This window comes from Pelobates fuscus, chromosome 9, assembly GCF_036172605.1.
Source record: "Pelobates fuscus isolate aPelFus1 chromosome 9, aPelFus1.pri, whole genome shotgun sequence".
NCBI lineage: Eukaryota > Metazoa > Chordata > Amphibia > Anura > Pelobatidae > Pelobates > Pelobates fuscus.
Genome location: NC_086325.1, coordinates 131916240 through 132060418, shown reverse-complemented (window position 1 = coordinate 132060418; position 144179 = coordinate 131916240). Strand labels below are relative to the sequence as shown.

Below are 144179 nucleotides of genomic sequence, written 5' to 3'. Positions count from 1 at the left end.
TACTGTACTTATCTCTTTTTTTCCCCCTTTTCAATGTATTATGGGGATAATAGATTAAAGAGACACTATTGGCACCCAGACCACTTCATCTCATTGAAGTGGTCTGGGTTCAGTGTCCCTGTTCCCTTAACCCTGCAATGTAAAACATTTAGAGAAACTGCAATTTTTATATTGCAGTGTTAAGACTGCCTCTAGTGGCTGTCAACCCGACAGCCATTAGAGGTGCTTCCTACTGTTTCACTGAGTTTGACTCTGGGAAACGATGCTGGACTTCCTTCCTGCTATGTATGAAGATGCCCAGCGTGTTGGAAAACCCCATAAGAAAGCATTGAGTCAATGTGTTCGGAATACAGCTTTATATTCCTAACACTATAGTGTTCCTTTAAAATGCATGAATAAAGTAATACTTTTGAATTTAATGCAAACCTCCAGGCTGTGCTATGTCTGCTATAAGAGTTAATCAGACCAAGAAGTGGCTTGGCCAGTCACAATGTTTCAATAATTTTCTATAGAAATACAAAGTATACCTATGAAACCTTAATTACAAATATCACACCCCCACTGTAATTAACAGTAACCTGACCTGCATATTGCAACTAACGTGCGATCCCTTTAAAAAAAAAATCACAAGAAACAGGGAAAAGATTCTTCAACAAGGATGGAACTTTCCAGTACAAAATAAATATATTTCGTATAGTGTGTCATTGAAAGGTTAGTCTGCTTTCAAGCATGACTGAAACTGCTCATAGCCGTGCCTTGGAAAGGCCACATTGAACTATAAACCCAGTGTAACTTCACATCATGATCATTATTTTCTATGTCCTTGCAGTTTGATTTTTGTTAGGTTTATTTATTTTTTTTCATAGGTGCATGTCACCAAAACATAGCTCATATCACATTATATGAATTGCATTATTTGAAAGAGCCTTAGAAACTGTTTATATGTCACGTTAGTATTTTTATTTTTTTATTTTTTTAATAAGACTGCAGGTTTTATTATATTTAACCACCAAAAGCATGTATCAGCTTGCTTTTGTTTTCAACTTGAGAATGAAACCAGGCTTTGAAAGATAGTAAAAAAAAAAAATTCAAAAAATCTCTTCCTAAAGACATTTCTATATTTCGTTAAATTACAGAAAGTTCACACTGAATGTACAAATTATCAGTTCAGGAGATATATCCACATGCCTGGAATTTCAGGCTCAATTAACCCATTTTTGCTTTTTTTGCTTTCTTGGGGACTCCCAAGCAGACTCAGTTTGATTCTTATCACAAAGGGATGATGAAGAGGACTTTAGGGAAGCCGACCTGTGCCTTTGAGGCTAGGGAATATGTTGTAAGTCTCCCCGTGATAGATTGACAGCAAGCTCTTACAGTCACTAACACCAGTACAAGAGTATGGCGTCCACTTGGGCAATGACAGCATGCAAAGATTAGAAATCATTGCCTACTGATCCCAAATTCTGTATTTGTTAAGAGAGCACCTTGCACAATATAGTTTAAAGTCAGCGGGTGCCTGTGCAAAGTCAAAGCCCAGCAAATGAAGGCAGAAAAAACAAAAAACAATAAACTTGGTCCATCAGACTTTAAGTTGGTGGTTATCATTGTCCAAGAGCTGAGTGGGTGCAAGAATATTAAACAGCATTGCACTACACATCTTGCAGCACTCAGAGGTTTGAGCAAGGCCTTGTAGATTTCTTTGAGACTCCAGCATTCAGGAGATTCAGATGAAATTCTGTTCTCATTGGCCCAACCATTGCACTCGCCAGAACATTACTTTCCTTCTCTCCGTCTTGTGCTATTGAATGTGCAGAGCTGTGCATGGTCCCAGATCTATCATGCCATGCTGAAATCACTGTCCTAAACTAGCAGCCTAGAGCTCCCAAGATTTAGCAGACTTTTTTTAATGATTGATATTGACATTCATCTGCTCATATATAAACAAAGTTAACATCAATCTGAGGGAGAGTTTCTCAGGATTTAGTGCAATGATGACCAACACTGGCAATGCTGATATTTTGGAACTATGTGAGGGTTTAGCACAATGATGCTGACTTTTAAATTGCAGATGTATAATTACATAAATGTTTAGACTGGCTCTGCATTATATGGGGCATGTAGTCCATAAACATCTGCGTACAATGTTTAGCCATCTCTGGTATAGCAGATGGCAACACTGTTACAGAGGGCAAGGATTGGACAGCTGATCAGCTCTTAACTGTATCCAGATCAGAATTCTGATTTGTTATTCCTTTCGCATCCCAATGAATCTGCTAGAGATTATCCCATGACTCTCTAACAGAAAAGGGAAAGTTTACATCCCACGGCTTCAGAGATAGTGTTGGAAGTCTGCATATCATGTGCTCCTGTTTGAGACATACCAGTGCCAAAAACACATTTACTCAATGCTAAAATTGCGCAGAGCCAATATAGATGTTACTGTTTTATGCAGTTTGTCACACAGGAGGGGCGCTGGGGAGTAATATTCTGCAATGCTGGTAATGTGTTTGTGGGGCACTTATGTGGACCATACAGGATACTGTAGTTATGATGATGTGACGGTAACTTGTAGACTCCGTGTCAGTACTAGTTGCGCTTGGTAGGTAATCCTCAGGAAGTGTCTGCATTCCTGGTCATTTGTTTGTACACATCTGTATTTGAATCCAAAAAAATACATTGATCAGATCTATGCAAAAGTTCACAGGTTGGTCCCAATGCAATTGTACGTTATTTTAAGCTGGATAAACACTGTACATCAGTTACATTACAGAAAATCTTTACATACACCACAAAATCCTGTGTATGCGTGCTTAAATTATTTCAGATCAAACCCCTTTGAAGACCACTGCGGTTCTTTGAATCAGCAGTCTGACCCAAACAGCTATGTCGGCATGTAATATCCTGCTAATATAATAATGTTGGCATTGGGGCATTCTAATTTGTAATAGGATCCTTAAATATAATATTTCTATGATTGCATAGACCGTTGCTGATTCTTAAGGGGTTAATTATGAAAAAGTATAAGCCTATTACATGAAAGCGATTTTCCCGCGGTACACTTTGCTAATAAACCTTATTTATCTTATTTCTTGCCCAAACTTATGGCTTTAAAAATTTTCATATAAACATTATCTTTATAGGTACAGTAAACCATCCTAACAAATAAATGATATATTAAATTCACTATACGTACTTGCTTTCACATTAAGGAATGGGTAATTTTTACATAGCTCCATGTGTTGCAACACTGTTGTATGGTTTGAAGAGAAAAAGTGGAGCGCCTACACATAATATACAATATATCAAATACTAATGCCGTAAGCCAGTAGATGTCTTCATGAAAAAACAACATTCTCCAAATTTTCCACATGCAAGAAGATGAGCTAGCAATAATAGTGCAGGTGGTCTATAGAGACATGGTTCAAATAAAAAAAAAAAAAATATATATATATATATATATAAAAAAAAAAATATATATATATATATATATGTAGTGTCACCATCCACTCATATTTATCAGAGCTTATATACAAGCTCCAGTATATTGCGCGCGTGTGATTTTAAGGGTAGTCATCAACCCCCAGGCAATCGCTTCTCTGAACTGCACCAATTTAATTCACAAATTACAACACATGCCGTAAAAAGCTTCTTACATACTCCAATGTGTGAGTGCTCAGCAGTGTCCAGTACCAATCACTGATATCATTTTAACCCCTTAAGGACACATGACATGTGTGACATGTCATGATTCCCTTTTATTCCAGGAGTTTGGTCCTTAAGGGGTTAAAGAGGGCAATCTCTATTTACTCCACAAGCACTTCCCAGCTCTAATTTCGCCGCCTCCTCCTCAGACCAATGTTTGGCAGCAGTAAGTCACACTAGTGCAGGGATAGGCAACCTTCGGCTCTCCAAATGTTGTGGACTACAACCCTCAAATTGCTCTTACATATAATGCTGGCAAAGCATCATGGTAGGTGTAGTTCAAAACATCTGGAGTGTCGAAGGTTGTCTATGCCTGCACTAATGGCTGGTGTGGCAATCCAAAGTATTCATCCACAAAGCACAGCTTTGGTATAGGGCCCCACTAGTGCAGCCCAAGTTTATTCAAAGAGCATGTTTTTCGTCCTGTTTTCGCTGCCTATCTGGGTTACCCTGTGTGTTTCACCTGTGGTTCCAGGTAGGCGTATGAGCCAGTTTCGTTGTCCAATACTGTGCACCGTATGTTTGGCAATATGGGAGGTGGGGGGGGGGATTGGACGGGGCTGTGGGCTGGAGTGAGGGGGGGAGGGGCGTGCTGTTCGTCGGGGCGCCCCGCGGGTCTAGGTCTCCGTACGGACCACTCACCCTGTCTAGTCTATGTGGTGTCATTCGTTAGCATATACTTCCCAGGGTTGACAGATTTTTTGGAATGATTTTTCCGTGTTTCTAATTTGGGCTGTGAGTTTGTCCATCAGATATGTGTCTTTGATTTTAACTATCACGTCGTTATCGGTGGGAACACATCTGTGCAAGAGCTCTTCTTGCTGCCAGTGTGAGTTTATTTAGAAGTTGTTGTTCCCTCCTTGGGAGGCCGTCTGTTGGTCGGGACAATAGGATCGCCCAGGGGTCTAAATCTATGTGTCGTGTTAGTACATCTGTCAGTAGTGATTGGATACTCTTCCAGTATTTGGTTACTTCAGGGCATTCCCACCACATGTGGACGAAGGTGCCTTTGCCACCGCATCCCTTCCAACATGTGTCTGTCGAGGTTTTCCCCATTTTATGGAGCTGAACAGGTGTGGTTACCATCTCATAAGCATTTTATAGGATTGTTCCTGGTGTAGTACACAGATCGACGTCTTAGCTGTCGCTTCCCATATATCTACCCAGTCCTCTCCTTCTAAGGCCCCCCCAGGTCCGCCTCCCACTGGTGTATGTATATTGGATCTTTAGCTCCCTTTTCCGGGGGGAAAAATTCCTTCTTGACCCCAGAATGGCAGTCAGATTTATCCTTGGATCAAGCAGTTATTACCCTACATTGAAAGATTATATGCTTGAATATTCTGTTTTTGCAAGTATGCATCTAGTAGCTGTTTGAACATCTTTATGGACTCTGATAAAACCACTTCTTCAGGCATAGAATTCCACATCCTGATTGTTCTTACAGTAAAAAAAACCTTTCCTTTGCCTTAGACGAAATCTTCTTTCTTCCAGTCTAAATGCATGACCTCGTGTCCTATGTAAAGTCCGGTTTGTGAATTGATTTTGGCTCAGTGCTCAAGAGGCAGGCAATTACCCAGAGCACCTGCCTTGCAAAGACTTCTCATTGAGCTGCATTGGGAAGTCTGTGATGGGACAGCAACTGAAAAGTCTGGGCTGGGGAAGAAGGGAGGATTTGCAAAAGCTGCAGACAAGATCTGAAACTTTTGCCATCTATTTTTGGATATACCCCGAATGAAAAAATGCATAACTAAATGAATGCATGTTTTCATTGGGCGATTATCCACAAACCAATAATGTTGAACTTTTTTGTATTTGGGCAGTGGAGCATCCCTTTAATGAGTGTCTTAATATTTGACCAAGTGTGGTGGGTATACAATTCCACCGCAGATGGAGTGTGATCGCATATCTAACAGTTGGTTATTGCAAAATATATATTTTGTAGTTATATAACTTACAGTGTATATGTTTTTTATTATTATTTGTGTATAGTAAGGGAGATTTACTAATAATTCTTAATAGGTGACTTGGAAGGTCTTGCGTCTTGCAGTCTCTCATTACTGCCATTGGTTTCACAGCTTTTGTGTTCACAATACAATTTCAGAAATTGAAACAACTGGTGGTATCTTTGCATGGTGCTGCGTGATGAAAGGTGCCTAAAGTGGCCATACATTAACTTTTGGCACTTTTCTTTCTTCATGGGAAGCATAATCTACTGTTGAGGTCTAGTGTAAAAATAGAGGTGTATCTTTACAAAACCTATAATGAATGCACAGTGCAAAGAAATTCAAAATCGCTATATTGCGAGTCATAACAGGGCTTTCAGGAAATCTCTCTTCCTGTACAACACGTTTTCTATCTTTATATGAGTAGCCACAGTGTTAAGCTGCACTGCGAACGTATTCAGTGTCCCTGACCACAATAAAAAAGACAAATGAAAAGCGTTCTTTTGTATGTATGATATAAATAATGCATTAATAATATTTTGGAGAAAAAAAAAACTAAAAACAATAGGTAAATTTGAAGTGGCTGCATTTTCTACATTTATCCAGGTTTTACAGTTTCACCAGTGATCTTAGGCCTTACCAGGGACTTAGTTGTGTTGCTCAATCCTGAGTTTCAGCATAAGAATCACCATAAGAATGTTGGGCTATGTAAGAAGTTGTCAGTAAATAAAGAATATATACACCCTGGAACAGAGAAGTGAAATGGTAATAAGATGATTAAAACATACATACATCAAGGAACATAAGGACACCCTACAATGGAAGTTACAATACTACATGTATATGTTATGCTGACAAAACAGGCAAATGTTTAGATTTAATTTAATACGTTAATGAAATTTGGATGCATGTTTGTAGTTTAGGGTTTATATGTATAGTATGTATCCAGTTGTCAGCAGTTTTGTAAAAAAAAAAATAAAAAAGGATACATTAAAGTCTATGCAGTATAAGTAACATGACCAGTACATTTTAACAAAAGGGGCTGCATTTTCCACAGGAAAAGAATAGCCAGAACAAGAAGCTATGGAAGGTATTAATCCTCTCCAGCAAAGGTTTGATGTAGTAGATGCACAGCTCTACTGAGCGTGACATAAAATCAATAATTATAACAGTGCCCTTTATAATTAAAAACTGGCAAAACATGGGCTTGATCAGTTATTTTCTGTCATTGCTGTTTTAACAATAAAAAAAAAGCCATCATAGTCTTCAACATAGCCTGTCTGGTTAAACTAGTTCCTGTCTCAGAGATGTTTTAATGCAGCAAGTTGATGTGTCTTGCTCTGAAATAAAAAGGTCATAAGCTGGGTGCTGGAAGCATTACCCTCCCTCCCGTTCATAGCAGTAGCATGTGCTCTAGTGATTAGAGCTGTGTATGCGTATTTTGTATTCTTCTCTGGCTCTCACTGCAGTAGCTGGTTGCCATCTGTCACTCGCCCTGCTTTTTATAGCAGAGCACTACTCCAGACACACAATGGCGGCAGCACGGGAAGGTCAAGCAGGGCCTGTAGCCATATCGGGATGCACGGCTGATTTACCCCAGTGTCTGCCAAAAGGATAGCAGCCTATTTACCCAGCATTGCACAGCAGACATGGCCAGTAACAGAATGATTTTAATTAACTCCCTTATCATTGGTTTAACCAGGAAACAGATCGTGCTCAGCTATAACTCCTGTGATGCAAAAAGTGGCTTAATTAACCATCTTGTCTTTCCTGACGCATTTATTATATCCCTTTCATATGTTAGCATTACCGGTTAATAATAGTAATAAAAAATCGCCATTTATTATATTTAGCACATACTTTTATTTTTATTTTTCTGCACCCTATTTCACAAAATACAAGTTTTTAAAGCCATCTCAGACTTCATTGTATTCTGTTAGTTATTACTACAATAAAAAAAACAGATTTTTAAGAAAACACTGCTTTTAGTAAGATTAACCCTTTCCTATAAGAATAACCAAAATAGATAAAACATACCTTCCAGCACAGAGGCCAAGATCTTACTGTAGCCCGGAGGGGTAGGGACGGGAGGAATTACAGTGGGGGCCGGAAGGTGGTGCCGCCATTGATGCTGTTGGAGTTGAAGTTACACTTCCAGTACTCGATGGGTTAATTTTGGTATGTGCAAAGTTTCATAGCGTAACGCTGCATATACAGACCATAGCACCATGACCACTTCAAATCACTGAAGCGGTCCTGGAGCTTGGAGTTACCTTTTAAGCTAAAAAATTATCAGGGTTATTCACTAAAGTGAGAATTCAAAGTGAATTTTAAATAGAAGGTCAAAATAGCCAAACTGGAAAAAATATCTTCAGCTATGCTTTCCAATCAGCTACTCTGGCCTTAAATTTAAAATTCAAAACTTGTAAAATCGATTCTAGGATTATAAATAGCATCTCTTTGTAGATCTCAAACCCCAAATATCTCTGCAAATTCATGTGAAGTTACCTCGCTGTCATCTTTCACTGGCTAGCATAATTACTGATGAAATGGTGGATTATTTTGTGATATGATTTTTTTTATTTTTTATTTAACCCTCCCCCTTTTCTTTCTTTATTTTTCTTTGCACTGCTGCTTAGTTTAAAAAGAGCCAGGGGCAAATTTGCTATGGCAAGGGATTACAAAACGATCTTTCCAAATGAATAATTAATAATTGTTTTTTTCATTCTCCCCTGATTATACCTTTCTAATCACCTGTCTCAACACTGAATAGATTTTTACACACGTATTGTGAAGCTTATATGTTCAGAAATTAACTGTGTGGGGTAAAGAATCCGGAGCTTGAGGAGTAGGCCAAAACCTTATTAAATTAATGATGTCAAACCCTTAAGGATGAAGGATCACATGCACTTGACATTTGTAGACAGCCTTGTCCAAGCGTTGATAGATTGCAAGTTTTATAATTATAAAGTATATCATGATGGATTTACACCTGGAGCTATACATTCTACTTTAGAAAAAGTAGCTAGAGCAGTGATGGCGAACCTATGGCACGCGTGCCAAAGGTGGCACGCCGGGCCCTCTCTGTGGGCACGCGGCCATAGGTTCGCCATCAATGCAGAGTAGGCACCTGCCTGCCCAAAACAGCAGGCGCCAACTCTGCTTCTGTGTCCGGAGGCAAGGGGAGGGATCGAGGAAGCAGCTCTCCTGTCCTCTCGCGAACAATCTGTGTGGAGCGTTGCCGGGGGTTACCATGGCAACGCTCCACACAGCATCGCGCGGGAAGACAGGAGAGCTGCTTCCCTGTCACATACTTACCACCACCGGACCACCAGGAATGGCTGTGTCCCCTGCCCACCCCTCTTTCACCAAAGGTAAGAAGAAGGGAGGGGGGGGGGAAATCCTGATTTAATATATATATATTTGTTTACATTTATTTTTAATGTATCTTCCACCCCACACACGAAGCACCCTACACCCCTCCCCTCACACACACACCACACCCTTACACACAAACACATACACTGCACCCCTCAATGCAGTATATGTGTGTGTGTATTCAGCATGCATACAGTCTGTATTCAGCATTTTGTGTGTGTGTGTGTGTGTACTCAGCGGACTGTGTGTGTATTTAGCAGTCTGTGTGTGTGTATATTTAGCAGTCTGTCTGTGTGTCGGTGTGTGTATGTATTAAGCAGTCTGTGTGTATGTATTGCATTTGTTGTAGATACTAATACATATAAGCTTAATTTTATCTATTTATATCATTATTTAAAATTTGCATAATTGTCTTCTTTTAAAACAAAAGATGTTAATTAGTTCGCACAACTGTACGAGTTGTTTTTTTCTAAACTTAAACCTCAGTATTCAGGTTTAATTGCCGTGTTGGCACTTTGAGGAAAAAAAGTTTTGGTTTGGGCACCGGGCTCAAAAAGGTTCACCATCACTGAGCTAGAGTATGGGTGTGTGAGATATAAACAAAACTAACATGCAAACCTGGCCACCTGTCTGCTTTGGTGTTCTTTAACAATTCATGTTTCCCTAAGGCAGTAATGGCTCACTGTTCCACACAGATGTTTCTGAAATGCATGTCCAACAATCATAGCCAGCTTTTAGGCGTGCTGAGCATCTTGATTCGTGCCATTCAGGAACGCTTATGTTATAAGGTTAGCCATCATTTGCCCGGGTTGCCTTACTAGGAAATATGACTGCATGATACTCAACTTGTTATGGGTTTTGCATCAGGTTTGTGACTTGATTTGCTAAATAATGCTTCCGAGTATTTTAGTTGTTCACATTAGACTTCAGATATATCCAGTGTCCATGGTGTTATTAAGCAATCTGTTTCAGTGATAGGGTTTAACATGGCTGTAAAATTTTGAGCACATCACAAAAGAGGTAACAAAGTCCTTTGGGGTTTTTCACTAAATATTGTTAGGCCAGAATAGCAGAGCTGGATAAATAGGTAGGTTGTGAATTTTTCCAATTTCAATCCTGTTGTCAGTTCTTCACAATTCACTGTTTAGTACACTGAAGTGTACTAATCACTACATCTGATCAGATAACGTTGAAATATCCTAGCATGATGGGCGTCATGAGTGCTACTAACGTGTATGAATGTGTAATTCTGAAAATTCTGTTCTCCTGAACAAAAACCCTTGTTTACTTTATGTATAGTGAATCTTTCTGAAAGTGGTATGTTAAAACGAACAATGTGTCCAGCTAAAACAACATACTCTAATAACACGGTCTATTGCTGTCCCTCCTATCGTAGTACAACAGACAGATCTCTGTTAAGCACAATATACCAAATCAACATCCACTTCACAGACCAGCCAAAAAACATTTTTGTTCTGATTATTTTGGCATTGCGGACTCCTGACCTTGTGAACTTTTGCACAGGTTCTGCTTTATGTTACATTTTTCTCACCCAGTTAGTATATTCTGTTAAAGTGCTCAGAGCTTCTAACATTGGGAACAAAGCATTCACCTTTTGCTGATCTGCTCTTTTTTTCTTTACTTTTTTCATTTTCTTCTTTTTCTTTCTCTCTGCTTTCTTTTCATTTTCCTGATCCTACAATTATACCATGAAGCTTTCTCTGAAGCTGGTAAGAACTGTTTCGGCATGCACACCTTGACTGTTGTTCTCTAGTTTATCTTGAGGCACAACCTGGTCTGTTTCCCCCCCCCCCCCCCCCCCCCCCCCCATTAATTATTATTGTTTATTATTTTTCCCCTGCCCCTCATCGCTTTACTTATAATTATTCTATAATATATTTTATTCTCCAGAAGTTCCTTTTGTGTATTTATTTTTTATTTATTAATTATATAGATAGAAACATATTCACTTTGAGTCGTTCAGATATTCTTATTTCTCATTTTTCAGACGGTTGTGCCTCTGATAACATCTCTTGTGCTTTGTCCCTACAACTGCATGCATTTTTTTTAAAGCATTGTGTGCTTTTTTTTTTTTTTTTTCTTGTTTGGTTTTCCCATCCCTCTGCGTGTTGTGGCTTGACATTTTACTTATGTAATTATTTGACCATTGCTTCTAAATCATATAACCTTCTTTTTTTTTTGCCAGTTCTAAAGAAATGTCCAGGAGTTTCACGTTTTCTTAATCTAATTAAAAATTAAAATTGTAATTACCTGTAGTGTTTTTTTATTCTTACTGGTTTGGTAACTAACACTAACACAAACATGTAACACCTTGGAAAAAAATATGGCTCCGCAACTTTTCTAGAAACAACACATTAAAGGATAACTGTAGGGTCAGGAACACAAACATGTATTCCTGACCCTATAGTATTTAACCCACCATTAAGGTGGCTTGCCTCCCTATAAAAGTATAAAACTCACCTTATTTCCAGCGTTGCGCGGGTCCTCCGGTGCTGGCTCCGCCCCTTTAAGCTGTAGTTGTTCTGGTGACTATAGTGTCCCTTTAAACTTTCAGTAACACAATTTATATTAATAGTTACCAAACTGAGCACCATTTTTCTTTCTATTAATCTAAGCTTAAAGGGACACTCTAAGCATCAGAACCACTTCAGGTTAAAGGACCACTACAGGAGAAACTGCTATGTTTATATTAGAGTTAATCCCGCCTCCAGTGGCTGTCTCATTGACAGCCGCTAGAGGCGCTTGCGTGCTTCTCACTGTGAAAATCACAGTGAGAAGACGCCAGTGTCCATAGAAAAGCATTGTAAATGCTTTCCTATGAGACTGGCTGAATGCGTGCACGGCTCTTGCCGCGCATGCGCATTCAGCCGAGGAGGAGGAGAGCTCCCTGCCCGGAGCTGGAGAAAGAGGTAAGTTTAACCCCTTCCTCCCCCTAGAACCCGGCGGGAGGGGGACCCTGAGGGGAAAACAAGTATGTTTTCCTGGCACTATAGTGGTCCTTTAATGTTTTGGTGTTAAGAGCGTGTCTCTACAGTTTTATTTGTCACCATATTTTTTTATTTTTTTTTTGTGAGAATAGGCAGTGTTTATATTTGTCCTAAAGAACACCTTTACTGACTTTCACTAGAGGTGCTTCTTTATGTGTTCCTGCAATCTGCAGACCCGACGATTGGTCGTCCTCTCGCTCAGCATATAGACACTAAACACTCCCCATATCGATGAATTGGTATAATGTATCCCCTATGAAGAGACGCTGATTGGTACAGTGTGGCAATTGCTGCCTCCCCATCCTCTCCTCTTTTTCTTTTTTTAAGCAAAAGTATTTTGTAATTTTTACTTTTGCATTTTACTCTGCTTTGTCTCCCAAATGTACCTATTTATTTCACCTATCATGAAACAAAGTACATGTTAGCTCTTTATATGTGATACAATTCCCATTGTTTCATAGATAGATATCAGAATAGATCAAATTGTGTTTTCTGGTGAATATTCATTCACCTGTTCCCTAATAAAAGGGAGGTCCCAATAATTTTGTTTCAGCGACGTACTAGTAGTGTTTTATTCCTACCTAGAGGAAGACATGACAAAGGCAAGGCTATATGAATCTATTCTATCATATCAAAATGTCCTCCACAATCTTGTTTTAGAATGAAATGACTAACACAATCCATAACTGCGAGCTGAATAGAACTGTAGTTTTAATTACCCGGACATAAATTGGGATAGAGGGACTAGTACTTCAGCAAAGGGAATCCGGTTTTTGAATGTGTTAAATGACACCTTTATGTCACAACTGGTACAAGCACCAACTAGAAAGGATGCTTGTCTGGATCTCGTTATAACAAACAATGTTAATCTTTTACCAACATTCAAGTAGGGGAGCATTTGGGAAATAGTGATCACAATATGGTCACTTTTGAAATAAACTCGCAAAAGCACGTGGGGTATACTAAAACGTATAATTTTTAAAAAGCCAATTTTAATAAGATTAGGGCAGCTCTACAACATATCGACTGGCATAAACTCCTTAGTGATAAAAACACTGAGGATAAATGGAAACTATTCAAACAAATATTAGAAAGGTACATTTCACAGTATGTACCATTGGGTAATAAATATAAAAGAAACAAATTAAAACCAAGAGAAGTAAAACAAGAGATTAAAAATAAGAAAAGGGCTTTTAAAGCATTTAAATCGGACAAATCAGAGGCACCCTATATAAGATATAAGGAAGCCAATAATACTTGCAAAAAGGCAATTAAAGTGGCTAAACTAGAAAATGAGAAATTGATAGCCAAAGAATGCAAAACCAACCCCAAAAATGTTTTCAAGTACATTCATTCTAAAAAAACAAAAAATGAAAGTGTAGGCACACTGAAAACAGGGATGGGTCTGTTAGTCAATGAAGACCAGGAAAAGGCAGAAACTTTAAATAACTTTTTTTCTGAGGATCCTATGGTAAGAGATATGCAAATGATTGCTGCAACAAACTTGCAGATAACTTGTGATTGGATAACTCGAGACAAGGTGCTACAGCTATTAAAGAAAATTAATGTAAATAAAGCTCCGGGGCCTGACGGTATCCACCCACGAGTACTTAAGGAGCTAAGTGGGGAAATAAGTGAACCTCTGTATTTAATTTTTCAAGATTCTTTTGTTTCAGGTATTGTACCGGAGGATTGGAGGAAGGCAGATGTTGTTCCTATATTTTAAAAGGGTTCAAAATCCTTGTCTGGAAATTATAGACCTGTGAGCTTAACTTCTGTGACTGGGAAATTATTTGAACGGCTATTAAGGGATAATATTCAGGAATTCGTTGGGAAGAACTGTGTTATTAGCAATAATCAGCATGGTTTTATGAAACATAGTTCATGTCAAACTAACCTAATTGCATTCTACGAAGAAGTAAGTAGAAATATAGATCAGGGTGTTGCAGTGGATGTGATCTACTTGGATTTTGCCAAGGCATTTGATACGGTTCCTCACAATAGGTTAGTCTTCAAACTAATAGAAATTGGTCTAGATGAATATTCTTGTTCTTGGGTAGAACATTGGCTTAAGGATAGAGTACAACGAGTTGTCATAAATGGTAAATTTTCAAGCTGGACAAAAGTGGTAAGTGGTGTCCCTCAGGGTTCGGTTTTGTGACCGCTTCTATTTAACATATTTATAAATGATCTTGAAATGGGCATTGAAAGCCATGTATCAGTGTTTGCAGATGACACAAAACTTTGTAAAGTAATAAAATGTGAGCAGGATATTGCCTTGCTGCAGAGGGATTTGGATAGATTGGGGGACTGGGCACTAAAATGGCAGATGAAATTTAACGTAGAAAAATGCAAAGTTATGCACTTCGGGGTTAAGAATGCACAAGCAATTTACACCCTAAATGGTAGTGAACTAGGGATAACCACACACGAGAAGGATTTGGGGAATTGTTATAGACAATAAATTAGGTAGCAATATGCAATGTCAATCTGCCGTTGCTAAGGCCAGTAAGGTTTTGTCATGTATAAATAGGGGCATAAATTCTTGAGATGAAAATATAATTTTGCCTCTTTATAAATCGCTGGTAAGACCACACCTTGAATATGCTGTGCAATTTTGGGCACCTGTTCTAAAGAAAGATATCATTGCACTAGAAAAAGTGCAGAGATGAGCTACAAAATTGATAAAAGGAATGGAGCATTTTATTTATGAAGAAAGGTTAAACAATTGAAATCTCGTTAGTTTGGAAAAACGGCGCTTGAGAGGGGATATGATAACATTATTCAAATATATTCGGGGCCAGTACAAACCATTATCCGGAAATCTATTCATAAGGACATAGGACATTTAGGCTTGAAGAAAGGAGATTTCATCGAAGGCAAAGAAAAGTTTTTTTTACAGTAAGAGCAATAAGGATATGGAATTCTTTGCCTGTAGAGGTGGTTTTGTCAGAGTCTATACAGATGTTTAAACTGCAATTGGATAAATACTTGCAAAAGCATAACATACAGGGATATAATTTCTAATTAGTGGGGTAATAGCTGCTTGATCCAAGGAGACATCTGACTGCTATTTTGGGGCCAAGAAGGATTTTTTTCCTAGTTTGTTGCAAAATTGGAAGAGCTTCAGACTGGGTTTTTTGCCTTCTTTTGGATCAACAGCAAAAGCATATGTGAGGAAGGCTGAACTTGATGGACGCAAGTCTCTTTTCAGCTATGTAACTATGTTCTCACTGAAATGTGCTCAGTAGGCAAATTGTAATAATGGTAAAGTGTAACATTTAATTCTTAATGGAGTACTCAATATATTTGTAGGTCATTTTGTCAGCACAATGTAGAAAGTTGAAAGGATTTCATAAGGAACAGGCTCAAACGGTTTCACAACAAATAAAGAAGATTCTAACTATATTTATCATATTGATTGGATAAGATAGAGAGCTTCTATCAGTGAATAGTTTGATTACATCCATGGGTTTCAACAAAAGCTGTAGTCAGTTTGCACCTCCAGCTGATTAGGCATAAACCTGGCAGAGAAAGAATATAACTTACATATGTGGTATTTTCTCCTAATTCCTTCAACATTTATGAAGAATAAAAAAAGCAATGTCTGGATCACACAAAGGCCACCTAAAATTTGCAGCACTTAAAATTGGGAAATAAACATGAAAAGGACAGCATAGATTTAATAAGTTGTCTAATTTGATATCCAATACCCTGTTGATAAACCATTTGTAAAGTGTGTCCAAGTAATGATTTCAGCTATGTTAACCTTTTGCTGTGCAAAAATGATTGGATCAAGTGAAAAAACGGAGGAGTCTATATTTCAAAGATGGAAAACTACCACAAAAAGAGGACATAGTCTTAAATTAGAGGGGCAAAGGTTTCAAAATAATTTCAGTAAGTATTACTTTACAGAGTAGTGGATTCATGGAAGAGCCTTCCAGCTGAAGTGGTAGAGGTTAACACAGTGAGGGAGTTTTAAGCATGCGTGGGATAGGCATAATGCTACCCTAGCTATAAGATAAGGCCAGGGACTAATGAAAGTATTGAGAAAATATTGGGAAGATTAGTTGGGCCAAGCGGTTCTTATCTGCTGTCACATTCTGTTTCTGTGAACTGCATGCAGGGTTTCTTTTTCTCTAAAAAAAAAAAAAAAAAAAAGTTGTCTTAGCTTTCCAGAATGGATATTGTCCTGTAGAGCAAGCTTTGTTAAATTTATGTAGACCCTAGGCCAGCCAAATAGTTATGATTTTAACTTCTGATGACGGCTTTCTAAGGACTGCCCTGTAGATTGACTCCTTGAGGAATCACAAGGAAGCTATAATGTGTAATATAAACTCAGGGCTGGTAATATACTGTGCCTGAAGATCTTCTGGAGTTAACAGGATACATTATGGTATCTTGTCCTCTGTTATTAGATTATACCGTTAGAAATCTGTATTGATAGCTTCTATTTGAAGCAGGGAAGAGAACGCCCAGCAGTAGATCAACTTCTCAATTCAAAACCACTTAGAAAGTTTCCCAGTCTTTGAAATAGAATGCAGTGTTTCTTAGAAAATGCTTACCTATCCAGTTTCAATATTTATTGCAGACTTATATCAAAGAAATTTACAGGGACTAGATGACAAAGTCAAGATAACATTTGCATTCCACTAAAATACTGATGGCTCACTTTAAAGGGATACTTTAAACACTGGATCAATTTTAAAGTGTCTCTGTCATCATCTAGGGTCTTTGCATAAGTTGCAAAGATTCCCAATGGGGACATTGCCATTTGGTGTACAGCTGGCAGGGAAAGGTGAGTTATACTTACATGGAACTGTCGTTTGTGGGCACTACCTTGCACTTCCGTATGGTCCTCTTCAACTACTGGCTCTTCTGCTGGCATGAGTACAACACTGAGGTCTATGAAGGGTCCGGTGTGGATGCTTTTATCTCCAGCCATCAGTAGTGACGTCTGGGGGGTTGGCAAGGCTTGATTCTGCCTTTTTGTCAAGTGTAGGAAAAACACTAAGACAAAGTATAAAGATTTTATATTTCTGAGTTACTAATTTTGAAGAGGGGTGGTGACAGATTCACTTTACGGAAGCCGTTTTTGGTCTATAGATCATTCCCTTTCAGTCTTATTTCTCCATTTTCTGCCATTTAGAATAAAAATCACTTTTGTTTCAAAGTATGCAACCGTATCCACACCTTCCCTGGCTGTGACTCACACAGCCTACATGAAAAGATTATTTCAATCAGATCTTACAGCACAACGTGTTTACTTTAGAAGTTTTTAGGTCCTTCACTAATTGAACTTGAATTACACATGAGACTCCTTGAGGCGATAGCAGGTTATTAACAGAGCAGAAGGGAAGAGATTCTAAATGAAACACAATGTGCAATAAAGTAAGTTTAAAATGTAGAGCATTCTTTCCAGATATTGTGCACATAATATATTGCAGTTGATGTGGCCATACTGTAACATTCCCAAGTGACTGTGTCTGCTTTCAGTTTACCATACAGCAAACCACATTGATTTGATTAGGAAGTGATGATGACTAATTTTGCCCTGTGACATTTATCAACTCTGGTACATATCTTTTCAAATCTAGTAGCTGCCACAGTGAAATAATGCCAAGTTCACTGCTAAAGCTAAATATAAAAACTGAATATTTATAAGAAATTCTATTTTGTAACTTGCCCCCTGTTTTGAGTTGCGCTTAGGCCCTTAACAATGTGAGAATTTACCATTATAGCCCAGTCTAGTGATCGTGTTTGTCATGTAGCAGTTGGGTAGTTTTATTTAATAATGTTATTTTTCATTAAACGTCAAAAACTAATCTACCCCAGATAGATAACTAAAATATTCCAGGTGGAGACTAAACCAGTGGAAATCTACTGTTCGGTGGAAGGACAGTAGCGAATCCCTTGCTTCTTACTAAATGTATGTATTACATTTCTGATTGTTGCTCTCAACTGCCAACCGTATATTGTAGCAGACATGAACATTAGTCAGCTCATTTTAAAGGCCCACTCTATTTTATCTACATTGTCTGCAGTAATTTATTGGCATCTGAAGAAGCAAAACTGTACTGTATGTAAAGGATATTAAAAGAAATATAACATTTGGTTCTTTAGAGCTCTTTCTTTGGCTTATCGATTTTCATTGAACAGAGACCGATATGTTTCCCTAGGGTGCCACCTTGTGTTTAAAAAGGAGAAAACATGCAAATGCAATACTAATTGCTTTGGTATTGTAACTGCTAAATTAAAGGGAAATTATCTTTCCAAACAAAACGTGAATATGTGTAATAGCTTACCGTAGTTTATTTAAACTATATAGTAATATCTACTCAACAATGCAGTTTATTTGTGGGAATAAATCACACAAAGTAAACTTCAGATTCCTGGACCCAATGATCCAAATTATTTAGATTTTGGTAAAGCTTGGGTGCTGTTTACCTATCTACTATAAAAGGAGAACTGTCCTTCTCTGTAGATTAATGGATAATCACCTAGAATTTGCGAACAATTTTTTTTTTCATGTGCTGTTCCAGTTTATATTGCGAAATCCATCACATTTCAGTTGAGCCAAGGCAAAGCCAGGGCAATCATTGCAAATGAGGAGGAAAAATATAGAAACATTGTTTTCTCCTGTTATTTGTATTCTTTCTCTATGCTAACTGCCAAGTGCGAAGAATACAGTTTAGAACAATGACTGACAGGGAGTTAAAGGATCACTATAGGGTCAGAAACACAAACATGTATAGTGTTAAAACCACAATCTAGCCCCCCCTGGGCCCCTCTTGCCTCCATAAATATAGCAAAATCTTACTGTATTCAAGCCTGCTGCTGTAACTCTGCATGCTGTTAGACTCAGAAAAACAAGCAGTGTGCTGACATCATCAGAAGTGGTAGCCTTATCCAATCACAGTGCTTCCCCATAGGATTGGCTGAGACTGACAAAGCGGCAGATCAGGGGCAGAGCCAGCATGATTCAATCAGCCAATCCAATAAGCATTTCCTCATAGAGATAAATTAAATAAATTAATCTCTATGAGGAAAGTTCAGTGTCTGCATGTAGAGGGAGGAGATACTGAATGTTTGGAGGAATTTTAGGCAGCCATGACCCAGGAAGGATCTCTTAACAGCTAATCTGAGGTTATCACTAGGCTGTAATGTAAATACTGCATTTTCTCTGAAAAGACAGTGTTTACAGCAAAAAGCCTGAAGGTAATGATTCTATTCACCAGAACAAATTAAATAAGCTGTAGTTGTTCTGGTGACTATAGTGTCCCTTTAAGATGGAGGCATACAGTTGCAGGATAAAGTAGTGTGAATTTCTACATTTCATTTTTCACACCTCACAGATGTAGTATTTGTTAAATATAGAGATAAGCAAGTGTACCATGGAATAAATCTATACAGGACAGTTCCCCTTTAAATGGTTACCTCTCAGGTCCACATACCATACATGTTGTAGGATGTTTGCTTATTAAACAGTTCCCTGGTATGTCCTTCGGATAAAGTTTAGCTTCTTCTCTTTAATTCTCTTCTATTTAATCAAATATTATTATGATATAAGATTATAAAAATATCATCCCACATAGTAATGAAGAGGAGTTTTCTCCAATGAGGCCTTATCTGATCGATCTGCTTGCTTCAGACTGCATCAAACTACTGATATATTCAGTTACTAACCAATCGTCGGACAGAGGACTTGCATATGTTCATAGAAATGCATATCATTCAGACTTGCACAGAACATTAATAAGACTGAAATAAAAACATTCTATGTCAGGACTGTGCAACCAGATATGCAGGTGAAATTCATAATGTTTCTATAAAATCCTAGCTCACTGAAGCGTTGTAGTCCTGCCCACCCAATGTAAACTTTGGACAGTTCTTAATTTTATCACTTTGGTGAGAGGCTCTCTCTTGATGGAGAAATCATATCATATCGGAGATTATGGCTGTCCGTGTATTGTTCCTTTTAATTTGGCATGTGGTGCATGCTCATAGCTATTGCATGCAGTAAGAACTGATAGTAAACATGACAGTGCAGTGTTTTGGTTTCCACCAGGGGGCCACTCCTGAGGACTTCAGCAACCTCCCTCCAGAGCAAAGGCGAAAGAAACTACAACAAAAGGTGGATGAGCTTAACAAAGATATCCAGAAAGAGATTGACCAGAGGTAAGAAATAAATGAATTTAAACCAAACTTCTTTCTTGCAGTAACCTTCAAGCACTACTGCAATTTTAAATGCAGAAACCAATGATGCTGAATGATGATGTCCCACTGATAATCTCTTTTATTATTAGTTATTATCAGCATGTTAATGCAGAAATATAGTACATTTAAATTAAAAAGGACATTCCCAGACTAGGAAGAAGCACAGCAGATCAGGAGCCTCTGGTTTTCTTATTCCATTAACTCCAGCCATGCAGTGGTTTGTAGGATAAGCATTATCCAGGCACAGTTCCAATCTGATCTGATGAGTATAACTGCTCAGTAAACTGACGGCAGCCAGGTATGTGAGTGAAACAGTGTGTAATGATCTCCATAGCTGCTGATTATGGATGCGTGCGTCCGTGTCTTGAGCTTTTTCCAAAGCTGGGGAGAGCTGTTCACATTGGATGGATCTTGGATGAAGTTTAATTTCTTCTTTAAAGTCAAGGTGTCAGTCTTAAAGCTGTGTCGATTTTCAGTCATTTCTGTTCCTACCAAGGTCAGAGTGTAATAAGGCAGTAACTCCAAATAGATTTAAATGTGTATTTAATCCATCTTCAAAACAATGTAGCCTGCAACATTTCAGTCATAATGGTCTTCTTGATGGTTGTTTGCTTTGATTACATGGGGACCTTAAGTGGAGTACTGTAGGTTGAACCCACAATAGATTTTGGGTTCCACCAAATAGAGAAAAGTAGATCCTTGAACATATACTTACAGTCTCAATTCTAACTGACAGAGATGCCTTAACGAAAATGAAAGATGTGTACACGAAAAACCCACAGATGGGAGACGCTGCCAGTGTGGGTCAGAAACTGGCAGAAATTGGACACAACATTGAAAAATTGCGTTTTGAGGTTCAGAAATTCGAGGTGAGGAATTGTGGACATTTATATAACTACGATTCTTAGCTTAATATCATGCATTTTATCCTATTAGCAATGGTTTTATAAGAAGGGCTTATGTTTTTATCTTCCTATTCTGCCACTTGAGCATAATGTCTCGTCTTACTTTTAAAACCAATCTTTTCAGTCATCATTGTAGCAGATGTACAATTTATTTTATTACTTGTTGTTGAATTCACATCCCTATATAATGTAGCCTAAGGGCTGCCCTTTTTGGTCTGATGTCGGTATCTGCACACTTTCTTGGACTATTCAGAGGTGTGATAGGTGGTGGTCAAATCCTAGTCAGTCCACCTTATGTCCATGGGCAAGACACCTAGCGACATATATACACCTACCTCAAATCCTCATAGATTGCAAGATCTTTTTGAGCAGGGCCTTTTTATCTCTAATATCCCCTTTATATAATTGTAAAACGCTGATGAATATGTTGATGCTATACAATTGCTAATAACAAAAAATAACACCAGCCATTCAGAGAATGTAACATTAGTTACACTAAAGTATTGTAAGAGCAACCAGTGAATGGTCAAGGCTTGCTTGAGTAACCTTGTGAAGGATGTTTTTTTTCCTCTACTAGCTTACATAACTTCTCTTTCATTACATAAAGCAATTAAAAAGTAAAACGGAGTGGGTCTTTATTGGCATTTTCTTGAGAGCTGTTCTGTGAAGTTGGCACTGTGCAGTACACACAGATCTCTTTGCAGGGCTGGCTGGCAGAAGTAGAAGGAAGGCTTCCTGTGCGGAACGATAACTCTCGCCGGCAGAGTGGGCTCTATGAAACCCAAAACACAACAACGGCTAATAACTGTGCTCAAGACCGAGAGAGGTACAGTATAGTATATGTGAGGGAAGCCTTTCTGAATAGCATTGAAATTCTACTGACATTGCATGTAGGATCAGTGTCCCGAGAATTTATAGGACATATGTTGTGTAATGGCATGCCAAGTTTGCCACGTTGCCATTAATGCAAGGGGTGCGGCAAAAAAATTGTAAACACTACTGCCCTGAAACACATTGTTTTATAAATGTAATTTCAGAATGACTTTATACGTTATTCTGGGTTTAAAAGGACTTTTCTCGTATCCACACCCTCCACATATCATAACTTTGTTATTCTTCAAAACACAAGCAGTGGAAGAACCGTAGTGCCACAAAAACATATCTTGGATGTTTCCCCCTGGACTTCCTATTTCTGTTCAGGAATTCATGATGTGTCTATTGCCCCTGATGTCTCAGAGAATGTACTTCTAGGGAGAGTTGCACCTACTGGGCTTACTTCTCCACCCCCAGTGATGTTCATTGCACGAATACAGTGGAAGCATTGTGGCCAGTCTTCTGTTTAAACTGTCATACATGTTGATTTACATGTCATATACATAGCATTATTTCCATATAACAAAATGTACTTTTTTTATTATTATTATTAAATTGGTTGTTATGCAACATGAGTGTTATTTTATTTCTGCATCTTTATAGATATTTTGCTAAATATTGTACAGTATGGATACTACTTTTTTTGTTTTGGATTTTGTAATACTGAAGATGTTCGTGGATTCACACCTTAAGTAAAAGAAGAAAAATAATTATGTGGCTGCTTGTGTAGTCCAGATAATTTGTTATTCTTTCAGTTTTTCGTGCCAACTATTCAGACTGAATGTAGTAATGTGCTGTTCAAAACATGCACTTCTTGTGAGATGGACTGATCAGGACACAAGATACGTACAAGTGACCAGTCCTGGAGTATGTTGCTATAGTGGTTGTATTGCTTTCTCTCTTGAGCAGCCCAGATGGCAGTTACACGGAAGATCAGAGCCAGGAGACAGAAGTGAAGGTCACCCCCACAGAGTTCGATGACGATTTTGATGATGAGGAGCCCCTTCCTACGATAGGAACGTGTAAAGCCCTGTATCCCTTCAGTGGTAATTTCGTATTCCTCCTTTGATCTCAATGTATTCTTAATTTCTTTTGTTTGTGTTACTTTCTAGCACAGGACCATGCTGTATTGTCAGAACCTTCCTCACTTTCACATTCACAATGTAATTATTGGTTATTCATCATGCCATCATGCAATACAAAAACAAATGACCGAAGTATAATTAACTATCCCAATTTTTAACTTTTGTTATGATGATTCTCATGTTGTGATAATTATGAAACCTTACGGTGCCATCAAGTTCAATGTCATGTCTGCAAAATTCTGAAGAAGACAATAGTAATGTCCTGCTAGCTTCCTTCTTGGTTCACCAAATATTTCCATTAAAGCCACGGTTATAGTTTTGTCATTGAGGATTATTATGGTAAAGATTTACACACTGAATTTGTTGACCTGCTGAGCTTGACTGTTTCCTGTCCTGTCCCAAGCTGCTGTTGGACTGCTACTCCTATAATTATCTGACAGTGCCAGAGATTGACAACACTGGAATGAAAGGAAGTGTCAAGCCCCTAGGTTGCAAAAATGCAGTAATTGTTTACTTTATTAAAGCAGATGCTCAAAAAATATTTTTTTTCATGATATTCAGCTAGTCTAGCTTCATGTATAGGTTTAGTGAGTATCATGACAAATTTATTTATTTTATCAGACATTTGCTTTGCCAAGGTTAGATATCACTTGAAGAAAAAAAACTTTTGTTTTTTATGAATGAAAGCCAAAAGGTATGTACTCAGCATTCCCAGCATAAGAATTAAGTATTCCCAGAGAGTTTGGTTTCAAATTCCCCCCTCCATGCACAATAAGAGTGAAATATTTAGCTGACCTTCTCTGCAGCCTCGAGTCTCCCTTGGCTCTGCCACCAGTCTTCCATGAGGGATGTCATCCTGGAGTTGTGCCTCTAGTATGACAGTCCATTTCCATGCTTCTTGTGGAGAAGCACTGGAGACCGTAGGCGCATGTACAGTGTAGTAACTGGTCTGTGTTTTCTCAGTTGAATAAGTCTTTTATATATAGATATATCTTCTTTGGTTGAAGGCCCACCAGGTTAATATACATCTATATTAACCAAAAAGTACTAAAACGCAATCTGACGTTCTTTATAAAAAAAAATATGCATTTATTCTACTTCTAAAGCAAACAATAATATACTTAACAGATGGTATTTCTTAACGTTGTTAAAGAGAGTGAGAGATCTTAAGTAGTCGTCTTAATATCAACAAGTCCGGATCACACCAGGAGAGCGGATCATAGGAGCAAGAGAGAGCGTGGTCCTTTGTCCACCGTCCTTTATAGGCAAAATTACGTCATAACTTTTAATTTAGACTCTGACCACATAACGAAACTCCCCATATAAGGACCCTACCCCAAATCTCCCTATACAGTACATTCCAGAGTCCTCGTGGTACAGAATAGCAAACAAATCTGTTCTTTTTAACCCATTAGACAGCCACACCTTAATATGTATTTGAACAGGAACATATAGAATATGTAATATTCTACATACAGCGCTTGCTACAGTGCACCTATGATTCTGCCTTAGAGAATCATTGAATGCAATCATTGCATTGCATGCAATGATTCTCTATGACAGGCCGTGACGACACTGCACGTGGCATCACAGCATGTCTGGGTATGAGAGCCGTAAGTAACAGTCCTAGGCCTCCTTCCCATATTAGTTGGAGGCATGACTAAAAACCTCTCTTCAAGTCTCAAAACTATTAAAAGATTACATTGTAGGGGGTAGGACAAAAAAACACTATAACAGCTTTAATAAGATTAAGTTAATATAGTGCCTACATTGTTTCTTTAAGGTCAAAATAGCTGAAGTGGAAAGATTTATTTTAAAGGATTACTATAACCCTTTTTCACAACTGGCCTCTTTAGGCTAACAATTACCTATTTTAGAAGTGCTGGTAAGCCCCCTCTTCCCCTGCATCTCGCACCAGGCAAAACTCCCAGCGCTGATCTCCCTCTTCCATCTGACGTCACAGGGGTCTGCGCACGGTCCAATCACAGGCTTCCCATAAAGAAGCCTTTGATTGGAGTTTTTTGCCAGCTCTGAGCACATGCATACAAACGGAGCCGATGAAGGTAGAGGGGAGGGAGGGAGGGAATTATACGAGCAACAAAGGGAGTCTGGAAGGAGTGCACAGTTGGAGGGAGGAAGGGATAAGCGCGCTGACAACTGACGTTAAATATGCACAGAATTGATATTATGCAGCCTGGAACAGAGCTTATACCACCATGATTATTTTAAATCCCAGAAGTAGTAATGGTAGTTGGAGTAACCCCCTTGTCAGCTTTGAATTGTCACAGGCAAGTTCCTTTTAATATAATATCTTCATAAATCATAATAATTGGTTGTAAAGTTTACCTGGATTCTCCCGTTAAATCCGTAGCGAAGACTCAGAATTACTTGTGTAGCGAGAAGATAACAGAGATACTGGTTCTATATAAAAGATAATGATTACTCCACAAACTTCCTTCCCTGCCACCAGTAGTGTGTATGAGCGTTGCCCAATTATGATTTTTGTATAATTTTAAAATAAAGTGCACAGGACAGGGTGTAGACCATGACTTCCTTTTAGGCACGTTGTTCATATCTGGAATGGAATAACTGTTGTCCATGATGAATGATACTTTTCAGAGTATTTTTTTGCTGTTATTTCTTGATTCTTTTGGTAAATAACACGAGTAAAGGGGGATGCTTGTCTCAATCATGTATCCATTAAGAACTGACTTTGACCTTATCTTGCTAGGTGAAAATGAAGGAACCATATCTGTAGCAGAAGGTGAAGTATTGAACGTCATTGAAGAAGACAAAGGTGATGGCTGGACGCGAATCCGTAGGAACGAAGATGAGGAGGGTTACGTTCCAACATCCTATATTGAAGTTTATTTGGACAGAAATGCCAAAGGTGCCATGACTTACATCTAACTCTATCTTTCCACACTGTCTGTTTCTGTGGGAGGGAAGCAGCGACTGGCATCTATTAGCTTAGTCACTGGCATTGGGGATACGGAAAAGAAACACGTGCACTGTTGCAATTTGCAATCTCTTAGCTATCTCTCTCCTTTTGGCCATCTAAGTGTCCTAGTGTTTGCATTCAGCTATATAAAGAAACGACTCCTAAATGCCCATGTTTCAAAAAGATTTAGTTTTAGTTTTCATTTCCTTAATGTACCACGAATTGTGCCGGACTTCAACTTGCACCTAACTAACGTCCATATCTTTCAACCTTTAAAGCAGGGCTGTTTAATGCCAGCCTCCGGCTGATTTTGCACTAAAGTTCACATAATTATTGACCAGCCTTACAGGAGGCAGAGTGGCATTTATTTGTTCTCCAAGAGTGTTGTAGATCATAGCTCAGGAGTATCAAAATGTGGTTCACCATTTATTTTTGCGCACATATATGGAGGCCTGCTTGGACTGTCCTTTCACCTGGTGATACATGGAATAGGCGGTATACACAAAGGGCCCCAATAATAAATAGCTGTACAGGTTGGTTATCTTCACCTGAATCATTGCACATCAGTTTAGCTTTTTTTTTTTTTTTTATGTCTGTTATTGAGGGTAATCTACTGGAAACCATGACAGTGATTTTGAACCAATCTGATGCAGTATGCTTGCAGTGGCATTATATAGGTTGGTCTTAATCTAGTAGCAGATTTTTCCACAATCTTAACAGCCATGACTGCAAGTCCTAATCCTAATCCGTATCAACAGGAGGCCTTTACTGCCTGACTTCAACAGAAATCTCTCAGATTATTAACATATTCCAAATGATCCTTCAGCAATTATATTCACATAGACAAACTAAATGTATTTATAATGATATTTTAACATGACAATTAACCACTGAATTGTGCAATATTACACAGCAGTGATAGAAAACCTCTACGGACAGAGGCATTTTGTTTTAAATATATAGGAGGACTGGCAAACTGCGGTCCTTCAGTTTTGGATTTCCCTGATTTCTAGATCATTTTTATATTTATTTTTTATGCATGTGTGCGGTCATTCCTTCTGCATGGAACATTTGTCATCGGCTTTTATAGCATGTTAGAATGATTTATGTAAAAGTGACAGAGAATGCATGTTTTTGTTTTACGGTTTGCAAGGCTTGTACTTTTTTTGTTCTTACAATGTGTTTTAAATCATAATTCATTCACCACATATATGCAACAATTATTAATTAAGTTTGTGGTTTATGTTTTTTGTTGTTTTGTTTTAGTTTTTTTTTTTTTTAAAGGGGCCTGTTGCTCTTAATTCTCTTTCAAAAATAAATTCCATTATTTTTTTTCATATCTCTGTGGTTTGTTACATCAATAACACATTTGGGAAATAGTGTAGTCAGATTGAGGTGTTCTTTTTTCAGTAAACACTCCTGATACTCAGCCAGTCCAATACCTAATGGAATTTTGTTTTTTATATTACAATTACTGACATGTCTTTTCTGGTTAAACCTAATGTGTTAAAATAATGTATTCATAAAGCTGAATTGTAAAGAGTTCAGATGGAGATTGCAGGTTTATAATGAAAAGAACCATATTGGTACAATTCTTTAACATGTCTCTGCTGTTTTGGCCTGAGACTTACAATTCCATTGTCATTTTTTACGAATTCCCATTTTAGTGCATAGCCTATAAAAGCCAAGTGAATTTAATTACAAAATAATCCATATGCTATGCTGTTGTGAGGATAGATTTTTCTTTAATGTGATTTTGTGAAAGGCCTGAGCAGGTTTAACTGTTTATAGTCTTTTGAGTTTATGCTTCCTTGTACTTGTTTGTTATCAGAGGTTCTAATGGTGTGTGTGTATGTGTATATCTCACTCAGAAAGTTATACATAAAAATATGTGGGAACATGTTAAGTATACCAGGCAGATTGTGGTATTTTACTTTCTAACATGAAACTTTTGTTTTGTTTTTTCCTTTTGTTTTTGTTTGTGTGTGTTGTTTTTCATGTTCTAGATTCCTAAAGGTGTGCTGGTGCAAGGACTTTCGGGGCGAGCTATATAGAGAAGGATTGTGTACACCCCACACGCAGTCCCAAATCAACAATCTGACTCTCTCATGCAGAAAAGAGCACTTAAGTTAGTTAAATGAACCTGTCCAAATCGCACTTTTACCACCAGCCTCCACTTTCCACCACTCTCTCCATGCTCCTGACATGCAACTTATACATGTTACGCAGGTTCTCTAAACACCATAATTGGTGACATCCCACTTGGGTCAAATAGCCTTAAATATACCTTGAACTATTATCTTCATTTAGCAGATCTCAGAATGAAATTAGTTATTTAACCATGTGTTGTTATTATTTTATATTTATTTGTCACATAGTTATTAATTACCACATTCATTAAATAAAATAACTCAAATAGTATATAAAGTTTGATATTGTAAAGTTCATAATAACTTTTATATACTGTTCTATTGTAATATCATTATAAAATTACAAATTAAATCTAAAAGTAGTAAGGGCTGAATTAGAATACAATTATTGTATGATTGATGCTCTATTTTCTGAAAACTGTGTAGCTCATATAATATTTTACCAGCTCCATTAAAATATATGTTATGAAAGTATTAAGGTACACAGAAAGAGGTTTATGAACAAGTTTTTAAAGTTTGCAACTTACTCCAATATTCAGTTGTTATTGCCCTTTTTATTTTAGGTTTTTATTCTATTGTCCATTCTATTAATTAGAAGGTAACCCCCTAAGAGTGAAAATAATTATTTGGAGCTGTTTGAAACCTACACACAGGTATGTGTAAAAACATGCCGACAATATGCATAAGTGTTTGGGCATTCTGGACAAGATTGAGATAATTTATCTTGGAGCTTGTCTAGCTTTCAACTTGTTGGACAGGACGGTGATTTTTAGCAAGCTGGTTTCCTAGCAGAGCTAATAGTAGACTTCCCCTTGCTTTAGAGAGGAGAGAACCTGTGCAACACTGCTTTTCCCGTTCCCATGCTTTCTCCATACCTGCCACCTCTCACATGACTTGTCCCATGCATTACCTCTTGATTTGTCACTGTCTGGTTTGAACTCTTAAGTGCCCTTTCACACCTGGTCACTCTTTGTTCTGCGTGCATGCTCGCCCTGTCTCCTTGCCTATGCTCACCTCAGGGTCACCGTAAATTATTTTGGGTTTCTAATCCTCCTACTGCATGAACGCCACATGCATCACCATCTTCCAGTACATGCTTCTAAGAAAGGGTTGGGTGGTGGCAGTGGTTTCAAGAGAAGACACTTCTACTTCCCTGGTGGACACCATTCCTTAGCTAGCAGACTACCACCCTCTTGCCTTCATCTGGATAATGGTTTCTTAAACATAGTTTTTCACTAGACTTAACAAGTTTCTCACATATCAGACCTCAGCAATTTTAGTCATTGGAGACTGGGCAGAACCACAACTCAACAGAAGAAACCATACCACTTGTTTACATCTCAATGGACACTCAGAAGATGCATTGCAAGGCCAACTGCTGCATATGGAGCAAAGGCATCTCAGAGTTTCATAAAGTCCTGGAACGATCATCGTTGCATATCTAATGAGCAAGTCAAGATCCCCCCCAAAAAAATCAAAATAGGTAGTCTTCATCAACGTAATGTTCATATGCAATTCAGCAACTATAAGCAAGGACTTGTACTCCGTTCAAAACATAGAGTTATGTATGTTCACGTATGTGTAGTTTTTTCCTCTGACCCTTTGTCCAATTTTTATAAAACACCGTGGCTCAGTTAGGTGCAGAGTGTCTGCTAGTCAACATTTTATGTTTGTTTGTTTTTTTCACCTTCCGGAGATCCTAAAACCCCGAGCAGCACCTGTTTTAAAAGAGTGACTAGTGTTTTGTGTGTTCACGTGGCAAACAAATGTAATTTCTAGAGCTTCTTGTAGACTTAGTCTTGATGGACAGTATATTATTGTCAGCACTGGTGGCACTCCCACAGTTACATTGCTATTCATGTTATTCAACTTACCAAGAAGCCTATTTCATGGATCTTACATCTGCTTCCTCTGAGATCATCTTCAGTGCTAAAAATTCCGATACAAAAAACCCACACTTTCATTATCAGGAGATAAAGTCCCATAACTGTTTTGCGCTCAGCCCAAGTTAGCAGAAAAGAAAAAATTTAAATAAGAATATATAAATGTAAATATAAGGAAAGATATTCCCTTGCCAAAGCTGTTACGTTCATGTTTTCCAAGATAAACTGCAAATTTTTATGCACTATTGTTTTTATTCATGGTCTACCCGACTATTTGTTTTTGCTTTCCTTGCTTGAAGTGTTTTAGAGATTTAAAGAGAAAAATACTGCCAAATTGTACAGTTCTATTTTAAACTAAAATATATTAAGCACCTTTCACTCCCTACAATTTTGTTTTTGCTGGTTTTAAACACCTATTTGATGCAAAGTTAATCACTCAATTTCTGCAAAGTCTGTAATGTTTAGTATTTTTGTGCCAACCAAGAGAACAAGATCTGCATCACAAGGTAGATCTGAGCCTCACTGTGTTAGCAGAGAAGCTTATAGGCCAGGGGTTCACAGCTCGGGTCTAATGGGCACAACAAGCTCATGGGTTGTAATTTCTAACAGTTACTGTATTAAATTTCCTTTTATTAGATCATAGAGCCACACGATTGTGTAGGCCTGCCTGAAGCCTATAAAGGACACAAGCTGTTTTCCTCTGTTGCAAACAGAAAGAACACAGATAAGCTTTGAGAACCCATTGCCATAAGCATGATACAGTTTGCCATTCAGTTCTGAGAACTGCAGTACTGCTAGAAAATAAACTAATATGCCAAATTTGTGTTGGCTTCCACCATTTTGTCTTCTTTCATTTCCTGAACATTTTTGGTCTGTGAGAATCTGATAACAAATGCACTATGCTCGATCTATGGTAAGTGTTTGTGTCCTTACTGCACATATATTGCAATTAACCATCAAAAATAATAATCTAACTAAAACAATATCCACTGTGTGAACCATTCCTGTCTATTTTACAGCTTTGTGTAAAGCACCATCACCACTACAGTTCATTATAATTGTTAGGTTGCTACACAGTTTCACCCCCCCCCCCCCCCCCCCTCTTTTTTTTTTTTTTTTTAAGCAAACTGTTTTTCTAACTGGGGTTTTCCTGAGCATCTGCACTTATAATAACACTATTGCATTATCAGTGAGAATCCATAATCTTGAATGGCAGTGATAGACTAAGAGCGCCAGGGGAAGAGGAAGCCTTGATTGCATTGAAACTACTCAAAAACAGTTGGGCAGATATTCAAGAACAATGTCCTTATACTTGTTGCACTATGACAACTACAATGAACTATGGTGGTTAGTGTCCCTTTAATTTACAAATGTAGATGATTTGAGAACACTTTATAGCAGCCTAGTTAAAGAGGCACTATCACTGTCCGGGGGATTTGCAGAGTTTGCCAAGATCCCCAACAGTAATATTGCCACTGAGGGTCAGGGGGGCAGGTAAAAGTGAGTTATACTTACCTGAACCTGTCCTACACGGCCGCCGCCAACTTTTCCCATTGGTCCGCTTCAGCACCAGGAGCCAAAGTCACTGCATTTCAGTGCTGCTGTAATGATTTAACAGTAAAAAGATCACTTGAACTCAGGCAACCATGATCGTGACACCAGTTCATTGGTTGTCCTTCCTTGCACTGCTTTTGGTAGGTACTAGCCACTGCATCCTGGGAACATCCCACAAGACTTGTCGTTTTGGAGATGCTCTGACTCGTCTAGCCATCATTTTTTTTGCCCTTGTCAAAGTTACCCTGGTCATTTTGGTTGGCCACTTTTCTTGCTTCTAACACATGAAAGTCAAGAACTGAATGTTCACAGGGCTGCCTGATATATCCCACCCCTTGACAGGTGCCATTGTAACAATATTGTTAATGTTACTTACTTCACCTATCAGTGGTATTAAGGTTGTGGCTGATCAATGCAAATACTTAAGTCTTGTGCAAAATGTATATGTGCCTTGTAATGTGCTCTAGAGCAGTGTTTCCCAACCCAGTCCTCAAGGCACACCTACCAGTCCAGGATTTAAGGATTACCCAGTTTTGTCTAAGGTGTTTTTAGAAAAAAAAGAAAAAACACCTTAAACAAAACTGGGTAATCCTTAAATCCTGGACTGGTAGGTGTGCCTTGAGGACTGGGTTGGGAAACACTGCTCTAGAGATCAGTTTTTGATCCAAGGAGCTAGGAACATCCCGAGTTGAAATATGGAGGTTTCCATAAAAATCTGTACAACCAACATTTATTGTACTCCATAGCTAAACCAAGTAAAAAAATGGTTGTTTTGCAATATGAATGCAGTAGTCTCTCAATCACACATATTCTAAACTCCCTACTGGGATTGTCTCTAAAACAAGTCGTTGAGGAGCCAACTCGTAAAGAGGCCATACTAGATTTAGTGTTAACAAATGGAGATTTGGTATCAGATATTACTGTAGGTGAAAGTTTAGGATCCAGTGATCATCAGTCAGTGTGGTTTAATATAAGAACAGTGACTGAGTCACACCACACAAAAACAAAAGTTTTAGACTTTAGAAAAACAGACTTTTCCAAAATTAGAATATGTGTAAAGGAGTCATTATCAGACTGGAGCAATTTAAATGGAGTCCAAAAGAAATGGGATTATTTAAAAGTTGCACTACTGAAGGCAACAGAAAATTGCATTAGGCTTGTCAGTAAAAGCAAAAAATTCAAGAAACCACTGTGGTACTCCACAGATGTAGCCAAAATAGTAAAAAACAAAAAGTTAGCATTTAGTAATTATAAAAAAACCCAGAGTGAGGAAGACAGAATGACCTATAAGATTAGGCAGAAAGAGGCTAAGCAAGTTATAAGAGCTTCCAAATCACACACAGAAGAGAAAATAGCACAGTCAGTAAAAAAGGGGGACAAAACCTTTTTTAGATACATAAATGAGAAAAGAAAAGTAAAACAAGGATTAGTTAGATTAAAAACAAAAGAAGGAAGGTATGTAGATGAGGATAAAGGTCTAGCTGACTGCCTCAATGAATATTTTTGTTCGGTATTTACAGATGAAAATGAAGGAAAGGGACCTCAGTTAAGAAAAAGGATAAATGAGTCATTTATTACACGTGAGTTTACAGAGGAAGAGGTTCTATTTCAACTGTCAAAAGTAAAGACAAATAAGTCAATGGGACCTGATGGAATACACCCAAAGCTATTAAAAGAGCTTAGTGGTGTACTAGCAAAACCATTAACAGATTTATTTAACCAATCATTGATAACAGGAGTAGTCCCAGAAGATTGGAAGTTAGCGAATGTTGTGCCCATTCACAAGAAAGGTAATAGGGAGGAGTCGGGCAACTATAGGCCAGTAAGCCTAACTTCAGTAGTGGGGAAAGTGATGGAAACCATGTTAAAGGATAGGATTGTTGAACATCTAAAAACACATGGATTTCAAGATCAGAGACAACATGGGTTTACTTCAGGGAGATCATGCCAAACTAATCTTATTGATTTTTTTGATTGGGTAACTAAAATTATAGATCAGGGTGGTGCAGTAGACATTGCTTACCTCGATTTCAGTAAGGCTTTTGACACTGTTGCACATAGAAGGCTTATCAACAAACTACAATCTTTGAGTTTGGATTCCAATATTGTTGAATGGGTAAGGCAGTGGCTGAGTGACAGGCAACAGAGGGTTGTAGTCAATGGAGTATATTCGAAGCTTGGGCTTGTCACCAGTGGGGTACCTCAGGGATCTGTACTTGGACCCATTCTCTTTAATATTTTTATTAGTGATATTGCAGAAGGTCTTGATGGTAAGGTGTGTCTTTTTGCGGATGATACTAAGATATGTAACAGGGTTGATGTTCCAGGAGGGATAAGCCAAATGGAAAATGATTTAGGTAGACTAGAAAAATGGTCAGAGTTGTGGCAACTGACATTTAATGTGGATAAGTGCAAGATAATGCATCTTGGACGTAAAAACCCAAGGGCAGAGTACAGAATATTTGATAGAGTCCTAACCTCAACATCTGAGGAAAGGGATTTAGGGGTGATTATTTCTGATGACTTAAAGGTAGGCAGACAATGTAATAGAGCAGCAGGAAATGCTAGCAGAATGCTTGGTTGTATAGGGAGAGGTATTAGCAGTAGAAAGAGGGAAGTGCTCATGCCATTGTACAGAACACTGGTGAGACCTCACTTGGAGTACTGTACACAGTACTGGAGACCCTATCTTCAGAAGGATATTGATACCTTAGAGAGAGTTCAAAGAAGGGCTACTAAACTGGTTCATGGATTGCAGGATAAAACTTACCAGGAAAGGTTAAAGGATCTTAACATGTATAGCATGGAGGAAAGACGAGACAGGGGGGATATGATAGAAACATTTAAATACATAAAGGGAATCAACACAGTAAAGGAGGAGACTATATTTAAAAGAAGAAAAACTACCACAACAAGAGGACATAGTCTTAAATTAGAGGGACAAAGGTTTAAAAATAATATCAGGAAGTATTACTTTACTGAGAGGGTAGTGGATGCATGGAATAGCCTTCCAGCTGAAGTGGTAGAGGTTAACACAGTAAAGGAGTTTAAGCATGCGTGGGATAGGCATAAGGCTATCCTAACTATAAGATAAGGCCAGGGACTAATGAAAGTATTTAGAAAACTGGGCAGACTAGATGGGCCGAATGGTTCTTATCTGCCGTCACATTCTATGTTTCTATGTTTCTATGTTTCTAATCTCAGTCTCCATAATCTCCAAAAATACTTGCAATTATTGGATCACTTGAGATATACTGTGTGTGTGGTGTTACGTTAAGTAATGTCTTTTAATACTAAACAAAATGAGAATATTCTCCATTTCCAGACCGGAATCGTCCGTTTAAAGCACTGGGTAATTGTCCATCGTTGTATGCTGGGCCTGGAAAACACATTAGCCCTCCCCCTTCTCTCCTAAACAGGGCAACTATGCCCCAACTCTCCTGTATGCCTGACCTCCCAACAGGCTTGGAAAGGTACCTATTTTTTTCATGCCAGGAGGTCAATGGTCAGGTCAATGCTCTGCTGGGCTCAGACCGGCTTCTGCAACAATAAAAGAGAGCAACACAAAGATATGGTGGAACGCATACACCCAGTGTGCATTCCATTTATTAAAGGACCACTCTAGTGCCAGGAAAGCATACTCGTTTTCCTGGCACTAGAGTGCCCTGAGGGTGCCCCCACCCTCAGGGACCCCCTCCCGCCCGGCTCTGGAAAGGGGAAAGGGGTTAAATCTTACCTTTTTCCAGCGCTGGGCGGAGAGATCTCCTCCTGCTCTCCTCCTCCGATCCTCCTCTTCTCCTCCCCGTCGGCTGAATGCGCAAGCGCGGCAAGAGCTGCGCGCGCATTCAGCCGGTCACATAGGAAAGCATTCATAATGCTTTCCTATGGACGCTGGCGTGCTCTCACTGTGAAAATCACAGTGAGAAGCACGCAAGCGCCTCTAGCGGCTGTCAATGAGACAGCCACTAGAGGACATAGGGGGAAGGCTTAACCCATTCATAAACATAGCAGTTTCTCTGAAACTGCTATGTTTATGAAAAAATGGGTTAACCCCAGAAGGACCTGGCACCCAGACCACTTCATTAAGCTGAAGTGGTCTGGGTGCCTAGAGTGGTCCTTTAATTAAGACATCATGTTGGAGACCCATTTTCAGCTTTGGGCATTGTGACGAACCGCCAAGCACCCTGACTGAGTGCCTCCGCCAATCACTGCTTCCTAGCTGTCGTGGAGTGCTATAACACCGTAGCCCCTTAGCCGCCGCAGCTTGGCTGGGGTCTCGCCGTCCCTTCTTACCCATGACCAAACTCCTGGATCCAGCTCTTAGTGAGAAGACCTTTCCTCCAAGACAGTATAGCAGGTACAGCAGTGTAGCTCTTACAAGAGCTAGTGATTGTAGCCCCAGGGAGTATCGTGATATAGCAATCCCCAGAGCAGGTACAGCTGACACACACACACACACACACACACACACACACACACACACTCTCTCTCTCTCTCTCAGCCACAGCTGGCCTTATATGCAGGTCCCCATGCAAGTGGCACTCACCCCTGGAACTGAGAGTAGATTACAGTGAAAACACACACACTATTACATTGGCTCTCAGGTCCAGGACACTCCCACATAAAACAAGATATTCCCTCCTCTGTGCCTGGGAGATAATTGAGTCAAGGACTGTACAAAACTCAATTGCCCATAGTCTGTGGGCAGGGGGCAGGCAAGTAAGCTCCTACAGGCAAACTCACGTGGGAAGGGGCATATAACAAGAAGGAAGTGGAATGCCCCCTCGGATGGCACTGCACTCAAGACCATGAGGCGCACACAAGGTAACAGTCACTTGGATTTTAAGCACCAATAATTAAATCTGAATGTATTTAAATCCTTTTCTGGTCTAGACTGATGGAAGCGCTATCCAGGCGTGCTGTGTGTTTAGACCTCTGACCTAGGCTCAGTTTGGCTAGGTAGGATTAGGCCTTATTCTGCGTAACCATTATTTAGCTTCCATTTCCTGTCCTAGAAAATGGCTACTGCTAAAACTAAGAATTTAGATAGATGAATTTACTGAGTGATATACAAAACCAATCCCAGTGTGAGGTGGAGCGCTCAAGCATATTAAGAAAATGACTTACCCCCCTTGGAACTCTCTGTAACCTAAGGGGGGGAGGGAGGAGGATAGAGAGCAATAGTGTAGAATGTTTTACAATAGTGTGAGTGAAGTAACTCAATAAGGGTTCACTCACGTGGTTCTGAGCCTAAATAGGACAGGCTCAGATCGCTCTAGCAGACGTGTATATGAGGAAACACTGATCCTTTAGAATTAGATGGTGATTGCTTTGATCCTCTCTGTCTAAAAAAGTGACAAATGCCAACATCTAGTGTAGTAAGTCTGAGGTACCAATAAATATAGGTGAATAAATGAAACTGCTCACCTTGTATAGAGCTTAGAACTTGGCTCTAAGTTACACAGCACATGTGTCTTTGAGGAAACACGGATTCAAAGAAGGGTATGTGTCCTCTTATATACACGTCTGCTAGAGCGATCTGAGCCTGTCCTATTTTGGCTCAGAACCACGTGAGTGAACCCTTATTGAGTTACTTCATTTACACTATTGTAAAACATTCTACACTATTGCTCTCTATGCCCCCCCCCCCCCCTCCCTTAGGTTACAGAGAGTTCCAAGGGGGGTAAGTCATTTTCTTAATATGCTTGAGCGCTCCACCTCACACTGGGATTGGTTTTGTATATCACTCAGTAAATTTATCCAACTGACTTTGCAAGTGCCAGGTTGTGAGAGGACGGCACATTGGTGGTAGCAGCTCTACTAATTTTATGTTTTAAAACATTTCTGTAAGCGCCATTATACACAAATTCCACAATTTGACTACTATTTAGATATATGCTCCTATTATCTATTTAGCCTAGAAGACTATTCATCACATAGGTAGTTCTGAAAGTCCTAATGAGACAATTTATAGCCTTTCAGACAAATGTTTTAGTCATTGGGACTTCCGTGGCTGGAACAGGAAAGATTTTGATGGAATCTCTCCTTTAGGCGGCCCTTGCTGACAGATCACTAGTATAGGCAAAATCACAGTAATGTCTAGATATTTTCTGCACAATGTCTCACTGGAATTATTAAAAATGTCTACCAGACAGGACAGCTATATGTATTTTCCTGTACTCTAGATGAGTTTCTCAAACAGTCTAAATAGAAAAAATCCCAGGCACTCCCTGTGATTGTCTCCAGGCAGATTTATTGCAACGTTTCGACCTGTTAAGGTCTTTAATAGAAAAAAATCCCAGGCACTCACTGTGATTGAAAAAAATCCCAGGCACTCACTGTGATTGAAAAAAATCCCAGGCACTCACTGTGATTGAAAAAAATCCCAGGCACTAACTGTTATTTCTTTGCTGACCTATGCTCAGTAGCACCCTGTGTTTAATTGTTGTGACTGAGTGCGACCCTACCCTTTTTGTCTATCTCAAACAGTCTAAGGGAATAAAACTCATCTAAGCTAATTTGGAATTTATGTTAACAAAATGTATTTCAGGCTCTGCTGTGGAAAATAACTACAAATGCTTCTGAATTTGATTGGGAGCCCATTGAAATGATGATATACTTCAGAAAAGATAAAGTCAAGAACAGGCCTTAAGATCTTCAAATTTCTGAAAAATTACAAGGACAGCCCACTGCCCAAATAAAAAAGAAATCACCATTTATTGGACATACCCTAGATTTAAAAAAAGTATGCTTTTAATTATGCATATTGTTCATTTTGGGTTTATCTAAATACAGTTTGCAATAACTGCAGATCTCTTGACAGAAGCCTTTGCAAGCCCTCCCCTTCTAACCCGCTCAGACTCCTAACCCACCCAGACTTTCTGTGTCTGTCCAATGACAGACTTCCCAATGCAGCTCAATGAGAAGTCTTTTAACCACTTAAGGACCAAACTTCTGGAATAAAAGGGAATCATGACATGTCATGTGTCCTTAAGGGGTTAAAAAGGCAGGTACTCTGCAATTGCTGTCACTTGAGTTTAGCTCAACTGAGCTAAACAACCAGGAAGTAGCAGGATTGGTTGTCTGATTAAGAGCTGGGGGTTGTAAGAAGGTTAATTTATAAAAGTGCCAATTTCTACTGAAATCTGCACTTTTTGTATAATGGCAGACAGAAGAACTCTTAACAAATAAAGAATTCAAGCAAACTGAATGTGCTTTGAATGCAAATGATTGTGCAGGAAACATAAAAAATAGGGATGGGCAAAAAATTCAGTTCGGAAATTCGGGTAAGTAAAAAAAATGTCAATTCACACCAATGGCATTCGATTTGGCACTACCGAACTTCGGAACCTCGACACTTTGGACATTCGTAAGGGTCTGAATGGCATGAAATGTGTTCTAATGTATGTTCGAAACAAATTGCACATGTCAACCAGTGATTTATATACTATCCCACCTCAATGACTCTGTGTGCCTTCATTGGCCAAGTGTCAGTGACAAAAGCACCATTAATTGGCTGATCTCTAACATCAATCACAAAAATTTGCTAATTTCATTGGACAGGGAGTAGTAAAACCGGATTGGGCAAGCAAGTATTACAAAAGGAATTAGCTTATTGGTCAAGATTCCTGTCATCATTCACGTCATTTCCCCTGCCTCTCTCTTGTTTTGCCACTTTTCAGAAATCCGAATCACTTCGGTACTTCCGAACCACCGAACTTCGGCGCTTCGGACATTCTTAAGCAACCGAATGTCCGAATAGCATGAAATTCATACGAATGTACATTCGGAACGAAACAAATTTCACATGTCTAATTTAAAAAAAATGGTTTTAGACATCACTGCCATCTGCTATGAAAACAAGATCTTTCCATTTATCCAAGACAGCTTCACAAATAATGAGGTGAGCCAACATTCATCTGCTCAGTTGATCAGCCCTTCATATAATGGGAAGAAACAATGATCTAGCAGACTACTTAAAGGGAAACTATAGTGCCAGGAAAACAAACCCGTTTTTCTGGCACTATAGCTTTCTCCTGCGTCAAGGTTAAGAACCCCTTTGTCACTTACCTAGGTTCACCTTCTCTCCTCCCCCCACTGACGTCAGCCAGTGGGGGGAGACCAAATACGCATGCACAGCAATGACCGCGCTTGCAAAAGGATTTCCCCATAGGAAAGCATTCTTTAATGCTTTTCCTATGCAGTTTTGGGCGGCACTGGACGGCCCCATCATGCGTAGCGTGAGCACGTCTAGCGTCCGTTTGGCGCAATTCAACCAGACCACCTCAATGAGCTGAAGTGGTCTGGGTGCCTATAGTGACCCTTTAACCCCTTAAGGACACATGACATGTGTGACATGTCATGATTCCCTTTTATTCCAGAAGTTTGGTCCTTAAGGGGTTAAAGGAACACTTTAGTATCAGGTATACAAACGTACAGGTAGTTCTCGACTTTACACTAATTGGTTCTGAAGCCGGTTACATGTATGTTCATACAGTTTAGACATTTTTCAGCTAGGAACATTTCTATTAGAATTTAAAACACTAGAATGAGACATGTCGGCGGAACTACCGCCGGTGCGGTTGTACCTGGGCCCGTACACTTTTGGGGGCCTATCGGGTGGCCCATGGGCTCAGGGGAAACCCAATGGGTATTATAGATGTATTGCTTGCTTAGATGTATGCACGTATACACATACACTGCATCTATGTGTATATGTCAGTGTGTGTATCTGTGTCTCAGGCTACGTGCATGTGTCACTGTGTGTGTGTATCTGTGTGTTTGTCAGTGTTTTTATATATCTACTAAGTATGTGCATACGTACATACATCTAAACATCAATCACCAACACAACATGCAAACATACCCCTGCAAACATTACATACAAGCACACCCCTGTATTAAAACACTAAATTGATATACAAGCACCCCTTCGATCAAACACTACACCAAAATTGCATCTGTATTTAAAAGCCAACACTACATACAAACATACTTGTGCACTCAAACGCAAACACTACACACAAATATACCACTGCCTTTCAATGGCAACAGTACATACAAAAACACCAGGGCTGATCCTACGGTGACCACGTGTGGGGGCGTGGTCATCACACTAACACTCCCCTTTGCAAATGCCCAGACCTGCCTGTTTCTATGCCAAGACTACCTTTCGATCTATAAGCCACACACCCTTTTGTAATTAGACGCACTCTCTCACTAATAGACACACACACACTCACTGATTTGACACACTGACAGGCGCACTGACACTCAATGACAGACACACAATCTCACTGATTTGAAACATAAACTGACAGACACGCTTACTGACAGGCACACAAATACACCCTCAATGACAGACACACACTCTCATTGATTAGAAACACACACACACTGGCACACACTCTCAATTACAGACACACAATCTCACTGATTTGAAACACACACTGACAGGCATACAAATGCACACACTCTCAATGACAGACATACACTTACTGATTCAAAACACACATTGGCAGACACACACCACTGATTTGAAACAAACTCACAGACCAAGCAGTGCAAATATATGGGAGGAAGAGTATAAGGTCTGTATTGTGTGGGTTAGTGGGCAAGGGGGAGGTGTAAGGGCATTATTGTGGGGGATTGATTCTTTAGTGTGGGGGGGGATTGGGGCTTTAGTGGGGGGATAGGAACACTATTGAGGGTATTTGGGCTTTAGTGTAGTGCAGGGTTGCCCAACAGGTGGATCCCCAGATGTTGTGGAACTACAACTCATGCCTTTAGAATGACAAAGCATCATGGGAGTTGTAGTTCTACAACTTCTGGGGATCTACCTGTTGGGCAGCCCTGGTGTATTGGCATAGTGGCTGTATTATGGGGGTGCTGTATAATTTAGGGCACATTCTAAAGTGCTTTAGTGTGCGGGGGGGGGTAGGAGCAGTATTGTGTGGAATAGGGGCATTAATGAGGTGGATATGGTCAGTATTGCGGGGGATTGGGGTTTTATTGTGATGGGACATGGGCTGTATTGTAGGGGATTTATTCTTTAGTGTGGATGGAGAGGGGAAGTATTGTGGGGAATTAGGGCTTAAGTGGGGAATAGGAACTATAGGTTTGGGACTTTAGTGTGGTGGTATAGTGACAGTATTGTGGGGGATAGCGGGGTATTGTCTGTGAATAGGGACAGTATTGTGGCAGGCTAGGGACTTTGTGGTAGGAGATAGGAATTGTATTGTGGAGGATTGCGACTTTAGTGGGGGATAGAAGCAGTATTGTGGGTGATTGGGACTTTAGTGGGGGATAGAGGCAGTATTGTGGAGGATTGCGACTTTAGTGGGGGATAGAGGCCGTATTGTGGGAGGAAGAGGCATTAGAGCAGGGGTTCTCAACCCAGTCCTCAGGACCCCCTACCAGTCCAGGATTTGGGGATTACCTGGGTGTGTCTAATGTGTTTAGAAAAAGGGGAAAAAACACCTTAGACACACCCAGGTAATCCCTAAACCCTGGACTGGTAGGGGGTCCTTGAGGACAAGGCTGAGAACCCCTGCATTAGAGTGTGAGGGGTAGAAACCGTATTGTGTGGGGTGGGGCATAGGGCAGTATTGGGAGGGGAGGGATAGTATTGTGGGGAGTGGGACTTTAGTGTGAGTTTAATAAGTGCAGTATTGTGGGGACTTTAGGTTGGTGAGCATATGAACAGTATTGTTGGGGATTAAAGTTTTAGTGGGGGACTGGAGACAGTAGACATGTGCAATTCGTTTCGGGCCGAATATGAATTCGGATGAATTTCGGGCAATTCGGACATTCGGGTACTTCCGAATGTCCGAATAGCCGAATTACCGAGGTCCCGAAATTACCGAATTTCCGAAGTGCCAAAGCACAGTATTGCCTAAGTACTAATATACTTACCCAGTGGAAGAAGAAGGTTGCACTGTATAAAATTTTAAATAGAAAGTATACAAGCACAGCCAGTATTCAGCTGTAAGCATTTGCAACACTTACAACAATCAAGTAACACACATTCATATAAAATGTAAGTTACTTGGCCAGTCAATGTAATGACCGGAATGAATAAGTAGATAACTCCCTAATTCCCACGGTATTAGGGAGCTATCTACTAAAAGGCTGAAAGACCTAATTTGGTCTTTCAGCCAAATTTACTATTACGAAGTAAGCATTACTTGGTATTAGTAAATTATGCCCCTACTTGCTATACCGTGAGTAGGGGCATGTCTATTAAACAGTGAGCAGCCTGTGGCAAAAAACACGTTCCCCTTCCCCCTCCTAACCTGAAGGGGGGACCTATTGCCCCCCTCGTCCCCCACCCATGAGCGGCGGGGGTGGGAGCTATTGTCCTCACCCTGGCCCCCACCCTGAGCGGTGGGTGGGGGCCCTAAATACTAATTAGGGGGGACCTAATGTCCTCCCCACCCCTGAGCGGTGGGTGGGGGCCCTAAATACTAATTGGGAGGGGACCTAATGTCATCCTCCCTGAGTGGTGGGTGGGGGCCCTAAATACTAATTGGGAGGGGACCTAATGTCCTCCCCCCTGAGCGGTGGGTGGGGGCCCTAAATACTAATTAGGGGGAACCTAATGTCCTCCCGCCTGGCCTCCACCGCTGAGCGGTGGGTGGGGGCCCAAAATTAGAATGAGACATTAGGTCCTCCCCCCTGGCCCCCACCCCTGAGCGGTGGATGGGGGCCATAAAATACTAATTGGGGGGGACCTAATGTCCTCCCCCCCTGGCCCCTACCCCTGAGCGGTGGGTGGGGGCCCTAAAATACTAATTGGGGGGGACCCTATTGTCCTCCACTCAGGGGTGGGGGCCCTAAATTAGAATGAGGGGGGAGGACCTAATGTCCTCCCCAGTGGTGTACTTTGGATTTGTGCTGCCCTAGGCACGACTAAATTTGGGCACCCCCTAATTCGTGTCAAGGCCACTTTTTTGACTGACAGACACATGCCCTCATTGATGCATGCACTGATATACACTCACTGACAAATACACAGTCATTGGCACACACATACAGCCATAAGCACACACTGTTTAACCAACACACACTTTCACTGACAGACACACACTGACACACCCACTCACTGACTGGCATACACACTCAGATACACATAAAATGACATACACACACTGACACACACTCACAGGCACACCCATTCTCACTGAAAGACACACACACTTTCACTCACTCACAGGCACACACTGACCGCTACACTCACGCACAGTAAGGTGGACAGCCCCAGAACACAATGCAAGCAAGGCATTTGTCTGGGAGCTTGGGGTGGCATTTTTTGGCACCCCCCATGAATGTGCCGCCCTAGGCAAATGCCTTGTTTGCCTTGTGGTAAATACATCACTGGTCCTCCCCCCTGACCCCCACCCTTGAGCGGTGGGTGGGGGCCCTTAATACTAATTAGGGGGGGGACCTAATGTCCCCCCACCTCTGAGCGGTGGGTGGGGGCCCTAAATTAAAAAAAAATAACCTAGTCACCCCCCTCCCCCAAAAGATTAAGCCCTACTTACCCCCCTCACGCTAAAAATAATGAGGGGGGACCATTTAACTAAGTACCTGGGGAAGAAAAAAAAAACTTACCATTTGATGTTTTCTTGCTTCTAAAATCTTATTTTTTTCAGCCCCAAAAAAGGCCAAATAAAAAGCCATAATAACTGACGCACTTTAAAAAAAAAAAATAATAAATAAATAAATCTTCACCCGGCGAGTGCTCCGCGCAGACTGGGTTACTTAATCCACCAATCAGAGTGTTATGAGTCAAATTACACAGCGTGGGAAAATTCCAAAGAACTTTCCCACGCTGTGTAAAATGACACAGAGCACTCTGATTGGTGGATTTCAAACCAACCAGAGTGCTGTGACAGGTAAATGTAGAGACTTACCTGTCAGAGCACTCTGATTTGATGGCTTAAACCCACCAATCAGAGTGCTCTGAGCCTAATTGCAGGGTGGGGCAAGGCTTTATAAGCCTTTCCCTGCCCTGCAGAGCTCAGTCTGCGCGGAGCCCTCGCCGGGCGAAGATGGATTATTTTTTTTTGCACTCGTTTTTTTTTTTTTTTTCTTTAAGTGCGTCGGTTATTATGGCTTTTTATTTGGCCTTTTTGGGGGCTGAAAAAAATTATTTTAAAAGGAAAAGAAAACATCAAATGGTAAGTTTTATTTAAATTTTTTTCAGATACTTGGTTAAATGGTCCCCCCTCATTATTTTTAGGGTGAGGGGGGTAGGTAGGGGCTAATATTTTTGGGGAAGGGGGTGACTAGGGGTTTGGGGACCCCCAGTCAGCCGGGGAGGGGTGGTTATTTATTTTTTTATTTAGGTCCTCCACCCACCGCTCTAGACAAGGACCAAAAAACTTTCTTGCACCAAGGCCCTCTCTACATTAGTTCTGCCACTGATAAGAATCTCTCCAAATTCTAAGCTACATGCTGAATGAGATCTAGACTTCAGCAAACCATTCCTCCATGGGACCTGTACTTAATTTGTTCAGCACCACTTTTAAAAATGTACCTCTGAAAATCCTTGCCATCCAGAGAGTATTTGTGATTGCTATAATCTTGGTTAAAATGAAAGTGGAACTACCATATTGATCTATAAACCATTTACAGACTGCTGTATTTTAAAGACTAGTTTGGTTACTGTCTGCCTTTCTTCCTAAAACGGGGTAAGGGGTGGTGGATTGCCACTGGTTAATATTTATAAAGCTTATAATCTGGAAGCCAATTATTTATTTAAACTGGAAAGCAAACTACAGAAGTTTCTTCAGCCCCCCTCTCCTTCCCCCCTCCTTTTTAGCCACCCAGCTCAGTTTCAGAGAACTCCACTAATTTCAGAAACCGGATGCAGCCCGCTCTGCATGATCACACTGATCAGACTCCCTTTCTTCTACTCCTGTCAGGGTGTTGCAAGGTGAAGAGATTTTGGAACTGCACATGTGTAAATCTGTCTGGCATGTCAAATGCATTTTACTTGCATTCCCAGGGATAGGACACTGATTGGTTACATCCGTGTTCCTCCTGGAGTAGGTGTGGAAAGCATAAGAAAGAAGAAGCAGGTAATAAAAAATCCCAGCAGAAGCTAACAAAAGACCTAAATGTGACACTGAGCACTATAACCACTACAGCTTACTGTGCAAGTAGCAGTCCTAATAATGCTAGTGGGGTTATTCATTAAAATCGAAATGGCCCTGTACCGAAAAACCATTCGCTGCTGTACAAGACACTTTACACTATTCAATGGGTCCTGAACTGCAAATTTGGTCCAGATTTTAGGCAGGCTGTAAACCATCAGACATGATAACGAGACTGAATTGCTTCAAATCCCCATGAGCGGCAGGTGTGGGATCTAATAAAACAAGGGACATGCTTTTGTCCACACACCCTAAATAATAGCATGTTTCCCCCATGTGGCTATGGATCCCAATCTCATAGTCATGCGACTCACGCCCCATAAAAAAGTAATGTCCCTATCTTCACCATACTAATAATGAAGAGACCAATAAAACTAATACCAGTTAAATTTTACTTACCAGAAGATTTCTTTCTTTTAATTCTTCAATCCAAAAAGACCAAATAAAAATCCATATTAACAAACATATACTTAAAATGTGCAATAATCAACATGGTTTTATGAAGCACAGGTCATGTCAAACGAACCTAATTGCATTCTACGAAGAAGTAAGTAGAAGTATAGATCAGGGTGTTGCAGTGGATGTGATCTACTTGGATTTTGCCAAGGCATTTCATACGGTTTCTCACAATAGGTTAGTCTTCAAACAAAGAATTCTCTGCCTGAAGAGGTGGTTTTATCAGAGTCCATACAGATGTTTAAACAGCAATTGGATAAATACTTGCAAAAGCATAACATACAGGGATATAATTTCTAATTAGTGGGGTAATAGCTGCTTGATCCATGGAGACATCTGACTGCTATTTTGGGGTCAAGAAGGAATTTATTTCCTAGTTTGTTGCAAAATTGAAGATTACATTAGCTTTTGTGTACTAATAATCTTAATTTTAGTAATGACAGGAGGCGAATATTTGCATATCTTTCTTTACTGAAAACTCCAGCAGCATAGAAACATAACAATCAATCAGAAAAAAGTTATGATGCCCATAAAAGGCCCTGTCTATGACATCACTTCCTCTTTCTTTGAAGCGAAACAACAAATAACAACTATAAAACATAATCAAATTAAACGCCAACAGTTCAATAACATAATAGAATATCCAACTCCAGTAGTTCCGTGATGTAGAGGTATGGAAGGTGAATCTTTGTCTTGTTGAGAAGACGTTCACACTGCAAGAAAAGAAAAAGGTGAAAGGTCTCTGGCGTGATAATTTGTCCGCATACGATAAACATTTAGAATCTGACATAACAATGGATGCCTGAATGGGTAATAAATCAATATATTATATCTAAATTAATGCTATTTAATAAATATATACAAAACATATTCCAAGGTACATGTCTAATTATTTACCCTATACAATCCTCTCAAGATACATGTCTAAGTATTAAACATACAACCATATATCGTACGTGTCTTCCTGAACATATATAAGACGTATTCTGTTCAACTTGAGTAAGACATGGGAGGGGGATCCTATAGGGAGGGAAATATTCGCCTTTACTAGGGAAATATTCGTCATTACTAAAATTAAGATTATTAGTACACTAAATCTAATATAATCTTCAATTTTACCACATGACAGGAGGCTTCATATTTGCATTTTTAAAGCTTCGAATTGACTAACGTGAAGGAAGCATGAGATGTTTGCCGAAAGTAAAACGTCCTAAATGTACTCTCTCGCGTCCAATCCGCGCAGCATAAAATGTCGGTTAGGGAAGCGCCTGCCGTTAAGGCTTGGGAGGCTGCCGCCCCTCTGACCGAGTGTGCTCCGAAGCAAGGTTCAACGCCCGCTAACGATAATAGCCAGCGGACCCATCTAGCCAGTGTTGTCGTAGACACCGGTCCGTGAGGCCTTATGTAAGAAATCAGGAGTTGACCCGTCGAATTAGTTCGAAGGGGAGCTGTGATTTTTTGTATACCTCATTAGTGTCCTGACAACACATAGTTTGGGGTCTGACCCAAAATACGGGTATGACACTGAAGATGAATCTGACTTAGTTCGTCTCGATATGGAAAAGGTAGGTAACTCCTTCCAGTGTGAGAGAGAAACCGTCCACATCGAACGCTCTAACGTCTGCCACCCGTCAAAATGAGACGAGGCATAACCAGAGGGCCAGTTTGGCTGAGCGTTGTTTCACCGATAGTGATTGTCCGACCATTCCCTTAGGAATTTCAGTACCACATCCACCTGCCAGAGGCGTGAATACGTGGGTGCTGGGGGTCTCGTTAATTTGGCACCCCGCAGTAGCTGACAAACCAGTGGATCTTGACCTACTGGTCTGCCTTGTACCGGAACGTGTGCCGCCGATATGGCAGATCTGATCACATTGAGGGATCGATATGATCGTCCCAGCGAGAACAGATGAGATAGGTAGTTAAGGATCAGTGAGACAGGGGAAGTAAAGGGATCGGAATCCCTTTCCGCACACCAATCACTCCAGGTCGACCAGGCGGAAATATAGCATTTCCTGGTGCCGGGAGCCCATGAGTCCCATAGGAGGTCTTTAGTTGATTGTGATAGGCCGTGGGCTGACCAGGATCCCCTGAAATCGTCCAGGCCACTAGCGCCAGTTGTCCTTCCAGGACGAGGGAATGGGCTTCCCCTCGAGGTCCCGTCAGAAGTACAGGGAAGGTAGGGAGTAGTAGGGGTTTTCGTGAGACATCTCCAGGAGATCCGGGAACCATGGTTGGCTCTGCCGGAGGGGTGTTATGAGCAGGAGCGATATCTTGTGGCTGCGTGTGTATCGAAGCACCCTTGTTATCGTGGAGAACGGCTGGGCCACGTTTGCTGGGATTCATCCACCGCTTCGCAGTTCGGATCCGGAGGAAGAGCCAAAGATCGCTTTGCCAATCCAAGATTGTATGTGAAGTAACCACCATCGAAATTTTGTCCTCACTTTTGCTGACAGTGGGATCCAGTGGTCGTATGAGTGACCGGTGCGTAGGTATCTCGCCTTCGGTCGTTGCATGGCCCTGTAGTGTAGTGGGCCCGGGAATATCGCTTGTATGGAGGAGGAGAGGAGTCCAACAATCTGGGCGAGTATCCTGAGAGTAATCATATCCAACCTTAGAGCACGTCTGATATCTTTCCTTATAGAGGCAATCTTTGCAGTAGACAGACGCAGAACGCAGTTCTCCAAGTCGATGTTGAAACCAAGGAACTGGCCCGACTCAGAGGGAGAAGTGATCTTTGTCTGTGTACTACAAAACCCATGGATTCCAGAAAGTGAACGACAGATTTTGTCTGCAATCGTAGCCTGGATTCGCAAAGGATCAGCAAGTCTTCCAGGTATACAAGACATCGCACGCCCAAATTCTCGGATGCGTGCCCTCACTGGTTTCAGTAGCTTCGTGAGCACCACGGAGTCGTAAACTGCCATGTTTGTCCTCTCCACTGGAATCGGAGGAAACGTCGGCAGTCTAGGGCAACGGATACTGACAAGTATGCGTCCTTGAGGTCCAGATGTGTAAACCAGTCGTTATCGCTTAGGAGGTCTTGTAGAAGATGAATTTCCTCCATCTTTTAGTGTTTGTATACCACGTAGGAGTTCAATTGATGTAGTCTCCTGGCTTCTTCTTGACCAGGAAAATATTGCTGAGGAAGCCTTCCCCTCCGAATTGCGCCCTTCTTGAAGAGGGTGTGGATTTCCTTGTCCACGAGGCATTACTGTTCTGCCAGGATGCGTATTGGAGGTGAAGGGGCGACCTGAACGGCTGTGATAAAAAACTATATGACGTAGCCTTGTACTGTCTGGAGAATCCAGGCGTCTTTGGTAATTGTCTCCTAATTCTGTAAAACAGAGACAGGCTGCCGGTCATAAAATTGGAAACAGTTAGGTATGTAGCTGGACTCACTAGTAGAGAAGCGGCCGCGGCCCCGGCCCCGACCTCTGAAGCCTCTGGTTCTATCCGCGCCTCTGTAGGATGAGGTCCTTTGTGTAGTAGATGAGAGAAATATGAGGACTGTGTATACGATCTGGAACCTGTCGCCCAGAAGCGGCTGGTTGCTCGGTTCCGCTACCGACCAGTCCTCCCAAAAACACCTCTCCCCGTAGGGGTGTGGACGACTTGTTTTAGCGAGGTTTGGGCTTAATTTAGTGTGGTGAATAAATTCACGTGTTTCTTGAGTTCTGCAATGAACGCTTTGTCAAATAGTAGGCCTTGTGCTTTTGGACTGAATTATTTCGTTCCTAAGTCCAAGAGTGTGTTGTCGATGCGGACCAGTGCAGATTTGCGTCTTTTGGCACATAGTGCGTCATTTGCATTGCCCAGGAGGCATATTGAGCATTGAGCCCATTCTCTGATGGTGTTAGGGTTGAGTTGTGTACCCTGGTTGAGCGCCAGATCCGCAAAATAGAGCATCTTTGCAATTAGGCCTGGTAAATCAAGTACTTTATCGTGTGTCGACCTCAGGCCTTTCTCCCCACCATTGCGGGGGTTTCGTCCCGAACGTGCAATGAAGACTACCAAAGTGTTGATGAACTCGGGCGTAACTGCCACTTTGTCTGGTAGCAGTGGTCTGGGGTATTCGGCCTTGAGGCGTGCGCTTACTTCCATCTCCAGAGGGTTGCGCAGCCAATAGTGCACGAAACGTGCTAGGTGGTCCGGGAGGCTCCACTCTGAAGACCGCGGATGCAGGATGCTGCGGGGGTCAAAGAGTGGGGCCCCTTGTTCGTCCAGGAACGTTCCATCTTCGGTTTCCCTAACGTACTTCGAGGAAGTGTGGGGTAGGTCTTGCCATTCCTCTTCCTCAGATGGCGAGTCGTCTTTGTGCCACTCCTCTACCATGTCCAAAGTGCATGGTGGGTAATAGTCTTCTTTGTCGGAAGATTGTGGTGGACGGGGTTTGGATTCCCGGTGCTCCGTCCACTTGGTCTGTTTGATGGGCGTCTTACCCTTGACCTTAGTGGCAGGGGGGCTGGAGCCCTTCCCTTGCCGTTTTGACTTGGAGACTTTTGGGCCTGAGGCCTCCATCAAGCAGTTTGGGGCAGAGCTCATAACAGAACCTTCTCCACTGAGGCCGCTACTGCGGCATTTATCATTGCCTGGAAATCTTGGGAAGGTTGAGAGTGTCCTCCATGACTCGTTCCCGTCCTGTTGGGAGATAGTGGCAGTCAGTGGGAGTAGTGTTGGAGGGTCAGCACGTAGGGGTGCTAGACTCCTGGTAGAACTGGGGATCACCCAGGTTAAACTGCTTGAATTGCCTGCTTTAGATTGTCTGAGTGTATGAATACTTGTGCCAAGCGTAGAGGGGTCACCTCTATTAGTTTAATCTGGCTACTGAGAGCCGTGGTGCAGGCGTGACTGACTGGTAGTGGTGTTGGTCTGGTTAGCCGGGTTCACCACAAATGTACGCCAGAGCTGTATGCACAGTTTTTAACAATCAGGCTTATTATAGAAGCGTGTGGGGCCTGTCTCCTTAAGGTCTGCAGCCGCAGGACCCTTGTGCATTCGGCTGGGGTTCATCCCAGATGGTGTGCCATGGTAACCCAGAGGACACCCACGTTATAATTATTGGCACCTTACAAGCATTGCATGCATATCTGGGGGTCACCCCAGGTGGTGTGCCATGAAAAATTACCGAGAGGACACCCACGTTCAATATGTACACTAGGCACAGTAAATATACATATATGTATCCCAGTGAAGGGTACTCTGCAATACACTCAGTTTCCTTAATGATCCTGCATTTAAATCGTATCCAGCAAGTGGAGTGGTACTGTTGCTTTAATGTAAAAACTGACAGGCAGTGTTTAAACATCCATATGTGTATGTGGAGATCAGTTTGAGCTGAGCTGATTTACTGTGGAGGCGATCCTGAGAAAGGAAACCAATGCTAAGGTGCAGATCGGGTGGTGTGCCATGAAAAAATACCCAGAGGACACCCACGTTTAGAACGTACAGTAAATATATATGTATCCCTGTGCAGGGCAATCTTTAATACACTCAGTCTCCTTTAATGATTTGCATGCTCAAATATCCAGCAAGTGGATTGTTTATTAGTTCCTATATGTGAAACTGACAGGCAGTGTAAAACACCCATCACCAGTACATGGAGCAGTTTGATAGTGAGGGCAATCCTGAGGGAAAGTGTATTGGAAAACTGACAGGTAGTGTTACACATTCATCATAAGTATATTTGGTGATGTTAGATTTATAACAGTGAGTAGCAATCCTGAGGAAAAGGCAACACTAAAGGTGCAGATCGAGTGATTCTCGATCTGTAAAGCAAGAGGGAAGGCGGCCGTCGTGGATCTCGCGAGACGCTGTAGCAGCAAAGAAAGAGGAAGTGATGGCATAGACGGGGCCTTCTATGGGCATCATAACTTTTTTCTGATTGGTTGTTACTGTTTCTATGCTGCTGGATTTTTCAGTAAAGAAAGATATGCAAATATGAAGCCTCCTGTCATGTGGTAAAATTGGAAGCGCTTCAGACTGGTTTTTTTTTTGTCTTCTTTTGGATCAACAGCAAAAACATATGTGAGGAAGGCTGAACTTGATGGACGCAAGTCTCTTTTCAGCCTATGTAACTATGTAACTTGCACCCTCGCGAGTGCATCTGAATTATTTTTATGAATAAGAAGAAGCTTATCCTCATGTCCTGCTTACATTATGTTTTATGGAAACCAGAATTGGTCTCTGCCTGTATCCGAGCAAAAGCAACAGATTCTGGAGATTTTCTTAGTTGGGTACCCTTTATACACACTAACAGAATTAACATATGTTGATCTTATATAAAAGAGCATGTTAGAGCTTTTTTTTTTTGTCAATCTTTATTTTATTGAGGCATATATGGAGGGTACAGAAGAGAAAGAGGGAAATGCAAGGGTATTCCGCACAAGATAAGGGTTATTACAGCTGTAACAATGCTATTTACATTTCCGAAATAAAACGTGCCTCATTTTTTTATTTTTATAGGTCTTTTAACATGAGCATATATCAACAGTGGCGGCTCTAGACTTGGCGAGGCCTTAGGCGAGACTCATACATGAGGCCCCCCACTAACACCATTATTGAAAAAATAGCAGTTGATTTGTGTGTATAAGAAGCTGTAGATATATTGAAGAGGGAGCTTGCAGCACTGGATATAGAGAGCTAGTCTATGTATACATTGTTGCATTGTCTACCTCTGTGTGCCTGAGAATGTGTGTCTGGCAGGGAGTATCCTTGTATATGTATGTTTCTCTGAGCATGTGTATGTTTGTGTACTGCCTGTGGCCTTTGGCACTGAGTTTATGGCGGAGCTATTTTATGACAGTGTGTATAATTATTGCCTTCAGGGGGAGACGGGGTGAGTAAAGGGGTAACTGTGGCAGGGTGAGTGTAAAAGAGCAGGAGGGTGCCAAAGTGTATGGAGGTGGGTGCCAGAGTGTTGAGGGTTGACAGTGAGAATGAAGGGAGGTGCCCGTGTGTGCGGAGGGAGAGACCGTTTGTATGGAGGGGTGTCAGTGTGCCTAGAGAGTGGTGGCAGAGTGTGTGGGGGAAATGCCATAGTGTGAGGGGTGGTGACAGTGTGAGAGGGTTACATTAGTAAAGGGGTGTGACAGAGTGAGAGGGAGGGTGACATAGTGAAGGTGGGTGACAGAATAAGAGGGTGGGTGACAGAGTAAGAGGGTGGGTGACAGAATAAGAGGGTGGGTGACAGAATAAGAGGGTGGGTGACAGAATAAGAGGGTGGGTGACTTAGTGTGAGGGGGTGAAAGTGTGAGGTGGGGTGACAGTGTGTGGGGAGCGACAGGGTGAGGTGACAGAGTACGGGTGGGTGACAGTGTGGGGGGGTCACAGGGTGGGTGACAGAGTAAGAGGGGGTGACAGGAGGGTGACCTAGTGTGTGAGGGGGGAGACCTAGTGTGAGAGGGAGGGTGACATTGTGTAGGGGGGTGAGAGTGGGAAGGGGTGGCATAATGTGAGAGGTGAGAGACCTAGTGTGAGAGGGAGGGTGACATTGTGTAGGGGGTAACAGAGTAAGAGGGGGTGACATTACTGTGAGAGGGGGGTGACATTACTGTGAGAGGGGGGTGACATTACTGTGAGAGGGGGGTGACATTACTGTGAGAGGGGGGTGACATTACTGTGAGAGGGGGGTGACATTACTGTGAGAGGGGGGTGACAGAGTGTGAGGGGGTGACAGAGTGTGAGGGGGTGACTGAGTGTGGTGGGGGTGACTGAGTGTGGTGGGGGTGACTGAGTGTGGTGGGGGTGACTGAGTGTGCTGGGGGTGACTGAGTGTGCTGGGGGTGACTGTGTGTGGTGGGGGTGACTGTGTGTGGTGGGGGTGACTGTGTGTGGTGGGGGTGACTGTGTGTGGTGGGGGTGACTGTGTGTGGTGGGGGTGACTGTGTGTGGTGGGGTGACTGTGTGTGGTGGGGTGACTGTGTGTGGTGGGGTGACTGTGTGTGGTGGGGTGACTGTGTGTGGTGGGTGACTGTGTGTGGTGGGGTGACTGTGTGTGGTGGGGTGACTGTGTGTGGTGGGGTGACTGTGTGTGGTGGGGTGACTTGGTGAGAGGGGGTGACAATTTGAGGTGGAGTGACATGGTGAGAGGGGATGACATAGTGTTAGGGGCTGACAATGTGAGGTGGGGTGACAGGCTGAGAGGGGGGTGACATATTGTTTGGGGAGTGGCAGGGTGAGGTGACAGAGTAAAGGGGGTGATATAGTGTGGGGGGGTCACAGGGTGGGTGACAGAGTAAGAGGTGGGGTGACAGGGTGAAGGGGGTGACAGGTGGGGTGAGAAGGGGTGACAGGGAGGTAACAGGGTGAGGGGGTGACAAGGTGAGAGGGGGTGAGAGGGAGGTGACAGGTGGGGTGGCATGTTGAGAATGGGTGAGGAAGGTGACAGGTGGGGTGGCAGGGTGAGAGGGTGTGACAGGTGGGGTGACAGATGGGTTTGCTGGGTGATAGGTGGGGTGGCAGGGTGAGAGGGGTGACAGGTGGGGTGACAGGGTGAGGGAGGCGACAGGGTGAGGGGGTGACAGGTGGGGTGGTTGCAGGGTGAGGGGGTGACAGGTGGGGTGGTTGCAGGGTGAGGGGTGTGACAGGGTGAGGGGGTGACAGGTGGGGTGGTAGGGTGAGGTGGGGTGACAGGATGAGGTGACAGCGTAAGGGGGGTGACAGTGGGGGGTCACAGGGTGGGTGACAGAGTAAGAGGGGGTGACATGGTGAGAGGAGGTGACAGTGGGGTGGCATGGTAAGAGGGGGTGACAGGGGGGTGGCAGGGTGAGGGGGTGACAAAGTGAGGGGGTGGCAGGGTGAGGGGGGTGACAAAGTGAGGGGGTGACAGGTGGGGTGGCAGGGTGAGAGAGGAGTGACAGGTGGGTGGCAGGGGGAGGGAGGTGACAGTGTGAGGTGGTGTGACTGGGTTAGGAGGGTGGCAGGTAGGGTGGCTGGGTGGGGAGAGTGACAGGTGGGGTGGCTGAGTGAGGGGGGTGACAGGTGGGGTGGCTGGGTGACAGATGGGGTGACTGGGTGAGGGGGTGGCAGATGGGGTGGCAGGGTGACAGGTGGGGTGGCAGGGTGACAGGGTGAGGGGGTGGCAGATGGGGTGACAGGGTGAGGGGGTGACAGGTGGGGTGGCAGGGTGACAGATGGGGTGACTGGGTGAGAGTGGTGGCAGGGTGGCAAATGGGGTGACAGGGTGAGGGGGTGACAGGTGGGGTGGCATGGTGACAGATGGGGTGACTGGGTGAGGGGGTGGCAGGGTGGGGTGACAGGGTGAGGGGGTGGCAGGGTGACAAATGGGGTGACTGGTGGGGTGGCAGGGTGACAGATGGGGTGACTGGGTGGCAGATGGGGTGACAGGGTGACAGATGGGGTGACAGGGTGAGGGGTGGCAGATGGGGTGACAGGTGGGGTGGCAGGGTGAGGGGTGGCAGGGTGGCAGATGGGGTGACAGGGTGAGGGGGGCGACAGATAGGGTGACAGGTGGGGAGGCATGGTGACAGATGGGGTGACTGGGTGAGGGGTGGCAGATGGGGTGGCAGGGTGAGGGGGGTGACTGGGTGAGGGGGGTGACAGGTGGGGTGACTGAGTGAGGGGGGTGACAGGGTGAGGGGGTGGGCTGGCAGGTACCTTTTTCCCTGGTGGTCCAGTGGTGTCAGACTCCCTGGTGGTCCAGTGGTGGCAGTCAAACTCCCTGGTGGTCCAGTGGGCTCTGCGATCTGCAGCTCTTCCGGATGCAGAGCTGCAGACCACATGGTGAAGTGTCTCGCGATCTTCAGTCAGAGCGTTGCCGTGGTAACCCGCGGCAACGCTCTGATTGGCTAGAGATCGCGAGACACTTCAGTCTGCAGCTCACACCCGGCGGAGCTGCAGACTGAAGGCTGGCTCTCCCGGTCAGACTGACAGGAGGGGCCTCGCACCCGGCGGCATACAGGGGAAGCCGCCGGGCCCCCTCCTGTGTCGGGTCCTCAAGGACCCGACATGTCAGTCTGCCCTATGGCGGTTTAGGCGGCCGCGAGGCCCCACACAGCGCGAGGCCTTAGGCGGCCGCCTAAACCGCCTAATTAGAGAGCCGCCTCTGTATATCAAGCAGGTTATGTTAAGATGTGATCTAAAACAATGGTTACGTGAATCATGTTAAATAGGCTAAACATCGCTAACGGTACAGTCGTGCCATTTAAATATAGGATTAGGTTACATGCTGGGAGCTAGAACTGAATAGGTTAATTCAAAGTAAAAGGTACGAGTTTAAACTATAGGTACAGATGCTTAAGGGAAACAGGCTTAATCTAGTAGTGGGGTTCATGCTTTAGAGATACATTTTAGTACAAGCTTAAGTTGTTGGGCGTGTTCCTTTAACACATTAGTTATTTGTATGGTAGCTTGGTCTAACCAGTGTGTGTCTGCACAAGGACTATAGGTAAGCATCATTGCATGGTATTACAACCGGTATAAGTATAGAGTTGCAAAGTTAAGTTAAATCAGTAGTTAAGTCATGCAGGTAACAGCATCAATAGTTAGATCGTTTAGGCATTAACATTGACATTGCGTTGAGACTAGAAACAGGCTTGGTGAAAGGAAATGCTGTGTCTGCTGGTGTGGCATACATTTGGTTTCCGATATGGTAAAACAAAAGAGCACTAGAAGTGCAGGCTGGGGTGTTTTAATGTGGTTACTGGCGGTGTGTGAAGCGGAAGTCGGGAAGTTATTGCGGGTACCACTGTATATTATTGCTTAGGGGTTGGGATGTTACATGCCATGTAGGTCTGGGTTGTTACCTGCTCTGATTAGTCGCCTGAGTGGGCCTCCTCTTTTGAGGCAGCTGGGCAGGCGGTCAAGCCAAGCAGGCACTCAACTTTGTCCGTTCTGTTTGTCAGGGTACTCGTTATTAATGTGGGTGCCTACACTGTCTTGTCGAGACATTTTAAACGAATCAGTAGCAAAAATAAGTAAAACAATATAACATATTAGGGAACAAAAGAGAAGAGAAAAAAAAAAATTTAGGAAAAGCGCATGAGAGACAGTGTCAACGGACAGTTTGGATTACTCTCTCTGCGTTTGAATGTTCTTAGCCGTAGGGTGGTCTCAGGTTCTCCAGTGTCCTTGTGGCCTCCTGCAGGTTCCGCACCACCAGAGGGCCGCTTGCGCCTTCTATATGTAGGGCGCGGCCTGGGCCCCAACGGTACCTGGTTTTTTGTTGCAACAAGAAGGTCGTGAGCTGCTTGAGAGATCTTCTCCAGTTCAGTGTGCCACTTGACAGGTCCGCATAAAAGGACAGAGTCATGTCCTCAAACAAGTAAGTTGTTAGGCCTTTGGTGGCGTCAAGAACGGCCCTCTTGTCCCTCATGTTTTGAAAACGGATGATTATGTCCCCTGTGGCTGCTGGAGGTGCAGTAGTTGGCCGCGGCAAGCGGAAGATGCTGTCTAATATTATGGATTTGGCCACCTTCGGGGTCAGGAGAGCGGTTAGCAACCGTCTGATATAGTGTGGAAGTTCAGCCTCCGGTATAGAGTCAGCGACCCCCCTGAGCTTCAGATTAGTTTGGCGGCGTTTGTCTTCTTGAGTAGCCAGTTGCTGTTCATGCAGTGAGGTTAGTTGTTTTAGGTCGTGGACTGCCGCTTTTAGCTCCTCTATCTGGCGTGTGTGTCCGGTAGAGGTGCATTCTACCGTCCCGAGCCGTGCTGAGAGGCCTTTCAGGTCATCCCTTATCGTGGCCACTTCTGCAGAGATTTTGCTATGGTGGGCGGCCATGAGCTCTTTGATTGCCTCCATGGTCACCGGTGTGGTAGCTGGTGCAGGCACCCGCGGCCTGTCTGGCGGTGGTGGGGCTCTTGCCGGTGTGTAGCCCCCGTCCCCCTCATCGGACGAGCCGTCTGTAAAGTCAGAGCATCCCCCATGCAGAGACGCCATTGTTGCTCCGGCTGTCTCCTGGGCCTGCTTCCACATGTCCCCGATGTTCATGCCCAGACGGGGTTTGTCGGGTTTTTGTTTTTTCATTTTCCTGCCCATGTGGATCAGGTAAGTAGTGGGCCACTTTGGAGAGCGTTTGGGTCGCAGTTGGGTCCTGTGTGTCTCTGTTTAACACGCTTGGAGTCAGGAGCTCCGCGGCCATGCGACTGTCTCCGTCCGTTGCTAGACCGGAAGCCGCATGTTAGAGCTTTCACATCACTCAAGAGTTGGGAACTTTCATTTCCTTAATTTGCGTTATACATTGTGGATCGCAAGGGAAGGACCTCATCTGCCTCCAGTTAAGCACGTGCTGCACGCTTACATGTGTTGATTTAAGAAAAGATTGAATAGAATTTGTATGTTCCAGAACTTTACATATAAGTCTGAACATGTGTTCTTTCATATTGCTTTAAAGGACAGTTATAGTACATGTATAAACATGTTAAAATATTTTACAACTATGAAGAATAAACAGTCAATCAGGAGCAAGAGAGAAGCTATTTTGCTGCTAAATTGAACGGATTCACTAACAAAATGCTAATAAGCAGGATCATTCAATTGGTTTCATGACACGTGGCCCCAAGTAATTTCTCCACTGATGGCAACACAGGCCATGTTAGGAACTTGCCCATCGCAGTAGTCATATCGTTAAAAATACTAAAGATGTCTAATGATGCCTTGTCAGCAGTAATCATGCCAGATGTGTGGAAGCGTGTGCTGACCAACCCCTGGTAGTGAAACCGTGCAGGTCTAGATCAAACATAAAAATTCCATTTGAAACACTATTAGTGAAAAATGTGTGCCATACAGTTAGCGAATAAGCATTTTTATTTTTTTTTACATTCTGTGTTTATTGAGTTTTCACAGTAAACAAGGTATATGTTACAGAGACATTCTTGCATAAGGTTTATCATAACAGATACAGGTGCATGCACAGTTCCACCAGACCTGTCGTCTGGATGCTATGTTCATTTGTTGTTGGGGTCGTGCTGTCGTGCTGCGAGGTGCATCTCAGTTGGTTGTGTGCTGTGTTTGATGCGTGTGTTTTCGTCCCTCGTTATTTGGTTGGTGCATTGTCTGTGTGGATAAGCTTGGTTTTTATAGTCTGTGCCTGTATTTTTGGCAGTGTCTTGGTATGCCTCGTTGTATATAAACTAGACGAACAAGGTAATACATATAATATAACAAAATTATATAAAAGTGTAACAACAAATACAATTGGGTCAGACCCTTGGTCTCAGGGGTCAAGTTGTGGTTCTGTTTGGTGTTTTGGGGGTTCCAGTTTGGGGTTTCGGTTCCCTTCTTGGGCGTGTTTTGGGTCCATTTGTTGCGGACCCTGTGCGTGTTTTTGGGGAGACCGTGCGTGCTGGGCCTGCTTGTGGGTCGCTCGGCTCGTTTTCTGTGTGGGCCTTCTGCCGCTATCTGAGCCGGGGGTTCCCTTGTTTTTTAGGGGCTAAGTAACCTCCTCCCTTGGTGCATGTTTGTGGGGTCCGGGTGTGTGGTCTTGTGTTTGGGGGATCTTATTGCTTTGGGGTCACAGGTTAGGGTGGGTTTGTTAGCCACGGGTCCCATATCTTATAGAAGTGATGTGATGTTTCGTGGATCTTGGCTGGAGCCTATCCATTTCCATGGCCTCCCTAGTTTTGCGTATGACTACAGCTAGTGTAGGTATATTTGGGGTGCCCCATAGTTCCGCTATTGCCCGACGTGTTGCCAGGGCTAGTTTGTTCGTGAGTTTGTTTTGTGCTCTTGTCAGGGGTTCCCATAGCTTGGACAGGAGCCATATCCAGGGGTCTAGGGGTATGTCTGCTTGGAGGAGATCGGAGACCAGGCGTGCTACCTCCGTCCACAGTGGTGTCAGCTTGGGGCATTGCCACCAAAGGTGTATATATGTGCCCCTGTGTCCGCATTGCTTCCAGCATAAGACTGAGTCTGCCCTTCCCATGTGATACAGCCGCGTTGGTGTTAGGTACCATCTCAACATTGTATTGTAGGCCTGTTCTTTATGGTTTACGCATATGGATATGGATGCCGTGGCTTCCCATATGTCTTGCCAATCTGTCGGGTCATCTAATGGTCCCAGGTCCCTCTCCCAAGCCGCCACATAAGCCATTGCTCCCGGTGGTTGGTTGGTGATCAACAGTATGTAGTTGGCGGTGATCTGTCCTTTGTGTGTTGGGTTGTGCATGCATGTTCTTTCGAAAGTTGTGAGTTTGGTGGTGGCTGCTGTTGTGTTTTCTGGGAGTTCTAGGAAGCTTTTTAGTTGCATATATCTAAAGAAGTCATGTGTGTTGTATGCTTGGTGTGGTTGTGGTAGCTCGTTGTACTGTAGTAATTTCCCTCTTGTAAAGAAGTGGTAGAGCCTGTAAAGGTCATTGTATTCATAATGTGCAAAGTCTTTCGGGTTCATGCCTGGGAGAAAAGCTTGATTGCGTAGTATAGGGGTTAGTGGTGTTGGGTTGTTGATGATGGGGAATTTTTTGGTGAGTTTATCCTATACGGCAATGGTGTTCGATAGTGTTGGGGGTGTTGGTGGTGGTATGGGTCGAGATTTTTGTGGTACCCAGAGGTAGAGGGAGGGGAAGTCGAAGCCGAATAGGTCGTGTTCCAGTTCGACCCACCGTTTGGCTCCTGGTGGTGCGTGGAGGTTTTGTATGTGGGTGAGATGGGTAGCGTGGTAGTAGTGTTGCAGATGGGGTAGACCTAGACCTCCGGTTCTGTTGGGGATGTACATCGTTGTTCTTTTTATTCTGGGTTGTTTGTTTGCCCAGATGAATTTGTCTATGTGTGATTGTACGTATTTAAGGTCTGAGTTGGGTATCGGGATAGGGAGGGACTGGAAGAGGTAGAGAAAGCGTGGTAGCAGATTCATCTTTATCGAGGCTAGGCGTCCCAGCCACGACAAAGACAAGTCCCTCCAGCAGAGTAGATCGTTTGTTGTTTTTTGTATCAGCGGAGTGAAGTTCAGGGTGTATGTGCGGTGTAGTTCCGCCGGTAGTGCTATTCCCAGATATGAGATGTGTGAGGTGTTGTATCTGAAGGAGTATGTGTTCTGTAGTATATGTCTGTGGTCTGCTTCTATATTTAGCACGAGTGCTTCTGTTTTTTCTAGGTTCAGCCGGTATCCCGATACTTCGGAATATTCTTCTATAAGTTTGAGGAGCGGAGGAAGGGAGTGTAGCGGGTCTGTGAGGGATAATAAGAGGTCGTCAGCGTATTCCGCTGTCTTGTATGTTTGCGTGCGTACCTTGATGCCTGTGATCGAGGGTGAGGAGCGAATGAGATGCAATAAGGGTTCGAGGGAGAGGGCAAAAAGGACTGGGGACAGTGGGCAGCCCTGCCTCGTTTTGTTTTTTATGGAGAAGGTAGGTGGGTTTGTATTCGGTATGAGGAGGTTGGCTGTGGGGTTGGTGTATATCGTTTTGATTGCGTCTTGGAAGGGTTTGGGGAAGCCGAGTTTCTCCAGGGTGGCGAAGAGAAATGGCCAGAGAAGTCTATCAAAAGCCTTCTCGGCGTCCAGGGACAGGAGAAGAGTCGGGATGTTGCGTCGGTTGGCCACCCAGACCAGGTCTAGCATTCTCCTGGTGTTGTCGCTGGCTTGTCTGGTCGGAATAAATCCTACCTGGTCTGGATGGACCAGTTTGGTTAGGAATGGTAAGAGCCGGTTGGAGAGTATTTTAGTGAATATCTTAACATCTACGTTTAAGAGGGATATAGGTCTGTAATGACCCGGGTCTGATAGGGGCTTGTTGGGCTTGGGTAGGAGGCATATGTTAGCCTGTAGCATTTCTTTGGGGAGTGGTTCTCCACGTAGTAGGGAATTGTACAGCCTCACCATATGGGGCAAGAGATTGTTTAGGAATGTTTTGTAGTAAACGCCCGAGTATCCATCTGGACCTGGGCTTTTATTGGGTTTGGTGGCCCCAACTGCGGCTTCCACCTCCTGCTCTGAGATTTCCGCGGAGAGTTGTGTGAGTGCGCCGTCTGGTAAGGTGGTTAGTTTGGCTTGTTCGGGGAAGGTATGAATGCGGTCTGATAAGTTGGAGGTACTTTGTCTAAGCTGTGGGGAATGGTCGTATAAGTTGGAGAAGTATGTTTGGAATGCCTCTGCGATCTGCACTGGGATGTCTGTGGTGTGTCCTGATGGTGTGCGGATGTGGGCTATGTGTTTGGCCTGGGTACGTTTGCGCAGCCTGCGTGCGAGGAGGGTATCAGCTTTATTTGATTTTTCATAGAATATTTGTCGTGTCCATTGGAGGGCTTTGGTCGCGTCGGCTGTCATTTCGTTCTTGAGGGCTTGCCTCTGTTGTTGGAGTTGGGTGGTGAGATCGGGGGTAGGTGTTTGCTTGTGTTTAGCTTCTAAGTTTGTAATATCGTTAAGAATTTGTTCTATGCATGCCAGGCGTGTTTTTTTGTGGGCAGTGGCTAAGCTGATGAGGGATCCCCTAAGTACTGTTTTATGGGCGGCCCATAAAACTGCTTACGACTGGACCGAGTCCTTGTTTGTGGTGAAGTAGTTTGTAAGTTCGGTCTTGAGTTGTTGTACTATTTGTGGGTCGTGTAGTAGGGTTGGGTTAAGTCTCCAGGACCACGGTCTGGAGATTTGTGGAGGTTGGAATGTGAGTGAGATTTCTGCATGGTCGGATCAGGTTATATTGCCTATTGATGTTGCCGTTGTGATTGGGAGAAGAGGTGGGGAGATTAAGAAATAGTCTATGCGGGAGTAGGTGTTGTGTGGGTGGGAGTAGAATGTGTCGTCTTGAGCGATTGGGTGGTGTATTCTCCATACATCGAGTAGTTTGGTTTTGGAGATAAAGTCTGCCATGAGTTTGTCCGATCTGGATGGCTGGTTTTGTGAATTTAAATACGGTGGTTGTCACAGTCGGTCTATCGTTGGGGAGAGGGTGGCGTTAAAGTCGCCTCCTATTATTTTATGGTGACTCGGGTGTAGACCTAGGTGGGCTTGTAAGGTGGGCCAGAAGTTGGGTTCTGGGTTTGTAGGGGCATATATGGATGAGATAGCGTATTTGGATGGTCCTATTGTGCCCGTTATTGTTAGGTAACACCCATGGTGGTCTTTGTGAGTGGACGTGATCTGCAGGGGGCATGTTTTCCTCAATAGAATTGCCACTCCGTTGTGCTTACCTGTGTCGGAGTTGGCTAAGTGGCAGGCCTTGAAGTGGCTGCTCAGGAAGGGGAAGGGACGTTCTGCTGTGTAGTGTGTTTCTTGTAAGAGGATGACATCTGCTTTGGTGCGGTTGGCCCATCGCATGAGTCTGTGTCGTTTTGTGGGATCATTTAACCCTTTGCAGTTTATAGAGATGCACGTTAGACTAGTTGGCATGGTGGCGTGGTTGGGTGTGTTGCATCTGTGTATTGGGGCATCCTGCCCACCTGTCCCTTGTAAACTTTCGGGACCCCGGTTGGGAATGTGGTGTATTTCCCCGTAGTGAGACCAACATAAAATACATAACCAAGAATGACAACAATAATAATAATTGCCTGGTCTTAGGGCTCTTGCCAGGTGTAGTGGAGTGGAGTGCGCGGAGTCATCCTGTTGCGGATGGAGTGTGCGCTTTACGTCCCATGTGTCGTGGGGCGTCATGCGGGGGATCCCCTAAGTGCGTCCCGCCATGGGCGGGTTGAATTGAGGGTCTGCGCGCAGGGGGTGTGAGGGGTTTGTGCTGGGCCTTTCCAGTGAGTATCAGGGGCTGCAGTTAGGCCGGGATGGCTGGCACGGGTCACCTGGTCTTGCTCTGGGCCACGGTGGTGTGTGGCGTATTTAAGTGCGTGGGAGCTAGGCCCTGGGTGGGTCAGTGTTTGAGTCATTATCAATGACTGCGTCCTTCTCTCCCTTCCCCCCATCCCGCTTGCTCCCCTGGTACCCAAGTGTGCCCCCATCCCTTCTTCCCCCTTCCCCTGCCTTCCCCTTCCTCAACCGTTCCGTACCTTGCCCTGTCCCTTCTGCCCTAGCCCCGTTCCCTAGCCTGTAAGGTAAAGTCCCGGTGTTCATTTATAGTTCTTTCTCTAGACTTAGTGATAGCCTGATAATAGTAACATGTATACAGTTCTGGTAAAAGGATATATATATAAGAGTTCTTGTCAGCAGAGTGGTTGGTGGCATCCATGCCGCCCCGCCGCAGCATGCAGTCCTTGCAGGTTCTCTGTTTTGCCCGTTGGGCGCCAGTCTTGGTGTGTTCACGGGTCCTGATCCTGTGCTTTCTGAATGGGTTGTGGGTGCCGCTTGGATGGTCGTTTCTTGTGTGGTTGTGGTGTTTCCCAGAGTGGTGCCCAAGGTATCCTGGTGCCGGTCATTTGGGTTGTGGGTCTAGCCGGTGCGTCTTGGATTCGAAGGCCCAGTGTTGCCGCGAAGGACGCCATTTCGGAAATATCTTGGAGAACATGAGTGGTATCGTGCTGGCGTACTAGAAGTTTGAATGGGTGCCCCCAGCGATATGCAATGTTTGCCTGTGCTAGTGCGTTAGTGAGTGGTTTAAGTTCTCTGCGTTTGGCAAGGTTGATAGGTGATATGTCTTGGTAAAATTGCAACGTTGTGGCGTCGAATTTTGGCGGTTGTTTCCGGGTGGCGGACATGAAGGCTTCTTTAAATGTAAAGTAGTGGAGGCGTACTATGACATCTCTGGGTGCGGTCTGATTTTGGCTGGGGGGCTTTAGTGCCCTGTGTGCCCGGTCTATAGCCAGGTCTTGTGGCGTTGCTTCTGGGAGGAGAGACATGAAGATTTCGCGGAGCGTGGCGGGTAACATGTCCGGCGCTACAGTCTCCGGGAGGCCCCTTATTCTGATGTTGTTGCGCCTTGAGTGGTTGTTCAGGTCCTCCATGCCTGTTTCCAGGGTTTCCACTTTGTTTCTCAGTGTGGAGATGTCAGCTTCCTGTACCTTTAAGGTATCCAGGAGTTCGTCTGCCCTTTGTTCCACCTGGCCTGTTCTCTCTCCCAGGTCTGCAATTTCTGCTTTCATGCAGTGTAGCTGTTTCTCCAGTTCTGCTGCCATGTGTTTCTTTATGTCTGTGGCTGCTTCTCTTAGCAGGAGCTGCAATCTCTTTTTGTTAGCGGTGCTGCCGCTGAGGCTGCTGCCTCGCTCTGGGCGGAGTCCGATGCTGTATCCTCTGCCTGTTGTGGGGAAGATGGCGCCGGGCCGCGCTGGGGCCGGAACATCGTGGCCACTGAGGGTGTTTGATCGCGTTTCTTGCGATTTCCACCCATGCCGGTAGGATGGGTCGGGTGTACGGGCGGGTGTTTGTGTTACAGGGGGTCTGCGCGCAGATCGTGGCTGTATTTGTCGCTGTGTTTGGCGCCCTATGGCGGGAACTCGCGCTCTATGCGGCCATCTCGGGTCCCCGGTCAGGCTCCGCCCCAGCGAATAAGCATTTTTAAGGCCCTTTCTAACCCCCTAATGAATTAACCTTTTACTTTTGGACAGGCATATTACAAGTTTATTCACTTTTGTTTTTGATTGGCAATTTAATCTTAAGTGAATGAACCCTATTAGATGTCTATCAAAAAGCAATGCTTGGCAAATAAACACTTAAAATACTATTCAAAAGCAATCCTTGGTGATTAGTCAAATATATTCATTCAATCAGAATATAAGCTCAACTGAGCCAAATTTTATGTTTTTGCCAGGCATATATCCAGACACTTTCATACCTTCCGAAAACTTTTAGATAGACCACAGACCTCTGATCTATCACCCGGCATTGTAAGTGGGTTTTTTTTGTTTTTTTTAACCCCTTAAGGACACATGACGTGTGACATGTCATGATTCCCTTTTATTCCAGAAGTTTGGTCCTTAAGGGGTTAAAGGTGTTTAAGGGAAAGAGCAAAAGGTCTATTGATATGTTCTGCTTTTCCATGTGGGAAAAGCGAATAACCTAGAAGAGGACTTCCCCTTCACCCTATTAGGAAAGAAAAAACTGTCTGTTAATGGACTATTGCCATTGCACCTACTGCTATACTTGGAAAAAGAATATTAACGGAGAATTGGTCATTGATTTCTGATATTTGGGTAACTGATATGCTGGCCTTGAAACACACAGGACATAATAAACTGGACATATACATGAATTTTAATTTCCCAATTTAAGTTTCCTGCAATTCTCAATTTAGCAAATTAACTCAGTAACTATTGTCTATTTAGAAAAGCTAAAAAAAAAACCAAAAAACGACAATTTTTAATTAATATGATCGATTTCCAAAAGAAAGAGGCTGGAGCTTTGTATTTTAATATTTATTTAAAGGTTCCCCTTACCCCTTAGCTTAGCACAAGCCTTGTAATACTGAATCTGTACAGAATAGTTTAAACAGTTAAAACACCAACATGCACATCACAGTGAGTAAGGAGGAACAGTAGTTCTGAGGCAGATACCAGCAGAGGAAAAAAAGCTAAAGGGCTTCTAAAATTGTATCTTCATTGTCTAATGGAAAATGGAACTCTACAGCAGTCCTTGTGTTGACAGAGATTACGTATTGATAAGTGCTTGCATTATAAATATTTGATTGCAAATTGCTTTATTTTCTTTTTTTTTTCTAATTGCTTTACCACAGCAAGGGGGCACCACTGAGTGAGCATTGTATAAGGCTGCAGCGTCTACTTCTGTGCAACAGTAATAGGCCATGTCTCAGTTCAAATATGTGTTGCATTGTATCGAGAAGGCAAGTACTCTAAGTATTGGCAAGCTGGCTTTAGGCAGGTCTGTTCCTTTCTTCATTACATGGCTGGGTGCCCGTGCCAAACATTGGTTCAATGCTGTTTTCTAGGTGGTAGTCCCTCAGTGATTACACGCTCATCAATATGTTTTTTGTTCCTCTACGACAAAGGATCTTCGTCACAGCTCTTGTATCACTGCTGAGCATAATTTTTACACTAATCCATAGTTCAGTAAACCAAGACCTGGGAAGTTAAATAAGCTTTTTTTTGTTTCTTAAATATTTTTTTTACTATCTGTAACATTATATCCAAACAATACAAAGGATTAAACACGGTGTCTGTGCACACATCTCATTCTCAAAGTGCTTCAAGAAGTGCGTCTTTTGGACAAGTAGCGACCAAGGCTCTTGCAATATGAGTAGATCAATCAGGGACTGTTGGGAGAAGCAAGAGAGACATAAGACTTTAAGAGAACTCCTAGTACGTTTCGCCTATTTTCCTGTAAAAGGCAGTGTCCTTTCATCAAACATATAGAATAAGTGGTCTGTGGACCCTGTTGCTAAAGGTAAGATGAGAGAAACTCCATTAAGATATACGTCAACAACACTAAACATACTCATAAACTAAAGTCTAATTGTTCACCTTGTAACATGGTAAGAGAGCTCCAGACTGCCTAAATCCCACTACAAAGTAGACCATTGAGTTAACAGAAACTAGCTCTACCCCCAACATTCCCCAAAAAGATAAGGCTTCCCCACTGAAACACAGCATGAAACATGAGGGTACCTAAGTTTTTATTAACCAGCCCTGGTTTCTGCTTCAATCTTCTGTTCTCCATGTTGGCTTTCCACCTCCTGTGGCTGGGCCACGGCTTGCCTTATGGCAATCTCTGGTCCACCCCCATAAATATTGTAAAGGAAGTTCCACGTCTCTTCAGATATTTGTCCATAATCAGCTCCTAGAAGAAAGCCCACAATAGTTTCAAAGAAGCTAATAAATACATTTAAAAAAAAAAAAAAAAAGATTATATCCAGGACTGAATCTTACCTTGCTTTAACTGAATATGCCCGCTGCTTTTGGTTAATGCCACCTTACTGTTATCAATCGGACCTGGGGGATCTAAAAATATATACAATACATGGATCACTAGTAAAAATGTATTACTTGTGCACACAATAGTTTGTATAAACCATAGGTCACTTTAAGAAATGCTTGCTAGCACCGATTGCTGTGGCTGTGTGTGTGTTTATTTCATAACTAAGGTAATTGTGGAGTGATAGTTAGTGGCATCCGTTTATGCCACAATAAGGGGCTTCATTACTGGCATTATCCTTGCTGTATTGCCAACTGCAGGGGAACTGACAGTGCCCCTTCATTACATCTTCATGAACTGGTTTTGGTCCCTTTGTCAGGCAATGTAAAATTGTTCACCTTTTGCCTAACAGCATGATAATACTGACATGTCCAATTCTTCTCTGGTGCTGAAAAGCAATTCGCTGCTGCACATGCACTAGAACCCCCAATGCTCCTCAATTAGAAACATTCGATTGGACCAATTGATGTTTGGTGATCTCACATCACAGAAAACAAAGCAGCTGCCGCGAGGAGACGGTCCTGGCACTGGATTACAGGGTTTAACGCAGGGCTGTCCAACCTGCAGCCCCCCAGATGTTGCTGAACTACAACTCCCATGATTCCCTGGCTATCTTTTTAATTGAAAGAATCATGGGAGTTGTAGTTCAGCAACATCTGGGGGGCCGCAGGTTGGACAGCCCTGGTTTAAAGGGACACTATAGGCACCCAGACCACTTCAGCTTATTGAAGTGGTCTTTATGCAATGTCCCAGTCCCCTTAACCCTGTAATGGTATATATTTCAGTTTCTGAGAAACTGCAATAATTACCTCTCAGGGTTAACTCCACCTCTAGTGGCTATCAGACAGCCATTAGAGGGACTTCCGGGTGGTTAAGCGACCAAAAGTCATCTGACACTGGACGTCCTCACGCTGTGAAGGGGACTTCCAGCGTCAATCAAATCGCCCTAGGAAAGCATTAAAACAACACTTCACATGCGCGTTAAGTCTCCCCTGCCGGCTGACGTCGGCAGGGGAGGAGCAAGGGCGGACCCTGAACCAGCGCCAAGGGACATCGGCGCTGGATGCAGGTAAGTGACTGAAGGTGGATGCACTGTAGGAACCTATAGTGCCAAGAAAACAGCTTTCTTTTACTGCCACTATAGTATCCCTTTAATGGTATTTTTTTTTGTTTGTTTAATAATTATTTTTTTATGGGGGGAGGCAGAAGCTAAAAAAAAAAAAAAAAGAAATAAACAACAAAAGATTAGATGTAAGTATATGTAATTTTAACATTGCAATGTTCCTTTAAAGTTGGAACTGTTAAAGCAGCTATTTATAGGTACTCATTGCTATTATTTAAAGCAGCAATACTTTTACATGTGAGTGCAATGAAGAAGCCTTAGGATTCTATTTTGTAGTGATGGCATGAACTTAGCAGATGTGATTATAGAAATAATCTATGGACATATATTGAGATCTGTATTAGCCTGAAGACAGGCTTATGTGGCCTTTGTAGAGAAACAATGTCATTTTTGGTAAAAACATAGAAACCTCTCACCGTTATCCTTGCCTTTGACAAACGATTCCCATTCCCGAAACCACTGCATGCTGATACAGTATATAACATTGGGAGACTCCTCTGCCTGGAATGCCTTATTCAGCTAAAAGGGAGATTAAAAAAAGAGAAAGAGGGAGGTGGGAGGCACAGTGTTGTTATTTATGCTGCACTGAAGCTCTGCAGGTAAAATACGCCACTGTATAGACCAAGGGTAGTCAATCTTTTAATACCTACTGCCCACTTATGAGTTTTTTGATGGTAACATTTCCTTACTGCCCACTGGTGCTGCATTAACTCAATTTTTCAGCGCAAGTGCAAAAGATGTTTTAGAAAGATTTTTTTTTTTTTTTTAAATATGTACCTAAATGTATCTTTTTATTTCCACTTTATGCATGTTTATACTTATATAGCCCATATTCAGATACTCTGATAAATAGCTACGATCTAATTTTTTTTATTTTTTTTTTTGAAACATGGGTTCTACCTTTATTGCACAATTTAACAATTGCTTTTACATTTACCTTACATTCTGCCCTCCACTCCATACTGCGCCTTCTTTTTTATTTTCTATTTTCCCTATTATTACAAACACCAACAACCACGCTGTATTAAGTGGCCATTTTTCTTTTTTTGTGTTTTTCTATTTTCCTCCCCTTTTTTCCCTATTTATCTTCTTTATCCTTATTTTTTCCTTTTTTCTTTCTTTATTGCAATCACCAGCAGGAAGACCGAACTAGGTAGCACACTTTATTATTAGCCAACAACAAAAAATAAAACAGAAAAATTGAATATCTATATATCAGGGGGCTTTTTCCTTTCACTTTATTCTCTCCTTCTCCTTCCTTTACTTCTTTTTCTTTTCCTTCATTCTTTTATTTTATGTTAAGTAAACCAAGTAAACAGAAAATAGCAAAACTTAGCTTGCATAAGGAAAATAACAGAATGTAGCTTGTCAAAGTTAAATATCAGCCACTCTAAATGTCACGCTTCTTCCTGTCCCTGCTTTCACAACGTGTACACCCCTCCTCTTCCGGCGTGTTACATCATCACGACCGATTAGGAGTCCCGAAGCTGCATGCGCGCTTCCTCTTAGCTATCGAGAGAGATTTAGCAAACAGAGTTATTCATGCAATGCGTGTTGGGCATTTTGTAAGGTCTCTCTCGATGGCTGGAGTGAGCTGCGCACCTGCCTGGAGCATGTGGTTATGCCGGAGAACTGAGTGTCGCGTATAAAAGCCACCATGAAAGCTTGAATCGCCCACTACTGGGCGGTAGGATCAGGTTGGCTACCACGGGTATAGACAATATTTACTCATTGAGATATGTAGGGGGTGTTTTAATACCTGCACAAAGTTGACAGTACAGCAGACTTGAAACACTGATTTAAAAATCAGTGTCAAATCATCACCACAACCGCAAAATAGAAGTGAGCATGTGATGAGGCTTCTGAATTCAAACTTACAGGAAGAGGCAAAACCGCTCAGTATTGCAGACAAATAAAAAAGCCAAAGCATTATTGATTCACATAGTAATAATAAAAAAACGTGTTTGCTTTACTAGAAATGTTGCTTTAGAATGAGCATGTTTACCTTGATAAAGGTATCAATCTCCGTCTTCCTGCGTTTCGCCAAAGCCTCAATTTCCACTTGACAGATTGAACATACATACAAATGATTCACAGCTGGGCCTCCTCCAAACCTGTTGGGTTTCCGGAGGAACAAAAAGCAGAATTATTTCTGAGCTTATCAAGTTCACTAAAGTAATGCTGGATTTTTTTTTATTATTTTTTCTTTTTTAACTCTTTATTTTTTCATTGACAAGCATTACAGGCTTAGGCATTTGATTGGTTTGTTGCATACACATCAGTACCGCTTCACACAATCATTGTGTTGTACCAAAGGAATGGCTGTTTCATTAAGCATTAACATCGTTTCACTTAAGTCGTATTGTACAAACGCAGTGCCATGTCCTTGTTTAGGTAGCCCAGTACATGCCGCCAGATATATATATTTTTTCTAATTTGTATTTTATTATTTTCAAAATGGTGGGATACAGAAGGAAAAAAGGGATGGGTTAATGGGGGTATACATATTATTGCTTTGTACAAGACGGTTTGCAGTCAATAGGACAAATGTCAATTGGTACACATATTCTCGCAGGTACAGTCGGTTGACTGTCTGCGCGAGGCAGTTTTGGGATTCTTTTACAGGCGTTTGTTTCTGCACCTGTACCTTAAACGTTTAGGTACCAGCTAGGGGAGGTGTTCCTTCTTAGGTTCAGGTTATAGTTCCGGAAGGCTGACTCGGCGTCGTTGGTTACTCGTAGTGATTCCCATAGGGTATGTGGTTGCCCTTTAGAATCAATACCTCCCTAGCGTCAAGTTTGGAGTGTGCAGTGGGTTGACTCTTGTCAGGGTATTTATATCGGCAGACATTTTGTGCTATGATAGAAATACAAAGTGTATGTTCTGAAGTCATTGCTAAACAGACCAGACTCCATTTTGTATCTTCAAGTTAACAAAGAGACACAAAATTTCTATCCTTTCTCTTTGACTGACTGCTTTGCCCAAGCTGAATGGAATGTGTATATAACCAAACCAAATAGATAAGTCTGAAACGAGTTCCTGATCCGTGACTGTTGAAAGATGTCCAAGAAGGATGTGGCGTGTTTCTGGATCGTACTGCTCCTGTGCCAAGAGCTACGGACCGACCCGATCGCAGAGATGGGACCATCCTCCGGCATCCTGATTCAAGAGACACCCGGGTTCATCTTGACAGAGAAGAGGATCCTTACCCGACGTGTGTTCGTCAGCTTGGACCCCAAGATTTCCATCGAGAAGGCGTACAACATTTCATCGATGCAGCTTCCTGAGTTACAGACTTGGTACCAGATGCACCTCCAAAGAGCACAGGACCGTGTGCGAAACATCTTGGAGCAAGCCCGGAAACCATTTGTATCCAGTTCTATTTCGATGAGTAACCGACCCAAAAGGTTCCTCACCGCTATAATTGTTGCATTAGTTTGTGCCACTGTTGGTGCAGTTGTCGCAACTGGAATGTCTGCAGCCAACTCTATTACTGTCCAAAAGCTGGATATGGAAATCTATGCGCTAAAGCAACACATTAACGATATTCATCAGGTGATAAAACAGCAAAGAACACTTCTCCAAGACGTGTTAACTATTGTGGAAGACACAGTTGTTACAACAAATTTGCATTCGGAGTTAATTGCCAAATCCACTGAGTTGCACCAAAGTCATGACTTATTTAAGCGTGAACTTTTATTTCTGCATGACCCAATATTGTTCCACACACTTGCTTTTCTCGACGAAGTGCAAACTGGAATAATCGAATTGGCAGGGGGACGCATACCTCTGTATTTTGTATCCAAGGATATTGTTCATGCGATGCTTGCCAATGTGGATGGAGAAACAATTGAGCCCATGCAATTAAATCTGGCCTTTGAGATGGGGAGCGCTATACAGGGCCGGATTAAGAGCACAGTGGGCCTGGAGCTGACAATTATGATGGGCCTAATTACTGACTCTTATCGACCAAAATCACTAAAACAATCATACCTCCCAAGCGTGATGTATCTGATGGAGATGGTGCCCGAGGGAAACTCATAGGATGCAGCTATAAGAAAACACATACTCTATGCTAATCGCTCTCTAATTTATGCTTTCATCTTTCAAGTAAATCCATAACCCCTAACAGCAGTGTCCAGTGAAGCAGGAAGTCAATGGGCGGGGTAAAAGGGCGGGCCACTGGCGCAAATCACGTGACTAGACCTGCCAAAAGGGGTGAACATGCCCAAAAAGGGGGCATGTTTGTGCAAAGAATTGGAAGGTCAGCCTGGCATGAATACATGTCAGGCTGCCTGCCAATCCTGCAGGCTACCCAACTAAGGACATACTATGCAGGCAGCACCTTGAGCTTGACATAAATGCGTCTAATAATGCGCTCACTCCATGCTTTCTAAGGATTGTCCCCTAGCACTCGCTGGTCCACTTGTCTCCTTACCTTCTTACTAGCAGGCAGAAGTTCCTGGTATATAGTCTGAGACAGAGAAAAGGTGTATGTAGTGAGTGTAGAAGAAAGGGGACATGCCACAGTGTTAGAGAGACCAACGTCTGCATTACCTAAACTAATTTTAATGTCAGCCAGTCCACACAAGTTTTGTTCCCATACATCTCTCTTAAGCTTCCAAACTTAAAGGGACACTATAGTCACCAGAACAACTACAGCTTATTGTATTTGTTCTGGTAAGTAGAATCATTCCATTCAGGCTTTTTGCAGTAAACACTGTCTTTTCAGAGAAAATAACTCCACTGGCTGCTCCTTAGATGGCTGCTAGAGGTGCTTCCTGGGGCTGTACTGCCTAGTGTGCAGCACTGCCATTCAGTGTCTCCACCCTCTGCATGCAGACACTTAACTTTCCTCATAGAGATGCATTGATCCAATTTATCTTTATGAGGAGATGCTGATTGGCCAGGGCTATGTTGGACTTGTGCTGGCTCTGCCACTGATCTGCCTAGTTGACAGTCTCAGCCAATCCTATGGGGAAGTATTGTAATTTGCTCAGACCACCACTTCTGAGCCAGCAGCTGCAGAATTGAATACAAGTAATATTTTACTATATTTAGGGAGGCAAGAAGGGGCCAGGGTGGTGGTTTTAGCATAATAGGGTCAGAAATACATGATTGTGTTCCTGACCCTATAGTGCTCCTTTAAGCAAGAGTATGTGAAGAGTAGTTAAGGTTGCCACCTTTCTTGGAAAAAAAAAATACCAGCCTTAATCATTTGTATAATTAATTAGTTATGCGTGACATCACATGATGTAAATCACAAGGAGTGACATCAGATAAAATTCTGTAAAATCACAAACAAACTACTCACAGTTTGATTCTGCTGTATAGATGGATTGCTCCCAGTGTCTCCCTGTCTCCCAGTGTCTCAGTGTCCCTATGTATCACAGTGTCAGTGTCCCCATGTCGCCCAGTCCCCTAGTCTGCCAGTGTGTGTGTCCCCATTTCTCCCAGTGTCCCAATGTCTCAGTGTGTCCCCATGTCACTAGGATACTGGGGACACTGAGAGACATGGGGACACTGAGAGACCCGGGGACACAGAGACATGGGGACACTGGGAGACATGGGGACACTGAGACATTTAGGGAAACTGGGAGACATGGGGACACTGAAATATTTGGGGACACTAAGACACTAGGGACACAGAGACATGGGAACACAGACACTGGGAGACTAGGGGACACTGGCTGGGAGACAGACACTTGGGGACAGTTGTGGACATAGACATGTGGACACTGGGACATATAGGGGCACTGGGAGACATGGGGACATCAGGCACACTGAGACACTAGGAACACAGACACTGGGAGACATGGAGACACTGAAACATTTGGGGACACTAAGACACTAGGGACACAGACACTAGGAGACTAGGGGATACTAACTGGGAGACAGACACTTGGGGACAGTTGTGGACATAGACATGGGGACACTGGGACATATAGGGACACTGGGACACATGGGGAGCAGGGGCGTATTAGCCGCGAGGCAAACAAGGCATTTGCCTTGGGCGGCATTTTCCAGGGGGCGGCAAAAAAAGCCGCCCCCAAATGCCCAAGGCAAAAGTTCTTGTTAGCCTTGCGGCTAACAGACATGCCGGCGGGCTGCTGGACGATCGGGCGGCACTGCCTGGCGGCCGGCGAGGGAGCACTTCCCCTGAGCTGTCTGCTCAGCTCCCTCGCCAGCCGCAGAGTGAGGCTGGGAGGCGGAGCCGGAATATGACGTCATATTACGGCTCCCAGCCTCACTCTGAGGCGCGCGAGGGAGCTGAGGAGACAGCTCAGGGGAAGTGCTCCCTCGCCGGCCGGCCAGCCGGCCGCCAGGCAGTGCCGCCCGATCGCCCAGCAGCCACTGGACCACCAGGGAGGAAGAGACACCCCCCTCCCCAGCATTCCCAAAGGTAAGGAGGCTGGGGGGGTGGGGGGGTGTTAAATTAAAAAAAAAATGTGTTAAAAATAAAAATAAATAAAAAAAAATGTGTTAAAAATAAATTTAAAAAAATGTCTTAAAAATAAATAAAAAAAAAATGTCTTAAAAATAAATTTAAAAACATTTGTTACATTTTTTTTAAAAAAAATGTGTTAATGTGGGTGGGTGAGTGTGTGTCTGTGTCTGTTAGTGTGTGTGTCTGTTAGTGTGTGTCTGTGTCTGTTAGTGTGTGTGTGTCAGTGTGTGTGTGTCAGTGTGTGTGTGTCAGTGTGTGTGTGTGTCAGTGTGTGTGTCTGTTAGTGTGTGTGTCTGTTAGTGTGTGTGTCTGTTAGTGTGTGTGTGTCTGTTAGTGTTTGTGTCTGTTAATGTGTGTGTGTCTGTTAGTGTGTGTGTCAGTGTGTGTGTCTGTTAGTGTTTGTGTCTGTGTCTGTTAGTGTGTGTGTCTGTTAGTGTGTGTGTCTGTGTCTGTTAGTGTGTGTCTTAAAAATAAATAAAAAAAATGTCTTAAAAATAAATTTAAAAAAATTTGTTAAATTTTTTTTTTAAAAAATGTGTTAATGTGGGTGGGTGAGTGTGTGTCTGTGTCTGTTAGTGTGTGTGTCTGTTAGTGTGTGTCTGTGTCTGTTAGTGTGTGTGTGTCAGTGTGTGTGTGTCAGTGTGTGTGTCTGTTAGTGTGTGTGTCTGTTAGTGTGTGTGTGTCTGTTAGTGTTTGTGTGTCTGTTAGTGTTTGTGTGTCTGTTAGTGTGTGTGTGTCTGTTAGTGTGTGTGTCAGTGTGTGTGTCTGTTAGTGTTTGTGTCTGTGTCTGTTAGTGTGTGTGTCTGTTAGTGTGTGTGTCTGTGTCTGTTAGTGTGTGTCTGTGTCTGTTAGTGTGTGTGTCTGTGTCTGTTAGTGTGTGTGTCTGTTAGTGTGTGTGTGTGTCTGTTAGTGTGTGTGTGTGTCTGTTAGTGTGTGTGTGTGTGTCTGTTAGTTTGTGTGTCTGTTAGTGTGTGTTTGCCTGTGAGTGTGTGTGTATGTTAGTGAGTGTGTGTGTCTGCTAGTTTGTGTCTGCTAGTGAGTGAGTGTGTTTCTGTTAGTGTGTGTCTGTTAGTGAGTGTGTTTGTCTGTTAGTGTGTGTGTGTTTCTGTTAGCGAGTGTGTGTTTCTGTTAGCTAGTGTATGTGTATCTGTCAGTGAATGTGTGTGTGTATTTAGAATGCGGGCGGGGGAAAAGGTTGGGTGGGGGTGGCGCCTGAGTTTTGTCCTGCCTAGGGCAGCACAAAACCAGGATACACCACTGATGGGGACACTAGGCACACTGAGAGACATGGGACACAGACACTGGGAGACTTGGGGACACTGAGACACTAGGGACACTGGCTGGTGGACATGGGAACATAGTGTCTCCGTGTCCCAACGTCTCAGTGTCTCCCAATATCCCTATGTCTCACAGCGTCCCCATGTGTCTCAGCATCCCCATGTGTCCCAGTGTCCCCTAGTGTCTCAGTGTCCCCTAGTGTCTCAGTGTCCCCATGTGTCCCTGCTGCCTTTCCCCCCCCAATCCCTCACTTACCTGAGCTGTAGAGCTGCTGTCTGGACTCTGTGCTGTGTTGCTGCCCCCCCACGGATCAGTGAGTAGTAGAGAGAGGCAGGGATATGCTGTGTAACTTCCTATCCCTGCCTCTCTCCACACGCAGTGACCCCTACTGGCCGGTGCTGGTATTGCAGAGTAATTTCCATTTATTCTGAGAAAATTACTTGCATTTGTATTGCCGGTATTACTGCAATACTGGCACTGGCCAGGCAGCTTAAAATACCAGCTGTGCCAGTAAAACACCAGTCAAGTGGCAAACCTAAGAGTAGTAAAAAAAAGTGTAAAAAAAAAGTGTAAAAAAAAAGTGTAAAAAAAAAAAAAAATTTTTTTTTTTTTTTAAATGGGCCTATTCCATGGGCCTGGGCCTGGAGCTGCAGCTCCATCAGCCCCTATGTTAATCCGGCCCTGGCGCTATACCTCTCTTAATTGATCCGGAACGTATGGAGATTTGCTTTTTATTGGCCATACCGTATGTAACTCCCAAAAACATTTTTCAAATGAAAACAATTTACAATGTTGGTACATGGAAGGAAAATATCCATGTAAAAGTCCAAACCCCAGACGTTTTGGCTTTTCAACCGTGGATACCAGATTGGTATTCAATAGCCATTTTGAATGACTGTGAGAAATTGAAAGACAATAATTTCCAATGTGATGGAAAACCTTTTGTGTACGATTCTACCAATGCTTTGTGTGGGATCGAGTACCTTAAACATGGCTCTGAAACATGTCAAGTGACTGTGTCAAAAACCGACAGTAATGCGTTAGTACATGCTATCTTAGTAAAAGATAAATGGTTGGTAAGCACGTGTCTTAAAAAAATGAGCGTTTTTCGCAGGAACCAGGTGACTAATAAAGTAATTGCCTTACCAGCACCTGTATCACTGATCAAGGTTCCCCACGACTCTCGTATCACCATCGGTGACGTTACGCTATACCCAGTGTACACTGACGTCCTCGAAAGTGCTATTGAGATGGTGGATCCCTTCCAGAATCTAGATATCCCTCTAGATCCTAATCTAAAGTTCTTGCTGGACCATAAGCCCAACCACACTATCCAAATGTCAATCAGGGGGCCGCCGGGCCGGGCCGCCGGGCCGCCGGGCCGACCAGACGCCATCTACATGAGCTCCGGCGTTGCTCAGAGCAAAAATGCTCAAAATACAGTTCCGAGGCACCCTAACGCCGGGTAACCTGTCAGCAGAGGAAGAGGAACTACCCCGGCTATCGTTGGAGGCCGACGGGACGACATACCGTAAACAGGGTGAGCTAGAGAGGCCATGCCAGGCCTACACGCGGCTGAACACCCGACCCGCCCGCAGTCAGCACATGCGGCACAATGCCACAGCCCCGAGACATCAGCACGGGGGACAGAACTGCCTAATGTGGGCTTACCTCTGGCCCGGGGCACGGCCCTGCCCCCCCCCCTCTCGGCCGGTGGGGGTTATCCCGGCCACATGGCGGTGACCGGCGCCTCAGGGGGAGTTCCCACATGGGGCGCATGATGGCCGCCTATACTGGCAATAAGCTGTATGAAGAACAGCAAGCCAGCAGGAGTGGAATCTGGAGGAGAAACCGGAGATATCCTGGGGAGACACGCAGACCCTGAACTAGCAGGGACAGCTTACCACTGGCAATACAGCCCGCAGACAGCATGGGCGAGATGGCCCTACAACCAACACGAGGAACATCACCTGCACCTGCATAGAGCCACTTCAGCATACCACATCACATCCTGAGGGACACAGCAGAATTAAGCACAGGGGACTGACATGGAAGGCTCGTGCAGACCCGGAGGATGCCGGACACTAAATGGACGATCCGCGCGGTCCACAGGCTGGCTAGAGCAGTGAGTACCCCAGTCTCTGGGTATGGGGGGTCCCCGGAGAAACATGTCCCCACTGCCGCGAGCCCTGTGAGGCGGGAGTGCGCTACCCACCCGGCGGACCGGTGGCCGGGGGGGCGGAGTACCAGCCTTAAGCGTGCGGCCAGCACTGGGAGAGACTTGGGGATACTCGTGTCAGGGGGAACAACGCGACGCTGGGGAGGTGCAGGGGGCAGGAGAGCTGCGGACTTTGTGGTGGGGTCCAATCACTGCCCCTGAGTGCCCACGGTGCCGCGGAGGACCCGGCCGGTGAACTGGGGCCAGCGCGGGGAGGACGGCGAAGGTTCGGCGACCTGAGGGCTGCACAATAGCAGAGACATGGCTTTAACCTGGCTTCATCCCGCCACTTTAACCCCGTATGTCATGGTATTGCTTTGGATATGCTGTACCTCAGTAGCCATAGCAGCAGAGCAGCATATACCTTCTGAGAAGCAGAGTATCTATGGTTATATGGAGTACATGAACGAGCAGCAGTTATACAAATACTCACCCACGTCTCTTGTGATCGCTCACGACAATCCCGAATCTAGTGAAGAAGCAGGACTCTCCCTGTAAAAGGGAACCTTTCACAGTCTGCTGGATAAGCTCAGTGGTTCAACTGCTTAAAATTTAGACCCTGCTCCGCAAGGGCCTACCATGTTAATGTTCCTTCGTACATGAGCTCATATACATGGGACATGATCTTTAATATGTGTACGTTTAAGTTAAGGCCACACTGCTAATAGCTAAGCTTTATTATAGCCTCATGCTACCAGATGGAGGCACCGCTTTTACCATAAAGGGATTTACAGTTCTCCCGTTTGAAACAGCAATCACCTGTTTATATATTCCTTCACTTACTTTGCATATTATTATCAGCTCAGCTTTTATTATGTTCCTACATTTGATGTTCATCTCTCCTGCGTAGATTGTTGTCCCAGGCCTACGCCATAGTTCGCTGGCCGTGACCTACCACAGCCTTGTGATGCTTCTACGACACATATACTTAGATATATTAAGTCAGGTCGCCGTACATTAACTGACATGATAGACGTGCTTATGCACGGGTGACAACTGGCCTAGGACAAGTGTTTACACCGCGCTCATGCAACCATGCTACTAGATATAAAAAGAGCTTTTGAGCCAGGCGCAATATTATCAGGCGCAGTACTGACATAAAGTAGGTGTTATCTGAAACAAAAAAAAAAAAAAAAAACTTGGGAAGTTTCTATACTCTTGATTTACTTATTTGCATGTTTATTAAATTACATATGTGGCTACACACGCTGAAAGCGCCATCACACACGTAGTTAGACATGGGTATTGCCCAAATGACTAATAAGCCAGTAAAATGCATTAATATACATGTCTAATGCCTTTGATATACCATATGATGCAAAGTCAATGTACATCCAAATTATTCTTTTGCTTGATTACTCCGATTTATATGCCTCTGCGCAGGCAACCATTTGTTATTTTCAGATTCATAAAATGTCTGCTCCCGCCTTTTTATTTGCGACATCAATAAACATATTTAAAACAAATGTCAATCAGAAAAGATAATATTTCTGTGGACACATTTAAATACTCTGAGTTAGATACTGACCTTATCGATCGTGTTGACTGGTTCATCCATGTTAAGATTGTTATTGGGTGTGTTATGATAATAATTATATTATGGTTGATTGTACTAAGCGTAAAGTTCAAAACACTTACAGGTACAAATATATACAAACATGTCCATTCCACGCATGAGCCTATGTTAGAAATGATGTGATTGCACAATATGTCTTATGACTTCCATAGTGCCTACTCATAAGCTAAATTACTTGGCTATGATATCCACTAAAGGGGGGTTATGTCAGGGTATTTATATCGGCAGACATTTGTGCTATGATAGAAATACAAAGTGTATATTCTGAAGTCATTGCTAAACAGACCAGACTCCATTTTGTTATTCTCAAGTTAACAAAGACACAACATTTCTTTCCTTTCTCTATTGCTGACCGTTTAGCCAGAGCTGAATGGAATGTGTATATAAACAAACCAAATAGATAAGACATTGAGAATGGGGGTAGACAGACTGTCTAATTACTAATGGAATATAATAAATTCTATTCCCAGACTTAGGTGACAGAGGATTAAATAATTAAATTTTACTTTCCATACCAACAGATTCTCATTGTATTTTGAGTTCATCTATAGTGTTATAAGCTGTCATATTAGGAATTATAGCAGAATTTGCAGACGCATAGTCTGGACAAAACTGAGAAAAACTGTGTGATCTGACAAGTGAATATAAAATTATGGCTACATAAAGATAACGTAAATGACGTCAAAAATAGCCACCAGGAAAAGTTAGGTATGTCTACCTGGATAGGTATGTCTAGTGGAACAATACTGCCATCTAGAGTCTGAATATTAAATTGGTTACCTAGAAGGGAACCACACCCCACATTTGTGATTGGCTATCACCTAAGGAATTTTTCCCTTTAAAAAAGTTAAGACAAGGGAAGAGAGAAGATTCGAAGATTCAAAGATTGAAGAGAGAGACATTACGACACTCTGGGGATTCAGAGAGATCCAGGCAGAATCGGGCGACCAGAGTAACCAAGAAACTCTCACACTCCAGGCAGAGAAAGAGATCTATGACATTTAGCTACCTGAGGATATCTGATGAGAAAATATCTACTTAACTGGTAAATATACAGACATTTAATTAATTAATTAAAATTAATTAAAATTAATAGCATGATATATGACTGGATAAATCATGTTTGATTTCATATTTAGAAATCGTAATTATTAAAGAATATATATATGGTTATAGCATCCCATCTGCAGCTGGGATTAATATAGCCATTAATGTATTTGTGTGATTAATATCACGTTAGCATATCATGACCATTTATCCAGCTGTATTGATTGGCTCTAAAATAAGATAAAATATCTGTTTAGACAAATTAATTAAAATATCAGCTTATAGAACATAGTAGATTTTCTCATTGGATGCAAGGAAATGTTGAAATGGTTGATGACTGGTTAAATATTATTTATTAATATTACATAGGAGTAGATCTTAAATCCCTAGAAGAGGTCTAGCCAGCATTGAAAGGGTTACTTCTGCCAGAAAGTTTTACTGCAGCTCTAAGGAATGCTCTGTCTCCTTAAAACTTTGTTTCCTTAGCTGTAAAGAAAGGGTCGTAAATCAGTCTTGACAGCTAATGGAGTCTATGCTGTACTAACCAGGAAGTAAATTACCATATTGTATTACATATTCATGTTATACTGAAAATTCCATTGATTATTATCATGCATGTTACTTATATTATTATCATTTGAATATAAAAATAAATATCTATTTTTTTTTAACAATTTGTGATTTTTAATTACCGGTATATGGTTATACATTTCATTTAACACGATAACGATTAAGGATCTGAGAATTGAAAATCGTGGGCAATTCTCATCTGTTTACTATTATTATCCCATAAATATCCCCACACTGTTTGTCGGTTGAACGGGTATGTCGGTGGGTAATCGGTGGGTAATCCCCTTGGTGGGTGGGAACTTGGTGTAGGGTATTAGAGAGGGGAAGCTTGGGTCGGGCGGTGAGGTGGGGGGGATGCAGTATGTCGATTTTTATTTATGTGTTTCTTCCTTATCTCGGTTCAGTTGAGACTGGGTCTAGGGTATGCACATAGGGGAGCCATAGCTTTTGCTAGCTTTCCATCATCATCCCTCACTATTCGTGTCCATCCATCCCATCTACCCCGTTCAATACTCCGTCCCAGCCCTCCCAGCCCCTGTCAAACTCGAGTTTTTTGCGTGGGGACATTATCGCCATTCTTTCGTAAGTTTTGTACTGGGTGAGTTTGGTTTGGAGTTGAGCTAAAGATGGGCAGATTGGTGATTTCCAGTGTAGTGCTAGTAAGTTCCTTGCTGCTAGTATGGTAAGGGATGTGATTTGCCTTTGTCCTAGGGTTAAGTTATCCGGGAGTATCAGCAAGAGGCATGAGGTTTTAGACAGCTGGAATTTGGGGATGTGGAGCTGTTCTAGTGTTGTGGTTACAGCGGTCCAGAGGGGTAGGACGTCACCGCATGACCACCACAGGTGTTCTAACGTTCCTACAGCTTTGTTGCATCTCCAGCAAGTCTGAGATGTATTGGGATATTTGCGGTTAAGTCTCTGTGGGGTCATATACCAGCGGTAAAGGAGCTTTTTGTGGGCTTCGATGTGCGTGTAGCATTTGGTCCATTTAGAGAGGCCGGTAAGTGCCCGCAACCAATCGTTGTCCGTCAGTACTACCCCACAGTCCGTTTCCCAGTGTGCCTTATAGGGGTGTGATTTGGCTGTTGTAAGCTCTTGCCATGCCTTGTAGCATAGTGTGAGTGTTTTGGGCTTTGTGGGTGATGTCCAGCATCTGTTTAGAACGAGACATGAGCCGATTCTGTCAGGGTGTTGTGTTTTGTATGGTGGCGGTGCATGTGCCTGCAGTACACTTTTCAGTTGCAGGTAGGAAAAGATTGCTCTGTTCGGGATCTTCCACCGCGTTTGTAAATCTGGGAAAGGGATTATGCCTTCGGCGTCTAGTAGTTGCGATATCTCTGTCAGCCCTGCCTCGGTCCAGTCTTTGAGGGGGATATTGGGTACCAGTGTTTTTAGGACTGTGATTGGTGATTTAGCATGTAGTGTGTCTTTATGTCCTATAGACTCCATGTAAGTGTCCCAATAATGTGATTGTGAGTTGTTTTGTCGGGAATAAGTCTGTGCATCTAGTTTTGAATTTCTTAGGTGTCCACAAGTAGTCAGTTAGGGTTATGTCTTTGAATTGTGCTCTTTCCATGTCAACCCTCTGTAGCGTGCCGGGTTGGGCATGGAGGAGTATGCCAGTTGAGAGTATCGCTGCCCTGTGGTATTGTTGGATGTTCAGGAGTCCCACACCCCCCTGTTGTGGCGCCGTTTGTAGGAGTGCCAAGGATATTCTGGGTCGTTAACTACTCCAGATAAAAGGTGCCACATAGTTTTTGTAATGCTTTACAGTATTGGGGTGTGATTCCTAGGGGTATCATTCTGAAGATATAGAGGATACGTGGAAGGATCATCATTTTGTATGCGTTGATTTTACATAATGTTAGGAGAGGTTTGTAGTTTAGTTGTGAGGTAGCGTGTATTGTAGGTGCTATTTTCCCCCCTAGGTACGTTATAGAGTTTGATTTCCAGTCAAACTGGTAGGAAGCACAACGTGTTTCCATGAGGGGCTTAGATAAGTTTAGGGGTAGGGCTTGGGTTTTGTCCTGGTTTAGACGATAATATGAGATAATATGAGAGAGTACCAAAATGTTGTAGTAGATCCAGTAGGAGGTCAAGGGAGCGTTTTGGGTCTGACAGTGCTATGAAGAGGTCATCCGCGAACAAGACTAGGCTGTACATCTTATTGTGGATATTGATGCCTGGAATCTCGGGGTGTAATCGGATCTTTTGGGCTAGGGGTTCTAGGGCGAGGATATATAGGAGGGGCGACAGGGGGCATCCTTGGAGGGCTCCATTCGCGATGGAGAATGGCGTGGAGAGAAACCCTCCATGTGAGACTTTTGCTGCCAGGTGTTGGTATAATGCCATGATGCTTGTTATAGCGGACTTGGGAAAGTTGAACTGCGCTAAGACTTTGGTCATGTAGGTCCAATTTAGGCGGTCGAAAGCCTTCTCTGCATCTAAAGCAAGGAGAAGACCTGTCGACTTTTTGGACTCTATTGTGGATAGCATGTTTAGAATTTTCCTAGTGTTATCTGAGCCCTGGCGTCCTTTTTGAACCCGGATTGGTCGTTATGGATTCATTTGTGCAGGAGGGGGGCGAGACAGTTACTGATCATTTTCGCATATAGTTTGGCGTCTCCGTTGAGGAGGGAGATGGGCCGGAAGTTTTTACACTTGGTGGGAGGTTTGCCTGGCTTGGGAAGCGTGGAAATGTGTGCCAGGAGCATTTCTTTCAGCAGTACGCCTTCTGTGGCGCATTTGTTCACAAATTGTAAAAATAGTGGTGCTATGGTTGGTGAGAAGGTTTTATAGTATTCGTTCGTTAGACCGTCAGGCCCTGGGGATTTGTGTGTTGGGAGTTGTGAGATTGCCGTTGTGAGTTCTTCAAGAGAGAATGGTAGTTTCAGGGGTGTTATGTCGTCCTCAGTTAGCTTGGGAAGGTTTAGGGTGGACAGGAATTCGTCTATTTTGTCTGGGGTTGGCGTGATGACCTTAGGGTCATGCTTGAGATGGTATAATTCACTGTAGTATTGGGCAAATTGGTCGACAATGTCTGGGGTTTGTTATTTTCTTGCCAGTGGTATTGTTTAGGAAGGCAATCCTGGAGGCGACATTCCTACGTTTGAGTTGAGACGCTAAAATAGCACCAGCTTTGTTGCCACTCATGAAGAAATTGTGTTTGTTCTTCCTGAGCAGGTATGTTGTTTTGGCTAGCTCAATGTCTTTAAGTTTGTTTTGGAGAGTGAAGAGTCTTGTTTTTGTAGTAACTTGTGGGTCATGTTTGTTAGAGTGTGTTAGGGTTTGGATTTCTTCTAAGAGTTTGGTATATTCTGCTGTTCTTTGTTTATTAGCATAACTGGCATGCTTTATAAAGCTGCCTCTAATGACCGCTTTGTGTGCTAGCCATATTTGTTCAATTGGGGAGTCAGCGGTTTTGTTTTCTGTAACGTAGTTTTGTAAGTCTGTTGTTATTTGAGAGACTATAGATGGGTCTGTTAGGAGGAATTCATTAAGTTTCCATGAATCTGACCCTTTGTTGGCGAATGATTCTGTGATACTAATTGTGATAGGAGCGAGGGTCTGACCACGTCATTGTCCCAATCGTGGCTTCTTCTATTCGGGGTAACGAAGTGGTGGGGATGAGGAATCTGTCTATACGTGAGTAGCTGTTGCCGCTGTGTAGCACGTATGATCTATTTCTGTGGGATGTAACATGCGCCACGGGTCTATCATGTGTGCTGCTATTCTATGTTTGAGTGTGCAACTTGTAATTTGTGCAGTGGAGGAAGAGTCAATCTTGCTGTCTAATAAAAATTGGTGTCGCCTCCAATGATTACCTCCCCATATTTGTACATGTCCATCAATGCCAGAATCATTTGCACAAATTCACATTGGTTTTCGTTTGGGCTATACACATGTTTGCATTTCTGAGTGCTTCTGTGATGGTTGCCGAGGAGAGATCGGTGAATAGCTTGATCTTGTTGTACATCTCAGGCCATTTGGTGATAGTTCTGGCCATTTGCATGAGTCTGTCTTTGACAGTGAAGTGATGCACTCTAGTGATGGTGTCTCGTGCAATGTCTGGCGGGAGATGCTTAGGCTTGGGAAGCCGGTGGGTTCTGTCCAGTATCAGGTCAAATTCAGACAGGGAGGGGATCAGGGCCTTGAACAGGTCTTTGACCTGGGTAGGTCTTGTTGTGTGACAGTCTCTGGGATACCCCTGATGCGGATGTTGTTTCTCCTGCTCCTGTCTTCCTGATCTGCCACTTTTTCCTCCAAGGATTTTATTTTGCTTTCCAGGGCTGTGTATGGCTTCTGCCATGGAGTTGTGTGCCTCCACTAATTCTTCTGTCCTGTCCTCCAGACGGGTAGTACGCTCTCCCATGCTGTGGATGTCTGCCTTGATGTCTGCAGTCATTTGCAAGAGGTCAGCTTTAAATGAGGCCTGCAGTTCTTGCATAATTAGCCTGATGGATGAATTTGTGGCAGGGCTGTGTTGCTCAAGGTGGTTGTCTCCTGCCTCTGAGTTATGGGTGGGAGATTGCCGTCCGTCGGCGCCATCTTGGATTTTCGGCTCCGAGTTTTGAGATCTCTCTAAGTGAGAGTTTAGCGTTTTCTGCTTTAATTTTTTCGTAGCCATGTTGTGCAGGGATGTTTACTCGTCATGGTATGTGCTTTCTGCACAGTTTGCGTGGTTTGTGTTGCTGTTATAGCCGATTTAGTGCCGCGGGCCGGGAGAGCTCCGGTTTTGCACGTCCGTTTACATGCGTGGTCAGGACACGCCCCCCAGATATATATATATTTTTTAATATAACAACTTAAAAATGCAGAAAACTGAACCATCAAGAACGGAAAAAAAGGGGACAGGGAGGGGAAAAGGAGAAATATCTCAGCTCTCTCTGTGAAATCATTTTTGGGAGAATTTTATTTATTTATTTTTAAAGGATACAGTAGGCAAGAAAATACAGGTCAGTTTAGAGGTTATGTTGCCTACAGTCTCTGGGTGTAAAACTGGTTAGGAGCTGTTTGTCAAAAATAGGGACTCTGCACCCTTGTAGACAGCTGATAATGCGGAATTTACACTTTCACATTACTGATGTCAATGTTGTCCACATTGGACATCATTGACATTGATGCAGTTGAAGTGTGGCTGAAAAGAAGGCGGTCTATGACTGCCCTAAAAAAAAAAAAAAAAAAAAAAAAAAAACACCAGCTAAGCAGCTTGACTTAAAAGCCCAGGACAGTGCTCAGAGACTCTAAGCTACACAATCACTACGCTGAGCTGCAGTGATTATGCTGCTTAGTTTCCCTTTAATAAATACAGGTTGCTGAAATAATGTCTACTTTGTACATACAAGCAGGTTAATAGATAGCTTTGTGCTAAAAGCACTTCTGTCAATATTGTAACATTGTACATACCAGTGGCTCCCTAAACAGTCCTCAATTTATCAGTTTTCAGTTCTAAAAATTAGTCAAAAGTAAACAAAGCGGGATAATTATCATGGAAATCAGTGGAACCAGCAGGCACATTCCATTGGCAACTCCTCCCTTTTACATTTTTGCAACACTATGATAAATCTAATCTACTGTGTCAAACTACATATCATCGCAGGCTAATCCCACCAATGTAGCCATGTCTTCACTAATGGAATATCACCCAATGAAGAACAGAACCAAGAACGTGAGTCTTATGCAAGATTTTACCTGTTATATAAATATTCCCATACACTCTGCGGCAGAATTACCACCAAGTCATCGATGTAGTGATACTTGTTTGGGGGGATACCTGCAAAAACAAAGATGTAAAAATTTGTTTGATCTGGTGAGTGCTGTCCTGGCGTCCAGATGGAAATTTCACAGGTTCTCAACTAATTTTATTAACATCACTTTAGTTTTTGTGTTTAAAGTCGTACGGTCACTAAGCGTCTTGCTTAGGCACATGCTTCCATGATGAGAAAGAGAGCAATACATTTACTTAACCACTTAAGGGCCAAACTTCTGGAATAAAAGGGAATCATGACATGTCACACATGTCATGTGTCCTTAAGGGGTTAAACCTGTTTCTTATCAATGTCACAATGGTCCTCTTCAGCTCCACCACAACAAAACAAGCTACATTAGAAGGAGAGGACACCCTGGGAGACATATAGTAAGGATGTCACTATCTGTTTATAGTTTATATAACTGTCTGCAGCCAGGTTAGAAACAGCTCACTCAGTGCTGTTAGGACTGTGGACAGTGTACATACATTTGATAAGCATTTCTGGCCTGAGGGTGTGTGGCTACGTAGGTGGGCTTATGTAGCAGCATTCTGAAAAAAAAACATATTTTGTGCAAAAACGATATTGATTTCCTATGGTCTCCTATCGACAACACATTATGCTTATTACTCACCCCATAGAATTCATCTAATGGCTAGGAGGAACACTTTAACTTGGTTGTATCTCTGTTTTCCCTAATTAAGTGTTTGCTTTAGGGATGGGGGTCCAGTGGCCTGGAAAGACTTTTACACAAGTAGATTTCTGGCATTTTTGTTAATTTATTACATGAACTAACTGGTTTTGGTTCATGGTTTGGTAGCCCATTTATCGGTCCTAATAATTAAACTGGGCTCTAGGGAAGTAAAATACCAATTTCTTTAGATATTAAGACCTCTCTTGGTTCAACAGTTTAATATAGGAGGTCTCTTCTCTACCAAAAGAGGTGGCAGAGCTGGGAGATGATAGTCTATTGTTTAACGTTTTGCTTTTTAATTTCTTTTAAAAATCTTATGCATTTTATAATTGCAAAATGGATTTGGAATATCGATTGTCGTACCACAATGCAATCTTATTCAATTGTTATTAGCACACTCCACAATATATGATATTAGAATATGTAATATGATCTGACATTCCTAATAAAAAAAATGTATTTAAAAAAAAAAAAAAAAACTATAAAGATTTAAGCATGCAAAAAAATACAGCATAATAATGAAGCCAAAATCTATCAAATTCATTAACGTTGTACTGGTGCCCAGAATTCCCAAACTACTTAGTTATTTATATTTAAAAAAAAAAAATTATCATAAATAATAAAGTTTAAGTATCAAAAATGTCACTGGGAAGTAAAAATAAAAATTAAAAATAAAAACTTGACCATGCCATCTCTGCAAACAGCATTCTGAATAAAACCACAACGTGTATAATTCGTACATAAGACAAAACAGTCTCTACCTCCATGTGAACACAGAAAACTCTGGTTACTTATTGGTCCAGGTTCAGCAAACGTGTTGAACTTGTTTAGCCATTCCCGAGAGATGTAAAATTGTAAGAGACCCGATTCCTTCATGGCCGCCAACGACACAACCTTCTGTCTCTCGCGTTCTGCATCTTCACTGCTCTTCCTGGGAGGAGAAAAGTTACATCGTAAAGGGCACATATCCATTGGGTTTGACAAAGAAGAAAATGAACAAAAAGACTATCCAATGTATGTAATAAAAAACAACCAAAAGAATCAAAAATACAACATTGCAATTTTTATCTGCAATAAATTTAAAGTGTTCAAATCAGCTTAATTCTCACAACTTACACTCAAGTATAAAAAAATAAACTTGTGTCTCAACTGCAAAAAAGAACAAAACAAGCTATGTGTATTCTTTATCCACTATGCCATGACTTGTCGGGAGAATCTCCTAACTATTCCAGCCCTTTACATTACATCACCTTTGGTGAAAGCTGGTTCATTCTGTGAACCCTAGAAGGAGGAGCCAAGGGATCAGTGATAATTATGCAGGGGCTGTCCACACTAAATTCTGCTCTAATAATGTAAAGGTTTTCACGTGATCATTTAGTCAAATAACATTTATAACAATTACAATGCTAAAAAAATAAAATAAAGGCTAGCTCTCAACGGCTTTGGACGCACATCCCTTGAGCTCCGACAAACTGGAACGAAAAAAGCCAGAAAACTGCTAAAATACCGGGGGTATCACCCCCCCAATAAGCACCGGACAGCCCTACAAATGATGGGGAGAAAGAACAAAAAACCCCGTCCGGATCGACCCAGGTTCTGTGGCGATATCGGAGACCTCCTGAGAGGGCCGCATGGCGCGGGGAGATCAGATATGGCGGCGGAACTAGGAGATTTCTCTGACGACTTAGGACTATTCCCTCCACACTACAGAGGAGCCAAGCATGAAGTCTCTGAAACCTGCCCAGTCAGCAGCCACAAGGTCAGAACCGCTCACCACAGGCATACTTACCAGCCTCCTGGCGGACTTCCATCAAAGCCTATCCTCAGAAATCTCACAGGTGAGAGAAGACCTCAAGGGGTTCAATGGGCACCTAAACGCAATAGAACAGATCACCACAACACATGCAGCCCACATTCAGGAGCTGCAGAACCAGATAGGCACCCTCACTACAGCTCACACCACTCTGAGCCACCAGATTGCAGCAATGGAGGACAAAAGAAGGTGGAAACACCTGAAAATAAGAGGCCTCTCAGATACTATCACACAGGTAGAACTACCACACTGCCTGCACAGGCTCTTCACAGCCCTGCTCTCTACCAAACAAGCAAAGGGCATTATACTGGAGGGGGTGTTTCGGCTCCCTAAGCCTCCTGCAGCAGCAGCCTCTAACACTAGCGACCTACTGGTCAAGTTCCAAAATGGCCAAGATAAAGCAGCCATCATGAATGCAGTGAGGGGGAAACCTCCGCTCCGCTTTGAAGAAATGGACATTACCTTCTACTCAGATCTCTCCCGCCCGACCCTACAGTGGCGGAAGACACTACGACCACTCACATCCATACTATCAGTGAAAGGAATCAAATATCGCTGGGGTCCACCACGAGCGCTGATTATACAGCACCAGAACATGGAGATCAAGGTGGCGGAGTCATCGGAGATAGCGGCAACCCTGACCACCCTGGGCCTGGACCACACCGCAACGCCTGCACCGACAACTTGGGACCCGGCTAACACTGTCCCGTTTATTCCGGCAACCCGGAGCGTACCCAGCCGGGCAACTACCTGACTCTAGCAATTCTCAAGTTCCTTTTCTTTTATGTATTTTTACTTAAAAACTTGCTTTTCCTTTTTTCAAGGCACAGGCACCACACAGGGCCAGCCTCACGCAAATATCCAGTTGACGAAGTATATGTTACATATATCTAAGTAATATTGTTCTAATGTAATACCGTTTATATTGTATACCCGTATGTTTATGTTTCAAGCACCACTCAGACAACATGCTACATACCACGGAGTACACCGACAATGGGGAAAAACCATACCCATCGCCACCACCTCCCAGGCCTAAATGGACCCAGACCAGGAACACTAGCTCCTTAAAGACCACCTACCCCCCCAGCTCCACGCTAGTAACCGCATACACCCACTCCACTACGGGGAGCTGTATCCTCACAGCATCCAGTCCGCTCTTGACGTACAACACAATACGTCTCATTTTCTGCTAATGCACAGCCATACCTGACCTTAACACTTACACCCACTACAACCACCGCCCGAGGCAGGATTATGGCGGTATCAAGCCATATCACTTTAAATAATAAAAACTGCAGGCAACATCGATAACTTACCAAATGCAAGCGAATGGTTAAATGTAATGATATGCCTTATCGAATGTACCACACGCAATGTCTATATCATGTTGACTGCCAAAATAAAGAACTTAAAAAAAATAAAAATAAAATAAAAACAGTGAAAAAGCTGTGTAGGCCACAGATCCGCTTTTAAAACACAAACAGAACATATTGAAATTGTTGTTATAAATGTATGTCTGTATCCCTCCCCCGCCTTCACAATCACCTGTAGAAAAGGACGTAAGCCTCTGCATTCTGAACCACTGTCTCGTGCACTTCTGTGACATATTGGTCGTCAAACTCGTACCATTGCCCGTTAATTACATTCTGGCAATAGGATATGTAATGGCCACCTGAAACAGCCAAACAAGTCACTTTGTGATCACAGAAACAGATAGCGCTTAGATTCCATAATGAGAGGCGAAAGGACACCACAAGAACAGTGCAATATTAATGAATTTATTGAATAGTTTGTCAAATATTTGTGAAACCCACAAGAGCTGAAGAAAAAGTGAAAAAAAAATCCTGTTGCCACTTATCTCTTGATAAAAAAGCCATGTATTTATATGGAGAAAAGCATTTTAAGTTCAGATTATATTGGGACACATGCTGTCAGTATCATCCGGCACCTCAGTCGATCATTAGTGGCCCTGGCAAGCCTTTAGTTGGGCAGTCCCTCACCTGTAAGGCAGTAGATTTCTTTACATATTACATATAGAGGGGACCTGTTTAGTAAAGATGCCTGGTCATAGCCAGTCAACTGTACTTAATGTATGTGAGCAATATACTCACATACATTCATTCGTTTTTCCCAGGAGGTTCCTTACAAAATCCATAAAATGAATGTGTTGCTGCTATAAAAATCAATGTTATTAGCTATATAATTACTGGCCAGGAATTGGACAATTAGCTCTATGGAGCTACAATTTAAATACTTACTGCCTGCAGTCCCATGATGGCAAATTACTGCCAATAAGTCATAGTTGGTGACGCGGGAGACACATTCTTTAGCCAGGAAAGGCCGGAGGTTGAGTCCTTCCAAGGGGAACGATACATGGCTGCTGATTTTAAAGGAATACATCACCTCATGCCGGAACCGTTTCAAGTGAATGCAGAGGATCTGGAAGGCAACCAGAAAAGGTTCAGGGAAAATGGATCTGAGCCTCCAGTACAGCAAGATAATTTGGGTTACAAATAATACTCGTAGGTCAATACTCTCAAAAAGGTGTAATAAGCAGGACCATTCCAATGGTTTCCATGGTGATTGCAATACATTATCTGCTAATATGCAAGATCATCTATTTGTTTGTTTGGGCAGTGCCCAGTATGTCAGACACGTTTTGTTAGAATTTAGCGGGGTTTTTTTGGCTTGTTTACCTTTGTATAGAGTTGCAGAATATGTTGGTGTAATATTAATAATTGTAATTGTTTCTATGGAAAAGGAAGTGCCACTTCAACACAATTTGCGCCTACACATATAAAATGATTAGCAACAAGTAGTAGATTGACCTAAATTGATCTAAATATTTCAATTGTTATTGCAAACATAAAGGGTTATAAAGTTGGAGAACGCACCTCCGGCAGGCGTAAAACTTTACAATATTTCACACCATTTCGTAGCCTGTAGGAATGGAAATAAGGAAGTCACTAGAGTCCATTTTAAAGCCAGTTATTAAATAAATTGTGAATGAGATGTACTTACTTCTTACAGCGTTCACAGCTGTACATATTGTCACCTAAATGGAGAGAAAAATGTACGGATTTAAGAACATGAATTGTGGGTCCCTGAAGAGGACTCTTCTCTCTGGGTGCTTGGCATGTCGGACACCGGTCGCTACAGTCACGCCCCTTTTTATGACACGATGCATGTGCGTCAAGGTCATAACATTGATGATGCGGATTCCCGCTGTTTTCACTGCCCCCAAACATTTTTGGGGCGTTGGCTTAAAGCAACAGACGCTCCCATATAAATAGAGCATATTTTGTCTTGTACAGTGCCCTATTGTGGTTCAATACTTTGTTCCCTATAGTGCTACATTTTGTCTATCTGGTTTCTGACGCGGCTTGTGTACTTTGACTTTCCTGTTCTCCGTGTCCCTGACTCGATTATTCATTAAAGTTCTTCTGATTTCGGGCATTCTAGTATTTTTGGCTATCTCATCACTATTTTAATTTTGTATCATGTTAAGCCCGGCCATCCTACGATCTGGTAATACGTTCTCTTTAGTTGTAGGTTACACGCCGAGTGTTCAGGTTTACCTTTCCATGACACCTGTGATTAATACATACAATCCTGCATAAAGATCTATACATTCAGCCGGTCAGTTCTGAGACTTATGAGTATCTCCATAAATTCAAAGATTAATAAAATGACCTCTGTGTTTGTAAGTACCCCCTGCTTAATTATTATTGTTTCCTTGGACTGGTAACCTTACTGATCCTATGTTAAAACCTTTAAAAGCTTATTTTCTTTGCAGAAATTGTATTTCTTTGGCTGAACATGTAGCTGAGCATACAGGCTCAGCTGAATGTTATCGTAATGAGATTATATCCAAGCTTGCGGACAATTTTCTGATGACTACTACGGAGTCCTTCATGAAATGAGCGGTGATATTGCCCAGGCTGACAGGTCTTTTCTATCCACTGAACTGTGGTATGGCTTTGTTAACTATGCCCTGTTCTAATATACTCTACTGAACAAGATGCAAAGCCTGAGGTCACGCATCTGGGGACACAGATGTGTTAGTCACCTCTGTTTTCTCAACCTGAGATCACTCCAACATAGTAGAAGCACATCTCTAGCTATATCTGTGTATCTCTTACCTTTTAGTTCATCAGCAGCAAAAAAAGCAGCCAGGCAATCCTCCAGTGTTACAACTGGACCCCAGAACCAGCTAGGTATGCAAGAAACTACAAACCTGCAAGTTCAGAAGAGAAAGATTGTGTGAAAGAAAGACAAAAATCGTGTAACACTAGTTATGTGAAACTGTGTACGAAGGAACACTCTAGACTCCCACAGCACTCTATCTTGCTGAAATGATTTATGTGTGAAGAGTGTATATTATGTCAATGGAAATGGGCACTTTTTGTAAAATAACCTTGCTACACCCTACCGGCTGTCAATCAGATAACCGGTCCTGTTACTTCCTGGTTGGTTTGCTCAGTGGAGCTAAACTCAAGAGACAGGTAATTGCCCAGAGCACCTGCCTTGCAAAGACTTCTTGTTGAGCTGCAGTTGGGAAGTCTGATTGGACAGTCACAGAATGTCTGGGTGGGGTTAAAAGGGGAGGGTCTTGCAAAGGATGCAGACAAGCGATAAGCAGCTTTTCCAAGTGGTTTTCAAATATACCACCAATAAAATAATACATGCAAAATTAAATGTGTGCATGTTTTCATTGGGGTGTATCTGCTACATAAAACATTTAATCAACACAGTGTGATAAAATTTCGAGTTATTACATGTGATAATTTATGTGGTGTTCCATATGACGTGACTTCTGGGGGCATAGATAAGGCAGTCCTTAAATCAGTATGCATAAACAAAGTCAATTACCTACGAATGTAGTCCACAAGGAAGGCAAGCCAGCCCTGAGAGTAATAGGCATCACCACAGGTGCCAGCCTTAACAACAGCGCTCTGGTGGATGGATGAGTGGAGTTTTGCTAGGTCCTCCTTTCCTGGGATGGGCAGAGACAGGTCCTGAAAGGTTTCGATTGTGGTAGACACCTAGAAAATGTATGGAATGTGTGTATTACAAAACACAAGATGTAGCTTATGTTACAGCAGGTGCTTTACAGATATGGTGGGTTTCACTTTCCAGGGAATTCAATCATGGTTCTAGTGCAGGGCTTGACAAATCTGCTTTGAATCTAGGAGCCAGCTAAATAAGTTAGGAGCCGTTTCTTTTTAATTTTATTTTTTAAACTAACAACAAATACGAAATACAACTGTTAAAGGGACATTATAGTAGCCAGAACAACCACAGCCTAATGTAGTGGTTCTGGTGTTTATAGCCTGTCCCTGTAGACTTTTCAATGTAAACACTGCCTTTTCAGAGAATAGGCAGTGTTTATATTGCTGCCTAGTAACACTTCAAGTGTACTCATAAGCATCTAGAGGTGCTACCTAGTCCAGTGCATGGAGCGCTAAACATTCCCCATATAGATGCATTTATTCAACGCATCTCTATGAGGAGATGATGATTGGCGCAGTGCAGCATTTTTGCCGCACATGCGCAATAGCCTCCCGGTGCTTTCCTATAAGGAAGTATTGGATTGACTGAGATTATTAAGACTTATGATCTCCGCCATGGAGGCACAGTCAGCACATTTTATTAATCTTGATAATGGCTAGATGAGCCCATTCTACAACCAGTAATTATCCAGAGGATATGCCTTCTACACTTACAGTCACTTTAGTTTAAAACAGTAGACATACCCTGTCGCAGGTTAGACATTGGACCAGGCTTAAGATTGATCCATCAAAGATGTCGGAGATGACACTGCGATATCGGATCTCAGACCGACGCTTTCCACCATTCAGAACTTGAGCTGTTAAGAAAAGGAACATCCATTTTTCTTAGAAACAGAACTTTATCTGAGGTGGCTGTAGGGCATTAGCATTTAAAACTCATGTCTATTGTATTCATTATGGCTACAAGCAAACAAAAATTAAGGCTAAAAAATATTTGTTTTAAACTGGACATATCATATAAATTATCAAACAAAATGCTAAACATTTTAGCACAACATTGAAATAAAAATGTTGACAGACCCTCTTTAAGGTCGGAGAAAAGTTTTAACTTTATTTTGTGCATCTTGGGCTCATTTTAGAGCAGTTTAATCTACTGATGGTCAACCCATTTTCTAGATATTTGCTTCCCCCAAAGAGTCCCTGGTCTCTGCAGTTAGAACCTTCTTTTGCATAGTTACCTTTCTTCAAGACATAGTGTCCAGAGCGTAGGGGACTAGAACGAGGGGGGTTGTTGGAGATCTTAGGGTGTGAATCTGGAGGGTGGGGGCTGCAGGGTCGGGACGAGCAGTGCATGTAGGCTTCATTATCAGGCTCTATAGAGGGGAGAGATGGACGAAGAAAGCAGGAGTGAGCTTGAGATCTATTTGTGCTCTGTGAGGAACCATAGGAGTGTATGGTGCTTCTAATAACCTCAGGCCAATCACCATGTGTTACTATATAACACACAACAGATAAAAAGAGTTAAAACAGGCATAAGCAGTGTGTATTATATGACTGGAAACAAACTGTCTGCAGACTGTACACCATGCTAGCTGAAATGCCATGACATTTGGAAATAAAGGGGGGATTAAAGGAAAATGAAATGATAAAATGTTTTCCATTGATTGTCCCTGTCTCGCTTGTAAAATCACGCATCTATTAAATTGAAGATAATTAACCATGGATAATATATACTGCCGCCAAATTTTATCCAGCAACACCAGGTTCTGGGAACTGGGGGTGAACCACTAACATTTTCAAAGGCAAATCTATCCACAACAACTCCTATCATACTCTGCCAACCACATGAGAGTTGTAATCTAACAAAAAGCAAAAGGGTCACAAATGGTGATAAAGAACAAATCTGGGGCAATGTTTGAAAAGTGGAACCACTGGCAGGAATGTTCCGTCAGTTTCCATGGTGACTATTTTACTCTCTACCCTAGAAACCAAGCATTCACTATTGTGTTCTACAAACATGTACAGATGAGACATCCGTGTGATGTCAAACTTGTATGAGGGTACCTGCTGTAGGTATAACATATTGCTCATGCGTTGGATCACCTGGTATCATTGCAGTGTCCACATCTGCATCCTCGTCTGCCTGCTCTGAGCTGGTCCTCCTGTGACAGTATGAGAGCCTTCTTTCCTTCAGTTTTTCCTTTTCAGATAGGCCCCTTCCTGACTCTTCCCGAATCAGCAGTTCCATTTCTGCAAGGGAGCCCACCACTCCACCACCATCACCATCCCCCATCTCGCCTCCCGAGTCACATGACAAAAAGTCCTCCTCATTGGTGCCACGATCTCCCTCCCGCTGCTCCTCTCTTTCTTCCTCTTCTCGCTCCCGGCTCTCACTAAGTACAGGCTCCTTTAATTCTTCATGAAGCTGGTCCATAAGGCAGCGCAGAAACTCCTGGGTATCCTGAGAAAAGCATATTATATTGGAGAATTTAACAGGTTTTAATCTGGGTATAGCAGCTAGGTTCTGCATAAAACATCTCTTCTATGAGCATCGAAATAGTCCCCTGCCCACACCATGTTTGGCTCTGCACCAAACTGGTAGACTAGAAATAATTGAGCAGTTCCCCCACTTTCCTTTGCCACCACCATTATCATGATAGATATCAAATGGAACTAGGAATGGAAAGGACTCACAGGGTCATTCCATAATATGTAACTACAAATTTCACATTTTAGGCCAAATAGCGGAATTTGAAAATTACTCCAACTTAGCTCTTTCTCCAACTCAGCTACTTTGGCCTAAAATTTGACATCTAGAAATTCCCAGTTCAGTAAATAACCCTCTTGTTTATTCTGTAGCTAACAGACTGCATTTGCTAAAAAAAATTACATGCCTCCTGGAAGAATAATCATCACATCTATTAATCGGGAAGTTCAAATTCTTTTTCTAACATTACAAGGTGGTGTTTTCTTCTTGTACATTGTTAAAAAAAAAAATTCCCCTAGAATTCCAGGACCAACCTGCTGGGCATATCCTCGGAACAATGGGTTAACTAGCTTGATTCCATGAGACAGACTGGAGGGCACCACATAGCTGGGTCTGCATGAGAGACAAAATAACATCAGATGCAAGCAACGTAAACAAAAAACAAAATTGCCCCTTTCTATTGATTTATTTTTAACCGTTTGTCCCTGTGTGATGTTATTCAATGTTTTTCATACTACATTTAAAAAAATCAGATGCTACGCTGTTTGGAGTAAGACTGATCCTTTTAAATTTGCTGTAGAAATCTCTGGTTGCCACAAATCTCAGAAAACGCTTAAAATACACAAAATGCTGTGTTTAAAGGGACACTTTATTGGCTAAATAAAAAATGATTTGAAAAATATTTCAAAAGCTGCAGATCTCTTGTCTGCTACCTTTCCAACCTTCCATTTCTAACCCCTCCCAGACTTTCTGTAGCTGCCCAATGCAGCACAATGAGAAGTTTTTGCAAGGCAGGTTCTCTGGACAATTGCTGCATCTTGAGTTTGGCTCAATTGAGCTAAACAAGCCAGGAAGTAACAGGACCTGTCTGATTGATAGCCAGGGGCGATGTAACAAGGTTAATTTATAAAAGTGTCAATTGTTATTTAAATCTGCACTTTTTGTAAAATAAAAAAGGACTCAAGTTGAAGTGACTGGCTGAGACTGGTGAGAGTTTGTGTGAACTTTCATCTCTCAACCAAGTTCTGTGATATAAACATTGGTCACAACAATAAGATCACAGTTACACAGGATTCTAAAATCCACTCTTTGTGAACTGAACAATAATAGAGGGAAAACCATGTTATGTTTCTTACCGTTTCTTGTGCCACAGCTCCGAGATGAGTTTGTGATAGCTCTTGCATAGTGCTGGCTTCTTGTCTGTCCGTACCAGGCCCCCACACTCTAAGAAGAACTGTGTCAATGGAGGACTGCAGGGCATAGAAAAGACATTTGATTCAGAAATACGCCAACAGTTTCAAAGTACCTTTTTGAGCCCCATGTACCGAAATTTCCCAAAACAAACTGTCAGCAACATGGCAAATAGATATAAAGCCAATCTGTTATATAATTCCATAGACATGCTGACTTATGCAGTCATACTGGCAGTACTCATTGTGGATTCTGTATAAACTGTAAAGTTTAGGGTTTGCTGACCCTGCAGCTTTCGGTGTATGACATTCAGTTATGATTATCTGTACACTCCAGTTTCCCATGATTCCAAGCCAGTTGGACACCACATTAGTGTGTAGCATTGTCTGTTAGGTTAGTGCAAAGTAAAACCTACCAGTTGGAGAGAGCTTGCAGGGCTGCATTCATATAACAGGAGTTTCCGATATTTTTCATCCCAGTAAGACCTGATATGGAATAGAAACAAAAGGTAGATGGACAAACACAGTCTAATCAAATGGTTCTCTTAAGAAGCATTGTGGAAATTTGGAGCATGAGTGGCAAGCGCTGCAATAGGCATGCACTCAGTATCAGCACAGAGCACTGCAAAATGTAAACAGTGTTGTTTCTCCGAGTGGCATGGCTAAAGGGGAAGCATTATGCCACAAAGTAGAAATTACTTAAAGAGACAATATAGCCACCAGAACAACTAAAGCTTAATGTAGCTGTTTTGGTGAGTATAGTCAGTCCCTGCAGCCTTTTTGCTGTAAACGCTGACTTTACAGGGAAATGGCAGTGTTTACATTGCTCCCTAGGAACACCTCTAGTGGCCATTCCTCAGACAGCCAGTAGAGGTGCTTCCTCACGTTCAGTGTCTGAACTTTCCCCATAGAGATGTATTGAATCCATGCATCTCTTTGAAGAGATGCTGACTGGTCAGGGTGTTGTTTGCCCTCACCCCCAGGCTGGTGTTTGCCTCCTTGACAAACTTAGCCAATCCAATGTTTTTCCTAAGGAAAATAGGAAAATCATTGGATTTACTGAGATCATCAATTCTGATTATGTCAGGCAAGGAGGCGGATCAGTGGCAGGGTCAGCAGACCCACGAGCTGCTGGAAATAAGGCAAGTTTGTTTACCGTTAAAGGGGTATGGGGAGCCATCTAAATGGTGTTTTTAACACTGTAGGGTTAGGAATACATGTTTGTATTCCTGATCCTATAGTGTTCCTTTAAATAGTGAGTTTTGGTGGCTTTATGAAAGACAGATCAAAAAAAAAAGAAAACCTTCAGGCAGAGGACTACAAGCAGTTCTTCCAGATTTTAAGGGACTGTTTTAAATCCTATAGGAGCAGATCAATGCATAAAAGGAAGTATCAAACAGTTGGAAAACTTTTCAGATGCCCCCTCAGGTTATGTGAGGTAGTGCATCTGTTCCCTTCCTCCCCAGGTTATCCCGTCCCCGAGGGGGAAAATGAGAGACACAAACAGTAGCAGGCAGTTAAATCACATATTTGCGTTAGGAATAGAAACTCAATCTAATTTCAATCCCTTTAGGAGATCTTAGCTAGCTTGTATGAACTGGAAAAGTCAGCAGTATTACCTCTGGGCTTTACATCATCATCATCGCTCTCAGACTCGCCTTCATCTGCAACAGCAATGGGGACAGACTTCAATGGATGAGTGGGAGATGATACATCCTGGAATGGGACACAAGATCACAAACTAGATCACAGAGCTTGAGAAGCTTTAAACACAAACAGTGAAAGTGGATAATGTGGATGCATACGCTGTGTTGCGTTTAACAAAAAAACATACACAAAATATGTAAATCTTAAATGTTAAATTGAGCAATGCTCAATTGCTGGTACACACGGTCCTTTACACACAGAATACCATGTTGCAGATTACCTCGTTATTACCTTCAACATTTATCCCAGGCTTCCCGAAACTCCGGCCCTCCAGATGTTGCTGAACTACAACTCCCATGATTCTATGAATGAAATAGATGGGCTGAGAATCATTGGAGTTGTAGTTCAGCAACATCTGGAGGTCCGGAGTTTGGGGAAGCACGATTTAGCCCCTACCGCCCACGTAGGCCAAGACTACCAATACACAGAGGCAGGACAAAGATTGACATTTTATATACTCATTTTATCTATAAACTACTAGTGGTCCTGTAGCAATATGGTGAAGACATGACACGGAGAGTGGAAACAGTCATTCTGTTATTTAGCATGCACTGTAAAGAAGACGCACCCTGTGGCTGAGTTTAGGGGAGTTTGTCTGGAGAGGAGGTGGTGCCCGGCAGTCTAGGAAAACTTCTCTCTCACAGGAGTAGCACCACACACGGAACGTGGTCAGGTTCACCGTGAGATTGTGCTTCGTAGCCTGGAAGATTCAGACACCAAATAAATGGACAGCCAGCACCAGAGTAAAATATGTGAGAAAACACATGCATAGAGAGTCTCACTGACCTGTGCGTGTAACGTACTGTGATCTGCATAGGACTCTCCGCAGCCCACATATTGACAGCTGTCCTGAAAGAAAAAAAAATGAGAAAAAAACTCAACATAATGGTGGACACTCCCAGGATGCACTACTCAGTTACTGAATGTATTATTCTCATAGTGACCAGTTACCTGTAGACACGCCCACAGGTTTGGACCGCCAGCACTGCATGATTCACACGATCCCTTTAAAAACAGCAAATTCAAGAAGATGATTACAGTAATACAAAAGTATGTCATTTAATCACAACGTCTGTGCAATACCTAGACAAAATGATATTGATATAACATATATAAACAGAAGGTACATTAAAGGGACACGATAGGCAAACATACCACGTCAGCTCATTGAAGTGGTCTGGGTGCAGTGTCCCTGTCCCTTTAACTCTGCAAGTGTAATTATAGCATTCATTCAATTCTTTCCTATGGGGTAATCCTAATGCCGCGCATGCCCATTAGGAGGAGCTAAGGTGGAACCTGACCCAGCGCAGAGGGACATCAGCGCTGGATTCATGTAAGTGATAAAAGGGTTTCTGCACTGTGAGGAGGTACTATAGTGCAAGGAATACAACTGCTGTGCCAGATGCTACAGACTGCACCTCTCATGATGATCTGCCAACACAGCATTATGGGAGATGTAGTTCTCCACATCTGGGATGGCAGAGGTTGCCTGGACCAGATGTAAAACTTTTTTTTAATGATTTTATTTATACTATTGTAGAGTGTGAGCTTGCAACTTAAAATGTTTTGTTCGGTTATCAAACCAAGGCTATAAAGGACTTTTTGTTTGTTTTCTCATAGGAGATAAATTAATTATGTATGTTACAACAGAGGTGAGCAGGGCGTTGCTACAGTCAAAAATCACCCGGGTCTTGACCCAGACCCTATGTCTGCTCTTCCCCAATTTCACCACTTGTCACTAGGTATAGATTATCGGTTCTGACGATTATTAGAGGTGATAGCATATTTCTGATTGTCATCCAGTTACGGCACGCCGTTTTCCACATCAGGAAACTCCGTCGGCCAATGAGGTGCCACATCGCAACCTCATGTAACCCATCCCTGTGAGTCCCCAAATGCTGAGCTCAGCTGAAGGAAGGGAGGTGAGACAGTAACTACTGTTATGTACTGGGCTGGCTGACAGAGTGATAGGAGTGTGATTGCTATCAGAAACAGCACTATACAAGCTGGAATCTCAGACTGTGGTGTCAAAACTTTAAATATAAATACACTGGTTTTCATCAAATGGCCCGAAAGGCAACCAATAATCGGCATTGGCTTTGGAAAAAGGATATCGGTCTAGCCTTACTTAACAAATCTTTTGGCATACGCACAGTTACTTACAGACACACACAAATACACATTCAAACACATGGACACTACCTTGGAGATTGGTTGAGGGAAAGGCATAGAGCCAGTCATGGGTTCAGCAGGGCCAGCGGCCGCAAACCTTCTGTACGGAGAGCACTCAGGCAGCATGCCACCAGCCCTGAATCAGCCTGTACCGAGACAGGACTGGTAGCCATGATAAACATATGCTACATGGTCTCATGACACAAGTTTAGAGCTCTTTTACAAGATTTGACTCCTAATTTGGCCTTCAAGGTCTCCTCTGCTTTCCCTGTCCCCTGCAACTGGTCTCCCCAGTGAGGCTCAGATGGGAGTGGAAGAGAAGCACTGATAGAGACCTGTATCTCTATCATTTTGCCACTTTCGCTCCAAGCCGACTCCTAGATTAACCAAGGAAACCGAGAGAGCAGATAGGGCCCATAAAATCCAGCCCTTTGTGCTCGACATTAAGAGCTTGAGCGCCTCCAGCCCCCTCTTGAAGCTACTCCCTGTAGGTGAGGATACACTCCAGAATTATGCCTAATAGCTTACTCTGGATTTCAGAATGAGATCCTCTTTGGTGACTTCTCCGATGGAGTCTAGATGAGGGCAAAAATCATCAACTTCTCCCATAGTGTCAGGCATGTTCTTAGTGAGATGAGGAAGAAACCTGGCGTTTCCTCACCAGGCTCCAATCTGCTTCAGGAAGACAAAAAAAAGGCAGATTAGGAGTGAGACATTAGGGCAATGCAGACTTCCTTTTAACAAGTCAGTATGATGAAGAACGTGCAGTAAATAAACGAACAGTTGTATAATTGTTTAGAAGCATTGCTACAACTCTATCCAACTCTGCTACTCCCACTGCAGCCGGAACTAGCACAATCCTTCATTTGTTATAATGGATAGAAGTACAGCAGCTTTAAGGTCAATAAAAATGCAAAGCAAAAATGTTAGATTAACGCTTTTAATGCCGCAGATCCCAGCCATTAGATATTCTAGTCATCTAACAGAGTTATTCACTAAAGTCTAAATTGCCAGGAATTCTACATGGATTCAAAATGAAGTTTAGATTTTAGGCCAAAATAGCGAAACTTTAAACACAGCGGTCGTGGAGAATTGATCCAGTATAGCTATTGTCTTCAAATACCAGGAATCTCGCACTTGATTACCCTGTAAGAGAGAAACACTTGTTTCTTCTATTCCATAGTGCTGGGTCTATCGTTCTTCGTGTGCCTATAAAATATTTTACTGCCACAATGTTAGCTGTGCTTCAAACATGAGATATATATTATGTGTTGTTGTTTTAAAAGTTTTAATTAAACATATAAGATTGGTGGAAGAAATTAAATTGGTGGAAGATCAACTACGTAATTTGGCATAAAACGTGCAATTTCCTTTTTAATTCTCCACATTTTTTTTTCGGGAACCATCTGTATAATTTCGCCAAAGTGAACAGAGAATGGAAAGTCAACAAGTTGTTGTTCCTTCAAATTTTTAAGTAAATGTGATTTTTATTACTTTTTAGTGGTTTTGTTCATACCAGCATAAGTATTTAACAGTAGAACATTTTAAACAGCGAGGCTCGCAGGCCTCCATGAACAGTGAAAACATTTAGCACTTATCTATCAGTTGTGATGGACTTGCAGGTCCAGTTGAATTAACCATGACCTTTCTGAGTATTGTTTCGTTGATCTCTATTGGTGGTGCGAGTTAGGCTTCTGGATGTGTGGATCGGTCTAGTTAGGTGGTGTAGTATCCCTAATAGTGCCTGTATGTGTGGTTGGTTTTTGTCTGTGAATATCCATTCTGTCATTACGGAGTGTGTCATAAGGTAGGCGTGGTTTTCATTTCTTTGTTGTTACGTATTTCGATTAAGTATGAACATAGATTCATTAGGCATTTCGGGTAACAGAGCTCGTTGTCCGCCATGAGTGTGTGGGTTTGTTACTCTTACTGTGTGGTATGCGGTGGACTCGTAGGTGCAGCGGGGGTAGCCATGTCCTCAGTCTGTTGGTTATCTTTTGCCTCAGTCGTTGTTATGGGGTATGTGCCTAGGAGTGGGGGTGGTTGTAGTGTGAAGGTGGGGTATATCTGTTGGGTTATGTCTCGTGCCCTTTGGGCTTATGGGTCTTCTGGTGGTGGGGTGTGTGTATCTTTGTTCGTGTTCCTTCAAATTTTTATCTAATTTCTGCAATCAACCAGAAAAAAAATGGATGCAAAAATCTGAGCATGTAAAATCATGAAAATTGAAAATAAATTATATTAAAATTTATTTGAAATCTCATACATCTATTTACAATGTGCGCATTTCCGAAAGATACATGTTCAGAAATCAGGATCCTTTTTGTTAATTGAGGAGTAAAATCCCATCTGATACCAAAATAGAGGACACACAGATAACCCAGATTTTTCAAGAGACATCAAAATGCTGAATCACAAGCTGCTGTTCGAGGATAATGCCTCTGGGGTGCAGCAATTATACTAGTTAACCTGCTAGCATATTCAACTCACCCCTGTGCTAGCTCAATCACTGACAATGAATTTAGCATGCTATCTGTTCGCCACGTTATCAAAGAAAAAGGCCACTACCTGTTCATAAAACACAGCATCGTACAATGTGTAGATAGATGGATGTAATCATTGATCCCTACAACTTCCATACATAGGGTTCTCTCTACCGGTCTGCTGCCTGGTTCTGCTTCACTTAAGCTTGATGTCTGTTAATATCAGCCATTGCTTGATTAGTTAACCTGGCATTATCAGATTCAATATAAGCTCAAGCCTCGATGGTTACAGTCGTAACAGACAGTGAGTGCCACCCGTGGTGTTCATACCATACCATGCCAGTCGGATATTGTCTCCTTCCTATGTATATACTGGTCTGATATCTTCTTCTCCCTATGTATATACCGGTTGGGTATCTTCTCCTCTCTATGTATATACCGGTCTGTTATCTTCTCCTCTCTATGTATGTAGCGGTCTGTTATCTTCTCCTCTCTATGTATGTAGCGGTCTGGTATCTTCTCCTCTCTATGTATGTAGCGGTCTGGTATCTTCTCCTCTCTATGTATGTAGCGGTCTGGTATCTTCTCCTCTCTATGTATGTAGCGGTCTGGTATCTTCTCCTCTCTATGTATGTAGCGGTCTGGTATCTTCTCCTCTCTATGTATATAGCAGTCTGGTATCTTCTCCTCTCTATGTATGTAGCGGTCTGGTATCTTCTCACTCTCTATGTATATACCGGTCTGGTATCTTCTCACTCTCTATGTATATACCGGTCTGGTATCTTCTCACTCTCTATGTATATACCGGTCGGGTATCTTCTCACTCTCTATGTATATACCGGTCTGGTATCTTCTCCTCTCTATGTATATAGCGGTCGGGTATCTTCTCTCTATGTATATACCGGTCTGGTATTGTCTCACTCTCTATGTCTATACCGGTCTGGTATCTTCTCCTCTCTATGTATATACTGGTCTGGTATCTTCTCCTCTCTATGTATATACTGGTCTGGTATCTTCTCCTCTCTATGTATATAGCGGTCTGGTATATTCTCCTCTCTAGGTCTATACCGGTCTGGTATCTTCTCACTCTCTATGTCTATACCGTTCTGGTATCTTCTTATCGTATGTACATACCGGTCTGGTATCTTCTCACTCTCTATGTACATACCGGTCTGGTATCTTCTTATCTCTATGTACATACCGGTCTGGTATCTTCTCACTCTCTATGTACATACCGGTCTGGTATCTTCTCACTCTCTATGTACATACCAGTCTGGTATCTTCTCACTCTCTATGTACATACCGGTCTGGTATCTTCTCACTCTCTATGTACATACCGGTCTGGTATCTTCTTAGCTCTATGTACATACCGGTCTGGTATCTTCTTAGCTCTATGTACATACCGGTCTGGTATCTTCTTATCTCTATGTACATACCGGTCTGGTATCTTCTCATCTCTATGTACATACCAGTCTGGTATCTTCTTATCTCTATGTACATACCGGTCTGGTATCTTCTTATCTCTATGTACATACCGGTCTGGTATCTTCTTATCTCTATGTACATACCGGTCTGGTATCTTCTTATCTCTATGTACATACCGGTCTGGTATCTTCTTATCTCTATGTACATACCGGTCTGGTATCTTCTCACTCTCTATGTACATACCGGTCTGGTATCTTCTCACTCTCTATGTACATACCGGTCTGGTATCTTCTCACTCTCTATGTACATACCGGTCTGGTATCTTCTTATCTCTATGTACATACCGGTCTGGTATCTCCTCTCTATGTATATACCGGTCTAGTATCTTCGCACTCTCTATGTGGCTGTCTGTCAGACCTACTTCTTTTTATAGGCACTTGCCAGGCCTCCTATAGATTTCTATAGTCAAGTGTATTTTTCTCTCTACTTTCTATAGGTATATCTGTAAGGCCTTGCTTTACTTTATACAGGTGCCCATCAGACTTTTCTGTTATTTCCTAGGTAACTGTTAGGCTTTCAAAGTTTCTCTATAGGTACTAGTCAGGCCTCTCTTCTTTCTATTGATACATATCACGACTGACCCATTCTTTCTGCATGTATCGGTCAAAAATCCCTTTTTCTTACTACGTGTACCTGAGGGACCTCTCTCCTCTTTCTATGTTTAACTGTTAGATCTCACGTTTGTTCTGTGTAACAGTCATATAGTTATTTTTTATTTTATATTTGTCACATCTCAAATTTCTTTATTTCTGTGTGTGTGCCGATCAGATCTCCGTTTTTTTTCTGTGTGTGCCTGTCAAATCTCCATATTTTCATATTTTGTGTGTGTACCTGTCAGATCTCCATTCTATGTTTTGTGTGTGTACCGGTCAGATCTCCATTCTATGTTGTGTGTGTGTACCTGTCAGAACTCCATTTTACGTTTTGTGTGTGTGTACCTGTCAGATCTCAATTTTATTTTGTGTGTGTGTGTACCGGTCAGATCTCCATTTTATGTTTTGTGTGTACCTGTCAGATCTCCATTTTATTTCTATGTGTACCTGTCCTCTTTCCATATGCCCTTTATCCTTGTATTTTCCAATGTGTCTTCAATTCTGTCTTCAGTGTATATGCCAATCTGACCATTTACTAAAATATCAGTCTGTATTACAGTCTGATTCCTCCTCATCTCTAAACACCGCCCAGTCTGCACCCCCTGCCCCCCAGTGTGTGTACACAGCCCAGTCTGCACCCTCCTGCTCCTAGTATGTGTACTCATCCCAGTCGGTGTACACATACCTGTCTGCCCCCCCCTGCTCCCAGTATGTGTACACATACCTGTCTGCACTCCCCTGCTCCTAGTATGTGTACACATACCTGTCTGCACCCCCCTGCTCCCAGTATGTGTACACATACCTGTCTGCACCCCCCTGCTCCCAGTATGTGTACACATACCTGTCTGCACTCCCCTGCTCCTAGTATGTGTACACATACCTGTCTGCACCCCCCTGCTCCCAGTATGTGTACACATACCTGTCTGCACCCCTTGCTCCCAGTATGTGTACACATACCTGTCTGCAACCCCCTGCTCCCAGTATGTGTACACATACCTGTCTGCAACCCCCTGCTCCCAGTATGTGTACACATACCTGTCTGCAACCCCCTGCTCCCAGTATGTGTACACATACCTGTCTGCAACCCCCTGCTCCCAGTATGTGTACACATACCTGTCTGCAACCCCCTGCTCCCAGTATGTGTACACATACCTGTCTGCAACCCCCTGCTCCCAGTATGTGTACACATCCATGTCTGCACCCCTTGCTCACAGTGTGTACACAGCCCAGTCTACACCCCCTGCCCCCAGTGTGTGTACACAGCCCAGTCTGCACCCCCTGCCCCCAGTGTGTGTACACAGCCCAGTCTGCACCCCCTGCTCCCAGTGTGTGTACACAGCCCAGTCTGTACCCCCCCTGCTCCCAGTGTGTGTACACAGCCCAGGCTGCAACCCCCTGCTCCTAGTATGTGTACTCATCCCAGTCGGTGTACACATACCTGTCTGCACCCCCCTGCTCCCAGTATGTGTACACATACCTGTCTGCAACCCCCTGCTCCCAGTATGTGTACACATACCTGTCTGCAACCCCCTGCTCCCAGTATGTGTACACATACCTGTCTGCAACCCCCTGCTCCCAGTATGTGTACACATACCTGTCTGCAACCCCCTGCTCCCAGTATGTGTACACATCCATGTCTGCACCCCTTGCTCACAGTGTGTACACAGCCCAGTCTACACCCCCTGCCCCCAGTGTGTGTACACAGCCCAGTCTGCACCCCCTGCCCCCAGTGTGTGTACACAGCCCAGTCTGCACCCCCTGCTCCCAGTGTGTGTACACAGCCCAGTCTGTACCCCCCCTGCTCCCAGTGTGTGTACACAGCCCAGGCTGCACCCCTTGCTCCCAGTGTGTGTACACAGCCCAGGCTGCACCCCCTTGCTCCCAGTGTGTGTACACAGCCCAGTCTGCACTTCCCCCCCTGCTACCAGTATGTGTAGACAGCCCATTCTGCACTTCCCCCCCTGCTCCCAGTATGTGTAGACAGCCCAATCTGCACCCCCCTGCTCCCATTATGTACACAGCCCAGTCTGCACCCCCTGCCCCCAGTGTGTACACAGCCCAGTCTGCCCCCCTGCCCCCAGTGTGTGTACACAGCCCAGTCTGCCCCCTGTGTGTGTACACAGCCCAGTGTGACCCCCCTGCTCCCAGTGTGTGTACACAGCCCAGTCTGACCCCCCCTGCTCCCAGTGTGTGTACACAGCCCAGTCTGCACTTCCCCCCCTGCCCCCAGTGTGTGTACACAGCCCAGTCTGCCCCCTGTATGTGTACACAGCCCAGTGTGACCCCCCTGCTCCCAGTGTGTGTACACAGCCCAGTCTGACCCCCTTGCTTCCGATATGTGTACACAGCCCAGGCCCTGTACATGGTGGGCTCAGTGCTCACACTCCAGCCTGTACTGATGATATGACAGCACTGAGTGTCCTCCATGCTCAGCCTGTACACTGACACAGCAGCATTCCATGCAGCCCCCATGTCCCCCTGACAGCTGAGGCCCTGGTACAGGGGGATGCTTACCTCCCTATGCCATGCCAGGTAGGACACGGGTCCCCTCTCCCTGCAGCTGTTGACGGCTGAATCTGAACCCCGCCCCGAGCTGCCAGTATGGGGGCGGAGCCATGGGAACCTCGGAAGGGTAGCACTACGTCATCTAACGCGCCGGAAGTCAGGCCGCTCTAGCTCTTGTTGTTGTTGTTTTTTATTACAGTTATTACAGCGGGGATCAGCGTGCTGGAAATAAAACATGTCCGCCGGGAGAAGCTTCAGAAGGCGCAGGAATTCATCCTCGGAGGAAGAGGAGGACGAGGCGATTACCAAGGAAGTCAGGTGAGTCTCCAGCATGGAAATCACAATAAAACGTGGACATCACTGGCCAGGCTGGGAGATATCACGCTGGTATTCAATAACAAAGTGAGAATCCCAAGCTAATTTCAAATATAGGGTTAAAATATCTAAACTGGAAACATGCTATATTTCCAGTTCGGCTATTTTGGCCTTAAATTTGAAATCCACCTTGAATTCTCACTTAAGTGAATAACCCTGTACAGAGCGAATTTCCAATTTTATGGCAACTTATCTGAACCTGTGCTGAATTCCTGTTCGATTATTATGACCTAAAATTTTAAATTCACTTTCAGGCTAATTTGCTAAAGTGAGGATTGTCAGGAATTCTAAGTAAATTAAATGTGATTGTAAAATTTAAGGTTAAAGTAACTGAACTAGGGATCGACCGATTATAAGTTTGGCCGATATTCAACATTTTCTTGGTATCGGTTTAAATGATACTGATATTTTCCGATACCCAGGGAGGAGGGGGTGCTCTGGCTGGGTGCCACTCATATTGTAGAGGGGGCGACCAGAATCCAGCTCTCGCTATCTTCTCTTATTGATAGTTCCTCTCTCCAACTCTTGCGAGACCTCACTGTCAAAGCGTTGCTGTGGGTTACCATGGCAATGCTCCATGCAGCATACCAGGTTCGTGAGAGTTGGAGAGACTACCTTCCAGAAACAGAAGATAGCGAGTTCTGTGTCCCGACTGTTCCCTCAACAATGTGAATCTCCCTGGCAGCCAGTGCACACACAGATACTGGACCACCATGGAGCATAATATTCCCTTTCTTGGCCACAGGTAAGAGGCAGGGAAAGGGGAAGAATATTGGTTATCGTCCCTAAAGGCCACCGGTAATCAATATCGGCCCTTGAAAAGTAATCTCAAAATGGATAAACTGAACTGGAAAAAGTCTAGTCAACTATGCTTTCAGTTTAACCTTAAATGTGAAATTCCCTTTGAATTCTTGACATTTTGTTTACACTTTGGTGAGTAACCCTGTATGAATAATCAGAGCCTGGTGCTGGCAGTTGTACATTACACAGTGATGTAGAGGTCCAGGTATGCTGTAAGGGATATACACACGAATACCCAACTCTGAGGATTTTTGAAGTCCATATATAAGTTGAGACATTTGGTTACTGTATTTTACCATGCAGTCTAAATAACAGATGTTACACTGGTTTAAATTATGTTTGAGCAAGGGTATAGATGTAATAAAACCATCATAAACTAGAGCCAGTTTACTAATTTGCTGAAATATTCAAGTATTTATAGTTTTTGGTGACTTTTTTTTTCATATTATTCCCTTAGAATGAAGCTTGAAGAAGCCAAGGAGGTTCAGAATCTGAGGAGGCGACAAAACGGTGTTAGGTTTGGGATGTTTACAATATAAATCTCTGAACGTATTGGATTATGTAACATTCATTATGATATTGCATTTTATTATGATATTGGAGTTTACTTGGCTGTTAAACATTTAGGCTGTAATATATGCAAGGCGGGGGAAACGTTCAACTAAGCTAAGTTGGTGATTATGCTACTCCAACCTCAACGAACTGCAATCAACACTATTTAGTTAAATATATCCAAACTTGGCTAGTGTCTGTAAAATAATTATTTGCCAAATTATGTAAACAATGTGAATCAGGGAAGGGTCATTTTGTAAGCAAGACATTCCCTTAAAAGTTAGAAATAGTTGGACTTTAGTTAAATAAAAAAAAAAAAAAAAAAAAAAATAACATTATCTAAATATACAATAATAATACAATTAATGTTCATTTGTATAAGCAATATACTTTTGTAAGTGTACAATTTACATCAATCTGAAGATTTTTTTATTAACCTCACCACTTGTTTTTTTTTGCAGTGCGGTTGCCCTTCTCGTGGGAGAAAAATCACCGGAGGAGGCAACATTAGCGGTATGTTCTGCATTAAAAGATTTGTATACGAACTGTAAGAGTTGTCTCTGAGGAGGAATTATTTTGCAAGGTTATAGAAATGGAATACTTCCAAGAACTTTCCTTTAGATTCCATTGCATTTCTACTTCTAGTACATTAGGATCAATTTTTATGCATAAACTGAATAGCAAAATGTAGTATTTGATGGCTGACTTGAAAACAATCTTCAACTCTGTGGTTGTCAGAGCTTGGCTACTTTAGGCTTACTTTTGCAATTTGTTACAAATTTCACTACAATTTGATCTTTTGTGAATAATTCTCTGCGTGTTGTACTCCTCACTGGTTTTTAAGGTTATTTCAACCTAATATGTCCATCTTTATTTGTACAGGACGACCCTTTCAAGATCAAGACCGGGGGGATGGTAGATATGAAGAAAATAAAAGACCGTGGCAAGGAAAAGTAAGGCAGAAATAGATAAATTTTGCAAATTTTTCATTAATCACATTGAGTTTATGTAGTTGTACATATAAGACATTTATGATGTGTGCCACATGGGGAATATCTGACACGTCCTCTGAGAACTATAAACACCAGATATTAATTCATCTGATAATGATACTTGGTAGGAAACTGTTGCCTAGTTGTATATGTGTTCCTGGCTGGGAAAAAAAAAGATTGTGGAATTAAACTCCATATCATCTGCTCAATTGTGGCTTATCGTGCAATTATGTTTAAGCAGCACCTTAAGAACATTCTAAAGCTTCGCTAAGCTGTGAAATCTGACCAGATTTATTCACTAAAGTGTGAATTCAAAGACAATTTCACATTGTAGGCTAGAGTAGCCAAAATAAAAGAACAGCGGACTTAGTTTGGCTATTTTGACTTTAAATTTTAAATTCTCACTTTAGAGAAAAACCTGAAGTGTTTACAACATGGAATCTATTGGCAAACCTCAAGACCATTAAGGATTCTAGACAGACAGATCAGCTGATGTCTGCCTGAATTTGTTAGGAACCTGATTCTGTTGACATAAAATATTATTAAACCGTAACAGATTAAACATTTAGTTGCCTACTCGACTGAGCCATATACACATGTAATACCTTTTGACCAAGTAGGCATACTTAACACCGCAAATATGGCACTTGAATCTGTGTCATTAAAGAAATGTGCCAGATTTTCTCATATTTCTGCTCATACAGAGCAAACCTTGATAAACAAATCACCATCCAACTGGTCACACTCTTCCTCTAATCCATCTGACCTTCTCTGTATCAGATTTATTCATTTTCATCATCAGATTTATATTCAGCTCTGACGATACACATGGTTTACTATTATAAGTTTTCTATATTATAGATATGTAATATTTTTGTTTTTGTTCATTATCTCCTAAACGTAAATGCTCCTTTTTTATAGGATCGGAGATGAAGAAGACTTGAACTTGGGTACCTCTTTCTCAGCAGAAACTAACAGACGAGATGAAGATGCCGACATGTACGTAGAGCTTGTTGCAAACAGGAACATGGTTTAGTTAAATGTAATCCACTTTAATTTATCAGCCAATATAGTGGTGTCAACATTACAGTAACTAATATCATCTATGAGAAGAGACAAATTTCACAGAATTTGTAGTTACTGCTCTTCTATGAGCTTCTCCCTAATTTCGAAACCTTAGAAAGGACAGTAGAACTTAGGAGATTAAAGGGTCACTGTCCTATACAACACAACTGAGTTTTGTTTTGACATGAATGCAATTTTTTGCCAGCTAGATTTATTGCTATAATAAAATAAATAATACATTATTTATTTCAGTTCGCAGGCTAGCCATATGGGGCTTTTTTTTTTTTTTTTTTTTAAATGCCCAGCATTCTCTCTGATCTTGCATTTACTTGATCCCCCAGAGTTGGAACTGAATGGCAGATTTATCCTTTTCACTAAATAGACATATACATATTTTAACCATAAGGCTAGCACAATTTATGGATCGAATCGGTTGCAGATTAAAACAGGATTTTTTTATTAGTTATGCAGATGTCACCTGAACTGATTTGAGCGGTACTAAAATAATACCTTAATTCTAAACCAGATCTATCTCAAAAAAGAATGCTCACTTTAAAAAAAAAAAAAAAAAAAAAGTATTTTGTTAAAACTGCGTGGGTGACATATCCCCATTAATTTTTAACTCAGGATGAAGTACATCGAGACTGAGCTCAAGAAAAGAAAAGGCATTGTGGAAAACGAGGAGAAAAAAGTGAAAGCAAAAAGTGCGGAAGATTGTCTGTATGAGTTGCCTGACAGTATCAATGTCTTGTCTGCCAAGAAGACTGAAGAAATGTTATCCAACCAGATGCTCAGCGGAATCCCAGAAGTGGACCTCGGGATAGAGTATGTGCTGTTATCAGATCAATGATGGGAGTGGCAGAGGTGGGATGTGAATGGGCTGATGACATTTGTACTTGAGTGGGTTACTGGGTATTCTTATTCTGCATCTTCTTGAAGTTGTAAGAAAAAACATAAGGATTTCTGAGGTGCTAAATGTGTAGCTGTACCAGAAGTAAACACTTTTTAATGAGAGGTTATGGTGGTTCTGTAAACAATTGGTTATGGTGTCTTGGATGAGCCTACAGTGAAGAAAAATAAAACACATTTTGCAAAGTATTACAAAGGGATTTTAAAGAAAGGTCACTAAAATTGTGCACACGTTGTGTGGGTGTTAACCTTTCTGAAAGCCCCTTTGTTGCTTGAAATCAGCATATTTTGTAGGACAAGGAAGTGGCCAGTTTCTAACACAGTCCTTTTAAAAGTATCCCTTTAAATAAAAATATGTGTATTCCCATGTTTCCCCAAAAATAAGCGCTAGCTTATTTTCGAGGGGTTGCCCATAAATTAGCCCTACCCCAAACATAAGCCTTAGTCGCTAGTTCGCTAATCTATGTTCGGGGAAATTTCCCCGAATATAGATTTGCGGGATTCCATTCACAAATAAGCTAATCTATGTTCGGGAAAGAAAAAGGGAATTAACCCACACTTAGACTTGCTTTCTAGCATATGCTTGCTAATGTTTTTACAGAAGTAAGACAATCGTATGTAAGAAAATATGTCCTAGAGTATTCGGGGGGAAAATTAATATAAGACCCAGTCTTATTTTCGGGGAAAGACAGTAGGTATGATGTGAAGTTGAAGGAAAAAAAAGTTACCTGCGCGCTTTCCACATCCCTATGCATTTTTAAACAAATTGAGGTTTTTAGTTACCTCCAATGGCCATGAGAGGGTAAGCCCAGCTGCCACATCAAGGCAGACCTCTTAGGTACGTCCTAACTCTAACCATTCACCTTGCTTCCTTGAGCTTCTGGCAAAAATATCTCTGATACAGAAAGGGGTATATTTTTTGTATATATCCCTACATGCTTATTAACCCTTAATAGGAAACACATGGGATGGGTGATACAAAAGTGAATACAAATACGAAGAAACAAGTCCTGCGCTCAAACTCCCATTACTCCTGGGCGGCAGCAATGACCATAGTACTTATCAGGCAAAATACATATAATAAAAACGATGTGAAGTTGGTTGGTGAAAGATGGAGTTGTAATTTGAGCACACGCTACTTAATGCATAGTACTTACTTGGAGTTGTAAGTTAGGCAATCACTGCAAATTCAAAGAATGATAAATAAAATAATGATTGGGATATAGCTATAGTAAAGTATAGGAAACCTAGCTTGACACTCTTACAATGAACTGAAGATTGTCTTATTTGTACCCTGCCATTTACAGGTTTTAGCTCTGTTGTACTATTACCAAGGTAAACTATATTGTTAACTCCTAAAACTAGTCTCACTCACAGAGACAGCTCAGTAATGTCAGGCTAGTTTCCTAATGTTCCCACACTATAATAGGCTGCCTGTTTGATTTTATTTAAGGCATAGCCAAATGGAACTGATTAGTTAAAATGTATTTGATATCTCCAGTATGAGACTTGCCTATTGGTTAAATGGACACTCCAGACAGGCTTATCCCGAAGAACTTGCTAAATCTGAGGTTTCAATATGGGTAGAACAGATAAGGCCAGTTGGTGTTTATTTTCCATCGCAGTAGGTTTCCATACTATAAAAAGTAAAAAAAAAATATAAAAAAGCAAAATCACTTCTTGTCAATCATTTTTTCAATGTCTAATGTTTTAGGGCAAAGATCAAGAATATCATCTCAACAGAGGAGGCCAAAGCCAGACTCCTGGCAGAACAACAGAACAAGAAGAAAGACAAGCAGCCTTCCTTTGTGCCCACAAATATGGCTGTCAACTACGTTCAGCATAACCGATGTAAGTTTAACACATAGTATTATGAATGTTTGTAGAGGAAGTTTCTCTGGGCAGAATCCGTACACTGTCTGCCTAAAGGGATAGTGATACCTATATATGTACACAGAGTGAGGGGAAAAAAGTACTTGGTCCCCTGCTGATTTTGAACGTTTGTCCACTGACACAGAAATGATCAGTCCATAATTTTAATGGTAGGTGTATTTTAACAGTGAGAGACAGAAAAACGCATTTCAAAATTTTTGTTCAATTGAATTGCATGTCAATGAGTGAAATGAGTATTTGATCAATCCGCAAGATTTCTGTCTCCCAGGTGTCTTTTATACAGGTAATGAGCTGAGATTAGGAGCACTCTCTTAAAGGAAGTGCTCTTATTCCACAGCTCTTAATCTCTGTGGACATATTGCTTCTGCCCACAGAAGCAATCAATCAATCAGATTCCAAGCTCTCCAGCATGGCCAAGACCAAAGAGTTGTCCAAGGATGTCAGGGACAAGATTGTAGACCTACTCAAGGCTGGAATGGGCTACAAGACCATCACCAAGCAGCTTGGTGAGAAGGTGACAACAGTTGGTGCGATTATTCGCAAATGGAAGAAACACAAAATAACTGTCAGTCTCCCTCGGTGTGGTGCTCCATGCAAGATCTCATCTTATGGAGTTTCAATTATCATAAGAACGGTGAGGAATCAACCCAGAACTACACAGGAGGATCTTGTTAATGATCTCAAGGCAGCTGGGACTATAGTCACCAAACAATTGGTAACACACTACGCCGTGAAGGACTAAAATCCTGCAGGGCCCGCAAGGTCCTCCTGCTCAAGAAAGCACATGTGCAGGCCAGTCTGAAGTTTGCCAATGAACATCTGAATGATTCAGAGGAGAACTGGGTGAAAGTGTTGTTGTCAAATGAGACCAAAATTGAGCTCTTTTGCCTCAACTTGTGTGTTTGGAGGAGGAATGCTGCCTATGACCCCAAGAACACCATCCCCACCGTCAAACATGGAGGTGAAAACATTGCTTTGGGGATGTTTTTCTGCTAAGGGGACAGGACAACTGCACTGCATCTAATGGACGGGGCCATGTACCGTCAAATCTTGGGGCATGCCAGGGCATTGAAAATGGGTCATGGATGGGTATTCCAGCAGGACAATGACCAAAAACACACAGCCAAGGCAAAAAAAGGAGTGGCTCAAGAAGAAGCACATTAAGGTCCTGGAGTGGCCTAGACAATCTCCAGACCTTAATCCCATAGAAAATCTGCGGAGGGAACTGAAGGTTCGAGTTGCCAAACGTCAGCCTCGAAACCTTAATGACTTGGAGAAAATCTGCAAAGAGGAGTGGGACAAAATCCCTCCGAAGATGTGTGCAAACCTGGTGGCCAACTACAAGAAACGTCTGACCTCTGTGATTGCCTACAAGGGTTTTGCAACAAAGTACTAAGTCGAAGGGGTGAAATACTTATTTCACTCGTTGACATGCGTTTTTCTGGATTTTTTTTTTTTTTTTAGGCCGTAAGCCTGTATTTGTGGGAGGGGTTAATTAGACCATAAAACCTCCCTGTGGTTCGTACCTCTGGGCTGTGGACATCCTGGACAAAAGTCACTTCTGGGTCACTGCATACTGTGCGAGATGGTGAGTAGGGAAGGCTCGCATCACTGCGAGTCCTCCTCCCAGTGTTTTTCAAACGGCATGAGGGTGCCTCTACCATTTGTATCCAGGCAATCTAGAACCGGTTATCAGGGGTTGCAGTTCTCCTAGGGCGTCCTGGACAATCCTCAACTTCCTTGCCCTTTTTATTTACAGACCTATCAGGCACACTTCAGCTGTCTTTGCCTTGGGTAGTTGGTACACGCACAGGCTTGGTTTCCGACCACAAATATATACAATATATTATTGCGTTATTATTCTATTTCTATTTATTTATTTTACAACTTTTTCTGCACAAAATTATGGAAGTGAGGTATTACCACTTACTGTTGCAAGCAATCCAACATACGGAAGATGGATAATGGCACAGGACCATATCATGTTTCAATTTTTCAATAGTAGCTGTATTCATTATATTTTTGAGTTCTAAGCCAATAAGAATAAAGTGGTAATTTCAAATCATGACAAATGGGGACAATTCTTGTAACTCTCTTTTATTTCTTTTCAGTTTACCAAGAGGACCAGAACACTCCCATGAGGCGTCACAAGGAGGAGCCAAAAGCACGTCCCCTCCGTGTTGGTGATACAGAGAAGCCAGAACCAGAACGTAAGTACATTGCACAGGAAGAAGGCCAATTTATAAAAACAGAAAGAAGTCTGAAATATTCAGGTATTTTTATATATATATATATATATTCGAAAAACAAAAGTGTTCATGGGACATGCATGAAGAAATAGAGTATCCAAAGATTACAACATACAGTGTTGACGTTTCAGCCTCTGGGGCTTTTATCTATATAGAAAGCTACATATAAAAACACATTAAACTTACCAATACATGCTTATGAAGAGTGAGCCCAACCCATTGACCATTGAGTGAATAAAGGAAATGACGTTATCATTTATTAATCTATCAACGCTGAAATCGTTGCTGGGAAACCAATAGGTGCTATAAGAAAAATAAGATGTAACCCCTTATGATATCAGATAATCCTTTGATGGGAGATGAGAAATATGCACACCAGAAACATATTGTGTTAATATACATATTACATAATCAAGCACAATAGTATGGAATTATTCTATAAACATATTCTAACAATAGTGATAATTAATCCAGGTTCCATCTTTCAGTTCCTTGGATGAGTAATGTAAAAACTTGCTTGGCAGACTGTTAAATTAGAAATATTGGATTTTGTTAAACTTGTAGAAATCACTTATTTTGAGGACCACAGAAAACATTGTGTTATAAAATAAAGTTTTATATGAAGCACTTTAGTCTGAAAGAAAGTAAACAAAATGGTTGACATATTTCACTTACTTTTGAATCATATGCTTTGCTCCCGGGGTCTGCCATGGAGCAGTTAGTGTGGTGCCATCATAGGCATAGATCTCTTTAAAAGAACACTATAGGGTCAGGAACACAAACATGTATTTCTGACCCTATTGTGCTTGTGTCCCCCTCCCCCCCCCGCTTAGCTCCCTTAAAAGGAATTAAAACTCCCCTTATTTCCAGCGCCACACTGGTGCACTTGCCCTGCCCCATTGGTGACCTCATCAGAAATGCCAATTGTAGCCAATCCAATGCTTTCCGGTGGGGGTGGGGGCCAAATGACATTTTGGCCAATCAGCACCTCCTCATGGAGATGCATTGAATCAAAAGGAAATTCAGCGTCCCCATAGAGAGCGTGGAGACGCTGAACGGCAGTGATGCCTACTATGCAGCACTGAGCCAGGAAGCACCTACAGTGGCCATCTAGGGGCAATGTAAACACTGCCTTTTCTCTGAAAAGTCAGTGTTTGCATGAAAATTCCTGCATACAATGATTATACTCACCAGAACAACTACATTAAGCTGTAGCTGTTCTGGTGACTATAGTTTCCCTTTAATGTCAGATCGTCAAGCATCTTCTATTCTTCAGTTTTTGGGGAGAAAAAAAAACACTAAACAAAACGCTACTTATTTCTCTATCCAATTATTATAGAAGTAGTAAGGGTTGGGTTGGACATTTATTTTATTAGCTCCATCACACTTTCTGTGGGTATTTTTGATGTATTTAGTGGATACTGTGAATAACTTAAATTTTTTTCACTTTATACAGGTTCTCCGCCCAACCGCAAGCGCCCATCGAATGAAAAAGCCACAGATGACTATCACTATGAGAAATTTAAGAAGATGAACAGGCGTTATTGATCCAAGGGACTGATGTTGACGCACAGATAGACAGTGCAGATTGTAACATATTCAACAATTAAGTAGTACATACAGATAAATGCGCCCCAAATCACGCTGGGTGAAGGGATTAAAAAGTCAAGCAAAGACTTCAATCTTTTCTACTTCACATGAACTTACAATTTGCAAACTACTCTTCACTTTCCTGCAGTTTATTTAATGGCTACATTTTGGCATTCCAGCTGTTGTGGACTTCAATTCACTTTGTTCCATTATCAGCGACAGCTTAGGTTAGCCATCACTATTATTCTTGATGGTTTGTAAGGACACTTAAAACATCACCATCTTGATTTTGTTTTTAGTGTAATTAAAATTATTTATCAGAATCTGGATATGTGTTATTTTAGCAGGGTTTTCAAAGTAGGGTTTTAGTAGTTTTGTTTTATTTATTTATTTTTTGCCGTTTATGCTAATGCGAAGAAAGGGGAACATTATCTATCATTATGGTTGTTATTCCTCAAGGCCAAACTAAGGCCCAGTCATAATGTACAGGAGGTCGACAAAAAGGTAGAAACACCTAACAATGGCCTCTATTTAATTTTCGATACACTTTTTCTCAAAAGATCTAATAATTTTGGATAAACTTTTAAAATCTGCTTTGCAGTCTACACTCCAGAAATATAAAGATGTCTGGTACTGGTGGTTAATGAGGTAATTATGCTGCTTGCAGTGCTGTGGGCTGTGGGCGTATGGATAGATAGGTTTTTCTTCCTTTATGCAGTCATTACGGCGGCCACAATGTCTATATGGTGCCTGTTTCATCTCTTGAGACTTATTTAGCCAGGTGCTATACTCTCGCACACATGCGAGAGTATAAGACTGGTGTCTATGGAGCATCCCGCAAGACCGCAGGAGCCTCCATAGACCATGCTTTTTCCTCAAAGCCATCTCTAGTTACAGCTAATCAAATAGCAAAACTTGATGGAGGTAGTCTGCCTTTTGTCAAGCATTTATATGGGTGAATTGCATTCTGAAGTGTGGGATCATTGCAAAATAGTGATGGTGTTAAACCAAGAGAATCACTTAAGTGAACATTGCAAGTACAATAACCATTAATGGCTTCTGTAATGGTTGTGGTGCTAGAAGTGCGTTGCTACACAGGCAGGGTAAGTAGTTAACCAGCATCTGCCTGTACTAGAGGAGGCTAACTTATCCCAGGTAAGTTGTCAAACCATTCTCAAACTATTTTACTGTTTGCCCTGCGATGGTGCCAGGGTGCAGTGGGCTGTAGTGTTTATGGTGTTTGGCATATTGCTTTAACTTTCTATAGCACTGCTGAGCAAAATTCATAATCTGTTGCTTATGGGATCAGCAAGGGTTGAAAGCCAACAGCTGGACTACAGCACCCATTCAGGAATCTATTTCAGAGAATGCATTGTTGTTGGATTGTGAAATATATTTCTAAGTTGTGTAAAAACATTGCATTGGAGTTGCAACATTAGGTCAAAATAGCAAACCAACACCTTGGTGAATAAACACAATGAAATTTTATTTTGTTGCCTGTGTTCTATCAAAAAACCCTACCCCGTGAAAATTCCCTACCCTCGTCACTTCCGGTGACGCAGCCGCACCGGAAGTGACCCTCATCCAATGGAGGAGGAGGGTGTGCGCCGCCGCGCAGGCGCACAACAACTAGGCTAGGTAGGGATTTTTCACGGGGTAGGGTAAATTAACGCCACAGTGCGCACGCGCGGCAAAGTACTCCCGTCGGAGGTACAGCGCGCGTGCGCACTAGTGGCAAGGGAGAGAGGCTTTAATCCGACGATCAGAGTTCGCGCGTGCGCAGTATAGGGGTAGGGAATTTTGATGGCTATTAGCCCTGTGAGATCTCCCTACCCCTATACTGCGCATGCGCGAACTCTGATCGTCGGATTAAAGCCTCTCCCTGCTCCCAACACTCTCAGCCATCCAAGATTGAGGGTGAATTATGGTGGGACGGTGGGTGTTTATGTGCATTATATTGGGGGGTCTGTGCAGACCCCCAATTCTGCACAGGCCCCCCAATTCTGCGCAGACCCCCCCAATATAATGCACATAAACACCCACCGTCCCACCATAATTCACCCTCAATCTTGGATGGCTGAGAGTGTTGGGAGCAGGGAGAGGCTTTAATCCGACGATCAGAGTTCGCGCATGCGCAATATAGGGGTAGGGAGATCTCACAGGGCTAATAGCTATCAAAATTCCCTACCCCTATACTGCGCACGCGCAAACTCTGATCGTCGGATTAAAGCCTCTCTCCCTTGCCACTAGTGCGCACGCGCGCTGTACCTCCGACGGGAGTACTTTTCCGCGCGTGCGCACTGTGGCGTTAATTTACCCTACCCCGTGAAAAATCCCTACCTAGCCTAGTTGTTGTGCGCCTGCGCGGCGGCGCACACCCTCCTCCTCCATTGGATGAGGGTCACTTCCGGTGCGGCTGCGTCACCGGAAGTGACGAGGGTAGGGAATTTTCACGGGGTAGGGTTTTTTGATAGAACACCTGCGTTATGCCGATTTAAAACATTGAGCATCTGTTACATTTTGCAATACAAAAAACTAAGTATTAAAGTAACACTATAGGGCAGTGATGGCGAACCTTTTTGAGCCAGAGTGCCCAAACCGCAATACATGCCAACTTTTTTTTCCTTTAAGTGTCAACACGGCAATTAAACCTGAATACTGAGGTTTAAGTTTAGAAAAAACAACTCGGGGCGGGGCCGGGCCGCCGAGCAGAGCGGTCGCAGGGACCATCAGCTCCTGCAATTGAAGACCCTTTAAGCCCGGAAAAAAGATTCTGTCCACTCATACCTGCGACCATCGACAAGTAAGGGCTACCCGGAACGGGGAGAGGCTTGCTCCCAGAGTTTTAGTCCCCCGGAGGGGAGATCTCAGCAACACCATGCGGGACCTTCCCTGGCGGTGAGTGGAGTGGACGGCCGCCGCTCCACTATCCCGCCCAAAGGAGCCCGAAAACCACCTCTGGGCGGACCCGGTCCCGGTCCCCCCCCCCCCCCTGGGCTGGGGGGGTGATCCCGGTCCTTACGCCGCAGCCAAAGCTGGAACCTGCCAGACCGCTGAGAAGGCCTGAGGCCAAGATGGCGGCGGCCACGAGTAAAAGCACCAACTCACAGAGCCAGAAGCAGGCCACCGCACCCCGCCGGCTAGACAAACGAGGAAACCAAAGGCGAGCACACATCCTAATAAACGGGTACTAACGGAGGCAGAGGGATGAAGAGGAGGGGAGATGCACAGCACAAAGCAGCACCCCAAGCACCGTTACCGGCGCCATACACCGAGCTACCCCCCCTCTGTAAGCAGGAGAGCCAGAGCCCAAGGTACAGCCACGTGTCCCCCTCCTACCCAGCAGATACTCAGCAGCGGCACCCCAAGCAGACACACAGCATGACAGTGGGGCCCTCATGGACGGAACAGAACGAGAGGCACGAGATTCACCTGGCGTGTCGCTGACTCTTACCAACGGAGCTGCGATTACTACAATCACTCAGAACTCTGACCCTACTCATAAGTATCAAGCGTGATTGACTAATTGCACACCTACCAGCTTAACCATAAAGCACTCGGACTGCTGGAGATGGGACTTGCTGTCCAATCTAATGTGCATCGAGCAGGATACCCTCTCCCAGTTGTCTGGGTGCATTCAATATCTACTCCATGCACAGCTCCCACAACGAGAATGGAATGAATGCTACCGTCCTGATGTTCCATAACCTCATGTTGCCTGAATTCATATGGTTAATAGTATAATTTAATCTGCTCCTACCATGCTATCCGGTTAGAGGCTGCTGAGATAATGTTGTAGACTTACTATTACTGTTTATATATGTTACCTCATAGATATAATAACCAGCAATGTGCTAGTGCTAATGTTTCTGCAGCAACCTATTACAGCTAAGCTGGAACCAGTTAATCTGCCCCTGCCGGGTTACCCTGTAGGAGGCTGCTGTGATAATTATTGTTATTCTGATTGTTAATCCATGCTACCTTATAGACAATCTAACCAGCGGTGCGCTAGTGCAGATATTTTTGCAGCGATCCTTAAAACTAAGCGAGAAATTACTCACCAACTCAGTCTATATTTAGCAGGGTAACTTTACAAAGTCATCTCATCCACCATAAAAATGTGCCTGTCTAGCGAATGTCACAACCTATGTTATGTACTGTACGTATTCATACCTTGATACCGCTGTTGTGGCGAGCCAAGGCTGTTTGTTAAACTTGTGCACGACAAAAATAAAGAATTTAAAAAAAAAAAAAAAAAAAAAAACAACTCGTACTGTTGTCCGAACTAATTAACAACTTTTGTTTTAAAAGAACACAACAACAGAGAGTTCAATTATACAAATTTTAAATAATGATATAAATAGATAAAATTAAGCTTATATTTATTAGTATCTCCAACAAATGCAATACATACAAACACAGACTGCTGAATACACACACACAGACTGCTGAATACATACACACTAGGGATCGACCGATATTGATTTTTTTTAGAGCCGATACCGATACCGATATCCTGTGAACTTGCAGGCCGATAGCCGATATAATGTGCCGATATTCTGTACATTTACCATTTTGGAAAATAAAAAACTATTTCTAAAGGTAAATGCACAAAATATACATGCCACGTGTAGTGGATGCAGTGTGTTTAGACAGGGGAGCTATGTGTGTGTGTGTAGTGGATGCAGTGTTTGTGCAGTGTGTGTGTGTAGTGGATGCAGTGTGTGTTTGTATAGTGTGTGTGTGTGTGTGTGTGTATATAATGCAGTGTGTGTTTGTATAGTGTGTGTGTATATAATGCAGTGTGTGTTTGTATAGTGTGTGTGTATATAACGCAGTGTGTGTGTTTGTATAGTGTTTGTGTAGTGTGCATTATATATACACACACTATACAAACACACTGCATTATATACATAGTGTGTTTGTGTATGTGTATAATAATAGTGTGTGTGTGTGAGGGGGCATTTTTTATTAAAAATTTTTTTTTTACTTTTTATATTAAATTATTATTTTTTTATATATATTTAATTATTATTTATTTTTTGTTGTCCCACCTCCCTGCTTGTTGCCTTGCCAGGGAGGGGGGATATGTTAATCCCTGGTGGTCCAGTGGCATTGGCTTAGCTGGGGGAGGGGAGGGGAGGGAAGTGGGGTGGGGTGGGCAGCAGGCATTTACTCACCTCCCAGCAGCCTCTCCAGCTCCCCAGTGTAAATCTCGTGAGACCCGCGGCCGTCAGAGCTGGCCGCGGGTCTCGCGAGATTTACACTGGGGAGATGGGGGAGCTGGGAGGTGAGTAAACGCTTGCTGCCCGCCCCCCCAGGACCGCCGGGCTTGTTATGAGCCTGGCGGTCCTGGGAGGTATTATCGGCAATATCGGTATCCCTATTGGCTGATACCGATATTGCCGAAAATACCGAATATCGGCCGATTATATCGGTAAAACCGATAATCGGTCGATCCCTAATACACACACACAGACTGCTGAATATACACACACACACAGACTGCTGAATATACACACACACACACACACACAGACTGCTGAATACACACAGACTGCTGAATACACGCACACACACAGACTGCTGAATAAACGCACACACACAGACTGCTGAATACACACATACTGCATTGAGGGGTGTAGTGTATGTGATTGTGTGAGGGGTGCTGTGTGTGTGTATATATATATATATATATATATAATAAGTGATGAAGGGAGCACACTAGGTCTTGACAAATCGTGCAAAAAATATTTATTGCATTCAAAAGGAATACAACGCTGTGGTACAGAAAATCAACGTTTCGACCCTGCTGGGTCTTTATCAAGATCACAGTGCAAGTTGAAAATTAATGACAATTTATACATAAACGTGTTAAGCTTACCCTTAGGATGATCGGACAGCCAGAGGACTGAAATCCCGGAAGTGGAAACCACCACGTGGTAGCGTGCGTGTGACGTATTACGTGTTACGTGAATAACGTAGTTGCTTAGTAACTACGTGAAAAGAGTGAAAACATATTGTATATTACGTAAATAACGTAGTTGCCAAGTCACTACGTCCGAGAGAATAAAAACAAATGCCCAAACGGGCAAATTGGAGACACAGAGGCTACTTCAGCCTGCCAGCTTATATACATAGAACCATAACGCCCATATCATCTAGATCCACATGTGTGCATCAAGGATGTGAGAAAGTTAAGTGCCGTGAATAAGTAACAAAGAAACTCAAAGTGCAAAACTTATAGTGTGCAAACAGTGTACCTATACTCACACATGAGGGTAGGGATAGGGCTAGATCATATATCAACGATAAGTTGCTAAGTCATATTATAGTGTCTATTGAATACAAAGTATATGAATATTCTATTCTATATCTCACAAGGGGGATATATATAGGTCTTAATTATTATACCCAGCTGTAGGCATTGAGTTGGAGGCATAATATCTAGGTAGACATAAGTCTTACCATGCATATACAGGAATATCTAGTTCTATCCCCATATAGATTTATTCTGTAACACTTTAAATACGTCCTTTAACTTAGGGGCTTTTTGGCAGTCTACATTTCACTGTATAAATGTATTAGTATATGTAACTGATAAGGATCGAGTTATGCTACTTACTGTATATATAAAGCTCACGAACACAGAAATCATTTTAGCTACGATGGACGTGAAGAGTCTTTATACCATAATACCAAAAAAGGAAGGTATGGAAGCCATCAGTGAAATCCTACAAAAAGACGAAGCATACCAAGGTCCTCCGATTCCATATCTAATGGAATGGCTAGATATTGCTCTAACTTGCAACTACTTTAAATTTGAGGAGCACTTTTATCTGCAGACCTCCGGTACTGCCATGGGGGCAGCCATGGCACCAGCATATGCCAATGGATTTATGTACTGGTTCGAAAACACACATATTCTCCCTAAATACCAACACCAGATAATTAAATACTTGAGATATGTGGACGATATCTTCATCATCTGGAAGGGGACCACCACCACACTTGAAGAGATGGTGGAGAATATCAACAGTCTACCAATACCAAATAATCAAACTTATCGTTGATATATGATCTAGCCCTATCCCTACCCTCATGTGTGAGTATAGGTACACTGTTTGCACACTATAAGTTTTGCACTTTGAGTTTCTTTGTTACTTATTCACGGCACTTAACTTTCTCACATCCTTGATGCACACATGTGGATCTAGATGATATGGGCGTTATGGTTCTATGTATATAAGCTGGCAGGCTGAAGTAGCCTCTGTGTCTCCAATTTGCCCGTTTGGGCATTTGTTTTTATTCTCTCGGACGTAGTGACTTGGCAACTACGTTATTTACGTAATATACAATATGTTTTCACTCTTTTCACGTAGTTACTAAGCAACTACGTTATTCACGTAACACGTAATACGTCACACGCACGCTACCACGTGGTGGTTTCCACTTCCGGGATTTCAGTCCTCTGGCTGTCCGATCATCCTAAGGGTAAGCTTAACACGTTTATGTATAAATTGTCATTAATTTTCAACTTGCACTGTGATCTTGATAAAGACCCAGCAGGGTCGAAACGTTGATTTTCTGTACCACAGCGTTGTATTCCTTTTGAATGCAATAAATATTTTTTGCACGATTTGTCAAGACCTAGTGTGCTCCCTTCATCACTTATTATATATATAACGCGGGATTGCACCTGGGCCCATAATACTTGGAGAACTAAAAGTACGGAGGAGTGCCTGGCTTTGGTATTTTTGTCTATATATTAAAGTGCTGGCGGAGCACTTGCCTGAGCACCCCCACGATTAAAATTGGATATATTATCTAAATGGTGATTTGGACACAGCCACCAAGATCGTTTCATCATGGAGGATTTTCTACAAAGAGCTGGGGCTTTAACAGAGGTAGCGGAAACACTATCTATTACAGATGAAAAGGCTCAATCTGTACTATGGCCACGCAGCTCACAGGATTTACCACACAGACATACAGCTAAAGATCTCTACAACGACCTATCTAGACTTAAAAAACGAGAGGTGGACCTTGACCTGCATGGTGTATTCCTGTCGGATTACTACAGATCCAAACGGATCCCCAGGGGCTTCCGCATCAAAAATGCTCCCACTATAGGGAGACAAAACCCTGAATTCTGTAAAAAGTGGATGAACATCTCTAATAAATGTTCCTTAGATTGGCTAGTGATTGTTATTGAAGAGGTTGGTACAGAACTCGTGCAAGTTAAAAAATCGATACAAGATTTTGAACTTACTCATGTAAGTACCTTACAATCCATACCATCCACAGATTTTGTACTAAAACTTCAGGACGATATACAAAGATACCAGGATGAGCTGATCCGTTTTAAGAAGGTAAAACTAGAAAAGGTAAACCATGATTATAAGTTCCACCAGGTCTATCGCTGGCTCAGCGGATCAGACTCAAATATGCGGAATCCACCTCCAAGATTTCGCACACGCATAAGAAAGCCTTCACTACAAACGGTAGATGTCAGCTCAGGGGAATCCGCCTCTGATGGTGACACTCGGACCGATCAACAATCTTCGAAACAGGTTACTTTTTTAAAGACAGGAGAACATTCAAACGATCCACCACGGATATACAATACCAACAGACGGGAAGGAAGAGACGCAAGAGACACCCCAGACGTGGACAAAAGGGTCACAAGAAATACAGGCAACACGGGAAAACCCCCCAGACAACGGAGGTAATACCGATATTTAATCTATCACAGAAAACACTGGACCATAACCACCTCTCGGTTTTACAGAAAGGACTCACATTTATACCGGTTACTCATCCAAAACCATTCGAGACGGCAATTGATCTATATAAACTTCAAAGAACTCTTTATAGCAATGAGATTATGAAAGAGAAGCCTATAACCAAAATACACGGGTTCCCTACACGAAATAAGAAAGACATATATACACCTAATCTTTCAATTAAAACTTTCATGCAAACGATACGTCATGAAATTACAATGCCGCGCACCATATCATCTGTCCAGAGAGATAATCTGTCACCTGAAGAACATACAGCACTTAAAGATCTAATGCAGGATCCCAAAATAATAATTAGACCTGCGGACAAAGGCGGAGCCGTGGTAATTCAAGCCTACGAGGACTATAGAAACGAAATTTTACAACAACTACAAGAGGAGTCAACTTATCTAAAACTTACATTTGATCCAGTTTCGAAATTCCAGAAAAGGATTAAGCTACTGATTGAGGAAGGATTGGCACACCGCTACCTGGATGAACATACTGCTGAGTTTCTATATGTGAAACACCCTAAACACCCGGTGATGTACACCTTACCAAAAATACATAAGGACGCCAACCACCCACCAGGACGGCCGATTGTGTCGGCGAAAGAAGGGTTAATAGAGCCCATCGCTCAATTCATCGACTTCTATATCAATAGCAGCATAAGAAAATTACCGACTTGTTTACTTGACACTCAGCACTTCATTAGCCAGATAGAAAATATAAAGCTCACGAACACAGAAATCATTTTAGCTACGATGGACGTGAAGAGTCTTTATACCATAATACCAAAAAAGGAAGGTATGGAAGCCATCAGTGAAATCCTACAAAAAGACGAAGCATACCAAGGTCCTCCGATTCCATATCTAATGGAATGGCTAGATATTGCTCTAACTTGCAACTACTTTAAATTTGAGGAGCACTTTTATCTGCAGACCTCCGGTACTGCCATGGGGGCAGCCATGGCACCAGCATATGCCAATGGATTTATGTACTGGTTCGAAAACACACATATTCTCCCTAAATACCAACACCAGATAATTAAATACTTGAGATATGTGGACGATATCTTCATCATCTGGAAGGGGACCACCACCACACTTGAAGAGATGGTGGAGAATATCAACAGTCTACCAATACCAGTAACGTTGACATTAAGTTGGCATAATACCACCATTGAATTCTTAGACGTTTCCATTTTCAAGGAAGAGAGTCAGTTGGGGTTCACTTTATACAGGAAGGTGACCGACCGTAATACTCTATTAGCGGCTACCAGCTTCCATCCTCAACACATCAAGGACTCCTTACCTATATCACAGTTCCTAAGGGTGCTAAGATTCAACAGCAATTTAAGTAAACGCAAAGAGCAATTACAGGAAGTCCGCGACCGCTTCCTAGCGAGGGGATTTCACCCCAGGACACTAGACATCGCACAGGATAAAGCTTGGAGTAAATTCGAACAAACCAAAACTACTAAGTCTAATACAAAGGATAAACTCTTCCTTCCCTTGACATACAACACGGCAACTCTATCACTTAAAAAATCCATATACAAGAACTGGAATATATTTCAAGCGGATCCAAACCTCCCGAAAAAATTTAAGCAGAGTCCTATGATTAGCTACAGACGAGGCCGGAATCTGAGAGACCTATTAGTTCGAAACGACCCTCGGCACTGCTATGCTAAACCATCTCTTATCCGGAAAAAAGGCTGCTTTAAATGCAGCGGATGTGTTACCTGCAGCCATATGCTCACAGGATCAACATTCGCCCATCCTCATAGTGGCAAAAGAATGGCAATCAAACATTACATTACGTGTATGACTACATATGTCATATACATGATTACGTGCCCCTGTGGACTTTCGTACGTCGGCAAAACCGATATGACGTTGAGAGATCGAATTAGGGGACACCGGTCTGGAATAATGACGGCGTTCAGAGATCAACGGACTGACAAACCCGTCGCGAAACACTTCCTGGCCAACAACCATCATTTACCTTTACTAAGGTTTATTGCAATTGACCACGTCCCGGTACAACCAAGAGGAGGTGACAGATCCAAACTACTCTTACAACGTGAGGCCTATTGGATCCATCATCTCAACACAGTAACTCCGAATGGACTGAATGAACATCTTGTATTATCCATGTTTCTTTAAAATAGAATCTCTATAGTTACAGATTATAGTATGTTTATACAATGTATCACTCAGTACGTTAAAAACTCATTGGTGCAGCCCCATAGCATATTGCTTATTATATTTGAGAAACAAGCAACAATTCCCATCCTCTATAGGATAGAACTATTGACTAGTCTATAAAGAAAATACCCCATACAATCTATTCTGTTATAAGCACAGTAAGTAGCATAACTCGATCCTTATCAGTTACATATACTAATACATTTATACAGTGAAATGTAGACTGCCAAAAAGCCCCTAAGTTAAAGGACGTATTTAAAGTGTTACAGAATAAATCTATATGGGGATAGAACTAGATATTCCTGTATATGCATGGTAAGACTTATGTCTACCTAGATATTATGCCTCCAACTCAATGCCTACAGCTGGGTATAATAATTAAGACCTATATATATCCCCCTTGTGAGATATAGAATAGAATATTCATATACTTTGTATTCAATAGACACTATAATATGACTTAGCAACTTATCGTTGATATATGATCTAGCCCTATCCCTACCCTCATGTGTGAGTATAGGTACACTGTTTGCACACTATAAGTTTTGCACTTTGAGTTTCTTTGTTACTTATTCACGGCACTTAACTTTCTCACATCCTTGATGCACACATGTGGATCTAGATGATATGGGCGTTATGGTTCTATGTATATAAGCTGGCAGGCTGAAGTAGCCTCTGTGTCTCCAATTTGCCCGTTTGGGCATTTGTTTTTATTCTCTCGGACGTAGTGACTTGGCAACTACGTTATTTACGTAATATACAATATGTTTTCACTCTTTTCACGTAGTTACTAAGCAACTACGTTATTCACGTAACACGTAATACGTCACACGCACGCTACCACGTGGTGGTTTCCACTTCCGGGATTTCAGTCCTCTGGCTGTCCGATCATCCTAAGGGTAAGCTTAACACGTTTATGTATAAATTGTCATTAATTTTCAACTTGCACTGTGATCTTGATAAAGACCCAGCAGGGTCGAAACGTTGATTTTCTGTACCACAGCGTTGTATTCCTTTTGAATGCAATAAATATTTTTTGCACGATTTGTCAAGACCTAGTGTGCTCCCTTCATCACTTATTATATATATAACGCGGGATTGCACCTGGGCCCATAATACTTGGAGAACTAAAAGTACGGAGGAGTGCCTGGCTTTGGTATTTTTGTCTATATATATATATATATATATATAGATAGAGAGAGAGAGAGGTGCTGTGTGGGGAGGTAGCGGTGCTGGACGGGGGTAAGGGTGCTGTGTTGTGGGGGGTGCTGTGTGTGTGTGTGTGTGGTAGGGGTCCTGGGCGGGGATAAGGGTGCTGTGGGGTGGGTAGAGCTGCTGTGTGGGGGGGTAGGGGTACTGCTGGGGGGGGGGGGGGAAACATGTTTTTAAAAAAAAATAAAATGGAGGGGACACACACAGCCTTCCCTGGTGGTCCGGTGGTGGTAAGTACTGCTTCCGTGTCGGAAGGCAGGGGGAAGGATCTGTGAAGCAGCTCCCCTGTCCTCCTGCGCGATGCTGTGTGGAACGTTGCCATGGTAATGCGCGGCAACGCTCCACACAGCATCGTGCGGGAGGACAGGGGAGCTGCTTCACAGATCCCTCCTGACACGGAAGCAGAGTAGGTGCCTACTCTGCAGTGATGGCGAACCTATGGCCGCGTGCCCACAGAGAGGGCCCGGCATGCTACAGGTTCGCCATCACTGCCATAGGGTCAGGAACACAATCATGTATTCCTGACCCTACAGTGTTAAAACCATCTGGCTCCCTAAATATAGTAAACTCTTACTTGTATTAGAGTCTGAAGCTGCTGGCTCTTCTCCTGTCTACCTCTGACCTGTCTGGCTCAGACCACCACTTCTGATGATGTCAGCAATCACAATACTTCCCTATAGGATTGACTGACACTGTCACAGGAGGCAAACCAGTGGTGGAGTCAGCACAAGTCAAACACAGCCCTGGCCAATCAGCATCTCCTCATAGATATGAATGAAATCAATGCATCTCTATGAGGAAAGTTCATTGTTTCCATCCAGAGGGTGGAGACACTGAATGGCAGTGCTGCTCACTGTGCAGCACTGCCACAGGAAGCACCTCTAGCAGCCATCTTGGGAGTGGCCAGTGAAGTTATCGCTAGGCTGTAATGTAAACACTGCATTTTCTCTGAAAAGACAGTGTGATACCGGAGAAACTGACGGAAGCCAAGCACAGAGAGATGGACACAGGTTTCTTCAGGAAGGAAGAGATTCTTTATTGGATCACCGATCGGGACTCAGAGGGACTAATGTCACCAAAATACAGCAAATTCTGAGCCCCGGACATTAGTGCAGGCTCCTTATATAGGCATATAACTCCTCCCATATTAAGCTCCACCCGCACATTCTCTTAACCAATCAACACAAATAAGAATTAACTTCCTGTTTGACCGCATGGCTTGTCCAGCACAATGGAGGAGGGGGAATACTATATCCTGTATTCTTGCACATGCTCCGTACACTACTGATCGTATCTTGCCTCGTGCAACCAACTGATCGATACGTCAGCATATGCACATACACATGCCACGTGGTAATCTCGGCCTACTAAATTTATTTTTACCGAGATTCCACCACATTCCCCCCTTTGATGCCTCTTGATATTTTACAATTACTTGAGGCATCACATAACCTTAATTTTGCTTACACCGCAAGTTACCTTGAACCAGACCAGACTTATCTTATGATGTGAATCTTTTAACACTCATCTTCCTGCATTGGTTCTCCTTGATCTAGAGCCTTATACTTATATATCGCCATTATCTGTGCAGCAGCCTTCCTCTCTGCTATACTTCCTATCAGGCTTTGCACAGACCTAACTACTAAGGGTATAAGACACGGTAGGAGTAGACACAACAGTAAAATCAGTAGGACTCCACCTACCACTGCCTTAAGCCCTCCAAACCACTCATACCAGCTACCAAACCAACTACTTGGATTGTACCCTTTCCATACCTGAGTAGGCACATGCGCTAGTTTTACCATATGGCTAGTAAGCTCAGCTATTGCTTGCCCTTCGTCGTCTATTTGAAGACAGCAATTGCTTAGGTTAAACTTCCCACATACACCTCCCTCTACTGCCAAAAGGTAATCCAAGGCTAATCTATTTTGGTAGACTGCTGTCCTCATCCTGGTGTTATGCTTCGCTAGAAGATTGAGCGCTTGTGATGTCTCATTTGTGATAATCTCAACCACCGCCTGTAATCTTATAATACGGTTGAGCATATAAATAGGGGTTCTATAACCAAAGGTACCATCTTCTGCCCACGTGGCTGGCCCATAATAATCTATGATACGCTGGGGAGGCCATTCATTATCTTCCCAGGTGCCTATCTCTATGGGTCCCCTTTTCTTCCTATGATTCACATCATACACTTTAACACCTAAAGTCTCACCTGTTTCAATCGGTAACAAGAAGAAGGATAGTTTGAGCATACCCAACACACATGCCCCTTCCCAGTCCTGTGGCAGCTCCGAATAGGCTTTCTTACCACAGATCCAGTACAAATTGGCTGGGGCTCTCCAGGTAGATGTGATGGATAAATCAAACCACACATCCTTTAAATTGGCGTATCTAGCAAACGGGTTAGATGGTTCTGAGACATTTGAAGCCGACCACCAAGTTGTATTTTTTGTATCATCATCATAAGCTTTTTGCCCTAGACAAGTTAATTCTCCTACAGAAGTGTTATACATTATTCCTTTCCTTGCTATGCAAACATAACCTATGATGGAGGTCTTTAATCTCCACTCAGATTTACCTCTAACACTCATATGATAATCGGCTTGTGTAGATATTAGTTGGTTAACTGCCTCAGAACCGGACATTACCTCCTTTGCTTCCCAAGGCCATTGGTCTCCCATGTTAGTACCTCCACACACATAGCAGTTGGTAACATTAAGACTACCGGCAATACTTTCAGCTAGGTCAATGAACAGGTTTTTAGCGTTATGGGGGATCTTATTATCTATACTCATCTCTTCATAAAAGGAATGATATACTTGATGAGTCTGGGAGGATACCGTATCAGTCTCTATTCCTATAAACAATAATGTCCCAGGATCTAAACCCGTCCCGTATATCTGAAACCCAAATAAATTTCCATACTTATCTAGGAACTTGTCGGGGTTATTAATAAGTATATGGACTGGGTTGCATTCCATAGACTTACAATAAGGGCTAGTCGGCAACTTAGTCACTATCATGTCTTTATCTACTGTCTGTCCCCAAGTCGCCCACCCCACACAAGACCAATATGGGCAAAAGTTATAGTCTTTATTTGGGCATCTTGGACTTACATATTTATTTTTACTACTGGGACAAATATATTTATCATTAGACCCATACGTCCTCTCCCATCTAAGATCCCCACATACATTCCACGGCTTTCTACCACTCGATATCGCTTTACACGCATCAAATAGCAGAACACCCGAAGAATGTACGGATTCTAACACCGTCTTATTAATTAGGGTCCCCTGAGGATCTCCATTCCTGAGAGTCAACCAAATTGTACGAGGTTGATACTCTGGACTGAAGCACTTAGGTTCTCCTACTCCTAAATGGCACACACTATAGTCTATATTTAAGTATCTACATCTCGATACATCTCCTTTACACTCGTATTGTGAATGCCAAATTAGGGTTTGGGAAATATGGTTACCTGTTCTCGTAGTCTTAATGCATACCTCACAGCTAGGAGTGTCGGTACCTCTACCTTCCTGAATATAAAAACACATGTAAATAAACACAATCAAAAGCACATCTTTCGCCGTCATCCTCAGTCTTCGTCCGTGCGATGGAACCTCAGCTTCCAGGATGTGAGGGCTGCAGGGAATGGAGTTCTGCTCGTCTTCACAGGTGTCCCTTCGAGACTTTCCTGGCTTATACACTATGTGTTGGTAAGCGGACAGGCTTTATTATGGCCTTCTCACTCACACCTGTAACAATAAAATTTGTAATCCACAATAATTCCTCGTTACTCCGACTGAGTAGTGCGTTTCAACCGGATCTTGCAGGGATTCTCTGGATCTGCTGTAACTTGCCAAGAATCAACTGCTGCTGGCTTAACCCTGGAGTGATGTATCCACGGAGTCACTTCTGCTACTTTTATCGCTGTAGGGGTAGACAAAAGAACAACATAAGGACCTCTCCACTTGGGCCCTAACGGTACATTATTCCACTCTTTAATCCACACTTGGTCTCCTGGATGATAATTATGAACAGGGGGATAAATATTCACAGGTAATCTATCTTGTACCCATTTCTGTACCTCCTCCATAGTCTTACCCAACTCTACAACCTGCTGCCGAGTAATTCCTTCTCCCAACTGACTCAAATCCCCCCTTAAGTTACCAAGTACGGGAGGTGGTCGCCCATACATGATTTCAAAAGGAGAGAGGCCCATCCTTCTGGTAGGGGTACTGCGGATTCGCAATAGAGCTATAGGTAAGAGAACGTTCCATTTAAGTTGGGTTTCCTGACACATTTTAGCCAACTGGTTCTTAATAGTTCTATTCATTCTCTCTACCTTACCAGAACTCTGGGGTCTATATGCAGTATGAAGCCTCCACTTTATACCAAGCATATGAGTCAGTTGTTGTAGGCACTGGTGAACAAAAGCTGGACCATTGTCCGATCCTATAGAACAGGGTAGTCCATATCGGGGTATTATTTCTCGTAGCAGGAATCATACAACTTCTCCTGCTTTCTCTGTACGAGTAGGACATGCTTCTACCCAGCCTGAATAGGTGCACACAATTACCAGCAGGTAACGATGTCCACCCGATTTAGGCATCACTGTAAAGTCTATTTGTAGATCGGACATGGGGAGTCCCCCCATGAACTGGACTCCTGGTGGCTTTACTGGTCCTTGTCTTGCATTATTTTTAGCACACGTTACACATCTGCGTACAATGGCCTGAGTCAAGTTGGACAATCTTGGTATGTAGAAATGTTTCCTGAGAGATTCTTCAGTACTGTCTCTCCCAGAATGTGTCCCGTTGTGATAATTTTGGACAATTTCTACCGCTAGTGATGCTGGTATAACTATTCTTCCATCTTCTAGCTGATACCACTTGTTCTCCAAATACTTTCCCGGTTCAGTCTTTAACCACTCCTCTTCTTGAGCTGTATAAACTGGAGTCCATTGGGACAGTGGAGTTGGTATAAGAGCAGCTATATGCCCCACATACTCCTGTCTTCCTGATTCAGCAGCACGCTTAGCTGCACTATCTGCCATCCGATTTCCCTTGGTTACATCACCATCTCCTCTCAGATGCGCTCGACAATGTATGATACCGACTTCTTTCGGCTCCCACACTGCTTCCAATAGTTGTAGGATTTCGGCTGCGTATTTGATTTCTTTACCTTCTGAATTCAGTAGTCCTCTTTCTTTATACAAAGCTCCGTGGGCATGAGTGGTTAAAAACGCATACTTAGAGTCCGTATAGATATTCACTCTTAAACCTTCAGCCAATTGTAACGCTCGTGTTAGTGCTATCAATTCTGCCTTTTGTGCTGATGTTCCTTTCGCCAGTGGCCGAGCTTCTATCACCTTGTCTATTGTTGTTACTGCATATCCTGCATAGCGGATCCCTTCTTTCACATAACTACTGCCGTCGGTATAATATTGAACATCGGGGTTCTGGATGGGAAAATCACGAAGATCTGGTCTACTTGAGAATACTTCATCCATTACTTCCAAACAATCATGTTGACTTTCAGTAGGTTGTGGCAAAAGGGTAGCTGGATTTAAGGTGTTTACAGTCTCTAAATGCACTCTTGGGTTTTCACACAACATTGCTTGATACTTGGTCATACGGCTGTTACTAAACCAATGATTTCCTTTGTAATCCAACAACGTCTGTACTGCATGTGGGACTCGTACATAAAGTTCTTGACCCAGAGTGAGTTTATCGGCTTCAGCTACTAGCAGGGCGGCTGCAGCTACGGCTCTTAGACAAGGTGGAAGTCCGCTGGCCACTGCATCCAGTTGCTTAGACATGTAGGCAACAGGTCTTTGCCATGATCCCAAGTACTGTGTCAATACTCCCACAGCCATTCTTCTTTGCTCGTGTACATATAAGTAGAATGGTCGTGTGTGATCAGGTAGACCTAATGCTGGGGCACTCATCAAAGCCTTCTTCACATCTTCAAATGCCGTTTGCTGTTCTTGGGTCCATAAGAAGGGATCGTGCTCTGTACCTTTGATGGCTGCGTACAGAGGTTTTGCCAGTATCGCATAGCTAGGAATCCATATCCTACAGAAGCCTGCTGCCCCCAAGAATTCTCGCACTTGTCTTCTATTCTTGGGTATTGGTATTTGGCAGACAGCTTCTTTTCTCTCTGGCCCCATAATCCTTTGACCTTCAGAGATATGGAATCCCAGATACTTGACAGTTGGCAAACACAACTGAGCCTTCTTCCTGGACACCTTGTATCCTGCCTTCCAGAGAATATGTAGTAGATCGTGCGTTGCTTGCTGACATTTTTCTTTTGTAACTGCTGCTATCAACAAGTCATCTACATATTGTAACAATACACATTCTCCTGGGATAGACTCGAAATCCAATAAATCTTGACTTAGGGCTGAACCAAATAGGGTAGGTGAATTTTTAAACCCTTGGGGCAGTCTTGTCCACGTCATTTGGCGTTTTGAGCCTGTTACAGCGTTCTCCCATTGGAAAGCGAAAATACATTGACTTTCTGCGGCAATTCGGAGGCAAAAGAAGGCATCTTTGAGATCTAAGACTGTGAAGTAAGTAGCCCCGCCCGGAATTAAAGCAAGCAGGTTATATGGATTGGGTACAACTGGATGTATACTAACAACCGCATCATTGACTGCTCTCAAGTCCTGCACAGGTCGATACTCATCTGTACCGGGCTTTTGAACAGGCAGCAATGGGGTGTTCCAGGGGGAAGTACAGAATTTTAGGATACCATACCGTATGAACTTATCCAGATAGGATTGGATGTTCTTCTTAGCCTTCTGTGGGATGTGGTATTGTCTTAGGCTCACTGGATAAACCCCAAGTTTCAGTTCAATTTTTATAGGTGGAATATTGCGGGCCAGTCCTGGTGGGTTGTTCTCTGCCCAAACTCCTGGAATGTTAAATAATGTCTCATCACTCCTAGGGTTTTGGCTAGTCAACACTGTATAAAATCGCCACTCTTCTTCCTTTGGTACGGATAAAGTCATAATACCTGAAGGTCCATTAAACTTTAAAGATGTTGTTCCATTTGGTAGGAACGTAATCTGCGCTTGTAATTTTGATAGCATATCACGTCCCAGCAATTGGACTGGACATTCAGGCATATAAAGGAATTGGTGTTTTACTACGTGGCCTCCCAATGTACAGAGTCGACTTTTAAGAACCGGTCTTTCAGCACTTCTTCCAGTTGCTCCTATCACAGTAATAGTCCTTCCAGATGGAGGAGCAACTAGATTAGTCACCACTGAATGTTCAGCACCAGTGTCGATCATGAACGCACTCCTTTTTCCCCCTATTGATACATCGACCATAGGCTTCGCTCGACCAAGGGGGATGGAGCCCGGTCGGTATCAATAGTCCTCCATGACCGTGTCAGCCAATCCTACGAAGTCCCTACCTTCTCTATCGCGGGACCTTTGCGCTGCTGGAATATACCTGTCTTCCCTAACACTTCCTCTGTTCCCATTACTCCCTCTATAACCATTACTCCCTCCGGGGCCTCCTCTACCTCTCGCTCTGCCTCTAAAGTTTCCGTAGCCTGCCCTGGGTTGGTCTCTCTCGTACTGCTCTCTTTGCGGACATTCGTTCCTCCAATGCCCTTCTTCCCTGCAATACGCGCACTGATCCCTACTCAAAGGCTCCCTACTCCATCTATTATTGCCTCTATCTGGGCCCCGTTTATCTACGCCTGCGATCGCTACCGCTAGCATATCAGCCTTTTTACGCATCTTGCGCTCTTCCTCTTTCTTACTTTCTGTATCCCTGTTCATATAGACCTTATTTGCTACCTCCATTAGTTGGGTGATGGACATACCTGCAAACCCTTCTAACTTTTGTAGCTTGCGCTTAATATCTCCGTATGCTTGGCTGACAAAGGCGGAGTTAACCATTCGGGAATTGTCTGCGTCTTCCGGATTAAAGGGGGTATACAAGCGGTATGCCTCCAATAATCGGTCATAAAAGACACTGGGCGCTTCATCGCTTTTCTGAATCACCTCAACTGTCTTCGACATGTTAATGGCTTTCTTTCCTCCTGCTTTCATGCCAGCAATTATAGCGTCTCTATAGGCTCTGAGTTGAACCATATCAGCACCATTTACGTTCCAATCGGGATCAGTGTTGGGATAATGTGTTGCGGCCCATGCTGCTGGATTAGCTTGGTTCAAAGCACGGGCTCTATCCTCTAGTGCTTTAATGGCTGCTTGATTTATTCTTGTCCTTTCCTCATTGTTAAATAAAGTCATTAGTAACTGCTGGCAATCAGCCCATGTCGGATTATGCGTCTGTACTATTGAGGTGAACAGATCAGTCATGGCTTGTGGTTTCTCAGTATACGAGGAATTATGGGTCTTCCAGTTTAAAAGGTCGGTAGTGGTAAATGGGACATATACGAAGACTGGGTCAGCGTGTGCCATTTGACCTGCGGCATCGATATAAGCTGACCCAGGATTTAGGCGAAGAGGCATCTGATAGTGCTTTAATTGTTGGGCACCAGTCAACTGTCGGGTTTGGATGGGGCTACGTAGAGAGACGTCAGTCATGGGTTCCGGTCGGGGAGAGATAGGGTATGGGGATGTGGGAGGTTGGTTTTGGGAAAAGGTTGTAAATAAAACACTTCGAGCCGAGCTAGATGAAGCTTGACCGGAAGTCTGAAGTGGCGCCAAGTCAGGATATTCGTTTTTAATGGGGGTGGGTTCTGGTTCCGGAAGGGGAGATTTAGTACGAGGGGGGGTGGATCCTGTACTGGAGGAGGAAGCGGAAGTGGATGAGGGTAATGAGGGGAGGGGTGCAGGACTTCCTGCGTTTGCGTCACTTCCTCTTAACGGAAAGTAAGGGGGCGGCAAAGGGATCTCGGACTCAGGGGGCGTGTCCAAAATGGGCCTAACACCAGTCCTAGTGGACGAACAAGTCCTAGCTACCATGAGGCGACACTGCTCCTCGTGGCATGTCTGGAGCCATTTTGGCGAGTCATTTACGGCCTGTCTCCAACAGTCAATATAAGGAAACTGGCCGTAAAGTTCAGGCCTACCTGATACAGCCACGTGTAAGCGCTGTACCAGAGTTAGATCCAAACTGCCACGTGGCGGCCATGCCGCAACCAAAGTAGGCCACTCCCTAGTGCACAAAGTAACTAAACGCACAGAAGACATCTTAACCCCAAAATCACAAGTTTTGAATCCCTTTTTAAAATTCTTCACCATACAACCTAAGGGATCCGGAATCGTTGACTGCGACGCGCCCATACTTATCAATGGAACGTCGTTGACAACGAATACTATGCACGCGTACTATTCAACAGTCACACCCGTTTCCTCTGGCAACAGCACCACGTGGTACGGTTACCAAGTGAAACGTACACAATAACACAATAAACACTCAGGGAATTCCCGTACACACACAGCTGTTACACCAGTCACTATATAATCAATATTATGCCCTTTGGCGTAACTATACAGTCACCCACGCTATAATTCTCTATATACGAATTACCCGTCTATAACACACCCCAGTAACATCGTCTTTTACAAATAGCGGTTACAGTACGGTTAGCATAGGTCAAAGCACAAGTTAAGGTCACAATACAATTATTAGTGGTTATGGTGTTAAAACATGCAATTGACAACAATGATTAGTACTTATATACAATGTCAGTAAATATACAGGGTTATGGTACCGTGCACTATAATACAGCAACACACTATTAACACTCTCGCTAGACGGCTGAGCTCGCGCTATCTAACAAGATATACACTTTACTAAAACAATCGTTAACACATTTACAATTCCCAACTAAACTATTGGCCAGTACCTTGAATGGACTACCTAAAACTATATACACCCGTTTTGGTTAGCCACACTGCCCAATCACCACATATATAGCGAGCTAGAGAACCGAATTTACACAGGCGCCTCTTAGTCGCACTATCAAAAGTCTAGTGGGTTCCAAATTTACACGCCTTCCCACTTAGCCCAGATAGGATGAGAACTAGCGAACCGAATTTACACAGGCGCCGCTTAGTCTCCCGGTCCCTCCGACCTAGCGAACGTAATATACACCCTAGAACGCTAGTCTAGACAAGACACCGGTGTCCGGCTAGGGCTATTTACACCAGAACCCCGCCTGACTAACCAAATCAAACGGTCTGACTAAAGAGCGTTCGATCGAGCGGTGCGCCTTCGCTCCTTCCCTCCGACAGAGGGGGCAGATACACAGATTCAAAACCCCTTTGGGCCTACCGCACAATCGGTATACCCCTAGTGGGTCCTGCCGTCTAAAACAGCAGTTGTCTTACCTCCTCGTTCCTGAACCTGAGTTCACACTCATCGACGGGGACACCCCAGCACTTCTCACGTAGAGGCCGATGATCTCCTGGACAACAGACCAGTGGCGCCGAGACGAAGGGAGGTCCACGCAGAAGTTCAGGGGTGCAGCCGTAGAGAACGTGGGCAAAGATAGACCGTCTCACGCCTCTGCCTCTCAGCTACCGTTGAACGATGAGCTTCCCGGCCAATGCACCAAATGATACCGGAGAAACTGACGGAAGCCAAGCACAGAGAGATGGACACAGGTTTCTTCAGGAAGGAAGAGATTCTTTATTGGATCACCGATCGGGACTCAGAGGGACTAATGTCACCAAAATACAGCAAATTCTGAGCCCCGGACATTAGTGCAGGCTCCTTATATAGGCATATAACTCCTCCCATATTAAGCTCCACCCGCACATTCTCTTAACCAATCAACACAAATAAGAATTAACTTCCTGTTTGACCGCATGGCTTGTCCAGCACAATGGAGGAGGGGGAATACTATATCCTGTATTCTTGCACATGCTCCGTACACTACTGATCGTATCTTGCCTCGTGCAACCAACTGATCGATACGTCAGCATATGCACATACACATGCCACGTGGTAATCTCGGCCTACTAAATTTATTTTTACCGAGATTCCACCACAAGTGTTTACACAAAAAGCCTGAAGGGAATGATTCTACTCACCAGAACAAATGCAATAAGCTGTAGTTGTTATGGTGACTATAGTGTCCCTTTAATGGCTAATCGGCCATGTTATAAAAGTCTAGCAGTTTTATTCTAACCTTGCCATTGCACACGTTTGCAGACTGCATTCTTGAGGTTAGCTTAGCATCCTGAGATGTAGATCCAATCATCTGCAGTGCAAGTATTAAACATCAAT

General features: G+C 42.8%; 3 protein-coding genes across 19 annotated transcripts in view; 2 read left to right on the top strand and 1 right to left on the bottom strand.

Annotated features, from left to right (window-relative positions):
- Window positions 1–30923, top strand: part of FNBP1 (formin binding protein 1) — a 191824-nt gene extending 160901 nt beyond the window's left edge. For 2 of the 16 annotated variants that reach the window (XM_063432420.1, XM_063432405.1), the window contains exons 11-17: window positions 1253–1336; window positions 10739–10753; window positions 20082–20209; window positions 20985–21117; window positions 21858–21979; window positions 22936–23072; window positions 25843–28048. In XM_063432420.1, the coding sequence (XP_063288490.1) occupies window positions 1253–1336; window positions 10739–10753; window positions 20082–20209; window positions 20985–21117; window positions 21858–21979; window positions 22936–23072; window positions 25843–26021 (798 nt within the window). In that variant the 3' untranslated portion in view covers window positions 26022–28048. The other 14 variants (XM_063432409.1, XM_063432404.1, XM_063432417.1 and 11 more) reach the window with 9 other exon arrangements.
- A 35540-nt stretch (window positions 30924–66463) lies between these two features.
- On the bottom strand, window positions 66464–110427 carry USP20 (ubiquitin specific peptidase 20). Of its 2 annotated transcripts, none has more exons than XM_063432395.1 (25): window positions 110330–110427; window positions 103786–103932; window positions 102037–102090; window positions 101872–101934; window positions 101654–101785; window positions 100998–101094; window positions 99795–99864; window positions 99325–99438; window positions 98503–98581; window positions 97585–97942; window positions 96720–96854; window positions 96226–96338; window positions 95342–95514; window positions 94612–94706; window positions 93491–93524; window positions 93364–93409; window positions 92728–92908; window positions 92015–92141; window positions 89415–89584; window positions 87904–87985; window positions 71081–71189; window positions 69492–69594; window positions 67907–67978; window positions 67646–67817; window positions 66464–67293 (listed from the first exon to the last, which is right to left on the bottom strand). In XM_063432395.1, the coding sequence occupies exons 2-24, from the start codon at window positions 103876–103878 to the stop codon at window positions 67657–67659; spliced, it is 2661 nt and encodes an 886-aa protein (XP_063288465.1). In that variant the 5' UTR covers window positions 103879–103932; window positions 110330–110427; the 3' UTR covers window positions 66464–67293; window positions 67646–67656. The 2 variants fall into 2 exon arrangements, with proteins under 2 accessions (XP_063288465.1, XP_063288466.1); XM_063432396.1 differs by having other exon boundaries at window positions 103786–103929; window positions 110330–110425.
- A 54-nt stretch (window positions 110428–110481) lies between these two features.
- Window positions 110482–121069, top strand: C9H9orf78 (chromosome 9 C9orf78 homolog). The gene is made up of 9 exons (XM_063431290.1): window positions 110482–110638; window positions 111954–112013; window positions 112510–112561; window positions 112931–113001; window positions 113962–114039; window positions 114733–114930; window positions 116729–116865; window positions 119019–119117; window positions 120613–121069. The coding sequence occupies exons 1-9, from the start codon at window positions 110556–110558 to the stop codon at window positions 120702–120704; spliced, it is 870 nt and encodes a 289-aa protein (XP_063287360.1). The 5' UTR covers window positions 110482–110555; the 3' UTR covers window positions 120705–121069.
- Window positions 121070–144179: the final 23110 nt, after the last annotated feature.

What these genes read in the sequence shown, in the direction of transcription:
- USP20 (XM_063432395.1), bottom strand. Translation starts at nt 103,878, where the DNA reads ATGCCTGACACTATGGGAGAAGTTGATGATTTTTGCCCTCATCTAGAC. An exon ending in TCCGAGGATATGCCCAGCAG is followed by an intron (nt 97,943 to 98,502) that starts GTTGGTCCTGGA and finishes TGCTTTTCTCAG; the next exon opens with GATACCCAGGAGTTTCTGCG. An exon ending in CCATCATGGGACTGCAGGCA is followed by an intron (nt 92,142 to 92,727) that starts GTAAGTATTTAA and finishes TGGCTGTTTCAG; the next exon opens with GTGGCCATTACATATCCTAT.
- C9H9orf78 (XM_063431290.1), top strand. Translation starts at nt 110,556, where the DNA reads ATGTCCGCCGGGAGAAGCTTCAGAAGGCGCAGGAATTCATCCTCGGAG. An exon ending in GCGATTACCAAGGAAGTCAG is followed by an intron (nt 110,639 to 111,953) that starts GTGAGTCTCCAG and finishes TTATTCCCTTAG; the next exon opens with AATGAAGCTTGAAGAAGCCA. An exon ending in CGGAGGAGGCAACATTAGCG is followed by an intron (nt 112,562 to 112,930) that starts GTATGTTCTGCA and finishes TTATTTGTACAG; the next exon opens with GACGACCCTTTCAAGATCAA.